Genomic DNA, 121896 nt, shown 5'->3' with positions numbered 1-121896 from the left:
AGGAATGTACTCTCTGAACTGGAGACGAGGCTCAGCACTTGACACTGCACACTGCTATTGCAGAGGCCTCAAGTTCACTTCCCAGCATCCATGAGATCATGGTTTTCACAGCTACCACAACCCCAGCTTCATGAGATCTGACATTCTCTTCTGACCTCAGCAGGCACCAGCAGCTGTGCACATATCCACACACAGATGTACACACATACACCTAAGTTAAAATAAATCTTTAAAAATAATAATAATAATAATAATAATAGTATCCCCCTTAAGATGTCTCTACCTGGTATTCATTAATTAGAGAGGAGAAGCGAACAGAAATCCATTTAATTTTCTTTTTTATATTATTACAAGTATAGTTTAATGTGCCCAAGAGCAACTCACAATATACTACTATTTATTTTGGGGAAAAAGAGCAACAACACTGGAAAATTCGGAATATAAGTATTTAGGAGTTACTCATCCTTGAAATGGCCAGCAATTTTGGATCATGAAACCATCTTGCAGATTCAAAACAATAAAACCAGTGGTTGAGCACCAAAATTAATTGCATCACCTGCCCATTAACTGCTCAGCTCTGGGAAATTCAATCGCAGTAGATGAGAGATGCTTTCTTCCAAAAATACATTCATTAAAAATATATCTTAGTGCTTGAGTGTATGTCAGATTCTCTTGCAAAATAAATACTTCCAACCTGGGTTAAAATCAGCTGCTTCCAGAAGAGGAAACTGCTGTCCAAAGTGACAGCCATGGGCTGCAGATAGATCTCAGGGGCACAGTGTGCAAGGTCCTGGGTTCAAACCTCTGTGTGAAGAATAACAAGGGTAAGGACAGTTTCAGTGCTCAGGGCTGTGAACCCTGAGCATGGCTGTACTCTGGCAGTATTCTGATTAGAAATTTCACCTAAAGATGACACAACATCAGATCACAGAGAGAGAACGTAACAGGCAGACTTTTCCCAGAGTCCAGCCTGCGCCCTGAATCTGTAACACATTCTCCCTGGAGGGGTGGCAGTATGGATGTACAGGGGGCTTTAATGCTCCATTGTTCAAAATTCAGTTTATCTATGACCTCAAGAAAACAAAGTGCTCAGTCATGTTGAGAGCCATTTTTGTTCCTCTCAGAGAAACAGAAAAGGGGTTGTTTGCATTGTGGGCAGGGAGAAGGACCGGCACGTTTCTCCTGTGACCCCTTCCCCAACAAATCCTTGCAAAGTGAAGAGCCAGCCCACAAAACAAACACAGCTGCTACCAACGGGAGGCAAGCTTTTCTTTTATTCAGGGTCTCAGAATGAATCAGTCAGTGTCATTTTAAATAAGTCCAGTGAAAATCCTTACCCTAAAGCTTTCAACATAAGGAAAGGTGCTTTTCCAGGTTCTGAGCCAGGACCACCTTAGATATGCACGTGCTTATCCTCCTGCAGTCAAAGAACATTCTTACAGCTACAGGTGACATGAACAGGAAAATGGTTCGTATACTACATCACTTGCTGATAGGGTACCTCAGAGTGCCCTAGAAACCACACGACTTCTTCAGGCTGGATTGATGTGCCCAAAGCCGGGCCCCTTGATGCTGGGGATCTCGTTCTTCCTGTAGAAGTCGGTCTTCACGTGGCTCACATGGCCATAGTCTCTGTTTAGGGGCTCAATGGGCTGATTGATGCGTTTCCCATAGACAGAGGACATCAGCACTGGCACAGTCCTTTCTTGTTCCTGGGAAGATGAAATTCGCAGACACCACTGTGAGCACAGAAACCTTTCTACCCACAATGCATCAGTACAGTGGCCGGTCCATCAGATGTCTCACCCAGGCGACGTCTCAATGATACCTGTGTTTGCAAAGCCAGAAAGACTCCAGTCCCTCTGCGCACGACCCTCTACTACCCTGCTATCTGGAGGAGAAGTAAGACGCTGAACCAGACACCACTAGTGGTCTGACTTCAGGTCCTGTTCCTCCTCTTCCCTTCCCCTCACCTGCCCTCTGCCAGCCTCTCTTTATCCCGCATATAGAACAACAGCCTGGAGCTTTAAGAGTCTGCTCATGTTAATAGACTCATCCTGTTTGTCCATTTCACTGACAGAGCCCCAATCACTCAAGTCCCTGGATGGCACCGGAAGTCTTTCCTGACCCTTCTCCCCAGAACCTCCTCAGCCCGTTCACCACCTCTGTGCTTTAAAGAGCTCTCCGTGCATGTTATTCATCAACATGAAACCAGGTTGTTTCTTTGTCTTTTGCCTCTTACTCTTCTTTGTTTGTCAGAATGTCAGCTCTACAAGGACAGGGCTTGCTCCCAAGTCCCTTTATGTTCCCTCCAGAGGAGAGAGGAGAGCATCAAACAGTGTGTCATCAGAGCCACTTTCTTCTCATCAGAAAACAAGAATTTCAATTCAGATGCAGAATGCAACGACATAAGCAAATTTTAAAATCCTATGACCATGAAATAAGTGATACCATGTGCCTTTATCACTTAACTCCAACTCAAGAGTGCTGAGCGGGGCAAGATGGCATGAGCTAGCCGCCTCAGAACAAGCACCTTCTTTGGAAACATTGGGGGGATCAAAGCAGAGCTGCACCCCATATGGTGGGGACTTGAGGATTAGACTTGGGGTAAATAAAGACCAGCGTCCCTAGAAATGCTGTTGTAGCCAGGGCTCAGTGGGCAAGTGAGTAAGGACTCCTGTCTATTGAAAAGAGCTTCCTAATTTTACTCTCCTTAAATTATCCAATTCCCTAGAACAAATCAGAAAATTTAATGCAAAAATGGAGTCACAGTACAGAAGCATGTTAACTTCTCAGCACAATAAAATAGATGTCAGACACATAAATTAAGCTACAGAAAGCATACAGAACACAGTGTCAAATATTTGCAAGTGGTCACATATACACACATCAGCACATATACATACATGCAAATATATACATATACAAGCCTGTGCTCGTGTACATATATGAAATACATGTACATATGTGCATAGATATCTGCATGTTCTCACATTTCATACATATAGAGATGTGAAAATGTATACACAGGTACACATACATACACACATATATATTTAAACATTCAAAATATACACATGTATGCACATGAACACACATAATACATATGTGTAACCAATATATATGTATATGCATATGCACATATGTAAATATGTATATATTTGTGCACATACATTCACACTGTATGTGTGTATATGTGTATGCATGGGTACGTTCACATGTGCCCAGCTTTGACAGTCTGTTAATATCATTATCATATCTTACCTCCTCATTAATATGGAGCCCCAGGTTCTTTGCATGTTCTCTGTCATCTCGGTGTAATTTCTGGTTATAATCTAGTCTCCTCTTAAAAACACAGTCATAGAGGGAGACAATCCCTGTCTGGGAATAAACAGAGAGAGTCACGGGTGTGTTTGAAGGATGAGGCAGTGATATCTGAAACAGCACTGAAACCAAGACTCTGCAGTGGGGACTGAAGAGTGTAGAGTTTCCTTCATGTGAGCAGGCACTGAGGAAGCACACACACACACACACACACACACACACACACACACACACACACACACACACACATACACACACACATACACACACACACACACACACACACACACACACACACACACACACACACACACGCATGGCAGACCCAGCTGTGAACTGGAGCAGAAAGGAGCTCAGACCCCACCAGCAAATGCAGTAAATGCAGTGTGTTGAGGACCAAGTCTGACTGCAGATGTTCAATAGCACCTCTTTCTGGCCCTCCAGTATTCCTCCTTGAGATATTCCTCAAAGTCTGTCCCCTCCGACACTGCTGCAAGAGTTCAGACCTCAGCCGTGGCTCAAGTGGCCGTGAGGAAATAGTGTGGACCAAGAAGTTCATAAACAAAATATGTTTCTCAGTTTAGAGGCTGGACACCCACGATCAAGGTGTGGGCAGACTCAGCGTCTGTGGAGAGCTGATTTCAGCTTCATATGCAACACTGCTGTGCAGCACCATCACAAGGGAGAAAGACCACAGAGGCTCATTCAAATTTCTCTGGAGGCACGAAACCTGTTCGTGAGGGCACCACCCTCAAGACCTGCTCTCAGAGTGTCTAATATTACAGCCTTGTTCTGCTCTGAAAACTCAGCAGTAACAGGATGCTATGACAATACAACCAAGCAGCAGTCATCCTTCGAATGGCCAGTGGTCAAATTGCCTATATTCAAACCTACCTCTTGAGAGACAAAAATATTTTTCTTAAGCCCTCTGTACAGCTATAGGACTTTGAAACTGATATCCATGAGTATGTGTAATATGCCTACATATATAACATAAGCATGCATTTACACAGACCTAGATGTACATACACACAGCTTAGATATTCTGGAAGAGGACCTGTTAATATAACTATGTTCTGTAGATCTCTGCATCTCTTCCTCACCTTTTTCTTAATCAATCTGCTCGTGTGGTACCCAGCAGAAGAAGTAATATGTGGGTTAGGTGGTATTTAACCAGCATCTCACGCATCAGGCTTGGGTTTGTTGCTCTAGATGTCCCGATTCCCTCAGCAATGAAACCAGACTTGGTTTATCTGTGAGACTGGAGGTGATCACCTGCTGTCTCACTTGTGCTACGGTGGTTTGGTTTGGGTGTTTGTTTTTCCTAATAGTGATACTAAAATGATTCACTCTGTGGGACAGAGACAAACTAGTGTGTGGAAAGAATAAATGCACACGGATGTTGAGGGGACTGGAAAACACTTGTTTACCGAGTGCAGGAACCCAGCGTTCTGGCAGTGATGGGAATAGCTAGCAATGCAGCATCAAGCAATGAGGGCACTCATGGACTGACCACCAGGTAGACTTTGATCAGCTCAAATCTGGTAGAACCTGATGTATCTACCATCCAGTGAAGGAGACAGCATGGTTTTTAAGAATTGCAGTTCCAGGATTTCTAAGAGTTTTGCCAGATATGCAGGGAACTTTCCCTCACTGAGAGTATCCCAGCTTCACTAAATTCAGCCATTCCTGGTCTGTCACTGGAGGCAGTGGCTTCTCTCTCTGCATCACAGCTCTCATTAGCGTGTTTGCACCACCTGCCCTGGGTTGTGTCTCCTGATCAGGTAACACATGATCTAGACAGGGCTGTGAGAAACACTAACTCCGTGAAGAATTGACTAAATTCAGCATTCAGTGCTATAACATCAACTAGTTCTTGTATCTTCACATTACACTGTAGCCAAAAGTAAATTCTAGAGGAACTAGGAAAATAAAAGCAAAAGAAAGCCCATGAGGGCCCTCCCACGCATAAAAGCAATAAGGAAAATGTCACAAAGAAAACATCAATCACTTTGACTCTCTAAAATAGGCATTTGCTTATCAAATAAATCTAAGTTTCTTTAAAAACCCATTTTAAGTCGTGACAAAGAAATCTCAGTCATGAACACTCAGTGCAGATCTGTTGCTGCAGAAGCTGATGGCCTCCAGCCCTCACAGGCAGAGCAATGCTTTCTGGGAGAAACAGAAAGGACCCTTCAGTAGCACAGAGGAAGTTCAAACTTGGCACCCACTCTGCAGGAGTGGTGGGCCCATCCCTCTTCTAGGCCTTTTGAGGCATAAAGCTACTGGCTAAGCTGGGGAGAGGCCCACAGCAAGACAGCACTAACCTGAACGCCCACTGTAGTGTGTGTGTGTGTGTGTGTGTGTGTGTGTGTGTGTGTGTGTGTGTGTACTTCTGTGTGAGTGAATGAATCCATATATGGAAAGGTGGAGTTGTACCAAGCTGTCTGTAGGCCAGTAGAGGGCATCAGATCTCTTGGAGATGGAGTGATGGACACCTGTGAGCCACCTGATATGGGTGACACCTGTGAGCCACCTGATGTGGGTGACACCTGTGAGCCACCTGGTGTGGGTGGTAGAAACTGAATTCAGGTCCCTTGGAAGAACAGCAAGCACTTTTAACTACTGAGTCATCTCTCTCTTAAGCAATCGGATGGTAGTTAGGCATATGGTCTGGTCTCAGTTTTCTGTCTGCAAGCCCTCCTGCCCTGGCTATCCCTGTGCTGTCTGTAGGGTAGAAGGAGGTCAGCCACAGCTGACAGCATGAAGGACGAACCCTTGTGATCAAGTTGTTCTCTTCTAACCGCTGAGGACCGTATGCAAAAGTAGGCGTGGGCGGTCTTCCCCATCCCACGCCCAACAGTGCTCCCACTGGGCGTGTAGTCTGCTCAGGTAATGGGAGCCGCAGAAGAGGGGAAGCACCAACAGTAAGGAAACAAACTGCCAGGAAGGGAACAGTAAGGAAACAAACTGTGCTGTGTTTCTTGCCTCGAGCTTTCGGCCAGGCCACCCCTCCAGAGTGGGGTGGGTTCTGCTAGGGGGCGGAGCTTATCTGAGAAGGAGACCCAATGACAGAAGAACAGATTCAAGGAGAAAGGGGGCTTGTAATCACTGTTACAGATGCTCCACGTCACAGAAACCTATTGCAATATGCAACTTCCCAGGAGAAACGAAAAAACAAAGCAAAACAAAACAAAACAGTCTATTGGTTTTCATTTTAACGAGGTCTCCTAAAACTCTGTAAATAGGAGCAGCTAAGAGTCTATGCTGCCTCCTCCCAATTCCAGGGCGTTGCGAGCGCCTGGGCCATGTTGATCTGGATTAGGAAGCTCACTGCTTCTGGGCAAGGGCTGATGAAAACCCAGGAGCTCCCAGCCCCACCCTACCAGCCCGCCCCATCCTACCCTTGCCGCGTGTGTGCTGCATATTCAGAATGTTCCAGAGGGGGGAAAAAGGATGAATTTTTCTACTGCTGAAGAATAAGACTAAAAGGAAAAAAATTACTAGCAGACGGGCAGCCTCACAGAGCAAAACACTATCCGTCTCCTGTGTCTGAGCTGAGCCGAAGTGTGTCTTCCATTACAGAGCTTTCATCTTTTGTTCTTGTATTCCTTTGTGGCTTGAAGCAAGATGATTTTAATAAAAACCAATCGGGACTGAGATGCTATCACAACACAGACTTGGTGCTGCACAATTAAAATCTCTCAGATTCACCTGCCTTTCTCTGGAATTTAGCTTTAAAAAAAGAGCAAAACAGAAAATATTAACTTGTGACCTCTGCCTTTGTCTGCTTGCATTTTGAGCATTGCTTAAACATGGAAACGGTGTGTGCTACATGTGACATCTGATGTCCTGCCTTCAGTTTACCTCTTGTGCTTTCAAATCCTGTTACTGAGTAGTCTCTAGCCAGTTGAGTGTGTGGATGTCATCTGCTCAACGGTTGTCTGTGTCTTCCATTCCCATGTTTTACTGGGTCTGTTCCTTCTGCAGTTTGGGAAATAATTCAGCTGTGGAGATTTGATATCCATTGTTAGGTATTAAAAGGGCTGGACTTGATCTGAACACATTGCAAGAGGTGGTGCCTTCCAAGATGGCTGACTTTAGGTGAGGTTATCAGGGCAGTCTGGTCGCTCTATACTGAGTGAGACAGAGAGGCCATTGTGTTCAGTCCCAGCCTCTCAGAGAGCCATGCTCCACTGCAGGGAGCATGCTCCTGGCCTCTCAGTGTGCTCTGACTGCTCCAGGATGCTCAGCCAGTGAGACCATTAGTACCTGTGGTTTCTGGAAACTTGAGAACCATGACCTAAATAAACATTTTCTTTATAAGACACATAGCCTTGGGTATTTCATTGTAGTGATGGAAAATGAGCTAAAAATAACTCTAAGGGGCCATTTTAGGCTCCAGGACAGAAATGGAGGGCCCTCACTTTAAGTGAGACTATAGTCTGAGCCTAGGAAAAACACACACATACAAATATATAAAAATAATAAAATGCTAAAATATTACAAATAAAATGACAGCATGGAAAAATGCAGTGGCTTAAAAGAAGGGATGCTAAGCTCTTGTGTGCTCTGAGCTTGTAGACGTGGTAACGATCTGTGTGCTCTGGTTTTGTGGACATACCTTGGCATCTCTGATAATCACACAGCTAGCTACTACAGCTAGAACTCTGGAAAGCAACTTCTCAGGTGCTGTGGGTTGGGTTTTGTCCTCCAGAAGCCCTCGAGTTGAAGTTTTATACAAGAGAATATGGAATGCTGCCCTGCTCAGAAGCAGGGTTGCTGAAGATGTACTCAGTTAAGGTGATGTCATGCTAGCATAAGACAGCACTATGCAATGTGAATGGTGTTCTCAAGGAGCAGGAATTTGAAATAGAGACATATATCAGGAGAGACGGTCTGAACAGGACAAGAAGATGGCTATAAAGAAACAAAGGTGTTTCCCTCTGAGCCCACAAAAGGGACTGAACATTCCACTCTCCAGGACTCCAAAAGGTAAGTTACCATTGTTTTAAGCCATTAAGCCTGGACCACTTTGTGCTGCCCAATACACTCTACAAAAGCAGCTGTGTTCAGAACAACTGGGAAGCCAAAGTGGGGTTAAATCAGAGGCTACTGAAGCAGGGCCAGAAGCCTAAGGAGCACACTCCTCTGGTAAACTCAATTTGCTGACCACCTGAGTGGAAAACGTCACTAATACACAATTATACTCTACTCCTGACGACACAAGGAATTCCCTTGCTCCTCCCTCCTGCTCCCGCTGCTCCCGCTGCTCCCCCCTTTTCCCCCTCTCCCCGCTCTGCTGCTCCCCCTGCTGCTCCCCCTACCGCTCCCGCTCCTGCCGCTCCTGCTGCTCCTCCTCCTGCTCCTCCTCCTCCTCCTGCTCCTCCTCCTGCTGCTCTGGCTCCTTTAGTGAAGACACGTGACCAGTTCTACCCAATGGAATGTGATCTGAAGCGACCTGTGCCGCCTCAGCCAGAAGTATGGAAGAACCAGCACCCAGAGCCAGGTTGCCTGGAGTGGGAGCAGCCCAGGAGGTGGCTGCTGAGTGATTTAACTGTGCAAGGGCATACTGCCGACCCTACTGGACCTTTTGCATGAGAAACCAAGTCGCTGAGCTCTGTGGGGTTGTTTGTTGCTGCAGCAAAACTAGTCTTGTCCTGACTGATCCAAGTGGAAAGCTCTCCACTTTCCAGAAGTTACACTCTCACACAAATCACAAGCGTGAGGTTTAAAATAAACTGGGACCCAGGTCCTTTCTTTTCTCCTCCTTTTCCTATGACATCAAATATAAACATGTTCTTCTTTATCAGATTGAAATACTTAAATTCTGTGGGAAAGGAACAAAAGAGATGTGCACACTTTCATAATCTTTTTGACAATTTGTCACATGCTTATGCATACATGTGTGTGACAATGTGCTGTGATCACATTCACCGTTACCCTTGTCCATCTTCCTCCCACACTTGTACAAGATGACCCTTTGTACTTCCATGTGTGAATGTGTAGTGTGTGTGTGTGTGTGTGTGTGTGTGCATGTGTGTGAATATGTGTGTATGTCCCACTCAATTTAGTTAAGGCTGCCTGTGGTGCTTTCTTTTTTGTTTGTTTCTTCAAGATAGAGTTTCAGGGTTTCTCTGTGTAGTCCTGGCTGCCCTGGAGCTTGTTCTATAGAACAGGCTGGCCAAGAATGCAAAGATCCACCTGCCTTTTCCTCCCAAGTGCTGGCATTGAAGGCCTGTGCCACATATTTTTATGTAACTGCAATGAGAATAATACTATAGGCTCACCAAACACATTTCTATTTGAGAACAAGTTACAGAGTCAGTTCTCTATTGTCCTATAGTAGTCTGAACTAGGAAGGTGCTAAGATGCCACGGCATGCTATCTCTAGGCATATAGGCTCAATCTCTGTGTATGAAGAATTCAGAGAATTCAATTAATGACTCCATTGTCCTGGAGACTACAAGGCTCTGTAAACCATGGAACCACTGAGAGAGAAACCAGGCCTGAATAAGAATAAGCCAGTTAATATCCACCATCACAGGGAAAGAGTCTACGTGATCCCACACCTGATTGAGAAGATTCCAGCAGGTGATGGCTACTGAGGGATGGAGAGTCAATTTTCTTCAGGAGTATGGATTATAGGAGTTTGACCCAATGCTCTCAACACCAATGTGCATATGGGGAGCACTGATTTGACTCAGGTGAGTTGTGAAGAGGAGGAGGAAGAGGAGATGGAAGAGGTGGTGGAAGAGATGGCAAAGGAGGAGGAGGGAGAGGAGAATATAGTGGTGGAGGAAGAGAAAGAGATGGAGAAGTAGGGGGAGGAGACAGAAGAGGAGGACAAGGAGGAAGAGGAGAACAAGAAGATGGAAGAGAAGGGGAAAGGGGAGGGAGGAGGAAGAAGAGGATGGGGATGAGGAGGAAGAGGAGGAAGATAGATGGGGAGGAGTGGGAGGATAAAGATGGGGATGAGGGAAAGGGGAGGATGAGGATGGAGATGAGAAAGAAGGAAGGAGGAGGGAGAAGTGTCCAAGATAGGCTGCAAGTAGGGAGGGGAGCTGAATATGACGTCAAATGCATCCTAGTCATATACATAATTATCAGTGCGTATATAATAAAATTCATGTCCTTTTCAAATAAAGATATAAATAACCCTCATTATAATTTTTATATGTTTTTAAAAGAGGCACAGTGGGTTGTCAAATCACTGCACCAAGAGCTTTCCAGTACTCACATTGGGCAAAACATGAGAAATGAATCAATGTCTGTCATATGACACTTATTGTCTTCATTCCAATGTTGCCCTTTTATGAAACTAACTGCTCACTGCAGAAAAAAAAAACAGGCATACATAGACATACATGCAAACAGAACATAAACAAATAAAAAATATAAAAATAAATTTTAAATTAAAAAAATATTCTCAGTGCTGCCAGATGAGGGCAGCCAACCAAGCATAGAGTTCAGACGTGATGCTAAAAATGAGTCTTGTGGATTAGTAAGAACAAACTCTGCCATGATACTGGTTAAGCTTCTGGGTTGCTCAGGCATGGCCTAGCTCATCCTGACTACAGTGGAAATTACTTGTCAGTGGCTGCTACTCCTCTCTTCAAAGCTACTTGCCCACAAGCATATGACCTACTTTCAAAACTGTAAATCTCCAAGGTCATTGATTCTGTTAGGGCCTTGTTTGAGTTCTGGTAAGCCCAGAGCCTATCCTTGGGAGTCAGGCCAGTAGGCTAAGCTAAGAAAATGTTAACAGGAGTCACAACTCTGTAGTCTAGAAGGCTGCAGCTTGTCAAGAGTGGGTATCAGAACCTTTGAAGGTCTGTGCTTAACTGTTCTCCACGGCTTGCCTGCGGATAAGATCCTGTTCCTTCTCCTGGCGCATTGGAATCATAAGCTTTGACGATTTTTACAACTTCTCACATAAGAATATTTTACTCTTGAGCTGAAATTGGCAGAATTCCTTTCAACTGACTCACTTTTGTCTCGCTCTGGAAGAGTAGGTGGACTCCATGCATCCTGCCTTAGTTCTCAGACCCATCACTGAGGCCAGAGATTCAGCCTTTGTTGTCTGTGTCATTCACTTTTATCAATTCACTTCTGCCAGAGCTGGAACGTGATCCCTAAGAGCTCATGTGTTGGAGCTTGGTCTCAAAAAAAAAAAAAAAAATCCAGGCATAGTGGCTCACAGTTACCATCCCAGAGTTGAAAGGTAGAGTCAGGCAGACCCTTGGAGGTCACTGACCACCCACTCTTGCTTCCTTGGCAATCTCCACAACAGTGAGAGACCCTGTCAATGCTCAAAGGCTCAAGGTTGTCCTCTGGTCTCCATAGATATGGACATACAGAGACATGTACACCCTGCATACACACCAATGAGAAAACTGCAAAACATACAAATGTTTGTGTGATCCTCTGTGTGTGAACACAAAATCAGAGCCATAGCACTGCATGTAGAGGCACGTGGCCAAAGGACATGCCACGCCTGTTTGTGGGCAGTGTTGCTGGTAAGAATGTCCTCCGTGCAGAAAGACACAGTGGTCTCCTCTCTTCCTCTTCTCCCCTGTGGCTGAGCTCCCAAGAGAAGCTGGGCTCCCTCCATTGACAAGATTCCACCTGACTCGGAGGAAGGCTCAATCTTGCTCTGGTACACACTCTAGGACATGCTACTCCTGGGGACAGGTCACTGGACAACAGGCTTGCTGCTAGCACAAGGTGAGAGGCAGGTGTGATCGACCCTGATTGTCCCACGGGTAGAGTACTAAACCACACATACTCCAAACAGAAACCCCTGGTTTACTAAATGCACTTTTCGAAAAAGGTGACTTAGGCCTTCCGTTCCATATATTCATCCCTCTTTTAACTACCACGTAGCAGGTGTTTCTGGAGTACCCAGGGTATGCCAGTCTCTATTCTGATTGCTGAAGAGATAGCAAGACAAAAATTAGCTCCTGCCCCACCCACCACCCACCCTGGGGCAGCTGAAAATTCACTAGGGGAAGAGCCACAGTAAGATAAGCAAGTGGAATTTTAATAGGCTAGATAGGAATAGTTGCAAAGGGAAAGGGAGAAATGAGTAGGGAGGGGTGGGCGTGCAAGAAGGTGCTCTGCATTCTACTAGCGTGGCTGTGAATCTACTGGACAGTCAAGACAAGATCCCTAGACCCTACCAGGAACATGGCCACAGCTCTACAGCTGCTTTAGCACATGCGATCAAATATGATGGCTGTCTAAGGTGACAGGGCATCATGCGTGAGGGACTGAGGGATCACACCCCTGTTTATTCTACCCTGGCTGTCGTCCTTAGGAATCTCTGCTTTGCAGCTCTAGACAGACTGCATGAGCCTTCATACGCTGGAAGTTCTTACTGCCCTGGATGAAGGACATTCTGCAGGCAGGGAGGGAGAGCTTGTGACACATAAGGACACCATCAGCCCTCGCCTCCACGTCTGCAATTCCACACATGCAGAATGGATTCTGGATAATCCCAGCAAAGCCAGAGTGGGGCCTGTGGAACACAGTTTTCCTCCAAACAGCTTTCTACAATCCACCCTAGCACGCCGGAAAACACATTCTAAAGCCACTTAGGCGATTTCTTTTTAATGTCACTGTTATACTTTGAGGGATTTAATAAAAACCTTCATAAAAGGGCATTTTCCTCTGACTCGGCTTTTCCATTTCAGGGGGCAGAACCGCTGTGCACAACAGAAGGAGAAAAAAGTAATTTAAAAACGCCTTTGAACCGAGTCTGCTCTGCAGCCTCTGGAAGTGTATTTCTCAGGGAAAGACAGGCTGCTAGAGCCCCCTAGGGAGCAGTGCAGGAGCTGACCACATTTTAGATGGTAGCATGAGAGGACAAATTTATCATCTTATTCAGCCACATTACCGGGGTCTTAAGTAAGTTTGCAGCCTGCAAAGCAGGACTGTGGTGGACTCCCTGGGGTGGATGAGTTAGAAGATCAGGGACACTTGCCAGCCACATGCTCATCTTTACTGCGGTCCTCTGCATTCCTCTCTGAAGGGAAGGAGGGCTGGGCAGTTCATGGGTGGGCTGCTGGGAATGGACAATTAGTGAAAAGAAACTAATTGTTAGGAGCTACAGCTAAAGAGCAATTGCTAGCTGTATATATACTGGGTGTACTACATCTCATGCCACACTGGTTACCTAAATCAAGTGTGTGTGTCTGTGTGTGTGTGTGTGTGTCTGTGTGTCTGTGTGTATATGTGAGTGTGTCCCTGTGTGTGTCTGTGAGTATCTATGTGTGTGTCTGTGTATTTCTGTGAGTGTGTATCTATGTGTGTGTCTGTAAGTCTGTGTGTCTCTATGTGTATGTGTATGTCTGTGTGTATATGTGAGTGTGTCCCTGTGTGTGTCTGTGAGTATCTATGTGTGTGTCTGTGTGTTTCTGTGAGTGTGTATCTGTGTGTGTCTGTAAGTCTGTGTATCTCTATGTGTGTATGTCTGTGTGTATGTATGTCTGTGTGTCTATGTGTGTCTGTGAATGTGTGTGCCTTTGTGTGTATGTATGTATGTGTGTCTGTGTGTATATGTCCATGTGTCTCTATGTCTATGTATGTCTGTGAGTGTATGTCTGTGTGTAACTGCATGTCTGTGCGCCTCTATGTGTGTGTGTGTCTGTGTGTATCTGTATGTCTGTGTGTCTATGTGTGTTTGTAAGTGTGTGAACCTTTGTGTATGTGTATATGTCTGTATATATTTGTGTTTGTGTGTCTGTGAGTGTCTGTCTGTATATATCTGTATGTGTGTGTATATCTGTATATGTGTGTGCCTTTGTGTGTGTGTATGTCTCTGTGTGTTTATGTCTGTGTGTGTGTGTTTGTATGTCTGTGTCTATGTGTCTCTATGTATTTGTGTGTATATGTCCATGTATGTGTCAGTATGTCTGTGTGTCTCTATGTGTGTGTCTATGTGTGAGTGTTTGTGTGTGTCTGTATGTCTAGGTGTGTGTGTATGTGTGTAAAAGCTGATATCTAAATTTTTGATGTCTGTATGTCTGTGTGTCTATGTGTGTGTGTGTGTGTGTGTGTGTGTGTGTGTATCTATGTGGCTCTATGTGTGTGTGTATGTGTGTGTCTATGTGTGTCTGTGAGTGTGTGTGTGTCTTTGTGTGTGTCTGTATATCTGTGTGTGAGTTCTGAAAGTATTAACAGTGGCCTTTAATCCCAGCACTTGGGACGCAGAGGCAGGTGGATTTCTGAGTTCGAGGCCAGCCTGGTGTACAGAGTGTGAGTTCCAGGACAGCCAGGGCTACACAGAGAAATCCTGTCTCGAAAAACAACAACAACTACAAAAACAAACAAACAAAAAAAACAGTGGCTGAGATTGTGTTGTTATTTTGCTTTTCATCAAAAAGCACTCTACTTTGCATAAAGAAAAGTTTCCTGGAGCTGCCTCTTATCAGACAGAGCACCCGACACCCCAGTTTATCTCATGTGACCTGGAGAACAACTTTGTCCCTATGTTGGGAAGTTTTCTACACAAACAGAACTTAATTTTAACTAGTACAAGAAAGAACCTTCTACGGTGTTTGTCCACGTGGGTATGCATGAAATACTGATATGAGCAGTTTTTGCTCATAAATAGCCACTGAAACAAAACCATGCCAATGTTCCTTCGATTTCATAATTAACCCAAGAAGCTGCTTCAGATTAGGTTCACAGTGTATGTAAAGCATAACCTTTCTAATTCAATAGCTGACTGTTGTTACACTGAGGGTCTGCGTTTCCACTTAGGCTGTGTTTATTCCTTACAGACACACCACTGCTCAGGGGTGGGGGGCAAAATGCAGTCTAAGATATGAGTCCCAGCTGCGAGTGAGAAATGGCCGTGGCTGGGACAGAGTTCTCAAACTCCTATGCACCCAGACTCTGTGAGAACAGTGAAGAGTTGAGAGCTCTCCTCCTGTGTACCCAGAAACTACTGGGGATGTCAAGGAGTTGGGAACAGGGATTCAGGCCTGCTATGAGCCTGGGGAGAGAAGGGGGGCTTAGCTCCAAGTGAGTGCCAAGATATGGAGAAGCTGGAAGAGAGCCTCCTACAGGAGACTTTAGGCACTGCTCTGTATGATGAAGTCATTTGAGAGGAGAGAACCTTAATTAATAAACTGCCTCCATTAGACTGGGCTGCAGGAAAGCCTGTAAGTCATTTTCTTAATTAATAATTGATGGATGAGGGCCTAGCCCATTGTGGGAGGTGCCACCCTGCTCCTGGGTTCTATAAGAAAGCAAGCTGAGCAAAGCCATAGTGAGCAAGCCAGTAAGCAGCATCCCTCCATGGCCTCTGCATCAGCTCCTGCCTCCAGGCTCCTGTCCTGCTTGAGTTCCTGCCCTCACTGCTTTTGTATGATGAACTGTGCTACAGGGCTATGAGTGAGGGAAATTCTGTTCCTACTTTGCTTTTGGTCCTGATGTTTCTTCACCGCAACAGTAACCCTAAGACATTGTTCTTATTGTTTCTACCATCTAAATGGAGGATGTTCCCCACACCCTGGACCTTGCAGGCATTGTAACTAGGACCAGGGCTTGTTACCACTGCTACCTCAGACCCCGGGGAGCTGAGACACCCTAAGTAGAGCAGCCCTGGCACTCCACTGACCCACCGATAGATCATGGGTGGAAAGAGTGACCCAGTGTCCTCACAGTACTTACTCAGGACAAGTAGTGGCTTCTCCACTGTTCCCAGAAGGACACTTCATCCCAGTTCCCACCCTCAGGACACACTTCACTTGCATCAAGCTCACATCTGCCCATCCCCACTTCCTGACGTGTCTGCACCCGTGGTTGTGATGGCCATATTCTTGGTGTCCTTGTACCTCAGCCCAACGCCTCTTTCTTGCCTGATAACCATGCCTGCCTCACTAGTATCAATGTATCACAATTGCCCTTCACAAGCAGTAACATGCAGCCAGGGCTATACAGAGAAACTCTGTCTCAGAAAAACAAAAACAAAAACAAAAGAAAAACAAAGCAAGCAGTAACATGGGGCCCTGACCCAGACTCCAGTATTTAACCCCACCCAACCCCAAGACCAGTTCCACATGCGATCCACAGTTCTGCACCCCTATACAACTTCTCTGGACTCTGCAGCTCAATGCAGTTTGTCCTGGGCACCACCCTCTGCCTAGAGCTGCACCACCTCTGACGCCTCTAGTAGTAGTAGTGTGACCCCACCCCACCCCACCCCGTACTTTGGCTAACTTCCCTGAACACTATCCGAAGCACTCAGTCCTTCCCAACCCTCTAGTCACAGTTTTACTACCACACCTGAAGTCCTGTCCTATCATAGTCTGGACAGCTCCAGTATTATGGCCCCGCCCCAGGCCTCTCCCTAGCACCGAAGTCCCGCCCTTGTCAGGTCCCTTACGGCCCTCAGGCCCCTCCCTGATAGTGCGGTCCCCGCCTCCCTCCCGCAACCCCATCCCCACCCCACCCCTGCTCTGTTTGTTGGACCTGCTCACCTGGCCCTCGCGACTGAAGTAGCTGCGCTCCTTGGGGCCCTGGTGCCTTGGTGGGATGTAGCTGAAAGCTGGTAGTGCTGAGATGGGCAGAGGTCGGGGTTTGCCACGCAGGGTTTCGGAGGTGACTTCCTCCTCCTCTCCCCCCTCCTCCTCTCTTCCCTCTTCTTTTCCAGCCTCCTCTTCCACCTTTCCCTCCTTCTTTAAGCCACCGGGGTCCATCGCCCTCCGCTCTTTCTTGGCCAGTTCCTCCATCAGGTTAGGTGGCTTCTGCGTCCCTCCAAGCGTCTGCACTCGGCTGTTGCCTGGCAACTACGCCTTGGTCTCAGCATCCACTTAGTGACAGAGGTTGGGACGTTCCTTGACGCCTCCTTCTAGGTTCTTTTCACCACACCCTGAAAGAGACCTGGCTTTCCAGGTAGGAACTGCCAGGGGGACCACACCCAGTCCTCTACATCTGATTCCCAGCAGTTTGTTGTAGTCTCAGGGCATTCTTTAGCTTTGCAGATCACGACAGAAAGCTACTATGTGTCAAGATCTGAAGGTACAGCCCTGAAACAAACAGCCCTGGGTCACAGGGAGCTTACAACCTGGAGAAGTTAGATGACAAAGATGAGCAAGGCTTCAAAGATCCCGGACAGAGTGATCCAACAGAAAAATGAGGGCCACGTGTATATTGCACATAATAGAAAAGCTAAAGGCATGGAAGCATGGGCCGTACACCTACCTGTGCCTCCTGCTTAGCTGCATTTCCTATGTGGGCAGGGCATAGGAGCGGAGGAATGAATGTGGCATAGGAGTCAAGTTCATAGGATTTAAGGCAGCTCTGATCATGCCCCCTCTTCAGCTCCAGGAACCCCACTCCCTCCTTTCCTCTATTCTCCACTGGCAGATTGCCTGCATAGACCATGAGTCAGGAAAAAATTAAAAAAGGACGGGAACTATCCCACCAAAAGCCAAAGTCTCAAGGGCTTTAGTCTTGCTGGAAACCATTTAGTGAGGTGGACATCTCCCTGGAGCTTGGAGATACGTAGAAAAGAGAGTTATCGCCTTTCTCCCGTGAACAGAAGTCACAAGAGCATGCCTGTTAATGTTATCATCCCCATGAAAGTATCCGGTAAAATAAAATAAAATAAAATAAAATAAAATAAAATAAAATAAAATAAAATACCCTCTGTAATCTCTCAACCTTTCCACCTCTCCCAGCCTTTCCAAAGACAGAGTGAGAGGTCAGCTGAGGGAGGCCCTTTGCAAGCCTTGCATAGATGATAAAGTACACACACTTGGGCAGGTAGAAGGGGTTGACACAAACTATGGTGAGGACTCGGCTCCAGCATAGCCCAGACTGAAATTATTGCATTATAGAAATCCCTTTCACAGCCATTCAGACATAATTCTGCTAGATGCAATTTCACTCAGCAACATTTTGTTAGCAGCGAAAGAAAACTTTACTAATAGCACTTTAGTTAAACACTATCATTAGTTAGCTTTAACTGTCAGGCCGCAGCATAGCCTGGAGTCACCTGAAAAAGGAATCTCAATAGAAGGGTTACCCACATTCGATTGCCCTGTTGCCGTAGGAGGATCCAGCTTACTGTACATGTACTGGTCCCTGGCAAGGAGGTCCTGGGCTGTATTTCTTTTTATAGCTAAGCATGAACCTGCAAGCAATCTGGCTAGCAGCATTCTTCTATGGTTTCTGGTTTGAGTTCCTACCCTGAATTCTCTCAAGGATGGACTGTGGCCTGAAGTGTAAACCAAATTGAACCTTTCCTCCCTTGAATTGCTTCTGTTCAGAGTATTTTATCACAGCAAGGAAGGGGATGGGCATGCATAGAAGACAGGCGCTGTTCGGGGCTATGGCTGCAGGTGTAGGGACTACTGCAATGGGTCTTTCAGCCTGACTGAGATCAAAATCAGGCTCAACTACCAAGTCTCACAAAGTTCCTGAAACTAACGAGATGCACAGGGCATCAGCCAAGCAGCCTCGGCAAGTGAGACCTTGGAGCCAAGGAGCAGGTTTGGTGATAACGGATTAAGAGAAGAAAAGTGAGGGTATGGGGGAATCTGGCCAAACCCACCTAGCAGAACACCTCCTGAATACAGACCAGGTGATCAGGGACCAATGGAGGATTGTGGACAGTGCAGACCTAGTGAGGAAGGCTGAGCATGGATAGGAGTGTGTGTGGGGGTGGGGTGGGGTGGGGGGTGGGGAGTCTTGTTATACTAACTTTCAGTTCTTTTGCTAAAAAATGTTCAAAGAAAATACACAGATTGCCTGAGCTGACCTGTGGGATGAAAAACAAACAACTATTTACCTCAGTCTGTGAACCAAAGCAACAATCACATCAAAGTATCACTTAAAGGATAAATGTTTATGGTGATTACTTACAGGAGTGTACAAGAAGGGTTACTTAAAGAAGGGAATACAACTAAAATAATCTCTGTCAACAAAAGACCCAGCCCAGGTGTCAATTCACAAAAGTTCAAACTATTGAGACCTCTGTGTGACTTAGAGACATCTCCACAGGTTAGAGAACCTTCTCCAAGCAGCTCAACTTACTTTCTCCACCAGCAACCTTTCACTGCTTTCATAACCTTAGAGAGATGCCCTGTGTATCTTGTTAGTTTCAGGAACTTTGTGAGACTTGGTAGTTGTTTAGGTCCTGAGCTCATGAGCATTTTCTCTTCTTTCCTGGAGGGAATATTTGAACTTAAAACTTCCAGGTCTATGAAGAGACCCCTCCAGAACTGAACGTTTGAACCCACAGGAAACTGATAAACCATAGGAGAAGATTCAGAATTCTGGGCAAAGTTGACCAGCCAATGAGTTTGTCTTTTTATTAGACTGAAAACTCTCCAGGGCATGGCCACTTGCATTTTTTTTTTTTTTTATCTTGAATGGCTCAGGAGGTACTCAGCAAGTACTTGATGACAAATAAAAATTACTGCTTTAACCAATACCTGACACTATGAATGATGGTCTATTATACTTACCATGTCAGGAGCATGTTGTCCTTTGAGAAGCTCCACCCAGCAGCTGCCTCAGACAGATACAGACACCTACAGCCAAACAGTGGATGGAGCTTGGAAACTCTTATGGAAGAATTGGAGGAAGGATTGCAGGCCCTGAAGGGGATAGGAACTCCTCAGGAAGACCAAGAAAGTCAACTAACCTGGATCCTTGGGGCTCTCAGAGTCTGAACCACCAACCAAAGAGCATACATGGGCTGGACCCTCTACTCTTTGGTGAGAAGGGAAGGGGGTGGGGGAAGGGCTGTGGGAGGAGGTGACTGGGGGAGGGGTCAGTGAGCAGGATGTAAAGTAAAACAATAAGATTCAATTTTTAAAATGTTGCTTTAGCTTGAGTTTCCTCTAAATTTGAGTCTAACTAGGCATTGTATGTTAATGAGTCACTCAGGAGGTGATTCCAGGGGACAGGAGAAAGGGCCAAGACAACTGAGAAGCAGCAGGAGAGGCTGGGTCAGTCCATGATGTTGGGCAGGGACCTGGAAATTGCATGTCCTGAAACCCTGAGATGACTGTCACCTGAGATTTGGGCTGATCTCTCTCTCTCTCTCTCTCTCTCTCTCTCTCTCTCTCTCTCTCTCTCCCTCTCTCTCTCTCTCATATTCTCTCTCTCTCTCTCTGTCTCATACACACACACACACACACACACACACACACACACACCCTGGTTTCTCCTTTAGCTCAATCAATGCCATAAACTTTGCTGCCCCCTAATGACCATCTCAGATAATATCACTGCCACTTCCAGAGTCCACTTGCCTACTAACAATTTTCACCTTTTTTTTTTTTTTCCACTGCACTTTTTAAAATACAAGATTAGGCCTTATTCAGAATTGTTAAATATGTGCTACTAAGAACTACTGCCTGCAAATGCTTGTGGTCACGGCAAACAGACACAAAGAATCGGAGGCACAGAGACTCAACGTATAGAGACCTAGACATGACACTCAGAGAAGCCAGAAACTATTAGCCTATTTTTATAACACAGACACTCTTCCAGAGTGCCCCTGCTACGTGGGTATGATTTGACTATTGTAGTCTTTACAGGTTTAACTTTCTTGTGGTGAGCCTTAACATGGCTAGAATGCTCATATAAGGACACACTTCAAAGAGAAGATGGTCATGTGAAGGGGCAAGGACTGAGACACACCCTGGTGGAGGACAGCCACTTAAAAAGGTAGCAACACACACACACACACACACCCTAATGGGAAGTAGGTCATGTGTCCATGCCAGGAACAGACTAAGGCTCCCCAGGGCACTACAAAATAAGCATTCTTCAAAGTGCTTCAAGGTGCCTATCTTGCTGATACCATGACTCTGGACTCCTAGCCTCAAACCGTGAGGTCTAATACTTTATTTCACCAGTGTGACCCACACACTTTGTGGTACTGTTACCGAATCTCTTAAGAGCATAAAACAAAACTTGTCCTGATTTGGGTTCTACTGCTTTAATAAACCCATGACCAAAAGTAAGTAGGGGCAAGAAAGTCCATTTTAGTTTGTAGGTTACAGTCCATCACTGAGAAGCAGGGAAGGAGCTCAGGCAGGAACCCAGAGGCAGGAACTGAAGAGAGGCCATGGACAAAGATACTTCCTGGTTCTCTGCTCAGCTAGCTTTTTTATAGGAATGGCGCTGCCCAGAGGACTGGGTTCGTCTGCATCAACCAGTAGCTTTAGAAAATGCTCCCACAGGCATGCCTACAGGCGAGTCTGACCTGGACAACTACGTTCCCTCTTCCCAGGTGACTGTCAACTGAGGCTTCTTGACATCAATGTACCACATGGCTCAGATCCTGCAGACCAGAAGGATGTCCTCATAGCTCAGACAGATCATATGGGCCACAGAGGGTATCTCATGTATGGCTCAGAACCCACGTCCCACCACAGGTATTTTCCTCAGGCACTGAAGCACAAGTCCACGGCCAGCAAGTGAGGAAGTGGAAATGGACCCAGGCATCAGGATTCTTGAACAATTCTTACTACGTTGTTGCCTCTCAAGACCATGCTGGGACAGCGTGCTTGGCCCTGCCTAAAGTGGGAGTATGAAGTCAAGTGCTCAGCAAAATGGAGAATAGTAAGCTGCACTGTCCCCATGCAGGCGAGAGCACAAGCCCAGCTTTCTAGCTTGTCTCACATCTGTCCTGAGAGGGAGACAAATAGGGGCCACTATGTGCAGTAACAATGCAGCTTCCTCCCTCCCACTCTCCCTCCCTCCCTCTCTTTCTCCCTCCCTCATGGCACGCCCAGCCCCAACCTAAAATCATCTCTGCTTGCTGCTTCCACCCTTCTTACCATTCTCGCCAAAACAGAAGTGAAAGATTTCTTCCTTACTCTTATTAGTAACAAGAGTACACACCTCTAAAAAGCATACTTTTATTAGCAGATAACTCTTAAAAACAAGACGGACAATTAACATTTACTTGTTACATTGCTTTATTGCATTTGAATAATCCTGCTCGATGCGGTGAAGGCATCTAAGATACTAGCATTAAATTAATTCCAAATTTACCACCAATACACATATACATGGTATAAGAAAAACCGCAGACCCTTTTCAGATCCCAAGTCTGTAAACATAATTTCCATAGAGTGGCTAATTCACAGATTAAACTGTCTCTCTTACAAATATCATCTTTTTCACCGAGAATCCTGAAGCCAGTTTCCTCTATTACCAGTGGACAGCGGAGCTTTGAGAAAACAGCTTCCTTTGTAAATAGTCCACCAACTCAAGTCTTGATGTAAGCAGCTCCAGCTCATGATAGGGAAGCTGTGGAAGAAAAACTACCATTAAAACTCCTGGTGACTCTGCTGCCCCTCGACCTCAGCTCTTACATCCTCCTCCACCAGAGGAAGGACAAAGGTCATACCTGACGTCTGCCCCTGGAGTTCCCAGCACCTAGAGCAAGGCTGGCCCCGACGCGAGAGAGGATGTGAAGGCTAAGTTCCCACAGAGTTTAGTACCGAGGGGAGTCTGAGAAGTGAGCCTGAGCTGGAGGCCAAGGAACCACTAGAGTTTACATAAAGCCAGACACAGCCCCAGCTACGGAAACACCAAGGGCAGAGGGAGAAAGTGGAGAGAAGTGGAGGGCTTGAGGTGGGTTAGTGGAGAGGTGTTGGAACTAAAAGGGGCTGGGGAAGGAGGAAGGGAGGGAGGATAGCCCACGTCTGGCCAGAGTTCCTCCTCTGCTCTGGGCAGGCTGACATGGGAGGGCTGCCAGATGTTTTCCACTTGGCCGGGGGTGGGGGTTGAGGGGGCGGTTACTTCGACAGGAGCCAGGGTTCCAGGAGACATGAGAGAACTCCTTCCTTCCCAAGTAGGTGAATTATCACCATTGGGTCCCGGGGTTTAGACCTCAGCTGGACTGGAGACCAGACTGTCTGTGTATAGTCCAATGCCCCACAGAGAGGGATGGGGCAGGGAAAGAGAACAGACAGGGATGGGGAAAGAGGGAGTTAGGAGGGGTGGGGAGGGACCAGAGCTGGGAGCATGCACTAGGTGGCTGAGCATGTGTAGGAAGGGTACACGAACACATTGTAACTGTGTGCAGACTGGGTGATGCATGGTCCTGAGCAGGCCATGTACCTATGGGGTTTATGTGTGCTGACTGGATAATGCAAGGCCCCAGGCACTAAGACACGGAGTCTCTGGTTTAGGCTGCGAGTGATAAAGAAGCAATGGCTTCTGAGCATACACTACACGGCTAGCTTCTAGAACATGAATGTGGTAATGAGCAGGACACCATAAGCCACCAGAAAGGTAGAGAGGAGTTAGTAAGACTAAACAGAACTGGAACATGTATCCATGGTTACTACAACCCCACAGCAGACCTTACAAAGTCCCAATTGAAAACATAATGTTAAAAAGACCAAGGGTAGATGAAGACCCTCAAACCACTTGCTAAATCTACCGATAAATCAGACAGAAACTGAAGCAAAAGCTATTCCAGTAACAGGAATTCTGAAGGCAGAGTTAAGCATGCTGAAAAGTGGTGTGTACCACTTTAAGAAACACCAAACTTTGAAAATTCTAACTAGAAAATGTGAGTTAAATAATTTAAACTGAACCAACAAATTCCTAAGATATAAACTAGACAGAACATTCGTGGTCTGCTGGAGTAGAGGCTGGGCCTGTAAAATCCATGAGCACACAATGTCAGGGAGGGCTTGGGAACTAACCCCATTCTTGCTTAGATTATAGATGCAATCAACACCCAGCTTGGGGCTTTTCTTGTACATGGAGTCGACAGAACAGAACTTAAGCTAGCAATGCACAAGTGAAACTAGGGGCATTCCTACAAGACCTCAGACAGACAACAGGAAGGCCGTCTGTCGTCAATGGACCATCCTAGCCCCACCTCTCTTCTGCTTTGCATGGCTGCAGTTCATTCCAGTAAAGTCTTCAGAGTTGGACTGTGTGTATTGGTAATGGACACTACATTTTGAAGGAGAAACAAAAGCAGGGACAGTGGTACTATACCTGAACAACCTGGTAACCAAGTAACCGCAGGTGTCTCTGCTTAGTAGCCTCTTTTCCAAGTAAGTGTTTACTGTCCAAGCAAAATCGCTGTGGCCCATCAATACACAGCGCCACCCTGAGAAAGCAAAGGTAACTGTCATTTATGAAACGATTCAAAGTACACCTTACTAGCTCTATGTGTCAGTTATTTGCAAAGGAATCATGAATAGATTGCCCTTTAGTTTGTTGAAAAGACATTTACATGTATTATTGCTTACTAAACAAAAGGATTTTTCCCAAACTGATAGGTTCAGCATTTATTTTCACTCGTTTTCCCTTTTACTGAAAATAGATTCCTTTCTCTTAACAGTCCCCCTGATGTTTCCCTCTCCCCCAGTCCTTCCAGGTCCTCTTCACCTCTCCTCTCTTCCAGATCCACTCCCTTTCTGTCTCATTAGAAAAGAACAGGCTTCTAAGAGATAACAACCAAAGATGACAAAATATGATGAAGCCTATCAAAGTCGGACACAGTAACCCAGCAGGAGAAAAAGAGTCCCAAGAGCAGGCAAGAGTCAGAGACTCACTTGTCCTCACAGCTAGGAATCCCACAAAAATACTAAGCTAAAAGCTGTAACATACATGCAGGGATCTGGTGCAGAGCTAAAAGCTGTAATATATACATTGGGGGCCTGATGCAGAGCTAGGAGCCCTAACATATATGCAGAGACCTGGTGCAGACCCACGCAGGCTCTGTGCTGCTGCTCCAGTCTCCATGAAGCCCAGTATCTTAAGTTCCAGAATCATCAGTTTGCCAGCTTAAGTCTTTAGCTTTCAACCCACAACTTTCCTTACCTTTTGTGGATATCCTCATCCACTGTACACGGCAATACAAATCCATCTTCATCTAATTTAACTTCAACATCTGGCAAAAGAAAGGAAAAATCCCTCAACAACACTATCTTCCTGTGTTCCTCGTGCTGGTTCATTTCTTCCACAATGCCTTTATCAGAGGGCCGAGGCTGCAAAGTAATGGCCACAACCAACAGTGAGAATGGTTATTTAACTGGCCCTACAGACCATCTTTGGACTAAAAAGTCTCAATTACTCTGAAACAGTGGTGTTTCAAGCAATCTACAGAATGCTAAGAACATGTACTCTCTCTGCTTCCTTGTGCAAAAAGGGGCCTGAGTCCTTCAATACAGAGTAAAGAAAACCCTCAAATCTAAGCTGACATCAAGGCAGTTGCAGACCTCACCCCTGCTTACAGGTCTGCTCGCTTCCCATGTGTCTTAGTCAGGGTTTCTATTGTTGTGACAAAACACCATAACCAAAAAAGCAAGTTGGGGAGGAAAGGGTTTACTCAGCTTACACTTCCACATTACTGTTCATCACCAAAGGACATTGGGACAGGAATTTAGAAATGGCAGGAACTTGGAGGCAGGGGCTGATGCAGAGGGCATGGAGAGGTACTACTTAGTGGCTTGATTCCCATGGCTTGCTCAGTCTCTTCTTACAGAACCCAGGCAGGGCTATCAACACACTACCCACAATGGGCTGGGCCCTCCTTAACTGATCACTTAAGAAAGTGCCTTACAGCTAGATCTCATGGAGATATTTCCTCAACTGAGGCTCTTCCTCTCTGATGACTCTAGCTTATGTCATGCTGACACACAAAATCAACCAATATAGCCTATAAAGAGAGCACTCCACATCTCACATGCCTCATTAGCATGCCACATCCACTTCCTTCCCTCACAGACACTACCATCCACTTTGTAAAAAGAGCCCCATCAAAGAGAGAAGTAAGATGTGTCCTACACTTATCTTTTGTGATTACTCTCTTTAATGCAGCAACCTGAGAGAACAGTTAGGGCAGAGGGACTAATGGGAAGAAATGGCCTCCTTCATTAGTGCTGTACGACAGGCCTCTGCAGCAGATGAGGATCTGTTCTGGGGCCGTCTAATTCAATCATGTAATGAGCCTCGTGTGTCTACTGAGGTGTGGCTAAATCACTATTGTGATGAGGAACTGAATTTACAACTCGTCAAACGTGTACTTAGGTAACTCCGTATGCTGATGGTGCCACAGAGAACACAGGCCTGGATTACACAGCAGCCAGGATGCCACTGAGCACTTAGGATTCTACTTACTCCATCAGCCTTGAGGTCACTGTTCGAGCAGAAAAAGGTTAAGGTGGTCTGCCCAGGACAACTTACTACCATGTGGCTAATGTGTGAAACTCAACCTCGGAGTCCTAGCTCTACTGCAATGCTGCTGACCTTTCCTGCTCACCTTCAGGTGAGGGAAGGTTCTCTTCTGCATCTCCCAGATGTCTGGCTACTAAGTCCACATAGAGTTCAACATGGACAGAATGCTTCTGACACAACAAGCCCCTTAGCTACTTACCTATAGTGTAGTAATAGGGCGTCAACACCTTTGAAGCAAAATACAGTCTTGATCCTAAAAGATCAATCAGTCCAATCACCACAGACTTATACAGATGGAGATCCAGGGGCGTCTCTAAGGAGCAGCATGGAGTGAGAAATGACTTCACTTGATATTTAGGAAGAAGTTTGGGGCCCTAGAATCCATACATGCAAGCATAAAGAAGAAAAAGATATAAGGCCACAGAGTAAGTTGAAGGCTACTAGAACAAAAAACTGACCCAACATTACTTTATATACATGGAATGTTTCTAAGACATGGGCACATCATTTTCTCAAAATGACAATACACGAGATGGCTGCTAAAGCTCACATTTTTTAAAACGAGTAAAACACACACGGGAACACTCAGGTTAAGGAGTCTTTGGAATCCTCCAAGGTCATGATCACTCTCAACTACAGTTTCTGTTTGGTTCTCGAACAAGGACTGTCCTGGTCTCGACAGACCTGCCTGCCTCTCTCTCCTGAGTGCTGGGACTACAGATGTGTGTGGCCACCAGCACTTGGCTCTCAAATGAAGCTTTCAGCAGTAGTGCCCTAGCTTGCTTTTCTTTGGCTGTGATAAACACCGTGTCCAAAAGCATGGAGAGGAAAGGGCTTCACTTCTAGGTCCCAGCCCATTATTCAGAGAAGTCAGGGTAGAAAGCTCAAGCAAGAACTCAAACAAGCACCAAGAAATGCTTCCAGCTGGCTCCTGTTCGGCCAGCTCTTACACAGCCCTGCCTAGAAATGGAGCTACCTACAGTAAGCCACCCCTCCCAAATCAATCAAGACAATGTAGCACAGGTATGGCCAATCATATTGAGGCAATTCTTCAGCTGTGGTTACCTCTTCCCAGGTTGTGTCAAACTGATAAAAACTAACCATGGTAATCGGAGAATGTGGTAAAAGTGACATTTCAATTTCTAAAGAAAAGGGAGTGGGATAAAACAAAGGGGTTAACAAGCTGGCTAGTCATCTGGAAAACAAGATAACCTTTACCACCCACGGCAGACTACAAGTCCCAGCTGGTAAAGATGACTAGTTAACCCATGCATCCTGTGTACCCTCTTCAATGTAAACACCACACATACATGCACACAGGAGACTGTGAGATAAGCATGTTGACACACATTGTGCAGTGGCCAAATATGCAGATTCCTACACAAATAACATAATTTTTTAAATTACACAAACAAATCCCTAAGTTGTAAGTATGTTAAGATAGGAAATGTCGTTTTAAAAGCTGATTCAAATGTGTGGCAAAACAGAAATGAGATGTTACTGAGATAGGAAACTCAGAAGCTACAGAGATCTGTCTGTAAGTTTTTAAAGCTTCTGCATAGCAAAATCACCAATATTGCTTTAAAAAATAAAAATTAAAGAAAACATGTATAACAGTTCTGTTAACCCTTGTCTCATACTGAATTAAAGCTGTAGAAAGACGATTTGTAGGAAATCTAAATTAACGATAAACATCTGAAAGCGTGATCAAGGCCATTACTGCTCATTCAAATATAATTTGAACATGTGGCAGGGCAGACCCTCTCAGGAGAGAAATGACAAGGTTTCAAAGGACCAAGCACACTACAGCTGAGGCGTGGAAGTCATGGCTGTCCCCTTCACCTACTGCTGGGCACAGATGATGTGTATCCCTGCTAGGGGGAAACGTCTGCCTGCATCCACAATTCATTCAGGAACCCCCGCCCCACCTCAACCCACCCATTTAAGAATCTAGTCCACGGGTTTTTAAAGAGACTCTCGGATAGTGAGTGGAAAGTCAGAACAATGCCACAGAATTCACAGCCATGGCCTAGGCTCCCTATCTGGCACTCGGGCATGGCCACTGCTAGCTGGACAGAAACAAACTGCGCCTCCTTTGTCAGCCCTACCTGCGGCTTCAAATGGGAAAGCAGCACACAGGGAGCGCACATGGTTTCCCTAAATCTGGGTGGAGAAACGGCTGTTTTAGTCTTTCGAGGGTGTAGGGTAGGCAGACATCAGAGCAGCCCAGGCAGCTGTAAAGACTAGTTCTGTTTCTTATTCATGGATGTTACTCTTCAATCAGATACTGAGTGAGCACAGAGGGGCAGGGGTGTGAGCCAGCCCTGGGGGATGCCAATTCTAACTCTACAGGAGCTTTGTGAGTTAGGAGAACAGGCCGTGTGGAAAAGGCAAGCGCCAGCTGAACTAGGGCAACCTGCTGGGCGTGGCTAAGGAGACACTCAGCAGTCACTCTGCCTCTGTCCAGTCTAGAGTAACACAGCAGTGACGTGAATGCGAGAGCCTGCTGGGAAATCTGTCATAGTGAATCTCTCTTGTCTGATGAAGTCTAAGGAACTACACGGCCAGAAACCCATCTTCTAGGACAAGAATGAGGAAAGGGAACGGGGGTGGGTGGGAGGAAACAGGACAAAAGATGTCTGGGACCAATCCAGCCTATGAGAAAGCTCTGCTCTTTGGGACCAACATCAAAGGAAATTGAAGATGTTTAGTGCACAAAAGATGAGCATCCTGGGGACATAAGTCACACCACTCGTGTTTCTGTTCTCACCTTATAGAACGGACACTCTAGGACGGAGGTTAGGAAAAGTTGGGTCAGCTGTGCCAGGCTCAATCTGTCCAAATATGACTCTTTACCTGGGGAAAAAAAAAACAACTATTGGCTTGGAATGTTGGCATGTAAATGAGGGATTATAATTATAAAACCACCCAGCTACTTCCGGAGCAAGCAGTCTGAAACGACACTGGAGCTCTCAGTGTAAGCAGTGCCTGACCACATCCCAAGTTATACATCACTTCTTAACCGCCTCACCTTGCAGCCGCTGAAGGAAAAAGGGGCTGAATAGTTTTGACATGAAGTTGACGGGATGTCGCTCAATCAGCGCACATGAATGAAGGAGCCTCAGTAGCATCTTTGGTGGGAAGTGATGTAAACGGGCACAGAGCACATTTTCTACCTTCCTAAACAGGGCAGGGGCGTTTGGTGGCACGTAATTGAGCTTTCCAAATGGCTCAATTAGCTCGGCAATCTGACTAGGTGAAAGTCTGTCCCACTGGCAAACAACGATCTCTGAGACTACGTCGAAGATGGGCTTGGAGAGAATCCGTTTCCTGCTGCAGTACCCCATCACGGAGCTGGCCACAGCGGGGTCCAGGGAGAAGCACAGGGCGGACACATGTTGCTCTAAGGCCTCTGTGAAGAACCTGTCACTGTGTCCGAAATAGACAAACGCCTCCAAGACCTTCCTGAGCTCTTCGTTGGTAAAACGGGGGATGTATCTCACAACGTACTTGCCCAGCTTTATAAGCAGTGGGAGTGCGTGAGTCTGGTCCAGGGCCACTAAGGCGGTGAGGACATGGCTAATGGATTTAGGGCTCAGGTAGGGAACTACTGAAATGGAGAAGTTGTTTAATGTGTTTAAGAACATCTGGTGTTTGTCTACTTCTTCAGGACACACCTGCAGAATCCTATAAACGGACGTGATCTCCTCTGGAGCAAATGTTTCCACACTTTTACTTTGAAGTTGACGGACAACCAGCTTCAGGGTCTCACAACTCGCACCTTGAAGCATGGCCAGACTTTCCCCAAGGACACAAAGATGGTGGACTTCGAGGTTGCCTCTTTGGAGACGACGTTGGCATTCTGCCACCAGGCTCAGCATCAGGCTACTTTGAGGATCTGCAGGCAACAACGTAAGCAGAGATTGCAAAGCTGTCACCAAACCAGCATTGGTCAGGTGTGAGGGGTCTCGCTCACACCGGAGGCAAAGAGCCTGGAAGGCACGGTTCTCCAGCACTCCTTCTGGCAGCCTTTGCTCACCATCCCTCCTCCCTATCTCACAGATCCTGAGTAGAGCTGCCATTGCCAGAGGGACAGGCAGGGTGTCCAGGGCACTTATGAAACTCAGCACTTCCTCAAAGGAAGTGAAGTAGCTTAGTCTCCTGAAAAGCATCTCTTCATCCTCGTTTTGAAGACTCTGTCCTGGCTGGTTCCATTCCTGCGCCTGGGAGGACCATGGCTCGCCCACGGGATGAAAGTCATTTCCCTTTTCTGAGTGGAAGTTTTTACAGTATGCGTGATGGAATCTGACCCTGAACAGCTCAGGTTGTAGGGAGCAGAAGCACACACTCAGGCGATCTGTGACTGCCTTTGGGGCATGACTGGCAGGGTGAATTTTCAGAGCAACCACAGCTCCAGGTATCCAAAGAATGGACTTATGACAAAAGGCCCTCCGCAGGGTGATGAACGCCATGCCATAGAATTCACAACATGTGACTTAGCATAAGAAAAACAAAAACAAAAACCATGGTCAAATGCTGAGAAAGACAACACCAACGCTACGAAACTAAGAATGAGTATCCCATGACAAAGATTAAAAAAAAAAAAGAACCTTGCAAAAATATTTTAAAAACCAAGGTTTACTTTTCCCACCGAGCCAGGAAACAAGAGAAAGCCTGGGAAGGGGGTCCCCACTCTCCTGGTCCTGATTGCCACACCCAATTGGCTGACACCCAACAGTTGCACCATAACTAGACAAGGCACCGGTAGAAGACATGCACACCCCTTTCTAGGCAGTGTCACTAGGTTTTTTTTTTTAAATGAACTATGCCTTATATCTAAACTCCTTGAGTCCTATGTGTATGTAAGGATCTCAGATTAATGTTTTACCACAACGTAATTCCTCTTCAAAGGCCATGTTCTATGGACAAAGTGAAGGGTGTGCACCAAGGCATGTCTCCTTTAATATGTTTAAAGTTGGCTGCTGATTAAATAGCCCCCCAAACCCCATAATCCTATACATAAGTTACTACTCAGGCTTTCAGGCTTACGCGTCTCTTCAGTTTTCAAAAAAGGCTATTTTTTGAGTAATCAGAACTCATTGACCTTGCTGCGCTCTGGCTCATTCTGAAATTTCTTTTCAGTGGCCCTTGAACACCTTAGTGTTGTCGGGTAGACTGAAGCATCATAGGGCTGACTTCCTGTGGCTTCACTGTGTCTGGGCGAGATGCTGGCTCCTAACCCTAACTGCGATCGCTGCCCAGCCCTTACTTTAAGTCCTGCCTATGGGCTAGGTTACTGTAATTCAGTTCGTCTGGTTGACGCTTTTCCCGCTAAGGACCCTGCAGCCCAAGGAAACCACCTCTGTGTACAGTGAAGCTGGGCGCGAAGAGGAAGAGCTGGAATTCAGATTCTACCTCCAAATCTCGACACTCACGTGATGGGGAAAGGGAACGTCAATGTTGATAATTGCGAGAGAGGAGGAGCAGCCGACAAGATTCAAACTCCGGGTATGAGCCGGGCAAAGCATGGTAATTCGCGCTGAGAAGCTGGGCTGGGGCTCACGCACAATCACAGAAAAGCAAGCGGAGCAGGGCAACGGCGGAGGCAGGCGCCGCGCGACCGGACCGGAGCCCACGGAGCACGAGTGGGGAAGCCCGGGGGTCCTAATCCCGAGACACTTACCGAGCGGCTCCAAGCCGCACCCGGGACAGGACAGACACGGAGCTTCCGAGCCCTGGGAGCGTCCGTACACGGACGCTGCCCCTTACCTGGAGAACATTCCGGCGCGTGCGCGGCACTAAGGCCACCCACCCACCCACATCCGGCGATCAGCGATTGGCCCAGGTCCGCCCGCATGTCTGTTGGCGGTCGTGCGGAGCATGCGTGCTGTGCCGCGCGCGTGCGCAGTGCTCCCGGACTGTGCCTGTCGGAGGAGAACGGGGTTCCGCGCGGGAATTCGCGCCTGGAGGTATTCGGCGGGGGACGGCGGGAGCGACGGAAGCGGTGGGGGAGCCGGGACTCGCGCCTGCGCAGTGGGGATGAGCCGCTGAGTTTTCCGGACCGCGGTGGGGTTCACGGGGAGCACTTGGGAGGCGGACCGCGGTGGGGTTCACGGGGAGCACTTGGGAGGAGTCGGCTCCGCCACCTTTCCCAAAACCTCGTGAGCTCGCACGTGTCACCCATTGGTCCTGTCGAGTCTGTGGCAGTGCTTCCCGATGAACCTTTGAAGGGTTTGTGTCCTAGCTCCCCAGCGGATAAGCCACAAGTGCTTAGAAACTAACTAGAGTTGATTCACTCAGGAAAAGATAATTTTATATAGGCCGGCTACCACTCAGCGTTAGCCACTGGATAGAATGGCGGAGTGTGGAATCCCAGAGCCCTTTATCTTCTTTTTCTCTTGGTTATCTCCGGGGTAAGGCATGAATTAGAAATACCGTCTCTGTGTAAAGTCCATGTACGCTGACTACTGATAGATGCAATGATGCCATCTTTGATGACGACCAGTGCTTTGATTAGGATCTAGCAGGAAACACGAACTCCCCAGTTTCACGTGAACATTGTACAGTTACAGTTTTGGTTTTTTAAAGATTACTTATTTATTTTATATATATGAGTATACTGTGGCTGTACTGATGGTTGTGAACCATCATGTCGTTTCTGGGACTTTGAATTCAGAACCTTTACTTGCTCCGGAGGATCCTGCTCGCTCCAGCCTAAAGGTTTATTTATTATTATATGTAAGTACACTGTAGCTGTCTTCAGAGGCACCAGAAGAGGGCGTCAGATCTCATTAGGGATGGTTGTGAGCTACCATGTGATTGCTGGGATTTGAACTCAGAACCTTGGGAAGAGCAGTCAGTGGTCTCTTAACTGCTGAGTTACAGTTTGTTTTTGTTTTTTGTTTTTGTTTTTTGTTTTTTTTTTGCTTTGTTTTTAAACGGCAGAAACAATAGCCTTTGTAAGCGACACTGTGTTTGAGCATGGCTTAGCCCCTTCACCATTCAGGCTTATGATCCTAATTCAGAGTACAAATGGGCAGAAAGGCAGATCACTCCTATAGTTAGGCACTAATGAATGACAGACACTTGCAAGACCCAACAGTAGCTAGAAATCAAGAGTGGGTTTCACGCCATCAGGGACAATTCAAAAACGTCACTTTTGTATACCTCCTGTCTTAATTCTCTCATACTGCGATTCGTTTAAAATCAGTGCTAAGGAACAAGTTTAGAGAAGGCTGTTTGAAATTATGTTTGGGTGTCCTGCGGGCTACCTGCTTCATTAAACAGTGTACCCCTTTCTTCCTTTTGTGGTTTTTAGTCTCACTGTTAGAGTTGCAGCTGATGACCTGAGGTGATGAGAAGGTTTTTGTTACTTTATGCTACACAGCGAGGACAGGCAAAGGCCATAGCAGAAGAAATAAGTGAGCAGGCTGTGTCACACGGGTTTTCCGCAGATCTTCACTGTATCAGTGAGTCAGAAAAGGTAAGAGCAGCTATTCCTGTGCATTTTCCTGTACTTTGTTGTGGAATGAGGCAGTATACCCATTTTTTGTTGCAGGGGGTTTGCCCAAGCTAGCCTTGAACTCACATTGTAGCTTTGGAGAAATGAACTTTGGATCCTCCTGCCAACTAGCTGAGTCTAAACACAGAATTATACATTTGAATTAGGTTTAAAAAAAACCTCACAGCCTCATTGCACTGCAGCCCATCTTCACTAGGATAGCTCCTGTTGCTCCTCGGTTCTTTCATTGTTTTAAAGTGTGTTTGTTTATTGGGACAGAACAGGGCTCTTTGTAGACCAGGCTGGCCTTGAACTCTAGAGAGCCACGGGCCTCTTTTATCTTTGTTTCTGCCTCACCTTGACCCTGTAAAACCCCTTTGCTCATGTTACTTGTGTGTGTGTGTGTGTGTGTGTGTGTGTGTATGTGTGTGTGCATATACCTACCCATGTACTGCCTTGCTGCTCAGCGTGTCCCTTGACAGATAATGGGCCTGTTTACTTCTCATGTTTTCCTGAAATACAGAATTCGATAACAGTCTGGGGGTAGATGGGGCTTTTCTTGTGTGCCATGTGGAGGGAAAAGTGTTAAACTCTTCTGACCTCCTGGTGCCATCAGCGAAAGTGAACTAGCCTTTGAGTTACTGGGCAGCGTTATTGAGGCATCTAGTCACAGCACTGTTGACCAGGATATGTTTACGGTAACTCGGCCAGAAGAAAAATTAGAAGGAAGCATGCAAGACAGGAGAGTGGGTTCATTGCCTCCAGTTGCTTTGTCTTGATCTTGCCAGCGTGTTAAATCACAAATCTGCACTACTTACTGCATCCTTGTTTTGTAGTATGATCTGAAAACAGAAACTGGCCCTCTGGTGATGGTTGTATCTACCACGGGTACAGGAGACCCACCTGACACAGCCCGGAAGTTTGTTAAAGAAATACACAACAAGACACTCCCCACGGACTATTTTGCTCACCTGCAATATGGATTATTGGGTAACTGACTGTTTCCCTTCTACTATATGCAGTTACTACTTTGATATATGAATATATCTTTCAAAATCTTGAAATAAAGTTGCATAGGCCTTTTTATTTTTATATAACTATTACATCTATGTAAAATGTAGAATTGTCAGTCATTCTCCAATTTGTCTTAATTCTCTCATACTGTGATTCGTTTAAAATCAGTGCCAAGGAACAAGTTTACCCCAGAGCAATGCTCTGATCTCTCCTCCCTCTGTCCTGGGTGTGTCTGAGGGGTCAAACCCAGGGCCTTGCAGTGAGGGGAGCACTTTACCACTTAGCCACACCCCAAACGCTGTACAGAACCTCTCCAGCAGCCTTGGAACTGTTTCAGAATGTTTACTAATGTCTAGGCCTCACTCCAAACCTTCTAAAACAGAGCAGCAGTCTTTGAAGGTGCAGACACTTGGTATATTTCATTGTTTAAGGTAACAGCAGGTCACAAAACCAAGTTATGTTCTTCGGAAATGTTCTTAATTACGTTCTCTAAGAACCTGACTTCAGCCTTGCGGTTTTCAGTCGCTAGCGCATTAGAACCCGCAAGGGAGTTTTAATAACTCCTTTACATTGACTTGCCCTGCCAGCAGTGACTCTGATATGAACAGGAAGGACCTGTTGTCAGTAGTTAGCTCAGAGTGTAATGCAGCTTGCCACCAAGGCTAATGACCTGATTTCAGTCTTCAAGAGCCACAGACCACAGATCCTGCACTTGCCCTACGTTATACCATGGTGTACACGCGCGCGCGCGCGCGCGTGTGTGTGTGTGTGTGTGTGTGTGTGTGTGTGTGTGTGTGTATGTGTGTGTATTTATATATACAGAATAGATTTTAAAAAATAGAGGGACTATCATAGAAAACTATGATAACTAGAGAGGCAGCGGGGGTCCATGTAGTCTGTGTGACTCATTTTTGATAACTATGCTTGGGAGAGTATCCAGCACAGATAACTGACACTGCTTAGATTCTCCATTCGAACCCCAGCCACAGTTTGGTGTATGTCTAAGTAGTGTTTCGGATGTTCTTCAAGCTTTCTATAAAGATGACATTGAAGCCTGACCCAGCCATTCTAGTCAGTGATGTTCCCATGTATGCTCCCACCTCACCTTCCCTCCGATGTCATGTCACGGAGACACTTTAAGTTTCCAATTCTGAATTTTCAAGTGGATGCGAAGCATTAGCTTTCTCAGCATACGAGACAGGCGCAGTTCTTTAACTGTCCTGACAGAGGCTTACTCAGCATCTGCTTGTCTTGCTGGTGTGCCAAGGCCTGCAGGTCAGAAGTGGTGAATACAGCTGGATGAAGATCAGTTTTTGAGGCTTTGTAGGTCACATGGTATCATAGCTGCTGGGTATTGTTGTGGCTTCGGAACAGCCGTGGCATGTAAGCAAGCAGATGTGGCTGTGTTCCAGAGAAGCCTCCCTCACACACACAGACTGTGTTTGGTTCAGAGACTGTCCTTGGCAGCGTGTTCAGAGTTGGGAAAGTGTGCGGAACAGATACTGTGTTTCAAAGCCAGCGTTACCAGTTATTTCAGATTCCTGTATAGTTAAAGTAATTCATGGAAACAGAAAGATTAAATACGTATATTTCTTTGACCCGTGGCCTGTATTTGTTTTGTGTCTATCTGGTGCTTTCATGATAGAAACACATTGCATACTTACCACTGCTGGGACAAATAAGGAAATGTGGACCTATACATTATACTTGATGACTATCTTATGAGTGTGGGGTAGTATTAAGAAATTTTGTGTCACTGTCTGTCATATGATTGAACCCTCCTTCTCCCTAAGTGTGTATTTGGGTTCTCCAGGCTTGGGTGACTCAGAATACACATACTTCTGCAATGGAGGGAAAGTAATTGATAAACGACTTCAGGAGCTTGGAGCCCAGCGTTTCTACGACACCGGACATGCCGATGACTGTGTCGGGTAAGGGCACCGCACGTCTATCTTTTCAGTAAACTCTGCACATGATGGAAGTTGGTTAGCTTATAAACACTTGCTCTGGTTTAGCACTGACAGTCTTCTAAGAGTCTTTAGCTCTGGGACCCAGGAAGGTCTGATGACTAGAACCTGGTTGGCCTGTGTCCTCCATCTTCCATGTCCCCCTTCTAGCCTCCCAGTATCTGCTAATGGAATAAGAGAAGCCCCAGCACAGCTCACATGTGTCTCAGTATAGATGTATGTGTAAGAGTGAACATTTTCTCCGGCCACAGTGGTATCACCTCTATGTCTTCTCTCTGCCCTACACACAGGGGTGCTGTTTGCATCTCCTATAGTGGGACAAGCCCTGCAGGCTGAGCATCACTGAACATGGCTTGTCTTGGCTGTCTCTTTCCATCGCAATGGCTTCACTATTTGCCCTTTTCTCATTTTCATGTTTGCAGCTTGGTATTTAAACCTGTGCACAGCCTTCCCAGTCCTCCTAATGTGTTTCTCTTCAGGTCTTCAGCACTGTCCTGTCACAGTCTGCTGCTCAGCCTTTGTCATTGCTGTAGCCAGATAATAGCGCACATTTTCTTTTTGTGGTTTTGTTTTGATTAGGTAAAAAACTGAGCAACTTTTCCGTCACTGTGCTTAGTAAATGACCTGTTTATGGGAATAATGACCTCAGTGTTGTCCTGCTTCTCGCTGATGGGGGCTCTCATGTTTCCTCTCCTCCTGCCTGGTGCCCATGCCTTCCATAATTTCCTTCAGCTGCAGACAATTCCCACATGCTACCTGCTCATTCTGCACCTTCATTTTGAGCTTTTTGTGAGTTATGTTTAATTGTAGGATAATGCTTCGATCCATTAGGCACATCTCCTATAGTACCGCACATAGATGTCTTCAGAGGATCCTGGGTCACTTGTTCGATCAAGTGTTAAACTTCCTGAGTGTGTTTCAGTACTGTGTACCTCTTCCCCGCTGAGCCTAAGTGCTTTATGTGTCTGAGGGTAAGGTGCCAGTGGGAGACATGGCTGTGTGATGTTCCCTTCCTCCATCCCCCTAGGCTGAAGCAGAGAGTGCGTTTGCACTCACATGCCTGGGTTGACATCTTCCATCCCCTCTTGATGACCAAACCTGTGGTCACTCATGTTTCCCTTCCTGTGATAGATAATGGCAGGGTGTACTGAGAAGCTTCAGGGAGTGGTCAAACAGACCAGTGCTGTGGCCTTTAGCATTGTGCTTCTTCAGGGTGGCTACTGGGTGGGCGTTAGCTCCCTTCGGCATGACTGGTAGCGTGGTCTTACTCTCTCAGATACAGGAGTGATGCTTTACACGTAACTTACTGATGAACCTGCATTCATGAAGACTCCCCAGGATACATGCAGGGCAGAGTCCATGGATTTACAGTCCTAGTCCTAGGAAGAAAAAGGTCTGAGATGAGCCTCCTGTGATAGTCACGTACCGTAGTGATTAGGATTTGACGTGCCTTTCACTTGAGATAGGAAGTGATCTTTTTTTTTCTTCAGTGTTGGGACACTGTCTTGCCCGAGCCCTCTCCTTAACCACCGCTGTTCACACATCTCAGGAACATGGCGGCTGTGTTAGACTTTGTTAGTCCTAGCTGAACTTCTGAATGTGTGATTAATCCAACTTTTCTTTCAAAAATTAACTGATTAAAACACGTAAAAGACACACAGATTGGTAGAAAGGAAAGGGAAGCTTTTATTTAGTCAAACATTTACTTTTAATGGGGGATGATGCTTGAAGGAAGAGGATCAATAAGTTCAGTAGACAAAATAAGTGGTGCCTTCAGCTGATGGAGTGATCATTTATAACATGAGTCTGCCTGAGCTCTGTTAGTGGCATCCAGATTGAACACATCTGTAAACTGCCAGCTCCCTGGAGTGCAGATGGCCAAAAATGAGTGTAGTTACATTCCTGTTACCAGGGCAAAAACAGCTTTGCATCTCAGCTCTTTTGCTCCGTATGCATGCTCAGATTGTACAGAGTGTTTGTTAATCAGCACAGTGCTGTGCTTTTGAAAATTTATTAGTTGTATTTTTAGTATTCTCTTCAGTACTTCTGACTGTTGCTTATTGTCCTCTGCCAATAACACGCACAAACTACTGCTGTACCCTTGTTACATGCAAATGGACAACCTAGGCATTTGGGTTTTCTTGCTTTTTATCCGTACCAGTTTAGAGCTTGTGGTAGAGCCGTGGATTGATGGACTCTGGGCTGCTCTCACAAAGCACTTTAAGTCACTCGGAGGACAAGAAAACATGAGTGACACACTCTCACGAGCATCAGATGCCCCCTTGAGCACTGCCATGAAGCCGGAGTTGTTGCACATCCAGTCACAAGTTGAACTGCTGAGATTAGAGGACATGGGGGAAAGGGATTCTGAGCTTCGGGAACAAAATGAGACAAACAGGGGTCAGCAGGGTCGGATCGAAGACTTTGACTCCTCGCTTGTGCACTCGGTCCCCCCACTCTCCCAGAGCTCTCTAAGTATTCCTGCTGTGCCCCCAGAGTATTTGGAGGTCCATCTTCAAGAGTCTCTTGGCCAGGTGAGAGATTTACTTTATGCTCTGGGCTTCCTATGCCTTGTGTTCTGTTTGTTTTTCATGTCAGAGGTCCCCAGCATCTCCTTTGCTATGCCTCCTGTTCCTGCAGCAGCCGTGCCTGTTTTGTAGTGTGATGTCTGTAGAAGTGCTCACCAGAGGTCTGCAAAGAAGAAAGCATTTACTATCCGACCCTCCCAGAAAAGATGTGCCCGTCTCTGCCTCAAATGGCTTGATGTTGCAGAAGTCCATTTTTATGTCTGACAAAGCCTTTCATGGCACCACTCTCTCTGTCTTCACTTTGAGTTGCTGAGTCGTCAGCTTGCTTACATCATCTCTAAGGTGCTCTGAGCTCATCGAGGTGCAGAGCCTCGGCATTCAGTCCTATCCAGGCTCTCCCAGCCTTTTGTTAGGCCCTGTGTCCACAGGAGCCCAAGAATTGCACAACTTGCAGAAGAGTCTTTTCTTTTTTCTTTCTTTCTTTTTTTTTTTTTTTTTTTGGTTTTTTTCAAGACAGGGTTTCTCTGTGTAGTGCTGGCTGTCCTGGAACTTACTTTGTAGACCAGGCTGGCCTTGAAGAAATCAGAAAATCTGCCTGCCTCTACCTCCCGAGTGCTGGGATTAAAGGCGTGCGCCACCACACCTAGCCTCAAAAGAGTCTTTTTATTGTTTTGAGTCTTGACTTAGATCACATGCCCTGCACTCACAGGGTAAATGCTGGCATTCGATGCTGAGTCCGGAAAGCACTGGGTTTATATACAGTATAGTCAGGAATTCCTTGAATGCTCAGGGTGAAGGGGAGTGGAGGGCTGTAACCTTTTGGAGGGACAGAACTGAAGCTGGGGTAGGGGGGTGGGTGAGGGGGGGATTAATAGGTGTCTGTTGTGGGGTTATCAAGAACTAATTTTATGGCTGGCCATAACTGTCTGTCACCTCTGATTACTTTTTCTCTATGATTTAAGATGGGGCCTTAATCTTCTTTGAGTTTGTTATTTCTTTAAGGTCCCAAGGACAGGTACCTGGAGAACTTGGCTGTTTAGAGGGTGGGCTAGTAGATTCTGGCCTCGCAGAGGTGGCAGGGGGTCGTCTCAAGCTGGCATCTGACTCCCTCAGGTGTATTCTTTAAGAGTGGGGGTGGTTTATAGGCAGTGCAATTCTAATGCCAGGCTGGGTTTTCTGGGAACGGCCAGAGAGGGGGAGGGAGGGAGGCCTGGGCTTGCTGCAGGGGGATGCAGTGCAGCAACCAGCTGCGTGTGTACTGCACTTGCCACAGAAGGGGGGGGGTAGAGCTTCTGCAGGAAAAGACACAGAGGCAAACCATCTGTACATAACACTGGAGTCTCTTTGGTGAGGCTTCCAAGAAGCAGGGCAATTAACCGCAGAGTAATTCGGGGGCTACAACACACTTCGATCTCGTATTCCCCCACCCTGCACTAACACTGCTCTTACTGCAGCTCCGCCTGCCTTCAGTGACAGTGTGGAGGGTCTCACCGCCCAGATGCAGCCCAGATCCAGGCTTCCATTTTAGCAGTCTGGATGTCACTGATCCCAAGAGTCAAACTGTGAGGTGTTTCTCTCAGCAGCTATGCCTGGGCTGGAGGGAGAAGAGCAGGATTAGACACAATGAGAAGCTGAGCTGTAATGTGTTCTCAGCAAAGGCTTCATTCAGTGTCTCTTGGGATTCTCGAAAACTGACTGGTTCTTTCTTTCATTAGTCTGGAGTTGGGGCACAGGGCCTGGGTGTATAGTCATTATACTCTTTAGATTCAGGCTGCTCTCAACGGGGAGGGAGGTGGCTGAGGCAGACTGTGACCTTGGAATGCTGAGTGCTTCCTGCTGTTCCAGCTGAGGGCTGAGCCTGTAAATCCTGTGAGGGTCACATTCCAGAGTCACCCCACAGGGCCTCTAGCATCCAGCTCTGACTTGCTCCCAGACTTCCCAGTTGTGCAAAGCTGGTTGGTTGGCATTTGTTAAAATGATTTCTATTTTTAAATGTAATAAAATCAAGTCAGAAGAGGAACTGGAAGATATAAGGAATTAGGTTTCTGTGCTGTTTCCTAAGACCTGTGCTGTCCTTACTGGGGCCACTAATTACGACTGCCTCTGAAGTAACTAAAATTAAGAATTCCCTTCTTACATCAGGCCTGCTCACCAGTAGCCTTGGCTGGATAGTTGTAAGCCTAGGGCTCCATCTGTCTCAGCAACTTCTTAATGTGGTTCTGAGAGTTGAACACTGGTCTTTGTGGATGCACTTTACTGACCAACCCACCTTCCCAGCTTGGAAATTGTGTTTCATTATATTTTATCCCATTTGTTTCTCAAGGAGGAAAACCAAGCATCTGTGCCTTCAGGGGATCCAAGTTTTCAAGTTCCAATTTCAAAAGCCATTCGGCTGACTACAAATGATGCCGTAAAGAGCACTCTGCTGTTGGAACTGGACATTTCAGTAAGTTGTTGCTGAGTTTACTCTCAGCACGGTTGCCCTTTCGGTGCTTGCACACCCAGGAGGCGAGACGTCTCTGGCAAGACGCCTGGCCACTTTGTTCCTGTCTATCATTTCCTCCTCGCCTCGTTCCTCTTGAGTGCAGACGCGAGGCGTGGGTGCAGGGACAGTGCAGAATGTCGCACTGTCGCCGTGGTCATGAGCCATGAGAGACTGATGGAGTCCAGACCGCATTCACCGGTGTCAGGCCCACAGAAGGAAGCTGTCCACTTAAGGTCAGCCAGCGAGGCAGAAAGTTGAGGCTAGACAGTCAGGAAATGCTAACTTCTCCGGGCAGGTGTTCTGATTATTTGGAGAATCTGAAAAGATTTCGGAATCTCTCCAGAAAAGTGACAGTAGGGAACATTTGCCTGTGGGGTCCGAGATTTTACGTGGTCATTTGAACTCTGACCATAAGCCCGTCTGCATCTGCTCACTCTGTGAGGGTCCTTCAGCCATGAATTCAGCCATTTGTCTTGAAGAATGTCCCAAGAAGTGAAATCAGAGCATGCGAAGTCTTGTGTGAGAGTTCAGTAGAGCTTCCTGGTAGGAAAAAGAGATGACAGGCATCTTAACCTAGTGGTTTTGTGTCTGTTAGTGATGGAATCCACATGTCTATTGAATGTGCAGGTATGGTGTGTGTGTGTGTGTATGTGTGTGTGTGTGTGTGTGTGTGTGTGTGTGTGTGTGCCGGATGGTTATGTTAGGGATCTTCCTGGAATACTCTTCCATCTCATTCTTTGAGGTAACCTCTCTGTCAAACTCAGAGCTTTCCATATGACTGGTTTCTATAAACGGCTTGCTGTTAGATGGGCTTCACTGTCTCCACCTTCCAAGACTGGATTTACAAGTGGGAACACACCCAACTAGCAATTATATGGATTCTGAGAATCTGAACTTCAGTCTGCAAACTTACTGGCTTTATCTACTCCTGGCATGTATATTTTGTATAGGTTTTTAACGATCATGCCTCACTCACTAAAGGCTGGTCTCAGTTCAAGACTTCTGCCAGCCTCTGGCTCCCAAGTGATGAGATCGAAGGTGTGCACCATCACACCCAGTGTGTATCATGTGTATGTGTACACCACACACAAATACACACCCACACACACTCATACATTGGTCTTGTTTGGAATAACTATTGATGAAAGAGTTTGTTTGATAAATTGGACTTATTCATTGGGTTCTTTTGGTTAGAATTAGTTGTGAGTCCCTGTACTAAGAGAGCCATAATGGAAACAGCTATTGTTACTCTATACCTCAGACTTTTCTAATGCATAGGATTTTCCTTTTCTATTTCACCTTGGTCCTTCTCTAGAAAATAGAGTTTTCCCATCAACCTGGAGACTCCTTCAATGTGACCTGTCCAAACAGTGATCGTGAGGTAGAAGAACTGCTCCAAAGGCTGCAGCTGGCTGATAAACGAGCTCACCGTGTCATCTTGAAAATTAAGACGGACACTAAGAAGAAAGGTAGGACAGATGGCGGACATGCCCAACATCCTGTGTGCTGGCTGCGTAGATGCTGCAGCTCAGCCATATGCCGTGCCTGTGCGTACACACACACAAACCACACATACACACACAAACCACACATACACACACAAACCACACGTACACACACAGCCACAAGCAAGCCCTGTGCAGATGGGTTCTTGCCACTGTTCTTTCTTACAGTGACTAGGGTGGTGATGGGCTTTACATGTTTTGAGCACTATGGGCACAAGAGGAGCCTGAGACTTTATGTAAAATTCCTATCAAGTTTATTTCTCCTACTGATATTTTATTATATAAAAATACTTTCTGTGTTTAAAAGAAACTTTATTATTTAAAGTATTAATATTGCTTGCATATAATCTTTAACTTACTCAGTCCTAAAGTTCCTGTTTTTCAAAAACAGTTGTTTTTATTTTGTCTGGTGTGTGTGTGTGTGTGTGTGTGTGTGTGAGAGAGAGAGAGAGAGAGAGAGAGAGAGAGAGAGAGAGAGCGAGAGCGAGAGCGAGCGAGCGAGCGAGCGAGAGCGCTGTGTTGAGGCCAGGAAAGGACTTTGGATTCCTCTGGAGCTAGAGTGTAAAGGCTTGTGGGTCTTGGGAACTGGGCTCCTCTAGAAGAGCAGCTAGCGTGCTCAGTAACTGAGCCATCTCTCCAGCCCCTGAAGTTAACTTTAAATGGAACATGATTATCTATTGCCATTTTGTTATTTAATTTTAGGTCGTTTTATTTTATTTGGTACACTTTGGATTTATCATTCTTTTCCTTTTATGAATTGCCCACCCCACCCCCGGCATATTTATTTCATCCAGTCGCAGCTGGAACATTGCCATAAGTCATCACACTTGGTAGCATTGTAGTGCAGAGTGCTGCAGCTAGCACTGTGTGGTGAATGCACATTCTAAAAATGTGTTTGTTGTTGTGCCTTCTCTCTGGTCTCTTCCTGCCTCACCTGCAAGGAGCTGCCCTGCCTGCGCATGTGCCTGAGGGGCGTTCTCTCCAGTTCATCCTCACCTGGTGTCTTGAAATACGAGCAGTTCCTAAAAAGGTAGGTCTCTGTGCTTGAAGATGGACAGGGCTCTGTTAAGGACACTCAGATAAGCCTGATACTGGCCCTTAGAGCTATGGACGATAGCGTGTTCAGATGTGTCTTCACACCTCCTGCATTAATTACTACCCATCTGTGCAGTGCCACTTGGTTACTGCTGCATGGGAAACCTTGGGGAAATGGAAGGGAACGTTGAGGTAGACTGAGCCACTAGAGGGCAGTGTTACACCAGGAACTGTATTTCAAATGCTGGCGGCTGACTTTGTTTCTAAACATTGTGTAAACTAGACATTTTCTAAACCGCTTTACTGGACTGGCGCTGTCTGAGCAGAGAGTCTGTGGCAATTAAAGACAAGCTCCCACACTGCTCTGTGGAGGCGCCTGCCGCACGGCTGGCCTCGGGAAGCAAACGGAGTTCATTTGGATAAGAACGTCTTTCTGTTTTAATTTTACCAGCTTTTTACATTTTACAAAGTATAGGAAAATATATTTCTACTCTGCAAACCATGCTGTATAAGAATGCCTATACGGAGGTGACATGGGAAGTAACGGTTGTGTGCTTGCACCCTCAGAGTTTAAGTCTGGAATCTCATCCCTCTTCCACAGCAAGACGTCTGGTCTGTGTGTTCTGGGGCAAAGACTGAGGGTATTTTTAACGGGTGCACCATAATTTGTTGGCTTGATCATGAACATACGAGCTGTTCTAGATTTTTTTCTATGGAGAAAAATAATGTCAAAGCAGAAGTTTCTGTACTGCGATAGTCTTTGTACAGGTGTTTTAAACATTTGTATAAAATAGTCTTTAGAGTACAACTGATATCTTAAATGGTTTATACTTTAAAACTGTGCAGTATTTTCTGCTGTTTGAGCTTGTTCTTTCTCATTTCTTTGGTCTTTTATTTATTTGTTTGTTTGATTTCTTATTTATTTGTTTATTTATTTATTTATCTGTTTATTTGAGACAAGCTCTCACCCTGTAACTGTGGCTGGCCTGGAACTTACAGGGCCAACCGTAACCCCAGAGTAGCCCACAACTAGCCTCTTTCCTCAGGCCTTTTTGCGGGCCCTTGCCGAGCACACCAGCAGTGCCACTGAAAAGCGGAGGCTGCAGGAGCTGTGCAGTAAACAAGGAGCCGCTGATTACAACCGCTTCATCCGAGATGCCAGCGTCTGCCTGCTGGACCTCCTGCTCACCTTCCCGTCCTGCCAGCCTCCGCTCAGCCTACTGCTGGGTGAGTCACCCCTTCCTTCCATGGCCCCAGGCAGGCCTCCTGCACTTTAGTGAGCCTCTGCATAGTGAAGAAGGCCGGCTATTCCTGTCTCACAGTGAGTTCCATGCAGACACAGTGTGGACATGGCCAAATGGGGCTGGTGGGTACAAGTCAGGAACCCGGGGCAGGTTTTATTTTCAGACTATAGTAACATCTTTTTAGAGATTGGGTCCCTCTTCCACACTCTGAGTCTTTTTTTTCCTTGTTATTTTTTCCTTCTATTAATTATCCAGTTGTACTTTTTTATACTTAGAATTTAGCATCTTTTCTAGTTTATTTTCTTCAGTGATGAGGTAATTTAGCTGAATTTTCCTAACGTCAACATTGAGAGGGAAAGGATGTCCCTCATCGAATCCAGTCGGACGGACGGCATAGAGCACGTGCTCTGGGTGAATGCAGGGACATCTCAGGCCCTGTGGATTCAGAAGCGCAGCTTTCCAGGACAGTTGGGCCTTTGTCATGCAGGGACAGGCCTGGGGCACGGGGAGCCTGTAGGATCCTGTAGCCTTTCCTACTTTCCTGCCTTTGTTTTGTTTTGTTCTGTTTTTTGTTTTTGTTTTTTTCGAGACAGGTTTTCTCTGTGTAGCCCTGGCTGTCCTGGAACTCACTTTGTAGACCAGGCTGGACTCGAACTCAGAAAACCGCCTGCCTCTGCCTCCTGAGTGCTGGGATTAAAGGTGTACACCAGCACGCTCGGCCTTTGTTTTATCCGTAATGGGGCAGAGCCAGATGTTACCATTCACGTGTACACCATGAAAACATATGTAGTCCTCTTGGTAAGCCATCAGGCCTTTCAAGGCCTGTGCAGGGAATGACTAGTCAGGGATTGCTTTTTCTTCCCATGACTTCTTAGTGTTCTTTTTCTTTGACTTCCTCCTAAAATGTTTAAAAAGCAAAAACAAAAACAAAATCATTATACGAAGCTAGTCTCCCGCATTCTTTCTAAGCCAGCTTGGCTGGTGCTTTCTGGCTTAGTGGTACAATGGGAGTCGTAGAGGTTAGTACCTAGCCAAAACACAAGTTAGGAGCCAGAGGGAGTCATTAGGACATACAAAATTGAAATTTTCCATTTCTTTAAGAAAAATTAACACATCTAAAACTTAAGATGAGCACTGTGCCGGTCTTTGTTTTCCTGCTTTACTAAGACCGAGCTTAGAAGGAACTTTTAAATGGTTTGCCCAGACAAATTAAAAATAAAACAAATTATTCACAAAAATTCTAAAATTTGTAAGCAGATATTTCAAATATGGACCATTTACTGTTACTGTTACTGTTACACAGGTCGCTGTGCATTCTTAAACCACTGGGATTCTGCTGAAGTTGCTTTGAGAAAGTCTCCCACCATACACTTAAGTTTTTATTAAGTATATGAACACAAGAAGGAAACGTACATCTTACTCCTAAGTATTTCCTAAAATATCTGTCTTTGGTATCTTTGAGGTCTTGACTTTTTTTCACCTCTGAAAGCTCTGGGCTGTGTCTCTGGAGATGACCCTTAGACAGGCGAAAGCAATGAGCCTGCTGACCTCTTCCTGCTCTGCCCTAACTGTGCTCACCCTGAGACCAGCGTGGGGGAAGGGATCCTGACTTTAGGGTTGAACAGTGCATTGCTGCACTATGTACTGCAAACTGTTATAAACGAGAACATATTATTTCGAATAGTCTAAACAAAAAAGTTAAATATAGGCCTGGGTTTTCTTTTGTTCCTGTGTCAGTAGGCCTGAGCTAACTGCTTGTTTTATTTTTAGAGCACCTTCCTAAACTTCAGCCTCGACCGTACTCATGTGCAAGGTACGAATAGCATAATATTCACCTCCAAAATCAGGGAATCCTGAATGTCCAGCTCTCTAGTGGCTGGGCCACTTGCTGCAAACTCCCCTGCTCTGTAGAGCGCATTGCAATCTGAAGATTCCCCAGGACTTCTGTGTTGTGGGATTCACAGTTAAGGTGGATGGACCACCTGGTGTTCCCCTGTTTAAGGCAGTGGGCCCCAGTCTCACAGTCCCTGGGCACTCCCAGCTGGCATGTGCCTTCAGTGTCAGTGCAGGGTGAGCTGGTGGGAGGGAGTTCCCTGCATCTTACACTGTTTGCATGTAACAAAGCGTGGGTAGAGCTTTGTGAAAGTGTCTCCTGGTGATTCTGAACTGTATGTTTTCTTCACTGACTTTCAAATTTGTCCTTTTAATAAATAATACCCAGTGTATCAGTCCCTCATTTACATGGTAATAAAATTAGTCAGGTAAATACTGAGTGGGGAGTCTTGAAGGAAGAGCCTTGGGGCATCTCACTTTCTACAGACCTTACTGAAACATTAAAGACAAGTAGATACTACTGGAAACTCTCCTGAAATACCTCACTATGGGGTTAAGATGGCTCTTATCTAAAGCAGTGGCCAGGTGAGGCCCTGGGCCCCCAGCACTGTGATAAAGTGTCGTTCTTCCCTACTGGATAGTTCAGAGCTTGCCTGTGTCTTTGCAGCTCCAGCTTACGTCACCCAGACAAGCTTCACTTCGTGTTTAACATCGTGGAGTTCCCACCTAGCACCACTGCAGCCTCCCTGAGGAAGGGAGTGTGCACGGGCTGGCTAGCCACATTGGTTGCTCCATTCCTTCAGCCAAACACAGACGTTTCGAATGTAGACAGTGGTGACGCTCTGGCTCCTGAGGTACTGAACCGGTGTGATGTCAGCTTTGCTACAGTTGGGGCTCACACCTGACTAGAACGCTTCACTCACATTGTAAACGTGAAGGTGGTTGTCAGCTGTTGCTCCTCCTGTCTGTAGAAGATAATGCCTTTCCTGTGACTGGGCTGGACTGTGAGGGCAGTGATGACCCCAGGATGACAGGTGGCAGTGCAGATGGAGTGTCTCCTATCGCTGCTTCCCAGCTATGTCTCATTTAAAGACAGTTTTTAAAATGCTTTAAAGTATTCTTTGAATATTTCCTGCATTGTGTACAGTGTACCCTGATCACCTCCCTGACGGCAGCTTCCCCCAGGATGTCCCAGCCGCATCTCCGTCCCTCTTTGTGTCCTTATGTATTCATTCCTTTGTTCAGTGACTTGACTTTGCTGAGTTCGTGCTGTCTGTATGGTTGAGAGTGTGGTGTCATCCGCTGGGGCATGGGGACTTACCAAGCGGCTACAGACTCAAAGGAAAGTGACCCCCTAGCAGCTGTCCTAGGGGATGCTTGCACTTCCCGAGCCTCCCTTCCTCTTCATTTATTCCCTGCTTTATGCTTCCAGTTCACATGTAAGAAAAACTATGCTCAGGAGAAACACCTATGATATAGGTAAAAAAAGAAAGTACTTGCAAAGCAAACGATTCCTTCCTCTGTAGCATGAGATATGCTCATGGCTTTAGCAGGGAGTGATGCTGCTGTTTAAGTTCATGGTGCTTCCCTGAGGGTGGGATAACACGCTTGCATCTTCACAAGATCATCCTGGTTGTGTACTCTCACGTGCTTGCCTTCTTTTAAACTCACTGAAGCTGCTTCGATATTCCAGATACGTATCTCTCCTCGGGCAACAAACGCTTTCCACTTACCAGAGGACCCGTCGGCCCCCATCATAATGGTGGGTCCAGGAACTGGCGTAGCCCCCTTTGTTGGCTTCCTCCAGCACAGGTACATAGCCATCACAGCTGCAGAATACAACCCTTGTCATCACAGTTGGAAACAGAATTGTCCGTTTTGTTCTTCAGTTTTTTAGAATAATTGAGTATTGGTTGTAAAATTTTTACTTTAGAAAGTTTTTACCTAGCATTGGTTGCTGTAGTGATTTGTCACCATGGGGAATCTGAAGGGCTGCTTTGTAATTCAGGTAGGACATCTGCTTAGTGTAAACAAGAGCCTAGGGTCAGTCTGTAGTGCTGTAACATGAAAACCCATATAATATCCAAATACAGCAAATGCTGATATTTTAAATGAGTCACTTGGAACTGTACAAAAATGGATTTTACAGGTCTGTTTGTTGGTGATGTTTCCTGATGAAAGATATTTACTTGTGTGCTCATTATATCCAAAACTTCCTTTATACATTAGAGAAAAACTTCAAGAACAACACCCAGATGGGAAATTTGGAGCTATGTGGCTGTTCTTTGGCTGCAGACACAAGGACAGAGACTACTTGTTCAGGTACAGGGTGCTGCGTTGTGATTGGACAGCTGTAACGTGCAGACCTTGGCATCTTTAAACCACTGCCTTTCGCTGACTGTGTGGTGTTGTGTCGCAGGGAGGAGCTCAGGCATTTCCTCAAGACTGGGGTCTTGACTCATCTGAAGGTCTCGTTCTCAAGAGACGCTGCCCCTGACGGGGAGGAGGCCCCAGCAAAGTATGTGCAAGACAACCTCCAGCGGCACAGCCAGCAGGTGGCCAGGACCCTCCTTCAGGAGAATGGCTACGTTTACGTGTGTGGGTATGTAACCCAGCTGCTGCTACTGTAGATGGATTGAGGGGCCGGTTAGCATTGTAACAGCTAGTCCTTTACATACGTCACACGTGAGCACACAGTGAACAGTCTAGGGCACGGTTAACAGCCAGGGTTTCTTTTCAGAAAAGCTGTGTGAATATTGACTCTTGCATTGCAGAAATCTTTGCTTTTGGGCACATGTTTTTAATATCTGATCATCTGAATGTTAAAACCTTAACCGCTTAAACTGATGTCTCAACATGGATTTTGTTGTGCTGAAGAACTGATTTGCAGCACTGAACCAGTGGAGAGGGAAGTAGAGTCTGACTCTGAGAATGTCACCGGGTTAGAGTCTTGTTCCTCTAGGTCAGGGTGTGGTGGGCAGATAGGCAGAAGGCCGAGTCACTCCTGCAGTCACTAAGCTTTGTGTGCACTCTTCCGTGTGAGCTTCAAAGACAGCACCAAGTGGACAGTTACACATTGTAGAAACTCAGCTCTAAAACTTCCAACTAGATAAGGAGATTCTGAAATGGGACATTTTCTTTTTCTCCTAAATCACCCGGAGGGAGCACTTACCACCCTCCGTCAGCCAAGCCCTTCTGACCTAGTAACTGTGGTGCAGAAGATGAACTGCTGGCTGTGCCTGGGTGATGTGGCTGCGGCCACACAGGACTGATGGAATGGCACTTGCTTGTCACATGCTGCCTGCCTTTGATTCTTGACGGTGTTTATAGCTTGAGCTGTCCAAAGGCTGATTTTGACTGTCTGGATGATGTTGTGGCCCTCGTGGATTCTGGCTCCCACATGCAGAGATTCACACACTGTGTGAGTTTATGTTCTCATTTAGATTTTGTGGACGTCCTTGACCTGCGTGTTTGTGATGGCATCTTGGTCACATTAAAGCTGAGTGTCAGATTTCTAAATAGCAGGTGCAGCCAATCACACAGATGTGCTGGGAACTGGTGACTGAGAACATGGAGACATCACAGATACCTCCAGACTCTTAAATTCTCCCCTGACATAGCCCCTCCACGTCACTGAGTCTTAAGTTTCCTAGGAGTGGCAGTGGCAAGGTCAGAGATAAAGGCTCAGAGTCACCTCACAAGTCACACGTGGAGTGGGCGGACAGGTGCAGAGACAGTGAAGGAGGGAACCCATCCAAAACTGAGGGGATCTTCCTGAGTGTGGGGCACTCAGCTGAAGAATCGAGTGAGATGAAGGCAGAGAGGACCTGTAGGTTTGCAGAGGGTAGGCCTGTGGGGAGAGATGCTCTGGGTGGGTGAGGAAAAGATGAGGAAGGACACAGATGCTCTGGCTCCTTAGACACCTCTCAAGGGTAAACTGTGGCATCTGAAGGTACTGTCTTACAGTTTCTTCATCCAGATGTCAGGATGTAGAAGGAGACATGAGGTCCACTCCCTGAACTCAGACAGTCTTAACATGGAATTAGCAAGGGGCAGTGACATAGCTGTGTGTGATGCCTCACCTGCCTTCAAGAGCTAAGTTCTGTCCTCAGTGAAGGGACCTGTCACTTCATGTGCATGAAGGTTTGGGACTATGAGAGCATGGGGGTCTACCGTTCGCTTCGAGGGAGAGGGAAGGCAGGGGCTTGTGCTAGAGCCCAGCTCCCTCCAGCAGTAAAACTGAAGACTGTTCAAGGACACTGGAGCCTAGGGGTGGATTGTAAGCCATGGAACCATGTGGTCAGCTCTATTAGAGCGGCCACCATGTGTGAAGGTTTGGCCTGCGGTAAGTGAAGCTGGATGCCTGGAAAACATTCTGAGAAGTGAGGAGAAAACAAAGATTGCGGGATCAGAGAGAATTAGGGATGTGGTTAAGAGGGTTTGGTTAAGGGAAGTTCCTGCTTTATAAAGTGTGCCATTTTGTCTCTAGAGACGCCAAGAATATGGCCAAGGACGTGAACGACACCCTCATAGGAATCATAAGCAATGAAGCTGGTGTTGACAAACTAGAAGCAATGAAGACGCTGGCAACGTTAAAGCAAGAGAAACGATATCTGCAGGACATCTGGTCCTAAACTGGAACAGAGACGCTTGGAATTTGTTTTTGTTTTTGTTTGTTTGTTTGTTTTTTCTTGAAGTGCCAAAGGTCAATTTTACAGAAGATGAGTTTAAAAATGTTTGGACATTTCTTGGAGGTGGCTGTGTGGGGAACGGCTTGCTTACAGGTACAGCAGGTACAACCGCCTGACAGTCTCACAGGTTGTATCCCACTCCTTACCTGTGGCCCCACCCAGCACATCACTACGTGGAGGGGAAAGAGGCAGCTCCCACCTGGCACCCATTGCACATAGGCTCCCCAGGAGGACAGATCATCATCCACGGCTCACCTGTGCCTGGGCACATCTTGGAGAGCTTGTGGACATACTATCTTTCAATGAAGTATATTCAAAGGATATTTATATTGGTGATATTTAAATTAACACAGACATGCAAAGCATTCTTTTGCATGTCTTTATTTAATTGTGGTTTTATTATCAAAATTATATTTCTGATAAAATATTTTAATTTTGAGGTAATCCTTACAAAATGAAGGTTTTCATGCAACTAGAAATATATTTTGAAATATATTTGATATAGTACTCTGCCATTTTCATCATGTTAACTTTCAGTGTCACCATCTTACAGCTTAGGGGCATTTGCATTCCCCTGACAAAGGTATCATGTGTACAGCTCAGTAGTGTGCCCTGTCCTTCTCATGGACTCCATTCATGTCTGCTCCTCACTAACAGACTTGGGTTTTCCCAATACCTGACTATACTTTTGTGATTCAGTTCAGCTTAAAGAACGCCAGTTAGGCCGGGCGTGGTGGCGCACGTCTTTAATCCCAGCACTTGGGAGGCAGGCAGAGATAGGCGGATTTCTGAGTTTGAGGCCAGCCTGGTCTACAGAGTGAGTTCGAGGACAACCAGGGCTACACAGAGAAACCCTGTCTCGAAAACCAAAAACAAAAAAAAAGAACTCCAGTTAAGACTTCTAATACCAAATTCTCTTGCAAGTTATGAAAATAAAGTATATAAAAGGATCCTGTGCTATTGTGTGCGTGGTTGCTGAGACAAAAACTGGGACAAAGCAACTTACAGAGGGTATTTTAGCTCAGTTCAGGTGTGGGGTCCACAGTGCTGAGGAAATCATAGTGGCAGAAGGAGGAGGTGACTGGTTACATCCCGTCCAGTCAGGAAGGAAAAGAAAAGGAAAAGTGCCTCGCTGGCTTCCTCCTTTTCACACACTCCAATACTTTAATGCATGGAACAGGTCTGCCTATGTGTAGTGTGGGTGTCCACTTCAGCCTAGTGTAGAGGACCTCTCGAAGACATGCCCAGGGGTTTTTTTCCAGTGAGGTTGTAGACCCTGCAAACCTAACTGTAACATAGCCTTCACAAGCATGATAAACCCTCCCTGTTGTGTATAGTAACGGTCTCATTTTATAGTCCACCTTTAAAACACATCTCTACCTGGTGAAAAGTCATCACAAGACTCCTAGGTCATTATAAGAATTAAAGATTTGAAAGAGTAATATAATATCAAGCTTGGTGAGGCTTTGTGGCTTTTTGTTCTACTCTTCCCATCTTGCATATTCTCTCCTCACTATTACATGTATTATGTGCAATAAATAAGATAGGGGTTAGGAAAACACTCAAATCCCGACATTTGTAAGTTGTATGCATCAGCCACAGTAGACTGGAGCAACACATGGACAAAGAACAGTGTTCCTCAGTTACAAGTGCCGACCTGCCCCTGCCCTCTTGACACATGACCACAGACAACAGATCCAAAAGGCAATACTAGTGGCTGTTGAGAACAATCAAGACTAGGTTTCTGACAGGACATCCATGCTTTCGATTTGGGCTCCTATCACAGTTGGTGATAATGAAATGCAGTCACTCCGATCCTTATTAAAACTATGAATAGTGAGGGATGAAATTTCCATCAACCTGCTGTGTGAGCACAAGGAAACTCCAAACTGGCTGGAGACAACCCACCTGTAAGAAGTTTGTTCCCGTGTGAGAGCCTTCTGGAGTTGGGATTGGGCTGTTTGTATGAACCTGTATGAGTCTGTAGACAGTGCTATTGTAAAGGTCAGCAGTCAGCACATCCCCAGGTCTTGCTAGATTGTCTTAGCTTTTGTTTAGGTAGGGGTAAGGCATGCAGTAAACTGTTGGATGCAGCTTCCACTTTTCAGCTATCACTGGCGTTGGTGAGGGACCTTTCTAACCTGTTACTCCTGCAATCTCAGCTCAAACTGGGTCCAGTGCATCCTGGAGACTCGTTGAGCTCTGTGCTGACACCAGCACAGGCTTTGGTGTTTGTTTACACTGTATTCAAGAGGTTTATTGTGGCTCTTGTAACAGAGACTGAATGGAAAGAGCCTTAAGCTTCTGGTGATACTCCAGTCTCAGCCTCCCTAGCAATGGGATGGCAGGTATGTGCCACCAAATCTGGCCTAGTTTTCAGTCTTTATATAAAACGTAATCATCAAAAGCAATTCAAGTGGCAGATTGTTCACCAGGCATCCCAGATTACTGCTGAGAGTCATGAAAAGGCTACATCAGGCAGACCAAAACAAGTCACATTTAGCTGGGGTAAAAGAAGGTGCCTCAAAGGGAAAAATCCTACCAGAGATATTTTCCCTAGAATTTATGAATCAGTGAGCGAGAACATGACTTCTTAATATGTGTGCAGTTAGTAAAGTTTCACAATAGTTAAAGCAAACGTTCACAGCTAGAAGCATGCAAGATGTCAACACATATTCCACAAATGCATAAAAGAAATTAGAAAAATGATCTTAAATTAATGTTCTTATATTAAAATGAAATTTTAGATGAATATACATTCTGTGAAAAATGCAACATACCAAAACATAAGAAAATGATAGGACCCTGTGAGCCATCGTGTGTTTGCTGGGAATTGAACTCAGGACCTCTGGAAGAGCAGCCAGTGCTCTTAACCACTGAGGCACCTCTCCAGCCCCCACATTATTTCTGATCAGAGTCAAACTGTAATTGAACTGTAGGGCATTGTTTTGGTGAGAGCAATTTTGAAATTTTTTTGTTAAAGTTGAGTCATATTCAGTGAAACATTCCTCGAGCTAAGGACCAGGGTTTGCACTGGGGAAGATATTAAGCCAGGTGTGTCACATGGGGGTGAGGACGACACTGAGGCCAGGAAGTCCTAGGCTTAAAGCACGGGGGGAGGGGGGTAGACACAGAAATGTAAAATGAATGCCCCGAAATCCATTCAGGAAATCCAGGTTTTACTCTTATTTAAGGTTCTTTATGTTGCAAGTCATAAATTTATAGTCATAAGCAGGTATTCAAAAATCCAACCCTCCATTTGGCTGTAAGTTCCTTAAGGGGTTGGTAAGCCACACGTCTTAGTATTCCCAATTGTCTGGAAAATTGACAATTGAGGAAAAAACTGTTCACATTTGGTGCCAGGCAGGTTACAAATAAACATGATGTGATAGTTTGAATGTCATTAGTCAGTCCCCATAGGCCCATAAGGAGTGGTACTACTAGGAGGAGTGGCCTTGCTGGGGGAAGTGTGTCACTGTAGGGGTAGGCTTTGAGGTCTCCCATGCACAAGCCACCTCTGCCCAGTGTGGCATATAGTCTCCTGCTGCATGTGGATCAAAATGTAGCATAGCAACTTCTCCAGCATCATGTCTGCCAGCACACTGCTATGCTACCCGCCATGACTAAGTCCCTGAAACTGTAAGCCAGCCCCAATGAAATCTTGTCTTTTATGAGTTATTGCGGTCTTGGTGTGTCTTCACAGCAATGGGAATACTAAGACGTGTGGCTTACCAACCCCTTAAGGAACTTACAGCCAAATGGAGGGTTGGATTTTTGAATACCTGCTTATGACTATAAATTTATAACTTGCAACATAAAGAACCTTAAATAAGAGTAAAACCTGGATTTCCTGAATGGATTTCGGGGCATTCACTTTACATTTCTGTGTCTACCCCCTCCCCCCGTGCTTTAAGCCTAGGACTTCCTGGCCTCAGTGTCATCCTCACCCCCATGTGACACACCTGGCTTAATATCTTCCCCAGTGCAAACCCTGGTCCTTAGCTCCAGGAATGTTTCACTGAATATGACTCAACTTTAATAAAAAAATTTCAGAATTGCTCTCACCAAAGGATTGCATTTCCTTTTAATCTTGTCTCACTCACTTCAGTGGACAAACTGAAATATTGAGAATGCCGATGCTAATAAATTTAGACCTTAAGTTCCATAACCACAGTGCTTCTTACAGCTAAATTATCTTTAGACTCGCAGTGTACTGTGAGTGAGCTGTTTGCTTATCATCCTTCAACCTGCCTGTCATCTATCTGTTATCTATTTGCCTACCTATCGTCATCTATCATCTACTTACCAGCCTAGTATCTGTCAATAGCTTTATCTTTTACCCATCTATTTAAGTGTTTTCTGTATTCCCACTTATAAACACATGAGCTTGCTTCCCCCTTCTTCCCTGCTTCCTTCCCTGGTTTTTGATGTTGGTGAAGCAATTCTGCTTCAGGATATAGTTAAAAAGCACTGTGGTGTAAATGGAATTACAGAAGGGTTGAAGTCAGGAACGTGAAACGGCAGAGAGCTCTCTAAGCATAGCAGTTAAAAGCTTGGCTAATATGCCAAGCTGCACGTTCAAGACCTGCTTTTCATACCCAGCTCCTACCCTTGGACAAGTAGCTTAACCTCATTGAGTTCCAGGCTGTTAAATAGTGAGTGTATCTGCCTGCCTTAGTTAGGATATTACTGCTGTGAACAGACACCATAGCCAAGGCAACTTTTGTAAAGACACCATTTAATTTGGGCTGGCTTACAGGTTCAGAGTTTCAGTCCATTATCATCAAGGCAGGAGCTTGGCAGCATCCAGGCAGACATGGTACAGGACGAGCTGAGAGTTCTATATCTTTATCTGAAGGCTGCTAGCAGAATCTTAGTCTCCAGGCAGCTAGGATGAAGGTCTTAAAGCCCACACCCACAATGACACACCTATTCCAACAGGGCCACACCTCCTAATAGTGCCACTCCCTGGGCTTCTCATATACAAACCACCACACTGCTTCACGGTTGATATGTAATGCTAAATGAGTTAATTTGTAAAAATTACTTGACAGCCCCTGGCATTCAGCAAGACACACATAGAAACCACTACTCCTTTTAATTACAGTCTCATACATTTTGGTATGTTTTGTTTCGTGCATATTATATATTTTTTCTATAAATCACAGTCAAGGTATAAAGTAGGATTTCTTGGAACCTGTTATGGTTTGTATATTCTTGGACCAGGGAGTGGCACCATTTGGAGGTGTGGCCTTGTTGGAATGGGTGTGACCAGATCGGAGTAGGTGTGTCACTGTGGGTGTGGTCTTAACATCCTCACCCTAGTTGCCTGGAAGTCAGTCTTCCACTAGCAGCCTTTGGATGAAGATGTAGAACTCTAAGCTCTGCCTGTGCCATGCCTGCCTGGATATTCCCATGCTCCCACCTTGATGATAATGGACTGAACCTCTGAACCTGTAAACCAGCCCCAATTAAATGTTGTTTTTTATAAGACTTGCCTTGGTCATGGTGTCTATTCACAGCAGTACAACCCTAACTAAGACAAAAGTTGGTCTTCCCCATGTATAACAAACCTGTGCTTTACACCAACAAATGCTTGCTTTCAGTTTCCACTCTGGTTTATAGTCCCCATGCTATGTCAGACAAGATTAGTGACCACTGAAACTTCTGGAGCTGGAGTGATGGCTCAGTGGTTAGGAGCACAGCTTGTTCTTCCAGAGAACCTGGGGTTTGATTCTAAACACCCTCATGGAGGCTCACAAGCTCTCCAGTCCCAGGAGCTCCAATTCCCTCTTCTGACCTCTGTGGGTAACATGTGCATCCATTGTGCATAGACATACCTGTAACCAAATAACCATTCACATTAATAGATAGAAGATAGATAAAAGATAGATAGGGAGAGAGAGAGAGAGGAAGGTGGGATTTGTGATTGAGTGAGGCGTTTCCAGAGAGAATATGGAGAGGTGACAAAGATGGAGAGAGAAAGGTCATCTGTGAGGCAGGATGGACCATGACCATGTGGCCAAGAGAAGCTTGCCCTTGCTACAAAAAATTACATTCCTGAGCCCTAGCTACAAATCATTACATTCCTAAAGCTAGCCCCCAAGGTCCATTCCCTTACTTCGCCACAGACTCATTCCTAAGACAAAATGCCAAAGTCTGATAAACAAAATTTATTATTTGGCTAGTATGTCCAATCAGGATTTCCCAATTCATCCCACCACAGACTCCCCTTCTCCCCCTTAAAAATCTACTCCTTTTGCTCTTGCATCCTGAACTCACCTGATCTAGCTTCTTTACTTGCTGTGCCCTTACTCCTGCTGTTGCTGCTGCCGCCTCCCCGCTTTGCAGCCACCCCTCCCTGCAGCTTGCCTCTCTGGGGGTCCCAAATCTCCTTTGTGCTGAGAAGTTGGTATCTGGGTCTGTTCCGTAGAGACTAAGTTCTGTGTGGTTCAAATACATGAGGACTTGGGGCTTTTCAGTTCTTGCGTTCCGTGTCCTGTGAAAATCTATCAGTGCTGCAGACATGCCACAGGCAACATGCCTTGTCTGAGCAAGAATGTGGGAGCCCTTCCAGGGTCTGGAAGGAACACTTGGAAGGAGCACTATCCTGTACCTCTGCTCTGACAGAGCCCGATGCGCAAGTGGCTGCATAGGCTGTGGAGATATGAGTTAGGAATACAGAAACTCCACCACCCTCAGACACGTGGTCTTTTAGGCATGGTGTTGACACAAACCTGGGTGTATGAAAGACAGAATGGATCTTACTTTAGAGCTTGCAGGTGTCTTCTAGGACAACACTTTAGGATGCTTAGAAAGAGAACATGGAAATGCATTGTCTTGTTCGTTGAGAAATCCATCAAATTTTGCACAGAACTGCCATTTCTGCCATGAGAGCCAGCTGCTTGGTCTGTGGTAGCATTTCCTCTAGGCTCTGCCCAACAGTTGCCTAGTCCCTCCACAGGCCTCTTCTCTGCTCTCTCCTCTCCCCTCCTCTCCTCTCCTCTCCTCTCCTCTCCTCTCCTCTCCTCTCCTCTCCTCTCCTCTCCTCTCCTCTCCTCTCCTCTCCTCTCCTCTCCTCTCCTCTGTCCCTTTTCTTTCTTCACCTCTACTCCCTTCCCCAGACCCCCATACCACATCCTAAATAAACTTCATTTTATACTAGACCTGTTGTATGGCTGATACCTTGGGGAGGAGGAGAGGTGGCACTCAGCATGGATCCATCCACCTACCACCACATCACGCTGCCACCTTATAAAACATAAGAGTCTGCATCCCAGCTTTTAGCCAATCTCAGAAGAAAATCTTATTGCTAGCAAAGAACCACAGTGCATGAAATTAAAGGAAAAAACAAAAACAAAAAACACTCCCTGTATTAAAAAACTCTGCTCCTACTGAGATCCTTCATCTTAGCTATTTTTAGTCGTGTGACACAAAGATGGAATGAAGATGTCGGCTGGTTAAAGCCTCTCCAGGCACCTGCAGGGATCATTCATCTGACTGGTGAGGTACATCTGCATATGGAGACCAATGTACACCTTCCATACGCAGCCATAAAGTATGCACCATCAGCGCAGTGGAGAGTATGTTTTACCAGGACCAAAGGACATCCTGGCAGCTAAAATAGACCAGCCTTGCTTGTTTGTCTTCACTGCCTCATCCATCTTCATTAAGAACAACACAGTTCTAGTATCTTCGGGACACTTTATGCAATGGTAATGAGCGGCACAACCACAGCCTCCATGACAAAGCAGAAAATGCCCAAGGTTTATGAACATCTTTTATGGTCTTGCCATGCAGTGAACGAGCCAGTGTGTACAAGCCTCTGGTACATCACCACACTCTGATGTTCCAGAGATATACTCTCTGCTCTGACTCCAACAACGTTGTTGATGGCCAACAGGCAATCTGTCCCCCGGTGACACAGGTGTCCCATAAGAAAGTCTCTTCGCCCCTATGTAGCGGACGTGCACCAATCCATATAAACTCCTCTCTGAATGCTAGAAACCAATCTGAACCTCTCTCCTCGTGACTTCCTGTTATGTACCCAGGGCAGAATTGTTCAGGGAGAGATAGGAAAGACTGAAGTTTGGAGGAGAGAGATGATGGGAGGAGCTGGCATTCTTTGGCCCTATACTGCAGTGTTCAGTATGGTGCACATAGTTACATCCTTGGCTCTCCTTACTCTGCTTATCTATGCCTGCTGCCAGTGGTACCAGCAGCAGTCCCATGTTGAAACACTCATCCTCCTGGACTCTCACATTGCTCGACAGCAGCACAACTAATGCTATAAATGACCCAGCCGAGGCCATCATAGTAACTAATTGACAGTGACAAAGTAGCTAGATGGACCACAAAGGCAGCTGACTCAGGGGACTGCTAGAATGGCTTATTGGTGTTGACAGAAAAGGATCTGGGCATAGGGAAAGGAGAGACCTCCTGTGATGAGCCGCTTCTGGCTTAACGTTGCCTGAGGAACTGTGGTGTATCACCTTGGATGCCTAGATCATAAATAGGGCGAATGCAGTAAGTGAGGATTAAATAGATGTCTAGCGTCCAGCTTTGTCTCACCTTCCAAGGGACTGGCTTCAAGGCCAGCGCAATTGGGAGCAAGGTTGCACTTCATACAAACACCACTAGATGGAAGCCTGGGACAACTTTTGCCTCGTTGTCCAGTGTGCCTTTTCCCCCCAACCTCAAGAACACACACACACACACACACACACACACACACACACACACACACACACACACACACACACACACACAAAAGATTTTGGTAATATAAGGTGGCTTTCCACAATGCTGATATGAGCTGGAGTGTTTTTTATTTTTCACCACTGGTCCCTTAAAGTACCAATTTTGAAAGCAGACATTTTGTGTTCCCGAAGTCCCTAGGATGAAAGAATGGATCAGGCTTCAGGTTTACAATCAGGGTCAGTTTAAGCGGGACCATCTATTCAATCCAAAAACCTGAATTTATTCTTCTATGAGCTGGAGATAACGATGTCACCATTCCAACACTGCTATGGGAATTGTATGAGGTCATCTATATAATGCAGCTAACAGCTCGAGGCTCTCAAGTGCTTGCTAAGTGTCTACAAAGGATGGGTAGGATGGGCAGGGCAAAAGTCGTAGAAGCAAGCTAGCCTGTAACTGCTGTTCACTGAGCGGCCAGGGTAAGCTGCTTAGTTTCTCTGTGCCTCAGCTTTTTCATGAGTATGGGGATATATCGCTTGCCTGAGGGTGGTGGAGTTGACTAACGTAGCCAAATAATGCTTTAAGGGTTTTAGATACCATCTCCAACAAAATAGCTGCTACTGGTTTTGTGCCTATAATGGAGGATGCAGAATTCCCGAAGAGTATCTTCTGCATCCAGTGTCCTCTGTGACACACCAAGACTGGGCATATGAAATATGAAACGGCATGTCATATGATTCAGAGGATGTTTGTAGCCTTCTGTGTTCTGCTGGTACCATCCACCCCTACACATTAGCAATTCTGCCAGTTATGTCTGCCTCTGCCCCTTGGGTCTGATTAAGCTTAGATCTAGAATCCATCGGCCTTCCCCATGATTCAGGTGAAAGGCAGGGTTTGAAGCACTGTGAGTTAAATCACGCCATGTGTGGTCCCTCAAAATGGGTCTCAGGGTGTGAAAAGCTTTTTCTGCCTGGCATTTCTAAAATGTGCTCCAAATGATTTTCTGGAACAACAGAATTAGGATCTGTCCAAATGTCATTTCAGCAGGAGAGCTGTGTGGTCACAGCTATTTCAGACCTCTGGATGATCACTTAGCTCATCTCAGTACACTCTTTGGGAACAGAAACATCTTGGGTTAAGAGAAACGTTGTTGCCACACTGGCAGAGGACAATGGTGGTATCACATCAACCCCAAGCATTCATAACCCTCAGAACTATACTCATTGAGATGCTAACCAGGGAAGACCCTCCCTTTGTAGCTTCTGAGAGCAGCTGAGATTATGTATGTTCAGAGTGGTTTAGGCAAAGGCTCTCTTAGAACGTTCTCTGCAACATGACTTGGGTCAGATCTAGACAGAAGTCCATTAGACAACATGGCTGACAGACTCTGGCTCACTGTTTGAAATCAATCGTTCTGTGAGTTATTTTGGTTTTGCCTTTATGATATTTACTATACTTCTTTTGTGAACTGAACGTGTAGAAACAGACTTAGAAAATAGATGCGTGGTTTCCAATTTAGTAACTAAATAAGACTAAAGACAGATGAGTAACTTGGGGTGATATAAAGGAGAAATATATTTTCTCTGAGACGGTTTTTCTAGTCAGTCCCTGGATAATCTGCTAAGTGATGTCTTTCACATTCCTCCCAGGGATCCAACAACACAACTTGCTTTTAGAAGAATGAAAGAAAAACCTTATCTGTGTCTCAGAGAGAAGTCCATCCAACATCGACTCTGCTCGGTCGGCCCTGATCACCTCAATGAATTCCTGAAGTCTTTGTAGTTTTGTTCTCAGTGTTTCCAGTGCCACCGAGGCCTGAGCTCCGTGACCCTCCATGCTTCTGAATGAGGCAGGATACATGGCAAGTACACTTCAAGGCCCAGCGTCCATCCCCATCAACACACACATCTATTAAAACAAAATCTATAGAGCACAGAGTGGAAATTCAGTGTGCAATTCATGACCATGGCTGGAGGGAACTGAGCAGCATGGCAGGTCATGATGTGGAATTGATGATAACTGTGGGCAGTCTCCTCTGACAAGAGAATTCTCTTCAGTTTCTCCTCCTCCTCCTCCTCTCCCTTTCTCCTCCTCCTCCTTCTTCTCCTCTTCATCTTCTTTCTCCTCCTCTCTCCTCCCCCTGCTCCTCCTCCTCCTGCTTCTCCTCCTCCCCTTCTTCTCCTCCTTCCCCTCCTCCCCCTTCTTCTCCTCCTCCTTCTCCTCCTCCCCCTTCTCCTCCTGCCCCTCCTTCTCCTCCTCCTTCTCCTCCTCCTTCTCCTCTTCACCCTTCTCCTCCTCCTCCTTCTACTCCTTCCTCTCCTTCTTCTCCTCCTTCTCCTACTCCCCCTTCTCCTCCTGCCCCTCCTTCTCCTCCTCCTTCTCCTCCTCCTTCTCCTCTTCACCCTTCTCCTCCTCCTCCTTCTACTCCTTCCTCTCCTCCTCCCCTTCTTCTACTACCCCTCCTCCTCCTCCCCCTTCTCCTCCTTCCCCTTCTCATCTTCCTCCTTCTCCTCCTCCCCCTTCTCCTCCTTCCCCTTCTCATCTTCCTCCTTCTCCTCCTCCTCCTTTTCCTCCTCTCCCTTCTTCTCTTCTTCCTCCTTCTCCCCCCTCCTCCTCCTCCCCTTCGCCTCTCCCTCCTCCTTCTCCTCCTCCCACTACTTCTCCTCCTCCTTGTCCTCCTCCCCCTTCTTCTCCTCTGCCTTCCCCTCCTGCCCCTCCTTCTCCTCCTCCTTCTCCTCCTCCCCCTTCTCATCCTCCTCCTTCTCCTCCTCCCACCTCCTCCTCCTCCCCTTCTCATCTTCCTCCTTCTCCTCCCCCTCCTCCTTCTCCTCCTCCTCTGCTTCCTTCTACTTCTTTAATTTCCGTTCCCCCTCCTTCTTCACTTTCCCTTTTTCTCTTCCTTACTCCCTTCCAATATTACTCTCCTCTCCTCCCCCTTTTCTTCTCCTCCCCTCCCTTCCTCTCCCTTTCTTCCTTCCTTTTGCAATTGTTTTTCGAAGTCCCTGCTCACACTCTATCCATAGTAATTCACAGAATAAAGAAAATGACTACTGCCAATTTCTCAGTCCCCTCAATCTGGGTGACAATGTGGGGTACTCCTTCCACTGCACCACTGCAGCCCACATGTGCTGGGGTGCTCCCACTCCTCCTGTGGTGACTTACACACCGACACATCTGATCTGCCATCCTCACTAGGACCTCTGTTGTAGAGACTCTGCTTTGCGGCGATGTCTAAGATTCCTGCTAAAAGTGTCCAGAAACGCTTGCCATGACTTTAATTTCAGTACGGACTCTGATTCCTTGCGTTTACTATTGCTGGCAGGAGGACAATGAGAGACTAGTACTTTTAAGCTGCACCAAGTAACTTAATGGCTCTGAGAGAAACCTGCTGTCAGGTGGTATCAATTATAGTTCAAACTCTTATATTTATTTCTGGCTCAGTTGAAGTTTGCCAGTTTTCAATAGGAATCTGGCTTTAGACTGACATTGAAACTCTTCATCATTGAATTCCCAGTGTTGTTCAGGATTGTTATTTCAGTCTAGAATCATGGTTAGTTACCTAACCCAGTTCCCACTATGTATAGATACTTGTGTGAGAAAAGAGTTCTCATAAAAGGCTTTACCATCTAGCTCCTGGAACTTTGATTGACCCTGAGGGCTTTGTTACCTAAATGATAGGAGCTCTGAATTCTAAAAAAATCTTCGACAGTGAGAATTCAATCAGGCTCTGCCAGAATGAAGACGAACTGTTACCAGTCACTTGAGCAACCACCGCTTCAAGATTTCCCACTTTCCTCTGGGCTGTCTTCTATGCTTCTGACCCTTACAATGCACATTTAAACACCCTGTTCCTAAGTGGATGTTCCACTAAGCTGTTCAGTTAGATTCTCACTGTAACTAGCATTGACATTATAGGAAAACTGGGATCAGAGGGAGGTTGTTGCCACAGGGCAGTGCACAAAGATGCTCAGGGTACTGAAGGGGAATTGAAGAGCAGCCGTGCTGTGGAGACACCATGGACTTAAGCAATACCAAATATTTATATAGTGGATTCCATATGAGATAAAATATACAGTTGGCCCCTGCTGGTGTGATTAATAATTCATTGGATTGGTTGGAGTTGTTTTTAATTCAATAAATATTGAGTCAAATTGTTCATGTTGTCTGCTTTAAAATTACAATACAAACAGCCACCTAGCCTGCTGGTAGTCCTTTTGAGACTCTGCCTTAGTCCTTTTGAGAACCGTGAATGAGCTTTGCCATCCCACCTCTGGAGTGTTTGGTTTCTGAAATGTGGTTACTACAACCCATGTTGAGTGAAGTGATACAAGATGACCTAAACAGCTCTTGTATGGGTTGGGACAGAGTTCAAATGCACATTCTTATTATATGTTTTAATCCATGTTCTTATCATCTTTATGTCTTCCAAGATGAAGGCAGAGAATGTAGAGAGGTGGGGGGAATGTGGAAGAATGGGTATAAAGGCACCAACAATAAGAGCTGGCACAGTGGTCTGTCTCTTTTACATGCAGTCCTTGATGCAAGACCTGGGATGGCCTGAAGCTCCAGGACAGCCTTCTCCACAACAGGTCTATGGGTCTCAGTCGCATGAAGAGTTGGGTATGGTAATGAGGAATGATCAAAGCTAGGAAAGACTTTGTTCCCTCTGTGAAGCCCAGACGTTCCAGATGGAAGAATGTAGAATAAGTGAGAATAACAGCATCCTCAGGTGATGCAGCCATGTGTTAGGATCCTACACACAGCAGTGGCATGTGGCAGTTGGTGTATGATGTGTAAAGAGATGTCTGTAGAGCAAAAGTGGACACCCTGTTGTGCACCCAGAGCGTGATGAAACCTGTTCCAGCTCACACAGACTCGTTTGGAACAAGCTTATTGACCTGTCAGACACCACAACCCTGTGCTGAGTGTCCTCCAATGTGCAGGGCATAGTGCGTCAGCTTGTGGTGGGAAGAGCTGGCTCCTCTCTGCACAGCCCAGCAGGAAAACGCAGAAGGGTGTCCTGAGGCTCTGCTGTGCATTTGTCATGGATGCTCACCCTCCAGGAGAAGGGAACAGTTTTGTTACTCAACAGCAAAGGAAAGAACTGAGCATGTGCAAAAGGGAAGCTGTTCCTCCTCTGGAACAGCACAAATCAGACAAAAGAAAGAGTGTTAGTCACACAGAGGGGAGTGGGATGCTGACGGCATTTGCAGAGAGGAAGGTAATAAATAAAAAAGTGGATAGGAGCTGAGCATGTCCATGGAGAGAGAGGGGACAGAAGCCCAGAAGGCCAAGACCCCTGTTTAAGGCTTGGGCAACACTGTGGCCCTCACTGCTGGCTGCCCCAATTCTTTATATATATACATATATATGTATATATATATAAATGTATTTTTTTCTTTATTTACATATCAAATGTTATCCCCTTTCCCAGTTTCCCTCCCTCCTGGAAACACCCTATTACATCCTCCCTCACCCTGCTTCTATGAGGGTGTTCCTCTAACCACCCACCCACTCCCACCTCCGTTCCCTTGATTCTCCTACACTGGGGCATCTATCGAGCCTTCATAAGACCAAGGACCTTTCCTTCCACTGATGCATGACAAGGCCATCCTCTGCTACATATGCAGCTGGAGCCATATGTTCTCCTTTGTTGAAGACTTTGTCCCTGGGAGTTCTGGGGGGGGTCTGGATGGTTGATATTGTTGTTCTTCCTATGAGGTTGCAAACCCCTTCAACTCCTTCAGTCCTTTCTCTAACTCATCTATTAGGGACCCTGCATTCAGTCCAATGGTTGGCTGTAAGCATCCACCTCTGTATTTGTAAGGCTCTGGCAGGACCTCTCAGGAGACAGCCATATCAGGCTCCTGTCAGCATGCACTTCTTGGCATCCACAATAGTGTCTGGGTTTGAATCTCAAGACTGTCCCCCATTCTTGTCATTTGTGGTCTCCCTTTTCTTTACAATGGGAACTCCTGTGGAGCAGAGTTTTGTGAAGAGCTGGAGTAGCTTTGGAGTACAGAGATGAGCCATTTCAATGATGCTGGGCAGGTAATAACATCATCCAGAGAATCTCAAATCCAGCCACATATGGAGAGAATCAGCACTCAGCAAGTAGCCACTCAGAAGAGAGTGCTCACTCACAAGCTGAGAGGCCCCATTGCAGCATAGTCAGGTGTTGGGAGCCGCCCTCACATTCGCCGTTACAAGATGGCGCTGACATCCTGTGTTCTAAGTGGTAAACAAATAATCTGCGCATGTGCCAAGGGTAGTTCTCCACCCCATGTGCTCTGCCTTCCCCGTGACGACAACTAGGACGATGGGCTGCAGCCAATCAGGGAGTGACAAGTCCTAGGCGGAGGATAATTCTCCTGAAAAAGGGACGGGGTTTCGCCATGCTCTCTCTTGCTCGCTTGCTCTCTTGCTTTTGCTCTTGCATCTTGCTCTCTTGCACTCTTGCTCCTAAAGATGTAAGCGATAAAGCGCTTGCTCTCTTGCACTCTTGTGCTCTTGCTCTCTTGCTCCTAAAGATGTAAGCTATAAAGCGCTTGCATTCTTGCACTCTTGCACTCTTGCTCTCTTGCGCTCTGGCTCCTAAAGATGTAAGCAATAGAGCTCTTGCTCTCTTGCTCTCTTGCTCTCTGGCTCCTGAAGATGTAAGCAATAAAGCTTTGCCGCAGAAGATTCCGGTTTGTTGCGTCTTTCCTGGCCAGTCTCGAACGCGTGTAAGAGTCAGGAGACACGTGAGAGGAAGAAGGAGGCAGGAGAGGAGGGCTTGGTCAGGAGTCTGAAATGCTGTCCACAGTCAACCCTGTAATGTTGGTTTCAGCCAAGGTCAACTTGCTAACCAGAAAGGAGGACAAGGAGACATGGCAGACTTCCCAGAGTCGGAAGGAGCCCAGGGGAGGGGGGGTCCTTCCCGGAGTCAGGAGGAGCTCACTTAGTTTCTACCTCAATTCTGTCACTGTTCACTTCCCAATTTAGTCAGACTGTTTTCTGGAAGCTTTTCAGAAAATGGATCTCAATGGGGTGATAAAAGTAAAGGGTGACCTACTTGTTAGTTTGTGTATGTTTTTGAACATGAGAAAGTTTCCGTTTGTGAAGATACCAAGTCATTTGGAATCAACAATATTACCTGGTTCAAGTGGAGATTGGACCTTGCCCATGTTTACTTCCACAAATAGAACAAATTAGATTTTTGGGAACAATGGCAAAGAAAGGGCTGAAGGGATGAATACAGGACATGTTCAATATTGCTGTTATCCTGCCAGACCCCCGACAATGATATTTGCAAATGCTGATAGTATGAAGTGGGAAAGCCTGTCATTGTGTCTAAGCTCAGACAGAGGCATTAGGGAGAAGGTTGGAAGACTTACATAATTTAATAATTTAATTTAAGACTTACATAATTTAATAATTACATAATTTAATGAAGAGTGAGCCAAGACTCAGAGGGCAATATTGAGGATGTAGTAATTGACACTGAAGAATATAAAACTTTTGAGTTTTCTATCTACAAATTTTTCCTAAAATAGGAAATACCAACCTTTATCATCAGAGATGTAAACTGACTGTAAGAAGACACCCAACCTATACATCTCAGACTAAGAGTTACTGTTAAATTTCCTGTTGCTCAGATGTCATCAGCGATCCATGAAAATAAGACACAAGAGCAGCCTGAAAAGTATCAGATTGAGCTAAAGTTATTTGGCCAAGTACTGACACAAAGTCCAACACTCCATAAAAATACTACACCAGTCAGTTTAAAACTCTGTTTCTGCAATGGGTTCTCATCTCTTAAAATGAAAAAAGGAGGAAAACATAACCTGAGCCAAAAAAAAAAAAGTAATAACCAGGAATGAAAGGCATAATTAGCACACACAGATGTTTGTACTGATAAATAATCTGTTCATATGTCTATCTAATGCACACATGCATGGATAGATAGATAGATAGATAGATAGATAGATAGATAGATAGATAGATAGATAACAGGTGATAGATCTTATTTGAGGAATGACTGATATACAAAGGACTGCACATTTAATTGTGTGTAATTTAATGTGGAATCAACAAAGTTACTGTATTAAGTATCTAAGTATCTCCCATAGTTATGTCTTTTAAAAATAATATTCCTTAGTTTACTTTTGTATTAAGAGCATGAAAGATCCTGGCAGAATGTAAAAGGACACAGAAGCCCTGAAATTGGCAAGATAGACGTCAGTGTTAGCAGAACTAGCTTCACTGATTTAGAGAAATAGAGGTGCACAATGCTCTGGCCACTCCTTGAACCTGTGTGTCTGCCAAAGTTCTGACCAGGTGTGTGCCCATTGCTGCACCTTCATTAGACTCTTTCCTTGTACCCCTCCCATACCCATTTCTTGAGAATAGACATTGTTTAGATCTGGAAATCCCCTAATCTCCCCCTTCTCCTTTCCCCCCTGTGGGCCTATAAAAACTGGGAACTCTTTCCCCTCGAGGACGACTCCTCTACCCCTGCGTGGGATATGAGTCGTCCCCAGAGCTCTGGCTTTCCCTGAATAAAGCCTCATGTGGTTTGCAACAAGCTCGGTCTGTCGTGAGTTCTTGGGTGTCCGCTATTGTCCTGAGGCCTGAGCAAGGGGCTCCTCTCGGAGTCTTTCAAGCACAGTATAGGACCTACCTCTTCAACAAATTCAGATGTGTCCAGGATTAAATTGTTAAGATCAGTATCATGTTCCCAGTAGATTCCTACAATTTATTTATCAGACATAATTGAAGCTTTATACATATTGGGTAACAACTCTGCATTCTTCTGAGAAAGCATGACCTAAGGTTGTTCACTCTGTGACTATATCATTTATCTTAGAGAAAGTATTCCACGCTCATTTCTGTTGTTCTAAATTCCAGCGCCTCTTTTATTTCTGAGGCAGAGAAATGTCCCATCCTGTGTGTACTGTGCTTTCTTTGTCTCTCCGTTTGTGCAAACGTGAGTCGTTCCTTACCTGAGCTGGTGCTGAAAGGATTGAAATGCACATGGGAATTCAGATGTTTTTGTGGAACTCTGGTTGGAGTTCCTTTGGATGTCATGGACATTCTGTTTTGTTTGCTTATTTTTGTGTGTGGACCTCTGCACAGTTTTCCACAGCCACTGCTCCATTTTATATCCCCACATTTTATCAGTGTACTCTGTGTCTGTTCAGCTGCCTGAACCCACAGGGGTTAATGATGCTTGCTAAGAACAAGGACAGAACCAGATTACCAAAGGACAGACTCTTAAACTGACAGTGTAGAGACGACTGCACTGCCATTTGAAAAAAAGAAATCAAGATGGTGGATGCACACCATGTACAAAAGCTGACAGAGTGAGGGCTGGAGCCTCACTGCTACAAACAAACAAACAAACAAACAAACAAACCATCAAAAAATGGAAGCATAGGTGGGAAATCCTTTTCATGGTGGGTTAGGAGATGGCTGCGTGGATTTGACACCAAAAATCAGAGTTAACAAAAGCTGCCTGGTAAAAGCTCCTACAATTGCCATAGTGCACAGAGGAAATATGGAGTCAGGTACAGGGTGGGGTGAGGGTTGGGAATTGGGGGAACGGGGTTGGGAGAAACCGTACAACTTGACTGACTAGCAGTCAGAGTACTTCTTTATTCATACATCTTTGATGTCTGTCATCTTATGATTTTTTCCTGTGTTGATATAAATTATTTAAGAGCTTTATCCGTACGGAATAAACAGAGACAAAAATTGCCTTCCAGCCAGGAGTGGTGGCACAGGCCTTTAATTCCAGCACTTGGGAGGCAGAGGCAGTCACATTTTTTAGTTCAATGCCAGCCTGGTCTACAGACTGAGTTCCAGGACAGCCAGGGCTACAGAGAGAAACTCTGTCTGGAAAACAAAACAAAACAAAACAAAACAAAACAAAACAAAACAAAACAAAACAAAACAAAACAAAACAAAACAAAACAATATATTGCCTTTGAGACTCTGTTCTAACACCTGTTTATCAGCTTGGATTGTGCTGTGGTATGCTTCCATTTTGTTTTTTCAAACAGAAGCTTACAGGCCCTCAATTCTGAGAACTGTGGGATAAAGATAAGAACTGTGGGACCCACAGACTTGCATTCCTCAGTTATGAGCAGCATCTTTTCATGTTTTCCAATCACAGGAAATTTAAGGCAGTAGATGCAAACACCTGATTTTAACATTTAAAAAATGCTTATTAGGTTGTATTTAGTGTGCATGTATCTCTCTGACTCAGTGTGTGTCTGTCTGTCTATCTGTCTGTCATCTGTGCACACATGAATAAATACCACAACCAGAGAACAACTTGTAGGAGTCAGTTCTCTCTCTCTGCCATGTGAGTCTTGGGGATCAAAGCAGTTTGTCAGGTTTGGCATCAAATGTCTTTACTTGCTAGGTGACTTTGATGACCCTCATTTTAACTTCTTCACTAGACAAAGACATCTTCTTCTCCAAGTTAGGAATCACCAGTTGTGATGGTCTGAATGAAAATGGCTACTATAGGCCAATACATTTGGAAGCTTTTAAAAAAGATTGGAAGGAGACTGGAGAGATGGCTCAGCAGTTAAGAGTACTGACTGTTCTTCTAGAGGTCCTAAGTTCAATTCCCAGCAACCACAGGGTGGCTCACAATCATCTGTAGTGGGATGTGATGCCCTCTTCTGGTGTTTCTGGAGGCAGCCACAGTGTACTCATATATATGAAATAAGTAAGTAATTAAAAAAAAAAAGATTGGAAGAGTGTCCTAATTGAAGGAGGTTGCAAGAGCTCACAGCAGGCCCAGTCTCTCTGGGTCTCTACCTGCAGATAAGATGTAGGCTCTCTGGGTACTGTTGTAGCATGAGCCTGTCTGCCTGCTGTGGTGCTCTCCCTACTGTGATTGCCATGTACTAACCCTTCAAAAGTGTAAGCCAGCTGAAAATCAAACGCCTTCTTGTAAGACTTGCATTGGTCTTGGTATCTCTTAACAGCAGTAGGGAAGTAACGAAGTTGCCAATGCCTTCACTTGGCCCTGGCCTGGTTAATAAACTTAGTACTAAACTCTGGTTGTCTTTGGAGCCTGTTGAGTGGCCCCTCTCAGTCCATCCTTGGAAAGCTAGGGAAGGTGTAGCAAAGGCAAATGTCTACACCAGCATTGCTGAAGGGCTAGGGCTTCGGGCCCTTTCGGAAGAGACCACATGAGCAACTTTGCTCACATTTGGAATGTCTATTAGTCTGATAATGAACCTGTGACAATATCCCCCAAATATGGGAGAACCGTAGTATGTCTGCCTGCATCTCCCAGGAGTACAGAGAACTAAGTTTGGAAAGCCAGTCCTCCCCAAGTATTGCGGGGCTTTCTGGGGATCCAGTTTAGGTTCAGTAATAAAGACACAGAGACATCTGTATAGTAGAAGGCTGTTGTCCTGTTTGCTGGGGAGCCTTTCAGCTAGATTTCGACTTAACCCAATGTCCACTGTTGTTTCTCTCCATGTGGCTCTGAACGCATGGAGCGGCTATTCCTGGTTGTCAAATTGACTATATCTGGAATGAACTACAATCCAGAATTAGATGGCTCACCAGTGACCCTAATCTGGAGGCTTGGGAGATAAATGTTTCTGACCTGGATCTTGATATGGAGATCTTGACGCCTAGTGGCTATGGATTCCAGAAGATTAAGACAAGGTGATCTCTGAGTTCAAGGTCATCTGTGATTAAAGGTGTGGTGGCACACACCTTTAGTCTGGGTTACACCTTTTGCTGGAGACTATAAGGACATTGGAAGAAGGAAGGCTCACTCTCTCTCCTTTGCCTTTTTGCCATGTGAGACTGAGCAACTGCTAGATCCTTGGACTTCCATTATACAGCTGATAATGACAATTGTTGGACTGCAGGCTGTAAGTAATAAATTCCTTTACTATATAGAGACTATCCATAAATTCGGTGACACTAGAGAACCCTGACTAATACACTGCTCTTCATCCCTGTGCCTTTCATGTCCCTGCTTCCAATCTGCTACTTTTGTGCCTGTTAGTCCTTCTCCAACTATAGCCACCAGATCTTTATTATACAAAAAGCCATGCTCTTCACTCATCCACTAGGCAGTGGGGGCTTACATGACTTTCCCCAGGTTGGCTTGTCTTCCTTTGGTGGGCAAGTGAGGAAAGGACAAATGGACAAACACTTGCATATCATGCTAGCCTGGCACAACCAACATGGCAATTAACAATTCAGAATACAGGGACATACGATGCAACATGTGTGGTTATCCCACACTCAAGAATAATATCTGTGCTCATCCTGGAAGAAATTGTCCACATTTCTTGGCTCAGGGTTTATTTTTAAATTCTAAGTGAGTTAGCATGGCATTCCGCAGTTCCACTTACCACATTCTGAGGTGAGACCTCGAGGACCTGATGCTTAGGAGACTCAGAGGGAGCACCCTCCAGAACCTTGTGCTCAGAATCAGAGGGAGCAAACTCCACAACCCCGTGCTCACGAGACTCAGGGGAGCACCCTCCAGGACCTCGTGCTCAGGAGACTCAGAGGGAGGGAGCACCCTCCAGGACCTTGTGCTCAGAATCAGAGGGAGCACTCTCCATGAGATCATGCTCAGGAGACTCAGAGGGAGCACACTCCACAACCCTGTGCTCAGGAGACTCAGAGGGAGCACCCTCCATGACCTTGTGCTCAGAATCAGAGGGAGCACTCTCCATGAGATCATGCTCAGGAGACTCAGAGGGAGCACACTCCACAACCCCGTGCTCAGGAGACTCAGAGGGAGCACCCTCCGGGACCTTGTGCTCAGAATCAGAGGGAGCACTCTCCATGAGATCATGCTCAGGAGACTCAGAGGGAGCACACTCCACAACCCCATGCTCAGGAGACTCAGAGGGAGCACCCTCCGGGACCTTGTGCTCAGAATCAGAGGGAGCACTCTCCATGAGATCATGCTCAGGAGACTCAGAGAAAGCACACTCCACAACCCCGTGCTCAGGAGACTCAGAGGGAGCACCCTCAATGAGCTTGGGCTTAGGAGACTCCTCGGTTTTTGATTGAATGATTTTGATGGCCTCAATCATTGTTGATAGCTCCTACTTAAACTAGTTGTCATTTGCCTAGTCTCTGTGTTGTACTTAGTAAAACCTTTGACAAAAACGATGCCCAACTTCTGGCTCAATTATTGATTTAATTATTGCTTCAATGCCTTGCAGCAGATCTGTGTATCCAAACCTCCTAATACAAAGGAGATTTGGAAATGGCGGTTACTTTCACAGCAACAGGAATTCCCAAGGCCCCAGATCTTCCACAGATGCACACTGGAGGAAACTGTTCTGGGCTCTTAGTGTATCCCTCACAAAGCACTGTGGTTTTCTTTGATTGGTTCCCTTGGCAAGGGAGACAGATAAAGACTAATGATCTGTATACGTGTTTGGAATGTGTATTGATTGAACTGGTGCTATGCAAGTCTAGATTTCTTTTTGTTGCATTTCTTCTTTCTCTCCTAGAGAAAAATAATGCATAATTGCATGCTCTGTCAGTTGCTGGCATCACTAACCACCAGATGCAATGTCTCCTTATGCTCACAGTTCTCGGGACACACTGGAATTCCTCTGCCCCAGGGTGTGCCTTGCTCATGTGTAGCTGAGACAGGAAATCACAAGCTTGAGATAACACTTTCTGTCCTGAGTGCTTTTCCCTCTTATGCTCCTGGTAGCTCAAACATGTGCAGAGATGGTATGGCTAGACCTCTGGCTTGGCTGATCAGCAAGGATATTGAGTTTGAATAGTCTAAGCAAAAGTATTAGGAGATGGAGTTTGTTACGGTTTGTATAGGCTTGGCCTAGGGAGTGGCACTATTAGAAGATATGGCCTTGTTGGAGTAGGTATGTCCCTCTTGGAGTAGGTGTGTCACCATGGGTGTTGGTTTTAAGACCCTCATCCTAGCTACCTGGAAGCCAGTATTCTGCTAGCACCCTTCAGAGGAAGATGTAGAACTCTACTCCTCCTGTATTATGCCTTCCTGGATGCTGCCATGCTTCCGGCCTTGATGATAATGGACTGAACCTCTGAACTTGTAAGCCAACCCCAATTAAATGTTCTTATAAGAGTTACCTTGGTCGTGTTGCCTGTTCATAGCAGTAAAACCCTAAGACAGAGCTGTTGGAAACATTCAGAGACAGAGTCCTTGGTAAGGGACAGATGGGTGGAGTTTATCCTCCCACTTTCCACCAGATGAGGAGCTAACACCCAGATGACAACAGAATTCTTAGGTCTTCATTTCTGAGTTAAATTAGCTCAACGACCTGTATATTTTAGCCAGCTGAGGTGTTGCTGTTGAGGCTAAGAGAACCCCTATGGGAAAGATAAGTAAAAAATAATCTGGATATCTTGGGATCTGTTTACTCAATCCTCTCCATCCCAAGCTAGCAGAAAAAATAAAAATAAGAAAAAGCAAAATGCATCACAAAATGCGGCTCTAACAGTGTTGATAAGTAGTTATAATTTACAACAGTAATTTCATTAGGTTACTGTTCTTACCAGTGGGTGGTCTGGCACACAGCTGTAAAAATAATGTAGCCTAAAAATTTGGTACTCGTTTCAGCTTGAAATGCTAGGCCCTAATCAGAGGGAGAAATTTTATGTTCCAGCCACCAGGAAAGGCAGGGGCATATTTCAGTTGTGAAAGGAGGACTGGCTTTTCCTGTTTCCTCTTATATAATCCTGAATACAGGTGTAGGAGGAGGATCAAAGAGGCCCATTTCACCAGATTTAAGGCTCTTTAATGGGAAGACAGTAATACTGGAGGAGCAGTTTTGAAAAAAAAGAGCCCAGCATGAATTTCTGTGTGAGCCCACTTAGCCTCGATGTGCTACTAAATTACCCCTGGAAGCCTGACACTGCCTGTCATTTGTGTCTGGAATTTAGGCAACACCCATAAATCAGGTGACTTTCTTGTCAACTTGAAAACACGCCCCGTTTTGCAGTCTCAGACATATTCAGTGTTTCTAAGTTGATATAGTAAAGGGAGGATAAATTGGCTCTAACAAATGACTGTGTGAGGGGATACAGAGGAAGCTGTCCTCATGTGACCTGTAGGGTAGAAAGGAACGAGAGGGCTATGGCTTTCGAGGGAATCTGCTGCACACCATGGGAAGGGCCTACTCTGGGGTTTTGTCTCTACACCAGATCACAGGACAGGATGCAGGTGTACTCTTACTGCAGCCTGTCTAGAATATCTCATGGAAGAAATATTTCATGTCATGAAAGACAAAAACGCATCTGCTTTCCTGATAAAGAACAATGTAGTGGGACTTGGGACATTTCTCCAAGAAACAAATTTATTTTGCATGGATAAAAACACTAGGCAATAAATGCCCCAATGAAGTGAGTGAGTTAATCATACTTCTAAGACAAGCCACCATTCATATGTCTAAACAAAGAGTTCAGATCTGTGTTCAGATCTCTTTTGCTGGAGGCCACAGTCCAGTGTGCTGCACATTCTTTTTATGTGAGCCGCACTTAATCTGTTTTCTCCACACCAGACTCAGCAGTTTAAGGGAATTGTGGAAAGGAAAGTACCTTTTGAACCATGACAGCTGTTTGTCTGTGTGGTAACCAGAAATGAGCAGGTAGATGGAGCTGAAAGGGCCCATTTCCAGACAGAATTTTAGCTCAGGTTAGTGTGTGGTAGCAGAATGGTTTGATGCATAGAGCAGAAGACTCTAACTTCAGATTCAGATGGACATAGGCCCTCAGGCCCTTAGGGAATCACTGTCTCCTCATCCCTGAACTTAATAAACAGGAATGAAAGGCATAAGTAGCACAGACAGATGATTGTACTGATAAATAAACTGTGCATATTTCTATCTAATGCACACATGGATTGATAGATAGATAGATAAATAGATAGATAGATAGATAGACAAATAGATAGATAGATAGATAGATAGATAGATAGATAGATAAAGGTGATAGGTCTTATTTGAGGAATGACTGATATACAAAGAACTGCACGTTGTATTGTGTGTAATTTCATGTGGTATCAACAAAGTTACTGTATTAACTATCTAAGTATCTCCCATAGTTATGTCTTTTAAAAATAACATTCCTGAAACAATATGAACTAACCAGTACACCTACCCCCACGGAGTTCGTGTCTCTAGCTGCATATGAATCAGATGATGGCCTAGTCAGCCATCAGTGGAAAGAGAGGACCATTGGTCGTGCAAACTTTATATGCCTCAGTACAGGGGAACGACAGGGCCAAGAAATGGGAGTGGTTGGGTGGTGGAGCATGTGGGGGACTTTTAGAAAGTAGCATTGGAAATGTAAATGAAATAAATACCCAAGAAAACAAAAACATAAAAAATAATATTCTTTAGTTTACTTTTGTATTAAGAGCACATCATAGGACCTACCTCTTCAAGAAATTCAGGTGTGTCCAGGATTAAATTGTTAGGGGCAGTATTTTGTTCCCAGTAGATTTCCACAATTTATTTGACATAATTGAAGCTTTATACATAACAACTCTGAATTCCTGCACTGAGAAAGCATGACATAAGGTTGTTCACTCTGTGACTATATCATTTATCTTAGAGAAAGTATTCCACACTGATGTCTGTTGTTTCAAATTCTAATGCCTGTTTAATTTCTGAGGCAGAGAAATGTCCCATCTTGTGTGTACTGTGCTTTCTTTGTCTCTCCGCTTGTTCAAACGTGAGTCCTTCCTTACCTGAGCTGGTGTTGAAAGGGTTGAAATGCACATGGCAATTCAGATGTCTTTGTGGGGCTCTGGTTGGAGTTCCTTTGGATCTCATGGACATTCTAGCCTGTTTTGTTTGCTTATTTTTATATGTGGATCTCTGCACAGTTTTCGACAACCACTGCTCCATTTTATATCCCCACACTATCTCAGTGTATTCTGTGCCTGCATTTCCTTGCTGTTTAGTGATAGATCTGGCTGTCCGAGTGTGTTTTACTGGCGAAACATTACAAGGACAAGAAGTGGTGCCGAAACCCGGGAACTATATCATCACCAGGCGCTGATAGGAGACCCCCCATTTCACGGGGCAGATTCAGAACTACGGGACAATACAGCTCTGCAAGGTACGTGCGACCTTGAACTTTCTCCAGCATTAGAAGCCTTTCTGTTCCTTTTCACAGGGCTTGTTTCTTTTATTTAGATTGCGTACAGTTTCCACAGATAGAATTGCTAACTTGTGTTCAGACGAGGTCAGGCAAGGTTAGAACAAAGGCAAGAAGATAGCATGAGAGCCTCCCACTCTGTGGTGATGGCCTTTCAGTCAGTCCTGAGGCAATATGGCTTGAAAGTCTCCACCAAGACACTAGAAGACTTTGTAAAAGAGATAGATCACATAGCACCATGGTTTGCGTGGTCAGGGTCCTTAACTATCCCCTCTTAAGAGAAACTCAGGGGAAATTTAGTTGGGGAACAGGAGAACGGCAAACTTAAAGCAGGAACTATGCCGTCATGGAAGCTGGTAAGATCGTGCTTAAAGAACAAGGAATGTCAACAAGTAGTTAAGGCAGGGCAGAAAATTCTAGATGAAATTCAAGAAAGCCTATCAGAGGCAGAAGTGGGGAGAGAGATAAGGAGCAAAAGGAAAACATGGTGCACCAATTAAGCATACAGGCCTTTCCACGGGTCTTGAACCCGAGGAAAAGATAATGTCAGGAAAGTATGCCCGGGGTGAGATTAGAAAAGGAAAAAAGAGAAAAACAAGATAATATAAAATATAAAGATACAAAAGATAATATAAAATATAAAGATACAAAGGATAAAAATTAAAATTAAGTCAATTTACCCTCCTCTCAAAGACTTTGACTAAAGAGGCAGCTTTCATTAAAGGCTTAGAGATAGCTCTCAAGGTCACTGTGCCTACCCTCATTCACTGGCAGTATTCCCAGAAAAAGGAGATAAGGAAGTAAAGTCTGAACATGAGGAAGAGAAAATGAGTTTAAAAAAAAAAAACAGTTATCCCCTGTTTGGGATCTTTTAGCGAAAAAGAGAAAAAATGAAAATAAGCTATTTCAGAGCTCTCCTGGGAACAGAAGAAAAACGGGAGACGTCCCACTTTCTCTCTGACTCCTATAGAAAATTTCTTAGCTCTGGTTAAAATATCTGTGTCCCTTTGAGACACCAAGTTCTATTCCCTGTCTGTCTATTGTCTGTTTTTGATACATCAAAACAAGTTGTCCACATGTCTGTCAATTCATGTTTGTTTTTGTTGTGTTGTTTAAATGATTATTGTTCCGTGTTTCATGTTGAAAAATATAAATGGTTAAAACTTGTTTAAAAAGCAGTTTCAAAATTACACAGCATTTGCTAATAAGTTAGCTGCATTGTGGCTGGGAGCCAAGTACAGCTAAAAAAGCCTTACAATCGGAGCTCTTAAAGGGGCAGACAGCCTTTTGCTTGTAACAGAAAGTTAGCTTAAAATTGAGAACTCAAGGTTGAAGTCTTTCTAAACAACATAAACAAACACAAGAAAACAGGTCTTTAAGGATACTTCAACATAGAGATAATCTTTGAGCCAAGACTCTAGCAGAGTGTTCAGATTACATTTGGGTTGAGGCTGAGCTCAGAGGGGAGCAGCTTCAGCTCGGCTTGTGTGGCACTTCTTAGAGCCTTATAACAGACCTAGCCAGACATTGTTCAAAATAAAATTTAAATTCAAAAGTTTATGAAAGGTCAATCAGGCTATAAAACTTATAAAGGCATTACAATTATTATAGATTTAAAAGTTTAATTTTTCCATTTGTAAAGAGTTTACTTCTAGTGAACTGGTGACCATTAAAGGTTTTTGCCCCTAGGTATGGCTAACATAGCTTAACAATATGTAAGAAATTTTTATTATCGGCTTCAATACAAGAAACAAAAGGTTTAAATCTTTCAGTATATATTGTTTCCTAAGTGAAAAGTATTTTTATTAACTAATGTCTCTAAAGGGAAGTTTAAAGTTCTGGGAAATAGTTGTTGCTTCATAAGATTCAGAGACAATATCTTTTTAATAATTAAGGTTTCAGTTATACTGGTAAATTGGTACAAATTTACTTCAAAATTTTATTTCCAAAAGCTTACAGGATATGTTAATTGGCTAAGACCTCACCTTAAACTTGCCACAAGAGAATCTAAGCCTTTGTTAGGTGCTATCAGGTGAGATTCCAATTAACTGGTGAGAACCAAAAAGGCTTTAACAGAAAGTAAAAGAAACCTCTGTAATCTATTGGTATCAATTATAATTGGTGGTAATCAAATATTAGTTAAATATTCTAGTTATTTTTATTAAATGTGTCCACAGCTATTTTTTGGCAAAAATAAACATTAATGTAAAATCTTCCTTCTTCACCTCAAAGTTTTAACATCCTATTATAAGGCTGCTGTGGCGCTAATTAAGAATTCCTTGTTCCAAACAGCAATTGGTTATTACAAAATATTGATATTTGATTTATTACATACCATCATATGAAGTAAAATTGATAATCATTATCCTAAGATAAGTTAAAAATTTATAAATTCATGCATGCTTACATCCCATTTACTGTATTTAAAAACAACCCTTCTATGAGAGAAAAATATATGTAAATTAAATCACATGCTTATCCTGTTTCAGCACAGATAATTAAATTGTGTGCTGAAGATGGTGTTTAAAAATGTGGAACAATCAAACTTTAAGTTGTATATTACTAGTTAATATTATATCTCAGAGCTTTCAATTGCTTATGCAACTTATAATAAAAAATACTGTTTCTTTAAGAAAATTGTTTTTGGGCAGTTAAAAAAATTGACCTAAGTTGCCTGGAAAAGACCCCCAAGATTTGCTTTTGTGTTATAGAGGTTTACATAAAGCTTTAACTAATAAAGATTACAGATAGCTCCTGAAAAGATACAAACTCAAGATTCTTATATTTATTTGGGTTTTAAAAGATATAGTTATTTACAGAGACAATTTAAAGATTTTTCTCTAATTTCTGATTAATAAATAAATAAATTATACACAAGTGACTATAATGACTTTTCAAGCATTCTAGTTACAATCTCTCTTCAAGAAAAACAATTAAAAGTGTAATTAGTCACTGTTCATGTTATATTAAAACTGACTAACAGTTCAATATCTAAAATTTTGATGAAAATACAAGATTGTATTTTGATGCATAAACACCCTTTTTATATTCAACATATTAGAGCACATGCATCATCATCTGGCTCCTATTCAAAGAAAAAATTCCTAAGCTAAAGTTAGCCACTGACAAGACAGACTAAACAGATAAGTCCTAGCTTTTTATTTTGTAAATCTAAATAGTATATATGACTGGGCTGAATAGCCAGCCTAAAAACAAATGTTCTGTTCTTGTTAGTCAAAAACATTCATGACAGTTTTGCCATCAGATGAATGTGACTCATCTGACTGGCCTTCCTTATAATCCTCAAGGACAAGGCATTGTAGAACGTGCCCATCACACTCTCAAGTCCTATTTAATTAAACAAAAAGGGGGGATAAAGGCTATGACGCCAAAGATGACTCTATCCCTTATAATATTTACTTTTAATTTCTTAAAATTGGATAATGCTGGGAGATCACCAGCTGAAAGGCACAGACAATGGCCTCAATAGCTCAATAAAATGGTAAAGTGGAAAAATGTCCTTGATAATAAATGGTAAGGCCCGGATCCTATTTTAATAAGATCCAGGGAAGCTATATGTGTTTTTCCACAGGAGGAAGATAATCCCTTTTAGATTCCGGAGCGCCTCACTCAAAGGATCCAGCTCTTGGACAATGAGTCACAGGAACAAGATCCCAAGACATAGATGGATCATACTCCTCATGCTGGACATTCTGGTTCCTAGTATATCTGGAGAGTTAAGATGGGGAATTATGTCAACCTTCCCTCTTCCTATGCCAGTTATGCATAATGCACAAATATTTCCACGCTTTTTCACTACAGATAAAGAACTTGGACTTACTTATTTACCCTTAGATGAACAGATTCAGGCTCTACAAGAAAATAGAACTTTCTTCATACAGGGAAGCCTGTGCTTTTTACTAATTTCTTCATTACAAGATAAGAGTCAATACATATCCTTGTATAATCAATCAGCAGCCTGGTTAAAAAGGGCCTCTTTTGGCGGAGTGGCTTTGGACATAAAGGCTGATGCCATAGTTATAAGAGGATGGTGGCCCAGCCAAAAAGGTGGAAGTTCTGGAAATAAGCCGCCTTCACAACCTAAAATGACACCCTTTTACAAGGAAGGGTCCATGGAAGATGTAACGCTACCTTAGACAGGCTGCCAAGCTAAAAAATATACTTGGGCAGTAAAGAAATATTTTTCCTTTTCACCATATATTAGTAGAGAGTATAATGATACTTTTGCTGGATATGATTTTAGTGCTGTGGACCCCCTCCGACCTAATAGTAACCCTTTTGATCAGTGGTTGCTTTGTGGGGTTAATGGAAGCTGTACTGATCTCGCCCCCATGGCTATGATCGGAGGAGGTTCTAGTGAGAAGGGAGAAATGACCTTTGATTAGAGAAGTACCCCGCGCCAAAATGAAAAACAGGGTTTAAATTTTAAATGGACTACATCCAATGTTAAATATAAAAAACAAAAAGAGGTAAATTTTACTGCCACCCCGGTATGTGTATGGCCCCCGTTTTTATGGGTGGTAAGTAAAACAAGCTTGAATCAAAATCAGGTAGAGATAGATTGCTCACAAGAAAAATGTTTTTATGCCTTATGCTAAGATGCTAAGAAATATCCTTTTGCTTTGGTTACCCACATGCCTAGATTTGTTCCTGTTCCTGTAAATGCCCCTAATAGCTTGACTTTGTTTCGAGGAAAAAGAGATTTTGGTATTTCTGCTATCATAGTTGGACTAGTGGCCACAGCGGCAGTTGTAGCCTCTATCACGGCCTCGGCACTCGCTCTATCTACTGCTGTTCAAACAGTACAAACTATTAACGAGCTTTCTATGACAGTCACAACGGCCTTAGATAAACAGGCCACAGCCAACTCACAAATACAAGGAGGGTTGATGTTGATAAATCAACACATCGACCTAGTCCAAGAGCAAGTGGATATTCTTTGGCAGTTGGCTCAATTGGGCTGTGAATACAAAATGCCTGGTCTTTGTGTTACTTCTGTTCAGTTTAAAAATTCTACAAGAGCAGCAAATTTGTCAAAAACTTTGTCTCGTTATATGTTACAGAATTAGACCATGAAATTTAAGCAAATGCTTCGAGAGCTGAGAGTTGCTATTCTACAAGTGAATTCTACGTGTCTCGACCCTTTGCTGACGAATCTCCACTTAGATTTCCTCTGCATTTTCCTACTTTAAGGAGTGAGGGGGGGTAGGCTTGTTTACTGTGATCCTATGCGGTGGAGCATTGCTTTTGCTCTAGATGGTCTGTTAACTTAAAGCCCAAACAAAAAGGGACAAGATGGTGATGGCCCAAGCACTTACAGCATTAAAACACGGTGCCTCCCCTGATATATGGTTATCTATACTTAAACAATAGGTCGCTGGCCATTCAGCTCTTGCACCCCACGAGGCTAGTCTCATTGCATGGGATAGAGTGCGTGTGCTTCAGCAGCCTGAGAGAGTTGCACAGCTAAGCACTGCAGTAGAAAGGCTCTGCGACATAAAATGAGCCTATTCTAGGGAGACATGTCATCTTGTATGAAGGTTGAGTGTCCAAGTGTCCTTCCCCCAAGAAAAACGACACGGGAGCGACCAAGACCCCTCCGGGTGATGAGCCTGGGAGAAGGTTTTGTGTAATGCCCCTAATTTTGCACACTGGGGATTTGACCTCTATCTCCACTCTCAGTACTGGGTGGCCTGTTGTCTTTTAAATAAAAGGAAAGGGGGAGATGTTAGGAGCCGCCCTTGCAATCATATCCAGTGTTCTAACTGATAAACAATTAGTCTGCGTATGTGCTGGGGTATTTCTCCATTCCTTGTGCCCTGCCTGTCCCGTGGCGCGTCATCTGAGATGATAGTGAGCAGCCAGTCAGGGTGAGTCACGTCTCCAACTACTCTTTGTGGGTTATAAAAGGACTGAGTTTCCTGTATTCGAGGTCTTCCTTAGATGTAAGCAATAAAGCTTTGCCATAGAAGGATCTGGCTGTCTGAGTGTGTTTTTCTGGCGAAACATTACAAGGACAAGACCTTACACATGTTGGAAATGAATCAGCTGCCTGAACCCACAGGGGTTAATGATGCTTGCTAAGTGTAAGGACAGAACCAGATTACCAAAGGACAGACTTTTAAACTGACAGTGTAGAGAAGACTGCACTGCCACTTGAAAAAAAATCAAGAAGGTGGATGCACACCATGTACAAAAGCTGACAAATGAGGGCTGGAACCTCACTGCTACAAACAAAGAAACAAAGAAAGAAACAAAAAACCAAACAAAACATGGAAACATAGGGGGGAAATCCTTTTCATGGTGGGTTAGGAGATGGCTCCATGGATTTGACACCAAAATCAGAGTTAACAAATGCTGCCAGGTAAAAGCTCCTATGATGGCCAGAGTGCACAGTGGAGATATGGAGTCAGGTACAGGTGGGGTGAGGGTCGGGAATTGGGAGAAGGGGGTTGGGAGAAACCGTACAACTTGACTGACTAGCAGTCAGAGTACTTCTTTATTTATACAGAACTCAATAGGTGTCTCAGTTAGGGTTTTACTGCTGCGAACATACATGCTGACAAAGGCAACTCATATAAAGGACAATGTTTAATTGAGTCTGGCTTACAGGTTCAGAGGTTCAATCCATTATCATCCTGGCAGAAGCACAGCAGCATCCAGGCAGGCATGATGCAGGAGGAGCTGAAAGTTCTGAAGGCAAACAAAAGGGCAGCTAGGAGGAGGGGCTCCTTACCCACCCTCCTCAATCACTAATTGAGAAAATGTCTTACACTTGGATTTCATGGAGGCATTTCCTCAAGGGAGGCTCTTTTTCTGTGATACTCCCACCTTGTGTGAAGTTGACACACAAAACTAGCCACTACAACAGGGATAGATTCATATTGTTCTGAAACATAAACCATATCACTTTTGTCCCAGGACATGAGTTTTAACTTCCTCTTAAGTCATAAGTTTAGTCATCATTGATAAACCATGACATAACAGAGTTATCTTTTACAATAATTTGTCCCCATCAACCCTATAACCAAACTTTTAAGAATCTTGTGGTTTTAAGGGCACTAGACTGAGTCTAATTATGGTAGTTTCCATTTTTTTATTTTTTTAATTTGAAATTCTGGTTTGTTTGTCTTCCAAAAATATTTCTTTTGGCCCTAAACATTTCATTTTTGTTTTATGATGCCTTGTTTTTCCTTCTCTCTCTGAGGCAGTTATTCTTCTGCAGGTCCATATCAATGCTCCCTGAACTGTCTCTGTATTTCCTGGTTTTGTTCTTTCATCAGTTCCCATATACAGCTTCATTGTTTGTCTTGATAGTTCTGAGGAGGTTCAGTGGGCATGGGCACATAAGTGGCAGACCATCTCATAGGATGATAGCAGTGCTGTCAAGATCTCTTAGTGTGAATGTAAGAAATATCCAATATTCACCTGTGAGATGTTTAGCTGGGCACCTCTTCCTCAACAGTAGGAGCATCTTCTCCTTCAGCAGAGGTTACCTTTTCATGGTTTTCAAAGTGCAGGAAGAATGGAGAGCTGAGATGGCCTACAAGTTAATATATAGATTTTTTCATTTACCTTGCTTCATTTATAAAATCTCTGTCCCCATTTTCCATAAACAAGACACATGCAAACAGGCATATTTGTGTGGGCGTGGGCAGAGTGTGGTGTTAGGACCCATCCTCAGTGAGTACCCTCCAAGACCTCATGCTTAAGAGTAAGACGGTGATTGAACCATATATCAATGTAGAACCGTGAGTTTGGTACTGTAGCAGCCAGCCGATACCTTCCCATCCACTCAGGAATCAGCCTGCTTCGTCATGTCACCCCAATGTCTCTACCAAACATTTCAGGAAGACAAAGAAAAATCTGTCTCTTCTGGCCAAGATTTGATTGACAAGCCCAGTTTCTCTATTTTTTTGTCAGTGCTTCCCAACTTAGGATCAATCAGAAAAGGCCAAATATGTTCCACAAACCAATTGTGTAGGAGTTCTGCTTAAACCTACTGCCATCATCTTCCCGTTGACAAAGGCTTCCAACCCTGCCCTTCCCTATTTCCATTGTGCAGCGTTCCAGTTCCCATCCTGCTCTCAACATTTTGCCATACGGAGATAATGGAGATAACGCTACCTCCCAAGGCATTTCGAGTTGGGATAAAAAAACCTACACCTACTCTATCTTGGGTGATTGTCATTTACTTAATACCTGCAAGAAAATTGTTGAATTGAGAATTAAACTGAGTAATGAATTATCTCCCGTGACTCCGGACTAATGCTCATACAGCTCCGTTTCTGTCCTCAGTTTTTGTTTGAATGATTTTGATGGCCCCACTCATTGTTGATAGCTCCTACTTAAACTAGTTGTCCTTTGCCTAGTCTCTATGTTGTTTTTAGTAAAACCTTGGGAAAAAACGATTTCCAAATTCTGGCTCATTTATTGTCTTAATTATTGTTTCAGGGTCTTGCAGTAGATCTGTGTATCCAAACCTCCCCACACAAAGTAGATTTAGAAGTGGCGGTAATTTTCACAGCCCTGCTAGGAGTTGATTATAAACGCAGCTCTTATAGGGACCAGCAGCTTCTCAAGTTCTATGGTAAGGTAACTGATGGCCGTTTTTCCTACAAAAATCTCTGTGCTTGTGATAATTAGATTCATCAGGTGAGAAGGTGCTCCTCTCTTAAAATTACAGCCAGAAAAATTAAGAATTTTTATGGTTTAAATAAGCAAATGTATATGGCCATTACATTTTTGTTTCTGAATAGTTTCAAAGGTATAAATATGTTTTATATGTCTTGGTTATAGATTAGTGGCTCATAAGTTATTGGTTATGATTAAAAATTTGTAACATTGGTAACAAAAATTTGGCTTAAAACTGGTAACTCTGGGTTAGAGTAATCTAGAACTACAACATGCAGCATGAGACAACCCATGGAAACAGGTCTCTAAAGATATGACTGAATTGGGTAATATTCTATGTAATTCTTATCCTAGAAACCCGAATTTTTATAAAAGATAGGATTTAGGGTAGTGTCTTTTTGAGGTATTGGCGGCTACAACTTCTTGTGTTTGTGTGTAGGAAAGGCAGCCAAACTTTGTAGCAAGTAATGTTTTTGGAGTTCATTTTTAAAGAAAATGGATTGTTAGCACTGTTAAAATTGGGTTTTGCTTCCCAAAATTGTGGTTGTACTCTCGTGTTACAAGAGAAATTGAAGGCTTCTCTGAAACCGGAGCCACCAGCTAAATCGGCTCCTCCAAAATCTATGAACCCTCCTGAGTGGCCTAGTCCACTAACTCCCCTTTATCCACAGCCTCAACCCCAGCCCCCGGGGGAACCCCAAACCCCACAGGGTGTCTAGTGGCGGACTTCTGTGGGTACATGGAGCCACAGAGCACATAGTCTGGGTGGACTCTGGACTCACCCAAATTTCAAACCCTTCAGTACTGATCATTTTCCTCTGCTGATCTTTATAACTGGAAAACTAACCACCCCCTTTCTCAGGATCCCCAATGCCTCACAGGGTTGGTGGAGTTCCTTATGTTCTCTCATCAGCCTGCTTGGGATTATTGTCAACAGCTGTTGCAGATGCTATTCACAACCAAAGCATGAAAGAGAATTCTGTTAGAGGCTAGAAAATTAGCCCGGGAGTCAACGAGAGGTCTACATAGCTACAAAATGAGATCGACATGGGATTCTCTTTGACTCACCCCAGTTGGGACTGCAACATGGCTGAAGGTAGGGAGAGCTGAAAATTTATCACCAGGCTCTGGTCTCCAAGGTGCCTCAAGACGGCCCACTAATTTGGCTAAGGTAAGAAGTAATGCAGGGGCCAATTGAACCTCCCTCAGCGTTCCTTGAAAAGCTTATGGAATCCTTCAGGCGGTTCACTCCCTTTGATCTTACCTCAGAAGCCCAGAAGGCCTCAGTGGCCATGGCCTTCATAAGGCAGTCAGCTCCAGATATCAGAAAGAAACTTCATAGATTAGAAGGTGTTTTACAAGAGGGAGACAGTTATGTGATCTAGTGAAAGAGGCAGAGAAAGTGTGTGTGTGTGTGTGAGAGAGAGAGAGGTGGGTGGCAGAAGAAAGAGAAAACAGGAGGGATCGTAGACAAAGAAATTTGACTAGAATCTTGACCACAGTGGTAGGAGAAAAAAGAAAAGAAAAAAAAATCCCAGGATCTAGGCAGGAAACCTGGGCAACAGAAAACTGAGCCTCAGCTAAAAAGGCTCAGCTGTGTCAGACTGAAATTACTTATTTGAGATACACCCTTCGAGACGGGCAGCACTGGCTAAAGAAAGCCAGAAAAAAGACCCCCACCCTAACTACACCAAGGCAAGTAAGAAAATTCTTAGATACCGCTGACTTCTACAGACTCTAGATACCTGGGTTGGTGACCTTAGCTGCCCCGTTGTACCCCCTAACCAAGGAAGGGGGAGTGTTTTGTGGACCCCAAATCACCAGAAAGCCTTTAAAGAAATTAAAAAGGCCCTACTGATGGCCAGCCTATGTCTGACCTAACTAAGCCGTTTACTCTTTATGTGGAAGAGAGATCAGGGGTTGCCAGAGGAGTCCTTACTCAGACTTTGGGACTTTAAAAAGGCCAGTGGCTTACCTATCCAAGAAGTTACACCCTGTTGCCAGCAGGTGGTTTTCTTGCCTGAAATCTATTGCTGCCATAACTCTGCTTGTTAAGGATGCAGATAAGCTCACTCTGGAACAGCAAATAGCTGTAGTGGCATCCCACACTCTTGAAAGCAGTACCCAAAAGCCCCCTGATTGATAGATGATGACCAACACCCCTGGGACACATTACCAGAGCTTTTTTGTTGACTAAATGAGTGACTGAGTGGCCTTTGCTCCCCTGCCGACCTCAAGCGACCCTACTGCCCGAGACTTCACCTACTCATCACTGTGATGACATTCTGGCAGAAGAAACTGGTACTCGAAATGATCTGAAGGATCAGATCAGCCTTGGCCTGAGAGTTCGAGCTGGTACACAGATGGAAGTAGCCTCGAGGTTGAAGGTAAGCAGAAGGCAGGAACAGCAGTACGGTGGTGGACAGAGAGTAAGAGATCCAGGCCAGCACCTTCCCTGAATGGACATCGGCCCAGAAAGCTGAACTTGTGACTTTGGTACAAGCTCTATAAATGGCAAAAGGGAATTCTACACTGACAGCAGGTATGCTTTTGCCACTGTACAGAGCAATATACAAACAAAGAGGGCTGTTGACATCTGCAGAGAAAGATCTAAGATGCTGTGGTTAAAGGAAATCAGATGGCAGAACTTACTGTCAAACAGGTGGCTCAAAGATCAATGATCCTGGCAGTCAAGGAGCCTAAAGATTACTATAATGTCAGAGAGACCAGCTTTACAGGACTTTGACTTGGCAGAAGAAATTGTCAAAGCTGCAAGGCCTGTGTTATGGACTAATATGGGACACTTTGTGTATACTCCTGAGAAGACGCTCAGGGACAACTGGTTGGAGGCCTACTGGGAGGTAAAATTTACAGAAATTAAGCCAGCTAGATATGGCAACAAGTACTTAGGGTTAAAAATGGACACTTTTGTAAGATGGGTAAAAGTTTTTCCAACCAGGACTGAGACAGCCAATGTGATGTCCAAGAAGATCCTAGAAGAAATCTTCCCAAGATTTGGGATACTCAAGGTAATTGGGTCCAATAACAGACCTGCATTTGTTGCCCAGGTAAATCAGGGACTGGCCAAGATATTGGGGATTGATTAGAAGTTACATTGTGCATACAGGCCCCAAAGCTCAGGACAGGTAGAGAGAATGAACAGAACCATTAAGAGACCCTTACCAAATTGACAGCAGAGACTGGCGCTAATGATTGGATAGCTCTCCTACCCTTTGTGCTCTTCAGGGTTAAAAACACCCCTGGACAGTTTGGACTGACCCCTATAAATCACTCTACGGGGGGGGGGAGCTCCACTGGTAAAAATAGCCTCTGTACATAGTGCTGACATGCTGCTTTCCACGCCTTTCTTCTCTAGGCTCGAGGTGCTCAAGTGGGTGAGACAGCAAGCGAAGAAGTAGCTCCAGAAGGCCTACTCAAGAGAAAAAGACCTGCAAGCCCCACATCGCTTCCAAGTTAGAGATTCGTTCTACATTAGACGTCTCCACGCAGAAAACCTTGAGACTCTGTTGGAAAGGCCCTTATCTTGTACTCTTAACCACCCTACTTTCTACATTTATAGGACCCCTTTTGATTTTGCCTCTGCTTTTAATTATAGATCCATGTGTGTTAAATAGGCAAGTCACCTTTATTAGAACAAGAATTAGTGCAGTGCGGGCTTTTACTTTTGATACAACAGTACCATGCCCTAAAGGATCAAGTATGTCAGGGAGAAGATAGTGTCTAGTTCTAAGATTAGAACTACTAAGAAGTAGAAGTGGGGAATGAAAAATTATAATGTAAAAACAAAATTCTAGGCCTTTAGGCCCAGGCTTGGGAATGTGAACTTTGTGACTCAATGCTCCAAGGTATGCTGCTAATCATAAAACAGATAGCGACATTCCTGCACCCACCCACTTCCTGGGTTCAAAGAGTGTTCATTCAAATAAAGACCAGGGCCAGAAACCGCTATGAAAAAGTACCATTGTTAGGGGCTCTTAGAAGCTGTCTTGAGAGATAACCTGCACAATTACCAGGTATTTCTTGTGACTTTTGTGACTTTGCACTTCCCTGTGACTCTTAACTGGTATCTTTGGTATTTTCCAACACTGCCCTCCCCACCTCCTTGAGTTATGGTATCTTCTTTAAATACCCCCTTACCCAGCTACTACTCGGGGCACCACGGTCCTCTACCCGTGCATGGTGTATGATTGTGGGCCTGAGAGCGCTCTTGAATAAAAATCCTCTTGCAGTTTGCAGCAAGACTGTTCTTTCTTTCTTTTTTTATTACGTATTTTCCTCAATTACATTTCCAATGCTATCCCAAAAGTCTCCCACCCCCCCCCCACACCCCTACCCACCCATTCCCATTTTCTGGCCCTGGTGTTCCCCTGTACTGGGGCATATAAAGTTTGCCTATCCAATGGGCCTCTCTTTCCAGTGATGGCCAACTAGGCCATCTTTTGATACATATGGAGCTAGAGTCAAGAGGTCCAGGGTACTGGTTAGTTCATAATGTTGCACCTACAGCGTTGCAGATCTCTTTAGCTCTTTGGATACTTTATCTCCTCCATTGGGGGCCCTGTGATCCATCCAATATTGACTGTGAGCATCCACTTCTGTGTTTGCTAGGCCCTGGCCTAGTCTCACAAGAGACAGCTATATCATGGTCCTTGCAACAAACGCTTGCTAGTGTATGCAGTGGTGTCATCGTTTGGAGGCTAATTATGGGATGGATCCCTGGATATGGCAGTCTCTAGATGGTCCATCCTTTTGTCTCAGCTCCAAATTTTGTCTCTATAACTCCTTCCATGGGTGATTGTTTCCTATTCTAAAAAGGGGCAAAGTGTCCACACTTTGGTCTTCGTTCTTCTTCAGTTTCATGTGTTTTGCAAATTGTACCTTATAACTCGCTACATTAAGATTCTGGGCTAATATCCACTTATCAGTGAGTACATATTATTTGAGTTCTTTTGTGATTGTGTTACCTCACTCAGGATGATGCCCTCCAGGTCCAACCATTTGCCTAGGAATTTCATAAATTCATTCTTTTTAATAGCTGAGTAGTACTCCATTGTGTAAATGTACCACAGTTTTTGTATCCATTCCTCTGTTGAGGGGCATCTGGGCTCTTTCCAGCTTCTGGCTATTATAAATAAGGCTGCTATGAACATAGTGGAGCATGTGTCCTTCTTACAGGTTGGGACATCTTCTGGATATATGCCCAGGATAGGTATTTTGGGATCCTCTGGTAGTACTATGTCCAATTTTCTGAGGAACCACCAGACTGATTTCCAGAGTGGTTGTACAAGCTTGCAATCCCACCAACAATGAAGGAGTGTTCCTCTTTCTCCACATCCTCGCCAGCATCTGCTGTCACCTGAATTTTTAATCTTAGCCATTCTGACTGGTGTGAGAAGGAATCTCAGGGTTGTTTTGATTTGCATTTCTCTGATGATTAAGGATGCTGAACATTTTTTCAGGTGCTTCTCAGACATTCGGTATTCCTCAGGTGAGAATTCTTTGTTTAGCTCTGAGCTCCATCTTTTAAGGGGGTTATTTGATTTTCTAGAGTCCATCCTCTTGAGTTCTTTATATATATTGGATATTAGTCTCCTATATGATTTAAGATAGGTAAAGATCCTTTCCCAGTCTGTTGGTGGCCTTTTTGTCTTATTGACAATGTCTTTTGCCTTGCAGAAGCTTTGCAGTTTCTTTCTTTTTTTTTTAAATTTTTTATTAGGTATTTAGCTCATTTACATTTCCAATGCTATACCAAAAGTCCCCCATACCCACGCACCCCCACTCCCCCCTTTTGGCCCTGGCGTTCCCCTGTACTGGGCATATAAAGTTTGCGTGTCCAATGGGTCTCTCTTTCCAGTGATGGCCGACTAGGCCATCTTTTGATACATATGCAGCTAGAGTCAAGAGCTCCGGGGTACTGGTTAGTTCATAATGTTGTTCCACCTATAGGGTTGCAGATCCCTTTAGCTCCTTGGGTACTTTCTCTAGCTCCTCCATTGGGAGCCCTGTGATCCATCCATTAGCTGACTGTGAGCATCCACTTCTGTGTTTGCTAGGCCTCGGCATAGTCTCACAAGAGACAGCTGCATCTTGGTCCTTTCGATAAAATCTTGCTAGTGTATGCAATGGTGTCAGCGTTTGGATGCTGATTATGTGGTGGATCCCTGGATATGGCAGTCTCTACATGGTCCATCCTTTCATCTCAGCTCCAAACTTTGTCTCTGTAACTCCTTTCATGGGTGTTTTGTTCCCAATTCTAAGGAGGGGCATAGTGTCCACACTTCAGTCTTCATTCTTCTTGAGTTTCATGTGTTTAGCAAATTGTATCTTATATCTTGGGTATCCTAGGTTTTGGGTTAATATCCACTTATCAGTGAGTACATATTGTGTGAGTTCCTTTGTGAATGTGTTACCTCACTCAGGATGATGCCCTCCAGGTCCATCCATTTGGCTAGGAATTTAATAAGTTCATTCTTTTTAATAGCTGAGTAGTACTCCATTGTGTAGATGTACCACATTTTCTTTTTTTTTTCCATTTTTTATTAGGTATTTAACTCATTTACATTTCCAATGCTATACCAAAAGTCCCCCATATCCACCCACCCCCACTCCCCTGCCCACCCACTCCCCCTTTTTGGCCCTGGTGTTCCCCTGTACTGGGGCATATAAAGTTTGCAAGTCCAATGGGCCTCTCTTTCCAGTGATGGCCGACTAGGCCATCTTTTGATATATATGCAGCTAGAGTCAAGAGCTCCGGGGTACTGGTTAGCTCATAATGTTGTTCCACCTATAGGGTTGCAGATCCCTTTAGCTCCTTGGCTACTTTCTCTAGCTCCTCCATTGGGAGCCCTATGATCCATCCATTAGCTGACTGTGAGCATCCACTTCTGTGTTTGCTGGGCCCCGGCATAGTCTCACAAGAGACAGCTACATCTGCGTCCTTTCAATAAAATCTTGCTAGTGTATGCAATGGTGTCAGCGTTTGGATGCTGATTATGGGGTGGATCCCTGGATATGGCAGTCTCTACATGGTCCATCCTTTCATCTCAGCTCCAAACTCTGTCTCTGTAACTCCTTCCATGGGTGTTTTGTTCCCAAATCTAAGGAGGGGCATAGTGTCCACACTTCAGTCTTCATTCTTCTTGAGTTTCATGTGTTTAGCAAATTATATCTTATATCTTGGGTATCCTAGGTTTGGGGCTAATATCCACTTATCAGTGAATACATATTGTGTGAGTTTCTTTGTGAATGTGTTACCTCACTCAGGATGATGCCCTCCAGGTCCATCCATTTGGCTAGGAATTTCATAAATTCATTCTTTTTAATAGCTGAGTAGTACTCCATTGTGTAGATGTACCACATTTTCTGTATCCATTCCTCTGTTGGGGGGCATCTAGGTTCTTTCCAGCTTCTGGCTATTATAAATAAGGCTGCTATGAACATAGTGGAGCATGTGTCCTTCTTACCTGTTGGGGCATCTTCTGGATATATGCCCAGGAGAGGTATTGCTGGATCCTCCGGTAGTACTATGTCCAGTTTTCTGAGGAACCGCCAGACTGATTTCCAGAGTGGTTGTACAAGCCTGCACTCCCACCAACAATGGAGGAGTGTTCCTCTTTCTCCACATCCTCGCCAGCATCTGCTGTCACCTGAATTTTTGATCTTAGCCATTCTGACTGGTGTGAGGTGGAATCTCAGGGTTGTTTTGATTTGCATTTCCCTGATGATTAAGGATGTTGAACATTTTTTTCAGGTGCTTCTCTGCCATTCGGTATTCCTCAGGTGAGAATTCTTTGTTCAGTTCTGAGCCCCATTTTTTAATGGGGTTATTTGATTTTCTGAAGTCCACCTTCTTGAGTTCTTTATATATGTTAGATATTAGTCCCCTATCTGATTTAGGATAGTTAAAGATCCTTTCCCAATCTGTTGGTGGTCTTTTTGTCTTATTGACGGTGTCTTTTGCCTTGCAGAAACTTTGGAGTTTCATTAGGTCCCATTTGTCAATTCTTGATCTTACAGCACAAGCCATTGCTGTTCTGTTCAGGAATTTTTCCCCTGTGCCCATATCTTCAAGGCTTTTCCCCACTTTCTCCTCTATAAGTTTCAGTGTCTCTGGTTTTATGTGAAGTTCCTTGATCCACTTAGATTTGACCTTAGTACAAGGAGATAAGTATGGATCAATTCGCATTCTTCTACACGATAACAACCAGTTGTGCCAGCACCAATTGTTGAAAAAGCTGTCTTTCTTTCACTGGATGGTTTTAGCTCCCTTGTCGAAGATCAAGTGACCATAGGTGTGTGGGTTCATTTCTGGGTCTTCAATTCTATTCTATTGATCTACTTGTCTGTCTCTATACCAGTACCATGCAGTTTTTATCACAATTGCTCTGTAGTAAAGCTTTAGGTCAGGCATGGTGATTCCACCAGAGGTACTTTTATCCTTGAGAAGAGTTTTTGCTATCCTAGGTTTTTTGTTCCAGATGAATTTGCAAATTGCTCCTTCTAATTCGTTGAAGAATTGAGTTGGGATTTTGATGGGGATTGCATTGAATTTGTAGATTGCTTTTGGCAAGATAGCCATTTTTACAATGTTGATCCTGCCAATCCATGAGCATGGGAGATCCTTCCATCTTCTGAGATCTTCTTTAATTTCTTTCTTCAGAGACTTGAAGTTTTTATCATACAGATCTTTCACTTCCTTAGTTAGAGTCACACCGAGATATTTTATATTATTTGTGACTATTGAGAAGGGTTTTGTTTCCCTAATTTCTTTCTCAGCCTGTTTATTCTTTGTATAGAGAAAGGTCATTTACTTGTTTGAGTTTATTTTATATCCAGCTACTTCACCGAAGCAGTTTATCAGGTTTAGGAGTTCTCTGGTGGAATTTTTGGGGTCACTTATATATACTATCATATCATCTGTAAAAAGTGATATTTTGACTTCATCTTTTCCAATTTGTATCCCCTTGATCTCCTTTTGTTGTCGAATTGCTCTGGCTAATACTTCAAGTACTATGTTGAAAAGGTAGGGAGAAAGTGGGCAGCCCTGTCTAGTCCCTGATTTTAGTGGGATTGCTTCCAGCTTCTCTCCATTTACTTTGATGTTGGCTACTGGTTTGCTGTAGATTGCTTTTATCATGTTTAGGTATGGGCCTTGAATTTCTGATCTTTCCAGAACTTTTATCATGAATGGGTGTTGGATCTTGTCAAATGCTTTTTCTGCATCTAACGAGATGATCATGTGGTTTTTGTCTTTGAGTTTGCTTATATAATGGATTACATTGATGGATTTTCGTATATTAAACCATCCCTGCATCCCTGGAATAAAACCTACTTGGTCAGGATGGATGATTGCTTTAATGTGTTCTTGGATTCGGTTAGCGAGAATTTTATTGAGGATTTTTGCATCGATATTCATAAGAGAAATTGGTCTGAAGTTCTCTATCTTTGTTGGATCTTTCTGTGGTTTAGGTATCAGAGTAATAGTGGCTTCATAAAATGAGTTGGGTAGAGTACCTTCTACTTCTATCTTGTGAAATAGTTTGTGCAGAACTGGAATTAGATCTTCTTTGAAGGTCTGATAGAACTCTGCACTAAACCTGTCTGGTCCTGGGCTTTTTTTGGCTGGGAGACTATTTATAACTGCTTCTATTTCTTTAGGGGATATGGGACTTTTTAGAAGGTCAACTTGATCCTGATTCAACTTTGTTACCTGGTATCTGTCCAGAAATTTGTCCATTTCGTCCAGGTTTTCCAGTTTTGTTGAGTATAGCCTTTTGTAGAAGGATCTGATGGTGTTTTGGATTTCTTCAGGATCTGTTGTTATGTCTCCCTTTTCATTTCTGATTTTGTTAATTAGGATGTTGTCCCTGTGCCCTCTAGTGAGTCTAGGTAAGGGTTTATCTATCTTGTCGATTTTCTCAAAGAACCAACTCCTCATTTGGTTAATTCTTTGAATAGTTCTTCTTGTTTCCACTTGGTTGATTTCACCCCTGAGTTTGATTATTTCCTGCCATCTACTCCTCTTGGGTGAATTTGCTTCCTTTTTTTCTAGAGCTTTTAGATGTGTTGTCAAGCTGCTAGAGTGTGCTCTCTCCAGTTTCTTCTTGGAGGCACTCAGAGCTATGAGTTTCCCTCTTAGAAATGCCTTCATTGTGTCCCAAAGGTTTGGGTACGTTGTGGCTTCATTTTCATTAAACTCTAAAAAGTCTTTAATTTGTTTCATTATTCCTTCCTTGACCAAGGTATCATTGAGAAGAGTGTTGTTCAGTTTCCACGTGAGTGTTGGCTTTCTATTATTTTTTTTGTTATTGAAGATCAGCCTCAGTGCATGGTGATCTGATAGGATACATGTGACAATTTCAATATTTTTGAATCTGTTGAGGCCTGTTTTGTGACCTATTATGTGGTCAATTTTGGAGAAGGTACCATGAGGTGCTGAGAAGAAGGTATATCCTTTTGTTTTAGGATAAAATGTTCTGTAGATATCTGTCAGATCCATTTGTTTCATCACTTCTGTTAGTTTCAGTGTGTCCCTGTTTAGTTTCTGTTTCCATGATCTGTCCATTGGTGAAAGTGGTGTGTTGAAGTCTCCCACTATTATTGTGTGAGGTTCAATGTGTGCTTTGAGCTTTACTAAAGTGTCTTTAATGAATGTGGCTGCCCTTGTATTTGGAGCATAGATATTCAGAATTGAGAGTTCCTCCTGGAGGATTTTACCTTTGATGAGAACGAAGTGCCGCTCCTTGTCTTTTTTGATGACTTTGGGTTCGAAGTCAATCTTATCAGATATTAGGATGGCTACTCCAGCTTGTTTCTTCACACCATTTGCTTGGAAAATTGTTTTCCAGCGTTTCATTCTGAGGTAGTGTCTATCTTTTTCTCTGAGATGTGTTTCCTGTAAGCAGCAAAATGTTGGGTCTTGTTTGTGTAGCCAGTTTGTTAGTCTATGTCTTTTTATTGGGGAGTTGAGACCATTGATGTTAAGAGATATTAAGGAAAAGTAATTGTTGCTTCCTGTTACTTTTGTTGTTAAAGTTGGCACTCTGTTCTTGTGGCTGTCTTCTTTTAGGTTTGTTGAGGGATTACCTTCCTTTTTTTTCTAGGGCGTTGTTCCCGTTCTTGTATTGGTTTTTTCTGTTATTATCCTTTGAAGGGCAGGATTTGTGGAAAGATAATGTGTGAATTTGGATTTGTCGTGGAATACTTTGGTTTCTCCATCTATGGTAATTGAGAGTTTGCCTGGGTATAGTAGCCTGGGCTAAAATTTGTGTTCTCTTAGTGTCTGTATAACATCTGTCCAGGCTCTTCTGGCTTTCATAGTCTCTGGTGAAAAGTCTGGTGTAATTCTGATAGGCCTGCCTTTATATGTTACTTGACCTTTCTCCCTTACTGCTTTTAACATTCTCTCTTTATTTAGTGCATTTGTTGTATTGATTATTATGTTTCGGGAGGAATTTCTTTTCTGGTCCAGTCTATTTGAAGTTCTGTAGGTTTCTTGTATGTTCATGGGCATGCCATTCTTTAGGTTTGGGAAGTTTTCTTGTATAATTTTGTTGAAGATGTTTGCTGGTCCTTTGAGTTGAAAATCTTCATTCTCATCCACTCCTATTATCCGTAGGTTTGGTCTTCTCATTGTGTCCTGGATTTCCTGGATATTTTGAGTTAGGATCTTTTTGCATTTTCCATTTTCTTTGATTGTTGTGCCGATGTTCTCTATGGAATCTTCTGCACCTGAGATTCTCTCTTCCATCTCTTGTATTCTGTTGCTGATGCTCAAATCTATGGTTCCAGATTTCTTTCCTAGGGTTTCTATCTCCAGTGTTGCCTCACTTTGAGTTTTCTTTATTGTGTCTACTTCCCTTTTTAGGTCTAGTATGGTTTTGTTCATTTCCATCACCTGTTTGTATGTTTTTTCCTCTTTTTCTGTAAGGACTTCTACCTGTTTGATTGTGTTTTCCTGTTTTTCTCTAAGGACTTTTAACTCTTTAGCAGTGTTCTCCTGTATTTCTTTAAGTGATTTATTAAAGTCCTTCTTGATGTCCTATACCATCATCCTGAGATATGCTTTTAAATCTAGGTCTAGGTTTTCAGGTGTGTTGGGGTGTCCTGGACTGGACGAAGTGGGAGTGCTGGGTTCTGATGATGGTGATTGGTCTTGGTTCCTGTTAGTAAGATTCCTATGTTTACCTTTCACCATCTGGTAATCTCTGGAGTTAGTAGTTATAGTTGACTCTGTTTAGAGATTGTTCTTCTGGTGATTTTGTTACCGTCTATCAGCAGACCTGGGAGAAGATTCTCTCCTCTGAGTTTCAGTGTTCAGAGCACTCTCTGCTGGCAAGCTCTCATACAGGGAAGGTGCGCAGATATCTTGTTTTTGGACCTCCTCCTGGCCGAAGAAGAAGGCCCAAAACAGGGCCTTTCTCAGAAGCTGTGTTGCTTTGGCAGTTCCCAGAAGCTGTCAGCTTCTGTGGTGCAGACTCTCACCTATGCAGACTAAATTCCTAAGTTCCAGGGAGTCCCGGAATCAAGATGGCGACTGCTGCTGCTGAGGCTGAGGCCGCCTCCCAAGCCAGGCGGACACCTGTCCTCTGGTCCGGACGGTGGCCAGCTGTCTGCGGCCCGCCAAGGGTGCTGCCTCAGTGGCTCTGTGCTTCCGCCTGTCCCAGAAGCTGTCCGGTTCTCTGGCGCACCCTCTCACCAGTTCAGACTAATTTCCTAAGTTCTGCTGAGTCCCGGAACCAAGATGGTGACCACTGCTGCTGAGGCTGAGGTCGCCTCCCAAGCCAGGCGGACACCTGTCCTCTGGTCCGGAAGGTGGCCTGCTGTCTGTGGCCCACCAAGGGTGCTGCCTCAGTGGCTCTGTGCTTCCGCCTGTCCCAGAAGCTGTCTGGTTCTCTGGCACACCCTCTCACCTGTTCAGACTAATTTCCTAAGTTCTGCTGAGTCCCGGAACCAAGAAGCTTTGCAGTTTCATGAGGTCTCATTTGTCAATCCTCGATCTTACAGCTCAAGCCATTGCTGTTCTATTCAGGAATTTTTCCCCTGTGCCCATATCTTTGAGGCTTTTCCCCACTTTCTCCCCTATAAGTTTCAGTGTCTCTGGTTTTATGTGAAGTTCCTTGATCCACTTAGATTTGACCTTAGTACAAGGAGATAAGTATGGATCGATTCGCATTCTTCTACATGATAACAACCAGTTGTGCCAGCACCATTTGTTGAAAATGCTGTCTTTCTTCCACTGGATTGTTTTAGCTCCCTTGTTGAAGATCAAGTGACCATAAGTGTGTGGGTTCATTTCTGGGTCTTCAATTCTATTAAATTGATCTACTTGTCTGTCACTATACCAGTACCATGCAGTTTTCATCACAATTGCTCTGTACTAAAGCTTTAGTTCAGGCATGGTGATTCCACCAGAGGTTCTTTTATCATTGAGAAGACTTTTTGCTATCCTAGGTTTTTTGTTATTCCAGACGAATTTGCAAATTGCTCCTTCCAATTCGTTGAAGAATTGAGTTGGAATATTGATGGGGATTGCATTGAATCTGTAGATTGCTTTTGGCAAGATAGCCATTTTTACAATATTGATCCTGCCAATCCATGAGCATGGGAGATCTTTCCATCTTCTGAGATCTTCTTTAATTTCTTTCTTCAGAGACTTGAAGTTTTTATCATACAGATCTTTCACTTCCTTAGTTAGAGTCACGCCAAGATATTTTATATTATTTGTGACTATTGAGAAGGGTGTTGTTTCCCTAATTTCTTTCTCAGCCTGTTTATTCTTTGTATAGAGAAAGGCCATTGACTTGTTTGAGTTTATTTTATATCCAGCTACTTCACCGAATCTGTTTATCAGGTTTAGGAGTTCTGTGGTGGAATTTTTAGGGTCACTTATATATATTATTATATCATCTGCAAAAAGTGATATTTTGACTTCCTCTTTTCCAATTTGTAGCTCCTTGATCTCCTTTTGTTGTCGAATTGCTCTGGCTAATACTTCAAGTACTATGTTGAAGAGGCAGGGAGAAAGTGGGCAGCCTTGTCTAGTCCCTGATTTTAGTGGGATTGCTTCCAGCTTCTCACTATTTACTTTGATGTTGGCTACTGGTTTGCTGTAGATTGCTTTTATCATGTTTAGGTATGGGCCTTGAATTTCTGATCTTTCCAAGACTTTTATCATGAATGGGTGCTGGATCTTGTCAAATGCTTGTTCCGCACCTAACTAGATGATCATGTGGTTTTTGTCTTTGAGTTTGTTTATATAATGGACTACATTGATGCATTTTCGTATATTAAACCATCCCTGCATCCCTGGAATAAAACCTACTTAGTCAGGATGGATGATTGCTTTAATGTGTTCTTGGATTCGGTTAGCAAGAATTTTCTTGAGGATTTTTGCATCGATATTCATAAGGGATATTGGTTTAAGTTCTCTATCTTTGTTGGATCTTTCTGTGGTTTAGGTATCAGAGTAATTGTGGCTTCATAGAATGAGTTGGGTAGAGTACCTTCTATTTCTATTTTGTGGAATAATTTGTGCAGAACTGGAATTAGATCCTCTTTGAAGGTCTGATAGAACTCTGCCCTAAACCTGTCTGGTCCTGGGCTTTTTTTTTTTTTTTTTTTCTGGGAGACTATTAATGACTGCTTCTATTTCTTTAGGGGATATGTGACTGTTTAGATCGTTAACTTGATCCTGATTTAACTTTGGTTTTTTAAAGCTATAATAATAAACTAGTTGTATGTAGCTTTTCTACAGAAGCAAATTGATAAGATGACTGATGACTGCATGACTAATTTACATATAGAAATATTAAACACTCCCAAGCATTACCTGGTCTGTACCTTGTGGAGATGTGTAAATGATAATCCCAACACTCAATCTCAACTCAGGCACAGATATATAAGCATAACCTCAGACTTTCTGGTCTGAGACCTAACAGTAGGACCTCTTTAGTCCACTCTCAGTTGAGATAAAGCAACAGAATTGTGTGAATGAATTGACATTTTTATGAACTAACATCAATCACAAGAGTGCATTTGTTCATTGTTCAATCATCACAAATGTCAACAAAAGCATTAGTGATATTTTTCTCTATTTCACTAGATGAGATGACTATTTCAAGATTGCTACCCACAAATTTAATGTATTGACCTCTCCTCTAAACATTAATAAGCATGATTCTTTTGAAATAAGTTCAGTTTTCATTTAACATGGCAATATATTATACAAGACATGCTATTGTATTTGCTATGGCAATCCGTATGTACAGCGGTCTATTGCTCCTCTGTGACTTTGTCATTATTTCATAGAGCTGATGCCTGAACCATTCCATTACACTGAAATGAAAGTATACAGAAATGTTCCCCATTAGCTATTGCCTCTTAGTATAGATTTTATGCTCTGGTGAAAAATCACAGAGTATGCCTTAGAGAAGAAAGGCTAAGGTTGAACTGGAACGTTACTGGAAGAACTAAGTGTAAGTAAGGCAACTTACAGACAGGAGGCATCAGCAGTAAGGATAGTGTATGTCTTAGCTTCTTCAAGAAAATGAATACATTTTCCTTAAAAGGGATCTGAAGTTAATAGAGCTATTGCTTAAGTGTGACTAAGCAAATATGGTGAAAGAAAACTAAAGTTTCAATCCTTTAAGGTCTAATGCTCCAATTACCCTGCTTGAGCAAACAGAAGCCTCAGTCACAAAGGTGATTGGCAATGAGCTCAGAAACTATTTTATGGGACCTGTCCCAGGCAGAAACATGGAATGTTGTTTTATCAAATGAAAAAATATCTTAATTCTCTAGCCATGCTTATCTTAAAACTACTATTTTCATAAGATAAAAATTAAAACATCTTATAGCTAAAATGATACTACTGGTCTTTCCGTGCTATTCTTAAAGTTTTGCAGTAAGAGAAGCCTGCATTGTAAGGAAGTGCACACTTCTGTTTGTAACGAAATGGATCTGGTCTTTTGCTTAATTAGTAAAGAAGGAACTGACCAGAAGAAAGGTAGGGATAAAACATTGATGAAGAAGTTGATATGAATGGAACAAACCCCCACTTTAATCAAATTTGAATTTCTTAAAAGATTTATCAATACTTATGCTAGAAATTTAATGAGATGAGGCCAGTGTTTTTGCATGTGTTAAAGATGTGTCCTTTACCACTATTGCATATGCCAGCAAGATTTTGCTGACAGGACCCTGATATCTCTTGTGAGGCTATGCCAGTGCCTGGCAACTACAGAAGTGGATGCTCATAGTCATCTATTGGATGGAACACAGGGCCCCCAATGAAGGAGATAGAAAAAGTACCCAAGGAACTAAAGGGGTCTGCAACCCTATAAGAGGAACAACAAGATGAACTAACCAGTATTCCCCAGAGCTTTGGTCTCTAGTTGCATATGTAGCAGAGGATGGCCTAGTAGGTCATCAATGGGAGGAGAGGCCCTTGGTCTTGCGAAGATTATATGCCCCAGTACAGGGGAATGCCAGGGCCAGGAAGTGGGATTGGGTGGTTTGGAGAGCAGGGCAGGGGGAGGGTATAGGGGACTTTCAGAGAGGAAACTAGAAAGGCGGATAGCATTTGAAATGTAAATGAAGAAAATATCTAATAAAAAAAGATGTGTCCTTTATAGTAGGAAATATATTATCCTTCTTGACAAAGAAATATAATATACAGAGGAGTTGTAAGGAAAATCACTGTGCAGTTAGTATTGATAGAAGTAGTGAGACAAAATAAGACTATGTTTTATGCTAACCTTAGAGGACAGCACTAGAGGTGGGCATTATAGTAAATATTAGTTTTGTAGTTTCAAATTTTTTTCCCATAAGCCACTGATCAATGATAGAGAAATAGTCATGTTATGCTGTTAGAGATAATATTTTTCTCATCTTTAAACCTGTAGTTGTTGTCTTTGTTTAATATCTAATAGCCCCTTTGCTTTCCTGTTCCAGTTTTGTTCTATAACATGGCTCAAGCTGGTCAGGTTACATTCAGCTACCAGACTAGAGAACCTGTTAATGTCTGGTTTGTGACTCATGAGCTTTATTGAAATCTTTGCTAACTAATGCAATTGCTTCACAATTGGTCATCCTTGTCTCAATTTTATTGTTGGCCCACCACTGCCTATTTTTTTTATCTCTTTGCTATAATTATTCCTTTAAAAAGATTTTTTTCAAAGTACCTAGGGGGGAAAAATGAGCAAATAACCAAACAGAGATCTCCTTTGAACAGTTAGCTTCTGAGCAACTATTAATCCTTGCTTTATTTTAGTGTGCATTTTGTTTTATATGTAATGGTTTTATTTTATTTAATATTCACACAAGCATAGAATGTGTTTGTGTCAACGACACCCCCATTTCCCTTCCTCCAACTTCTCCCTTACCCAGCTACCACTTTTTTCCCCAACTTTATATATTTTCTATCTCCTTATTTATGATACCTACTAGATCCTTTTAGGATTGTTCGCATCTTCACAGGTTCAGGAGCATCTATTGAAGCACATGTAGTCTCTTGGGGATGGCATCCATCCATGAAGAACTGATACTCTCTTCCCAGAAGCCACTAGCTCTTCAGATAGGGGTGGGATTACACAAGTCCCTCCACCACCCAGGCTAGGATATGGACTGGACTCAATTATCTTCTCCATTCACTCACAGCTTCTGCGACTTCGGATGAGCAGCTGAGCTGCCATGCCCTGTCCTTCAAATGCTGTTTTGCTGGAGATATCTAACCCAATGGCTCTTAAAGTCATTCTCTCCCCCTCTTCCTTGGTGATTTCTGATCCCTGGTAGGAAGGAATGTCTTATAAGTGTTCCACTTCGAGCTTATATCTCCACAATCCCTTTATTTTCTGTGCATTGATTGGTTATGGATTTCATTATTAATTGCTGTCCACTACAAAAGGAAGCTCCTGAGGTGAAGGTTGAGAGATGAACTGATCTACTGCCATAAAGATAAGAACTTAGAAGGCAATTTACTATTATATCCTTTTAGCAAAATAATAGTGCTAGGCTATCCCCTAGGCCCTATAACCGAACCAATCACAGCAATTTTTGGTTTTATTTTATTTGTTTGTTTGCTTGCTTGCTTCATTAATGGAATGAAGCATGGGTATCATCTTGTGCAGCATGCTTTAAATCCAATCAGAAAGTGACTTTTACTGCCATAAAATTCCACCATATTTTATCAGTGGGCAAATCTTTCTAGGTCACTCACTACTGTAGCTACCAGTGTTGATATAATGGGTATGTGGGACTGTCTATGACTTCTCTAATGGCATTAGTAGAATATTCTGGAATTATGAAAGTTAGCCATTATGGATGAAGATTTCAGATCAGTTCCAGCTTCATTTCTTCATGTCTGATGTCTCAGGTATTTAGTATCTTCAGCAATAGGCTTTTACATCAACATCTGTGTTTTTTTTTTAAAGCAATGGAAATAGCTTTGAATACTGGTGGAGTAGTCTAGGGCGGTCCACTGACAAATATTTTGAAAAGAAATAGCCCATACCTAGCACTGGATGTTTTGTTTGACAGCTGGTGGTGTTTGGAGGAGGCATTGTGCCCCATTATACAGTAACTTCATTTAAACCCCTTATATATATATATATATATATATGCACTTATAGTAGTAAACTTCCTTATGGAATTTTCAAAAGTCATTAGTGTTAATTCATCCCCATTCTACAAACTCAGCTACTCACAAGAAAGATCATCTAGTAACACATTTTCATTGTTTCTAAAGGATAAGAAATAATACCAAATGTTGCCATAAAAAACTGAAGCAAAGAGAGCACAGGGGCATAGAAAAATAATAAAAATTGATGTCAGTATAAATTTTAATCTAGGGAAGTACATTGACACACAATCGGTAACTTTACTCTATAGTTTTCTCTGTCAATAAAAGAAATAAACTACAATACATGTCAATATGACCAATTTCAAAAGTTATCCTATAGTATCCATCATTTGTTTCTGATATAAAACTGTAATGGGTGAGGGTTATGTATTATTTCATGTTCACATGCATCAATATAAAAATAGTTTGCCAAATGGCATCCTAGACACACTTCAGATCCAGGTATGATACTTGCTGCTGACATTTTTACTCTTTCTACATTTGATAATTCTAGTTTTAACAGAGAAAGAGAAAAATTATAAGACTATTATCAGGAAAATAAACTATCATCTACATACAAACTTTAGTATTGTAATCCAAAATTATAATTACAATGATGTCCTGCTCCTTGGATTGCATGAGCTTTTGTGAAGATCAGTTATTCTGCAAGTTAGAGTTTTTTTTTTTTTTTTACAGAACTTTCTTCCTTGTCCTTAGACTTTCTCTCTTGTCCTTTTTTTCCCATTATTTTATTAGGTATTTAGCTCATTTACATTTCCAATGCTATACCAAAAGTCTCCCATACCCACCCACCCCCACTCCCCCTTTTTGGCCCTGGCGTTCCCCTGTACTGGGGCATATAAAGTTTGTGTGTCCAATGGGCCTCTCTTTGCAGTGATGGCCAACTAGGCCATCTTTTGATACATATGCAGCTAGAGTCAAGAGCTCCGGGGTACTGGTTAGTTCATAATGTTGTTCCACCTATAGGGTTGCAGATCCCTTTAGCTCCTTGGCTACTTTCTCTAGCTCCTCCATTGGGAGCCCTGTGATCCATCCATTAGCTGACTGTGAGCATCCACTTCTGTGTTTGCTAGGCCCCGGCATAGTCTCACAAGAGACAGCTACATCTGGGTCCTTTCGATAAAATCTTGCTAGTGTATGCAATGCTGTCAGCATTTGAATGCTGATTATGGGGTGGATCCCTGGATATGGCAGTCTCTACATGGTCCATCCTTTCATCTCAGCTCCAAACTTTGTCTCTGTAACTCCTTCCATGGGTGTTTTGTTCCCAATTCTAAGGAGGGGCATAGTGTCCACACTTCAGTCTTCATTCTTCTTGAATTTCATGTGTTTAGCAAATTGTATCTTATATCTTGGGTATCCTATGTTTTGGGCTAATATCCACTTATCAGTGAGTACATATTGTGTGAGTTCCTTTGTGAATGTGTTACCTCACTCAGGATGATGCCCTCCAGGTCCATCCATTTGGCTAGGAATTTAATAAGTTCATTCTTTTTAATAGCTGAGTAGTACTCCATTGTGTAGATGTACCACATTTTCTGTATCCATTCCTCTGTTGAGGGGCATCTGGGTTCTTTCCAGCTTCTGGCTATTATAAATAAGGCTGCTATGAACATAGTGGAGCATGTGTCCTTCTTACCAGTTGGGCCATCTTCTGGATATATGTCCAGGAGCGGTATTGCTGGATCCTATGGTAGTACTATGTCCAATTTTCTGAGGAACCGCCAGACTGATTTCCAGAGTGGTTGTACAAGCTTGCAATCCCACCAACAATGGAGGAGTGTTCGTCTTTCTCCACATCCTCGCCAGCATCTGCTGTCACCTGAATTTTTGATCTTAGACATTCTGACTGGTGTGAGGTGAAATCTCAGGGTTGTTTTGATTTGCATTTCCCTGATGATTAAGGATGTTGAACATTTTTTCAGGTGCTTCTCTGCCATTCGGTATTCCTCAGGTGAGAATTCTTTGTTCAGTTCTGAGCCCCATTTTTTAATGGGGTTATTTAATTTTCTGAAGTCCACCTTCTTGAGTTCTTTATATATGTTGGATATTAGTCCCCTATCTGATTTAGGATAGGTAAAGATCCTTTCCCAATCTGTTGGTGGTCTTTTTGTCTTATTGACGGTGTCTTTTGCCTTGCAGAAACTTTGGAGTTTCATTAGGTCCCATTGGTCAATTCTCGATCTTACAGCACAAGCCATTACTGTTCTGTTCAGGAATTTTTCCCCTGTGCTCATATCTTCAAGGCTTTTCCCCACTTTCTCCTCTATAAGTTTCAGTGTCTCTGATTTTATGTGCAGTTCCTTGATCCACTTAGATTTGACCTTAGTGCAAGGAGATAATTATGGATCGATTCGCATTCTTCTACACGATAACAACCAGTTGTGCCAGCACCATTTGTTGAAAATGCTGTCTTTCTTCCACTGGATGGTTTTAGCTCCCTTGTCGAAGATCAAGTGACCATAGGTGTGTTGGTTCATTTCTGGGTCTTCAATTCTATTCTATTGATCTACTTGTCTGTCACTATACCAGTACCATGCAGTTTTTATCACAATTGCTCTGTAGTAAAGCTTTAGGTCAGGCATGGTGATTCCACCAGAGGTACTTTTATCCTTGAGAAGAGTTTTTGCTATCCTAGGTTTTTTGTTATTCCAGATGAATTTGCAGATTGCTCTTTCTAATTCGTTGAAGAATTGAGTTGGAATTTTGATGGGGATTGCATTGAATCTGTAGATTGCTTTTGGTAAGATAGCCATTTTTACAATGTTGATCCTGCCAATCCATGAGCATGGGAGATCTTTCCATCTTCTGAGATCTTCTTTAATTTCTTTCTTCAGAGATTTGAAGTTTTTATCATACAGATCTTTCACTTCCTTAGTTAGAGTCACGCCAAGATATTTTATATTATTTGTGACTATTGAGAAGGGTGCTGTTTCCCTAATTTCTTTCTCAGCCTGTTTATTCTTTGTATAGAGAAAGGCCATTGACTTGTTTGAGTTTATTTTATATCCAGCTACTTCACCGAAGCTGTTTATCAGGTTTAGGAGTTCTCTGGTAGAATTTTTAGGGTCAGTTATATATACTATCATATCATCTGCAAAAAGTGATATTTTGACTTCCTCTTTTCCAATTTGTAGCCCCTTGATCTCCTTTTGTTGTCGAATTGCTCTGGCTAATACTTCAAGTACTATGTTGAAAAGGTAGGGAGAGAGTGGGAAGCCCTGTCTAGTCCCTGATTTTAGTGGGATTGCTTCCAGCTTCTCTCCATTTACTTTGATGTTGGCTACTGGTTTGCTGTAGATTGCTTTTATCATGTTTAGGTATGGGCCTTGAATTCCTGATCTTTCCAAAACTTTTATCATGAATGGGTGTTGGATCTTGTCAAATGCTTTTTCTGCATCTAACGAGATGATCATGTGGCTTTTGTCTTTGAGTTTGTTTATATAATGGATTACATTGATGGATTTTCATATATTAAACCATCCCTGCATCCCTGGAATAAAGCCTAGTTGGTCAGGATGGATGATTGCTTTAATGTGTTCTTGGATTCGGTTAGCGAGAATTTTATTGAGGATTTTTGCATCGATATTCATAAGAGAAATTGGTCTGAAGTTCTCTATCTTTGTTGGGTGTTTCTGTGGTTTAGGTATCAGAGTAATAGTGGCTTCATAAAATGAATTGGGTAGAGTACCTTCTACTTCTACTTTGTGAAATAGTTTGTGCAGAACTGGAATTAGATCTTCTTTGAAGGTCTGATAGAACTCTGCAGTAAACCTGTCTGGTCCTGGGCTTATTTTGGCTGGGAGACTATTAATAACTGCTTCTATTTCTTTAGGTGATATGGGACTGTTTAGATGGTCAACTTGATCCTGATTCAACTTTGGTACCTGGTATCTGTCCAGAAATTTGTCCATTTCGTCCAGGTTTTCCAGTTTTGTTGAGTATAGCCTTTTGTAGAAGGATCTGATGGTGTTTTGGATTTCTTCAGGATCTGTTGTTATGTCTCCCTTTTCATTTCTGATTTTGTTAATTAGGATGTTGTCCCTGTGCCCTCTAGTGAGTCTAGGTAAGGGTTTATCTATCTTGTCGATTTTCTCAAAGAACCAACTCCTCATTTGGTTAATTCTTTGAATAGTTCTTCTTGTTTCCACTTGGTTGATTTCACCCCTGAGTTTGATTATTTCCTGCCATCTACTCCTCTTGGGTGAATTTGCTTCCTTTTTTTCTAGAGCTTTTAGATGTGTTGTCAAGCTGCTAGAGTGTGCTCTCTCCAGTTCCTTCTTGGAGGCACTCAGAGCTATGAGTTTCCCTCTTAGAAATGCTTTCATTGTGTCCCATAAGTTTGGGTATGTGGTGGCTTCATTTTCATTAAACTCTAAAAAGTCTTTAATTTCTTTCTTTATTCCTTCCTTGACCAAGGTATCATTGAGAAGAGTGTTGTTCAGTTTCCACGTGAATGTTGGTTTTCCATTATTTATGTTGTTATTGAAGATCAGCCTTAGGCCTTGGTGGTCTGATAGGATGCATGGGACAATTTCAATATTTTTGTATCTGTTGAGGCCTGTTTTGTGACCAATTATATGGTCAATTTTGGAGAAGGTCTCGTGAGGTGCTGAGAAGAAGGTATATCCTTTTGTTTTAGGATAAAATGTTCTGTAGATATCTGTCATATCCATTTTTTCACAACTTCTCGTAATTTCACTGTGTCCCTGTTTAGCTTCTGTTTTCACGATCTGTCCATTGATGAAAGTCGTGTGTTGAAGTCTCCCACTATTATTGTGTGAGGTGCAATGTGTGATTTGAGCTTTACTAAAGTGTCTTTAATGAATGTGGCTGCCCTTGCATTTGGAGTATATATATTCAGAATTGAGAGTTCCTCTTGGAGGATTTTACCTTTGATGAGTATGAAGTGTCCCTCCTTGTCTTTTTTGATAACTTTGGGCTGGAAGTCGAATTTATCCGATATTAGAATGGCCATTCCAGCTTTTTTCTTCAAAACAATTGCTTGGAAAATTGTTTTCCAGCATTTCACTTTGAGGTAGTGTCTGTCTTTTTCCCTGAGATGGGTTTCCTGTAAGCAGCAGAATGTTGGGTCCTGTTTCTGTAGCCAGTCTGTTAGTCTATGTCTTTTTATTGGGGAATTGAGTCCATTGATATTAAGGAAAAGTAGTTGTTGCTTCCTTTTATTTTTGTTGTTAAAGTTGGCATTCTGTTCTTATGGTTGTCTTCTTTTTGGTTTGTTGAGGGATTACTTTCTTGCTTTTTCTAGGGCATGATTTCTGTCTTTGTATTGTTTTTTTTTCTGTTATTATCCTTTGAAGGGCTGGATTCGTGGAAAGATAATGTGTGAATTTGTTTTTGTCATGGAATACTTTGGTTTCTCCATCTATGGTAATTGAGAGTTTGGCCCGGTATAGTAGCCTGGGCTGGCATTTGTGTTCTCTTAGTGTCTGTATAACATCTGTCCAGGCTCTTCTGGCTTTCATAGTCTCTGGTGAAAAGTCTGGTGTAATTCTGATAGGCCTGCCTTTATATGTTACTTGACCTTTCTCCCTTACTGCTTTTAACATTCTCTCTTTATTTAGTGCATTTGTTGTGTTGATTATTATGTTTCGGGAGGAATTTCTTTTCTGGTCCAGTCTATTTGGAGTTCTGTAGGCTTCTTTTATGTTCATGGGCATGCCATTCTTTAGGTTTGGGAAGTTTTCTTGTATAATTTTGTTGAAGATATTTGTTGGCCCTTTAAGTTGAAAATCTTCATTCTCATCCACTCCTATTATCAGTAGGTTTGGTCTTCTCATTGTGTCCTGGATTTCCTGGATGTTTTGAGTTAGGATCTTTTTTGCGTTTTGTATTATCTGTGATTGTTGTGCTGATTTTCTCTATGGAATCTTCTGCACCTGAGATTCTCTCTTCCATCTCTTGTACTCTGTTGCTAATGCTCGTGTCTATGGTTCCAGATTTCTTTCCTAGGTTTTGTATCTGCAGCGTTGCCTCACTTTGGATTTTCTTTATTGTGTCTACTTCCCTTTTTAGGTCTAGTATGGTTTTGTTCGTTTCCATAACCTGTTTGGATGTGTTTTCCTGTTTTTCTATAAGGACTTCTACCTGTTTGGTTGTGTTTTCCTGTTTTTCTTTAAGGACTTGTAACTCTTTGGCAGCGTTCTCCTGTATTTCTTTAAGTGAGTTATTACAGTACTTCTTGATGTCCTCTACCATCATCATGAGATATGCTTTTAAATCCGGGTCTAGCTTTTTGGTTGTGTTGAGGTGCCCAGGACTAGGTGGGGTGGGAGTGCTGCGTTCTCATGATGGTGAGTGGTCTTGATTTCTGTTAGTAGGATTCTTAAGTTTGCCTTTCGCCATCTGGTATTCTGCGGAGCTAGTTGTTATAGTTGTCTCTGGTTAGAGCTTGTTCCTCAGGTGATTATGTTAGCCTCTATCAGCAGACCTGGGAAACTAGCTCTATCCTTAGTTTCAGTGGTCAGAGTACTCTCTGCAGGCAAGCTCTCCTCTTGCAGGGAAGGTGCCCAAATATCTGGTGTTTGAATCTGCCTCCTGGCAGAAGTAGTGTTCCACTCACCATAGGTTTTAAGAACCCATAGAGCGTCCTGTGTGGGTCCTTGTGGGTGTTCAGGGACTCCCCGGGCCAGGGACTCTGGTACTGCAGTGGACCGGAAGGGACTTGTGCCCCGGATCAGGCCTGGTTATCTGCTTCCTTAATGAATGTAGTCTCAGGTCCCACGCAATTGGATTGGATCAGGTGCTGTGTTCCACTCACCAGAGGTCTTAGGATCATGTGGCCGAACCTGTGTGGGTCCTTGCAGATGTCCGGAGACTCCCCGGGCAGGCACCATGGTGCTGCAGTCAGCAAGACAGTTTCTTGTGAGTTATTTGGGGTGTCACCTCTCCTGAGTCAGAACGCGGGGGAGTCCTCACTTTGTTGGTCTTTCATTAGCAGAGGGAGAAAATTTATGTTCCAGCCACCAGGAAAGGCAGGGGCATATTTCAGTTGTGTATGGAGGACTGACTTTTCATGTTTCCTTTTATATAATCCTGAATGCAGGTGTGGGTGGAGGAGCATTGAGGCCCAATTCACCAGATTTAAGGGTCTTTGATGGGAAGACAGTAATACTGGAGGAACAGTTTTAAAATAAAAGAGCCCAGCATGAATTTCTGTGTGAGCCCACTTAGCCTCAATGTGCTACTAAATTACTCCTGGAAGCCTGACACTGCCTGTTATTTGTGTCTGGAATTCAGGCAACACCTATAAATCAGGTGACTTTCTTGTCAACCTGAAAACATGGCCTGTCTGGAAGTCTCAGACGTATTCAGTGTTTCTAAGTTGATATAGTAAAGTGAGGATAAATTGGCTCTAACAAATGACTGTGTGAGTGGATACAGAGGAATCTATCCTCATGTGACCTGCAGGGTATAAAGGAAGGGGAGGGCAGAGGCTTGCGAGGGAATCTGCTGCACACCATGGGAAGGGCCTACTCTGGGGTTTTGTCTCTACACCTGATCACAGGACAGGATGGAGGTGCACTCTTACTGCAGCCTGTCTAGAAGTCTCACGGAATAAATATTTTGTGTCACGGAAGACAAAAACGCATTTGCTTTCCTGATAAAGAACAATGTAGTAGGACTTGGGACATTTCTCCAAAAAACAAATTTATTTTGCATGGATAAAAACACTAGGCAATAAATGGCCAAATGAAGTGAGTGAGTTAATTTTACTTCTAAGACAAGCCAATATTCATATGTCTAAACAGAGAACTCAGATCTGTGTGCATAGGCCAATGTGCTGCACATTCTTTTTATGTGAGCCAAACTTAATCTGTTTTCTCCACACCAGACTCAGCAGTTTAAGGAGGACTGTGCAAAGGAAGGTACCTTTTGAACCATGACAGCTGTTTGCCTATGTGGTAACCACAGAAGAGGAGGTAGATGGAGGTGAAAGGGTCCTTTTCCAGACAGAAATGTAGCTCAGATTAGTGTGCAGTAGCAGAATTGCTTGATGCATAGAGCAGAAGACTCCAGCTTCAGACACAGCTGGACATTGGTGCTCAGTCCCTGAGGGCATCTCTATCTCCTCATCCCTGAACTTAATAAACAGGAATGAAAGGCAAAATTAGCACAGACATAGGTTTGTACTCATAAAAAAATCTGTGAGTATGTCTATCTAATGCACACATGCCGGGATAGATAGATAGATAGATAGATAGATAGATAGATAGATAGATAGATAGATAGATAGATAGACAGATAGATAGATAGTAGATAGATAGTAGACAGATAATATGTGATAGACCTTATTTGAGGAACGGCTGACATACAAAGAACTGCACATACTATTGTGTGTAATTGTTGCATCAACAAAGTTACTGTATTAACTACCTAAGTATCTATGTCTTTTATGTCTTTTAAAAATAATATTCCTTAGTTTACTTTTGTATTAAGAGCCAAGCATAGGACCTACCTCTTCAACAAATTCAGATGTGTCCAGGATTAAATTGTTAGGGTCAGTATCATGTTCCCAGTAGATTTCTACTATTTATCTATCTGACATAATTGAAGCTTTATATATATTGGATAACAACTCTGCATTCTTCCACTAAGAAAGCATGACCTAAGGTTGTTCACTCTGTGATTATATCATTTATCTTAGCGAAAGTATTCCATGCTCATGTCCGTTGTTTCAAATTCCAACGCCTCTTGTATTTCTGAGGCAGAGAAATGTCCCATCCTGTGTGTACTGTGCTTTCTTTGTCTCTCCGTTTGTTCAAATGTGAGTCGTTCCTTACCTGAGCTGGTGTTGAAAGGGCTGAAATGCACATGGGAATTGAGATGTCTTTGTGGGACTCTGGTTGGAGTTCCTTTGGATCTCATGGACATTCTAGCCTGATTTGTTTGCTTATTTTTGTTTGTGGATCTTTGCACAGTTTTCCAAAGCCACTGCTCCATTTTATATCCCCACATTATCTCAGTGTATTCTGTGCCTGCATTTCCTTTCTGTTCAGTGATACTGGCAATATCCCTGTTGGCCATTCGTACGTCCTTGTAGAAGGGTGTCTTGTCACGTTCCATTTATGTTCAATTGCGTTCTCTGTTTTCCCTACTGATTCAGGAGACCCTTACACATGTTGAAAATCAATCAGCTGCCTGAACCCACAGGGGTTTATGATGCTTGCTAAGGGTAAGGACAGAACCAGATTACCAAAGGACAGACTCTTAAACTGACAGTGTAGAGAAGATTGAAATGCCACTTAAAAAATTCAAGAAGGTGAATGCACACCATGTACAAAAGCTGACACAAGTAGGCTGGAACCTCACTGTTACAAACAAACAAACAAAGAAAAAATGGAAACATACAGGGGAAATCCTTTTCATGGTGTGTTGGGAATTGGCTCCATGGATTTGACACCAAAATCAGAGTTAACAAAAGCTGCCAGATAAAAGCTCCTACGATAGCCAGAGTGCACAGTGGAGATATGGAGTCAGATACACGGTGGGGTGATGGTTGGGAATTGGGGGAATGGTGTTGGGAGAAAGCATACAAATTAACTGACTAGCAGTCAGAGTACTTCTTTATTTATACAGAACTCAATAGTTGTCTCAGTTAGGGGTTTACTGCTGCGAAAATACATCATGACCAAGGCAACTCTTATAAAGGACAAGGTTAATTGAGTCTGGATTAGAGGTTCAGAGGTTCAATCCATTATCATTATGGCAGAAGCTCGGCAGCATCCAGACAGGCATGATGCAGGAGGATTTGAAAGTACTGAAGGGAAACAGAAGGGCAGCTAGGAGGATGGTCTCCTTGTCCACCCTCCTCAATCACTAATTGAGAAAATGCCTGACAGTTGGATTTCATGGAGGCATTTCCTCAAGGGAGGCTCTTTTTCTGTGATAGTACTACCTTGTGTCAAGTTGACACACAAAACTAGCCACTACAGCAGGGATAGATTCATATTGTTCTAAAACATTAAGCATATCACTTTTTTCCCAGGACATGAGTTACGTCATAAATTTAGTCATCATTCATAAACCATGACATGACAGAATTATCATTTATAATCATTTACCCCCATCAGCCCTATAACCACACTTTTAAGAATCTTGTGGTTTTAAGGGCACTAGACTGAGTCTAATTATGGTAGTTTCACATTTTGATTTTTTTTTAAATTCTCTTTTGTTTGTTTTCCAAAAATATGTCTTTTGGCCCTAAGATTTTCACTTTTGTTTTAGGATGCCTTGTTTTTCCTTGTCTCTCTGAGGCAGTTTTTCTTCCGCAGGACCACATCTTTACTCCCTGAGCTGTCTCTGTATTTCCTGGTTTTGTTCTTTCATCAGCTCCCTTATACATCTTCATTATATGTCTTGATAGTCACTGAGGAGGTTCAGTGGGCATTGGCACATAAGTGGCAGATCATCTCGTAGGATGATAGCAGTGCTGTCAAGATCTCTTACTGTGGATGTAAGAAATATCCAATATTCACCTGTGAGATGTTTAGCTGGGCACCTCTTCCTCGACAGTAGGGTCAACTTCTCCTTAGGCAGAGATTACCTTTTCATGATTTTCAAAGTGCAGGAAGAATGGAGAGCTGAGATGGCCTACAAGTTAATATATAATTTTTTTTCACTTACCTTGCTTCATTTATAAAATCTCTGTCCCCATTTTCCATAAGGGTGATACATCCAAGCAGGCATATTTGTGTGGGGGAGGGCAGAGTGTATTGTTAGGACCCATCTTCAGCAACACTTCTTCATTCTTTACAGCACAGTCTGCACCTGCTGTCACCTGAGTTTTTTTATTTTAGCCATTCTGACTGGTGTGAGGTGGTTTTGAAAGATCCTGACAGAATGTAAAAGGTCACAGAAGCCCTGAAATTGGCAAAATAGATTTCATTGTTAGCAGAAGTAGCTTCACTGATTTAGAAATATAGAGGTGCATATTGCTGTGGCCACTCCTTGAATCCGTGTGTCTGCCAATGTTTTGACCATTCCTTGAACCGAGGTGGGTGCCAACTGCTTCACCTAACTGCCAGGTGTTTGTGATATTGGAAAAATCTCCCCAGCAACCACAGCCGGGCTAATCCTGAGTTGCTACACCTGCACCAGACTCTTTCCTTATACCCCTCCCATACCCATTTGTTGAGAATAGACATTGTTTAGATCTGGAAATCCCGTACTCTCCCCTTCTCCTTTCTCCCCTGAGGGCCTATAAAAACTGGGACCCCTTTCCTCTCTTGGTCATCTCCTCTATCCCTGTGTGGGATATGAGTCATCCCCAGAGCTCGGGATTTCCCTGAATAAAGCCTCATGTTGTTTACATCAAGCTTGGTCTCTCATGAGTTCTTGGGGGTCCAGAATTGTCCTGAGGCCTGAGTGAGGAGCTCCTCTCGGGTCTTTCAGTTTGATTTGCATTTCTCTGATGACTAAGGATGCTGAACTTTTCTTTAGTGCTTCTAGGCCATTCAATATTCCTCAGTTTAGAATTCTTTGTTTAGCTCTGTTAATAGGGTTATTTGATTTTCGGGAGTCTTGAGGAGTACACTTGGATCCAGCTGCATATGTAGCAGAGAATGGCCTTGTCAGGCATCAATGGAAGGAGAGGTCCTTGGTCCTATGAAGGCTGGATAGATGCCCCAGTATAGGGAAATCTAAGGCAGAGAGGTTGGAGTTGGTGGTTGGGTGGAGGAATACCCTCATAGAATCAGGGGGAGGGAGGATGGGATAGGGGTAAACTGGGAAAGTGGGTAACATTTGAAATGTAAATAAAGAAAGTATACAATTAAAAAAAATCACGGTCTGGCTCACTGATATGACCTAGTCTTTTTAGCCAGCTAATCCTAGGGACCACACCACTTGCCTCTGCTTTCTGAGGCTGGAATTCCAACTGTAATTCCAAGAATGATGTCCCACCCTCCTGACATTGCGTGACTTCTGGGATTGAACTCTGGTCCTCCTGTTTTAGCCACTGTGCTATTTCCCCAGCCCTCCCCCTGCTTTCACAGGACTCTCATTCCTTCCATAATTTGTAGCCCCTATATCCAGAACCTTTTATGTTCTACTTCTCAAAAGATTGAATTCTGATCTTCTGCTGTTTGGAGCCTCTGAGACCGTCTTGGTGACATGGGATGAGGGGTGTGATGAGGATAGACTTGCTTCCTGTACAGACATTCAACTAACCCCTTCCCTGAAGCCCCACTCTTCCTTCCTGGGCATTATTGTGACCCTGTGGCCACTTGCTGCTTTGTCTTCCACTGAGTGAATTGAATGTAAGCAGTTACAGGCCTCTAAGCTGATTATCACCTGCTCCCTGTTTGTTCCTTCACTTCCAACATATGTGGGTGCCCCCTAGTCAGATCCTCTCTTACTTTTTTAAAATAAAAAAATTTATGATGTCATTATATTACTTCTCCTCTTTCATTTCCTTCCTGCAATCCACCCCATGTTTTTTCTGGCCAGTCATTTCCCTCTTCCCCCAATTTCTCTCTACATGGTTTCCCCATTTTTTGACAATTACACACACACACACACACACACACACACACACACACACACACACACACACACATATATATATATATATATACTCATTAACATATTAGTACAACCCAATGAGACTATTTAGTGTTGATTGTATGTGTATGATTTCAGGGCTGCCCACATGACATTAGATAACAATTAGGATGGTCATCTCTGGAGAGACTAATTCTTTCTTTCTCTGACTTAAGAAGGAATCAGATTTGTAAGAACTGAAGCCAGTGCCAAATAACAGAAATCTGACCCAAGACAACAAGCCTGGAGGCCATCACTGAGACATCAACACCGTGACTCTGACAGGGACACACACAAAAGTGAAGAACTGGGTTAAGGTTGCTTTCAAAGGAAGAGAGTGCAGTGTCAACTGAGTTCAAGGGTCTTGAGTAGATAAGGGTAATTTTTACAATCATCATCATGTGGTAAAACACTTATGAGTCTGAGTATGTTAAACATGAGATATTTAGGGTCCAAAGAGATGGCTCAGTGGTTAAGAATATTGACTGCTCTTCCAGAGGACCCCGGATTCCCAGCACCAACACGGCAGCACAAAACTGTCTGTAACTCTAAGATCTGACAACCTCATACAGGCATACAAACAGGCGAAAACATACCAATGTGCATAAAATAAAAATAAATAAGTTATTTTTTAAAGTGAGATATTTAGTAACTCTTCACATATGGAACGTTTGGGCATACATCCATTAATTTTTTAATCAGAAAAACAAAGCCATTTCTTTTTAAAAATGAAAACTAAAAAATAAAAGCAATGGTATTTTGGGAAACAAATCGATGAGTTGGAGAAAGGTAATAAACCATCTAAACTAAGACGTTGCCTAGAATATAAAAAAGAGCATTGACTTTCTTTGTGGGGTTTAATGGACAGGATGTAGGGATTTATAACACTCTGAGAAAATTAGAGGCATTCAAATCATTTCATTAGATTCAAAATGTTCTCAGGTCTGAGTGTTGATGGTTCTAATCAGGCAAAAGTACACAAGTTATCTGCTCACAGCCCAGTTCCCGAAACTTGCATTGGCACCTGATTTACATCCATATAACCCGAATCCTGGTAAATTGGGAGTTTGCAGTGGCCATTGCAACTTCCTGCCCATGATAAGAGTAGCCCTCTCTTTTAAAAAGAAAACTTAGTTATTTAATTTGTTTACATTTCAAATGTTGTTTCCCTTTCCGGTCTCCCCTCCTCAAACCCCCATCCCATCATCCCCTTTGCCTCTAAGAGGTTGCTTCCCAACTTACCCTCTCCTGCCTCACCACCCTAGCATTCCCCTATGCTGGGGCATTGAACCTTCACAGAACAAGGGCCTCCCCTCCCATTGATGCCAGATAAGGCCATCCTGTGCTACTGATGTAGCTGGAGCCATGGACCCATCCATGTGTAGTCTTTGCTTGGTGGTTAAGTGACTGGGAGCTCCAGGGTGTCCAGTTAGTTGATATTGTTCCTCCTATGGGGTTGCAATCCCCTTCAGCTCCTTCAGTCCCTCCCCCAACTTTTCCATTGGGGTCCTTGGGCTCATCCCAATGGCTGGCTGTGAGTATCTGTAGAGTGCCCCCTGGTAATTGCCGGGAACCAACAGGAAAGTTCGAAAGCAGAGAGGTTGTGACACGAATGGGTGAGACATCCCATGAATTGTATATTGGCTTCATAGAAAACTTAATTTTGAAACATGAGGAATGGGGTAGATCTAAGGGATGATCTTTGTTTCTGATTTTCTTTCATTCCAAATAGTAAGTAACATCTTTTCCTCTACATGGTGTATTTGTGGCTAATATCTAACAGTGGGTCATTCAGGGAAGTAAACAGAGCCATCCTCCTGTCCTGGGAACTCCGGGAGGACTTTCTTGGTATGTTGTCCATGAATATCTTGACATTCAACTTGTTTTTAGAAACTATGAGAATAGAGCAAAGCTATTTTCCTAAAAAATTCTGTTTTGGGTCATTTACGTGATCCTGGGTTTTGTAAGTGAGCATCATTGTATTAGACAGGGTTCTCTAGATTCATAGGACTTATAGACTATCTCTCTATATTGAGGGAATTTGTTGTAATGTCTTACAGTTTGTAGTCCAACTCACCCAACCATGGAGAGCTGTGAATGTGTCCAAAAATCTAACAGTTGTTCAGTTCCATGTGGCTAGTTGTTCCAGCTGGTCTTCTGTATAAGCTGGGATCCTGAAGGAGTAGGTTCCAACAGATGTGCTGGCAAGAAAATGCAAGCAGGCAAGAAAACTGAGTGTTTTTTCTTCCAATATTCTTATGAAAGTCTCCAGCAGAAGGTGTGACTCAGATTAAAGTTGTGCACTACCATGCCTTGGTCTGGAACATGATTGTCCTAGGATGACCTTGAACTCAGAGATCTACTTGCCTGAGTCTCCTGGGATTAAAGGCATGTACTACCTTGCCTGAGCCTAAGATTTTTATGGCCTTTAAGGCTTAAGATCTCTTTGTTAAGATCCCGGTCAGAAACCTGTGTCTCCCAGCCTCAAGATCTGGATCACAGGTGTGACCTCCATTTCTGGATTGTAGTTCATTCCTTGATGTAGTCATGTTGACAACCAGGAATAGCTGTCACAGTCAGTTTTCCAGTCACGCTTTCATAGGCCCTGCACGCAGTGCTTCATTTGGATGTCTTTTCTCAAAGGTTTAGTGGCTTAATCATACCCATCTATCATATCCTAGTAATGGGCCACTGCTATGTGCTCAGTGTTTTAACTGTTGTCCTTTCTCACACTGTGGGACCAATGCAGGCATTCTCTCTTGCATGTTACAGATACCTCACCACGAAGAGCCATGGTGACAAGCATTCACAGTGTGCCTTGTCTCAGACTCGAGGGAGCCAGACTGCATCCCACTGCATCAGTGAACGAACCACAGACTGTGTTGCCAGAGAGCTACTTCCAACATCTAACCACTCACAGACTTAGATGCCAAAGATTTTAGAAATTTGTGTATATCAAGGAAATTCAAGCCTATGTTTGGACATTACATCTTTGATGTCTGTCATCTTATGATTTTTTTTCCTGTGTAAGACAGTTGATATAAATTATTTAAGAGCTTTTTCTGAACAGAGTAAACAGAGACAAAAATTACCTTCCAGCCAGGAGTGGTGGCACAGGCCTTTAATCCCAGCACTTGGGTGGCAGAGGCAGTCACATTTCTGAGTTCAATGCCAGCCTAGTCTACAGAGTGAGTTATAGGACAGCAAGGGTTACACAGAGAAACCCTGTCTGGAAAAAACAAAAAACAAAAAAAACAAAACAAAACAACAACAACAAAAAAAAACACTGTCTTTGAGGCTCCATTCTAACAGCCATTTATCAGCTTGGATTGTGCTGTGGTATGCTTCCCTTTTGTTCTTTCAAACAGAAGCTTACAGGCCCTAGATTCTGCGAACTGTGGGATAAAGATAAGAACTGTGGGACCCACAGATTTGCATTCCTCAGTCATGAGCAGCTTCTTCATGTTTTCCAATCATAGGAAATTTAAGGCAGTAGATGCAAACACCTGGTTTTAACATCAAAAAATGTTTATTATATTATATTTAGTGTGCGTGTATCTCTCTAATTGTCTCTCTCTCTCTCTCTGTGTGTCTGTCTGTCTGTCTGTCATCTGTGCACACATGAATAAATACCACAACCAGAGAACAACTTGTAGGAGTCAGTTCTCTCTCTCTGTCAAGTGAGTCTTGGGGATCAAAGCAGTTTGTCAGGCTTGGCATCAAATGTCTTTACTTGCCAGGTGACTTTGATGACCTTCATTTTAACTTCTTCACTAGACAAAGACATCTTCTTTTCCAAGTTAGGAATCAACAGTTGTGATGGTCTGAATGAAAATGGCTCCTATAGGCCAATACATTTGCAT

The 121896-nt window shown here is 43.8% G+C and overlaps 3 protein-coding genes and 1 long non-coding RNA gene across 19 annotated transcripts, besides 1 other annotated feature; 2 read left to right on the top strand and 2 right to left on the bottom strand.

The window, feature by feature from the left end:
* Positions 1 to 310: 310 nt before the first annotated feature.
* Positions 311 to 17103, bottom strand: 1700001L19Rik (RIKEN cDNA 1700001L19 gene). The gene is made up of 3 exons (NM_027035.1): positions 16815 to 17103; positions 3265 to 3381; positions 311 to 1712 (listed from the first exon to the last, which is right to left on the bottom strand). The coding sequence occupies exons 1-3, from the start codon at positions 17064 to 17066 to the stop codon at positions 1533 to 1535; spliced, it is 549 nt and encodes a 182-aa protein (NP_081311.1). The 5' UTR covers positions 17067 to 17103; the 3' UTR covers positions 311 to 1532.
* Gm34903 lies at positions 10749 to 12989 on the top strand. The gene is made up of 2 exons (XR_382605.2): positions 10749 to 12051; positions 12644 to 12989. It is a non-coding gene; the product is annotated as a predicted gene, 34903 (long non-coding RNA).
* Positions 17104 to 22203: 5100 nt separating the features above from the next.
* On the bottom strand, positions 22204 to 32375 carry Fastkd3 (FAST kinase domains 3). Of its 11 annotated transcripts, none has more exons than NR_138477.1 (7): positions 32192 to 32332; positions 29540 to 31003; positions 29279 to 29364; positions 26708 to 26882; positions 25153 to 25319; positions 24322 to 24436; positions 22204 to 22611 (listed from the first exon to the last, which is right to left on the bottom strand). NR_138477.1 is itself a non-coding variant. In XM_017315595.2 (7 exons), the coding sequence occupies exons 1-7, from the start codon at positions 32363 to 32365 to the stop codon at positions 22513 to 22515; spliced, it is 1347 nt and encodes a 448-aa protein (XP_017171084.1). In that variant the 5' UTR covers positions 32366 to 32375; the 3' UTR covers positions 22204 to 22512. The 11 variants fall into 11 exon arrangements, 6 of the variants coding, with proteins under 6 accessions (XP_017171084.1, XP_006517427.1, XP_006517429.1 ...); NR_138478.1 differs by having other exon boundaries at positions 25153 to 25222; positions 30186 to 30406; XM_017315595.2 differs by having other exon boundaries at positions 25153 to 25222; positions 30290 to 31003; positions 32278 to 32375.
* On the top strand, positions 32373 to 53762 carry Mtrr (5-methyltetrahydrofolate-homocysteine methyltransferase reductase). Of its 6 annotated transcripts, none has more exons than NM_172480.3 (15): positions 32373 to 32477; positions 33827 to 33991; positions 34846 to 34999; positions 36837 to 36954; positions 39152 to 39524; positions 41842 to 41964; positions 43319 to 43472; positions 44450 to 44538; positions 45590 to 45770; positions 47558 to 47600; positions 48288 to 48474; positions 49314 to 49432; positions 49850 to 49942; positions 50040 to 50222; positions 52110 to 53762. In NM_172480.3, exons 2-15 carry the CDS (start codon positions 33863 to 33865, stop codon positions 52252 to 52254), a joined length of 2091 nt encoding a protein of 696 aa, NP_766068.1. In that variant the 5' UTR covers positions 32373 to 32477; positions 33827 to 33862; the 3' UTR covers positions 52255 to 53762. The 6 variants fall into 6 exon arrangements, 5 of the variants coding, with proteins under 5 accessions (NP_766068.1, NP_001295404.1, XP_006517244.1 ...); NM_001308475.1 differs by having other exon boundaries at positions 32438 to 33246; XM_006517181.3 differs by having other exon boundaries at positions 32453 to 32739; positions 52110 to 53261.
* Positions 39192 to 43014: an enhancer, noted in NCBI's record as "VISTA enhancer mm1330". NCBI's record gives its function as "enhancer in: heart[5/7] | other[4/7]" and the evidence as "EXISTENCE:transgenic organism evidence [ECO:0001131][PMID:17130149]".
* Positions 53763 to 121896: the final 68134 nt, after the last annotated feature.

The sequence above is a fragment of the Mus musculus genome, chromosome 13, assembly GCF_000001635.26.
Source record: "Mus musculus strain C57BL/6J chromosome 13, GRCm38.p6 C57BL/6J".
Classification (NCBI taxonomy): domain Eukaryota; kingdom Metazoa; phylum Chordata; class Mammalia; order Rodentia; family Muridae; genus Mus; species Mus musculus.
The sequence above is the reverse complement of the archived record's forward strand: the minus strand, read 5'-3'. Positions and strand labels throughout refer to the sequence as shown.

Excerpts from the sequence above, each read along its gene's own strand:
- 1700001L19Rik (NM_027035.1), bottom strand. The coding sequence starts at position 17,066 with ATGGAGGAACTGGCCAAGAAAGAGCGGAGGGCGATGGACCCCGGTGGC. Across the intron at positions 3,382-16,814 it reads ACTTCAGTCGCGAGGGCCAG|ACAGGGATTGTCTCCCTCTA; the intron begins GTGAGCAGGTCC and ends GTTTATTCCCAG. Across the intron at positions 1,713-3,264 it reads GGCTCCATATTAATGAGGAG|GAACAAGAAAGGACTGTGCC; the intron begins GTAAGATATGAT and ends TCATCTTCCCAG.
- Mtrr (NM_172480.3), top strand. The coding sequence starts at position 33,863 with ATGAGAAGGTTTTTGTTACTTTATGCTACACAGCGAGGACAGGCAAAG. Across the intron at positions 39,525-41,841 it reads TTCAAGAGTCTCTTGGCCAG|GAGGAAAACCAAGCATCTGT; the intron begins GTGAGAGATTTA and ends TTGTTTCTCAAG. Across the intron at positions 43,473-44,449 it reads GACGGACACTAAGAAGAAAG|GAGCTGCCCTGCCTGCGCAT; the intron begins GTAGGACAGATG and ends CTCACCTGCAAG.
- Fastkd3 (XM_006517364.4), bottom strand. The coding sequence starts at position 32,365 with ATGCGGGCGGACCTGGGCCAATCGCTGATCGCCGGATGTGGGTGGGTG. Across the intron at positions 31,004-32,277 it reads CGCGCCGGAATGTTCTCCAG|TCACATGTTGTGAATTCTAT; the intron begins GTAAGGGGCAGC and ends TCTTATGCTAAG. Across the intron at positions 26,883-29,278 it reads TAGAGTGTCCGTTCTATAAG|GGCCCCAAACTTCTTCCTAA; the intron begins GTGAGAACAGAA and ends TATGGATTCTAG.